Raw genomic sequence first — 144,179 nt, 5'->3', positions numbered from 1 at the left:
TGAGTATATATACAAAAAGAAACGTAACCAACTTGAAGTCCTAATATTTAAATAAGGAAATAGAAGTATGAAATAAACTAAACAAATCTTAAGAGACCAGGGAATATACGAATCAGAATATTAATAAATTAATAAACTTAATAAAATGAGTTGTAAACAATGGAGTCTTCTTTGATGTTCCTACGCCAAACCAACCTCAAATTCATTATCGGGATCACGCCATATTTTAGTACCACATTATCACCTCTTCCACCCAAACTCTATATTTCTTAAAATTTTTGAATGACAACTGTTAATGCGAAAGTGTATTTTTCATTCTAACACTTAATTATCCGACTTGTTTTGCGACTAATCTAAAAGTGACTAACCCATTCCCAAATAGTCCAGAGCCATCGCGAGTCTGTTAAATTATAAGTGTGTTTTTTAAACCTATTTGTCTGACTCGCTTTGCGACCAGGGGCGATCTTAAGTGGGGACAAGGGGGCGTCCGCCCCAGTCGATTTTGAAATTTTAGTGGAAAAATTTTGGATTTTTCGATTTTGTCCCGGGTGGATTTTTTTTTGCCCCAAACCTATATATTTTGGCCCCAAACCTTCAAATTTTGACCACAAACCTTCAAATTTTGCCTAAAATCTCCATTTTTCCCCTAAAAACTTCCATTTTTTGCCCAAAAAACTTTCTACGTTTTAAATTTTTTTACCCCCAGTGATAAAAATTCCTGGTTCCGCCATTGTTTTGCGACCCGACTAATTAGTGACTAACCGATTTGTGAGTAGTTCAAAGTCATTGCGTAGATGATTAATATTTTAACTTAATGAATTTCAACTTATGTCCTCCACTTTTTACTTTTTAAGTTTAGATAGTAAAAGCGTAGATATGGATTAAACATGTCCTCACTAGAATCACTTGAGCTACTTTTATGAAATCACCCGGTTAAAAAGTTCAATAAAATATATTTCTACTCCATTAAAATGATTAAAGACAAATAATATATGGAGTAGCTTATTGCAGTTAATACATTTTCATTATTGTTCTGTTGTTCTTGCCTGTTGACTATGTTCAGGTGCTTTCCGGGTTGTATCCGTTATCACAAAAAACGATCATGTAGATACAACGTTGATCATAAGTTACAAAACGAACATGTAGATACAAGAATCGAGATGCAAAATTATACCTCATCTACCGCTAACGAAAATGAATAGTGCTATTTCTTCTATAAAAAGACTCGAGCTCTGGATCAGAAACAGGAATTCAAGAACTTGTAGAAAAGTTTGCTAACCAACAAATGAGTATATAACAATGCAATAATTTGGAGGAAACTCTATATACGACCTTGATGGGTCAAAATTGCAACAAATGTCAAAGTCAACCAATAATCAAAACAGGATCCATGGTTCATCTAAGACCAACAATTACACAATTATACAATCTACTAAAAGTATACAAATATCTGAACCTTCAACTATAACTCTTTTGAGATCCTGCACCACCTTAAAGTCTTAAACCTTACACCTTAACCAGCCCATCAGAATTTGTACCTAACCAACAAACCAAAACCACATTTAAACCAGACCCACCTCAGGAACAGGAGTAGCAGCCATGGTCTGTGGTTCATCATCAGGGAACACCTCAGACTGCACTAAAGGTGATAACGTTTTCACGTGTAACCAAGTCTGCTCCCAAACACCATCGGGCCCCGCACCATCACTCGGTGAAAGTATTCCCTTACTTTTCATCACAAGCAGTGTATTCTTAAGTAGCTCAGGGACCAATTCGTAAATATTCTCGCTTCTTTTCCCTCTGAATTTAACCTTGGTGTAACACTCCATACAATTTAACACCCCTAGCCAAACTTTACTAAACGATATCGAACGAGAAACGCTCGGTAACGAATGTAAAAACGCTTTCGACAAAAGCTTCAACGATAAAACCAGAGTACCTTCCATGTTTCGATACTCTTTCACAGATTTTTCTTCAGCGACGTTTAACAAATCGTTAACTAACGGAAATATAACCGAATCAAAACATTGTATCCATATCTCATCTTGAAATTGATCTTTTTCTAAAGCTATTGGAGTTATTTACAACTAGGATTATCTAAAGATTGACTTAATTTAGTCTTTTATATTTCTTGTTCCATAAGAATAAAAAGAGATGGTTTCCTATTCTAATGATTTCATCTTGTATTTAAACCAATCTTTGGGTATTGAATAAATTCATACGATCCTTATTTTTATATGGTATTAGAGCAGGCAAAAAAAAAAAAAAAAAATCCAAAAAGAAAACCACAAACTCCAAATCGAAGGTCTTAGCAATATTACGAAACGTCAATATTGTTGGTCTTCAAAAGAAAAGAAACACAAAAAAACCCCAAAGAGTCGTAACAAGTTAATCTTGTTTCTCTTTTCGTTTTCGATTTGCACGTGTACATGTAGCACAGATCATCACCAATTCAAGAATTAAATAAAACATTAATTCTTGTTTGATTGTGGGTTTGTGTGTGAGAGATTCAATATTAAAAAAAAAAAAAAAAAAATCACCGTCCCATTGTGTTGGTGTCTGCGTGAGTAAAATAAAGAAACACAATTGTTGTGTTTTTTTTCTGTTACGTCCCAACTAGAAAATAAGTTTGCAAACTTATTTTGTTTTCTTGATTAGTTAAATCAAAAGTCATGCCAGGCGACACAGAAACCTCATCCAAGAGTGTAACAATCGACACTAACTCTCCGATGTATATTCATCCATCGGATTATCCAAAACAGATGCAAGTAAACGAAACACTCAACGACAACAATTATGCGGATTGGTCTCAAGAGATGATGAACTTCTTATTCGCAAAGAACAAGGTGGGCTTCGTGGATGGCTCACTTCAAAAACCTAATGCAGAATCAACTGAATACCAGCCTTGGATGCGATGGTAAAGGGATGGCTGACCACTGCAATGGAGAAGGAAATTCGCACCAGCGTCAAATACGCCAAATCTGCTTATGAGATTTGGACAGATTTTAAAGAACGATTTGGGCAAGAAAGTGCCCCTAGAGCGTACGAATTAAAGCAGTCCCTTTCGACAGCGCATCAGAATGGAAGTTCAGTTTCAGTGTACTACACGAAGCTACGTAGCATTTGGGACGAATTAGATTCTGTTTTGCAGGTACCAAAGTGCTCCTGGTGATGGTTGTAAATGTGACATCGGAAAGAAAATCAATGCACTTAAAGATAAAGAAAGGTTGTATGAGTTTCTCATGGGGTTGGATCATCAGTTCTCTGTAATTAAAACTCAAATCCTAGCCATGAAACCCATACCAAGCCTTGGAAATGCCTATCATCTTGTTGCTGAAGATGAACGCCAAAGGAACATATCTTTGGAAAAGAAACCAGCCATGGAGTCTGCTGCATTCAAGACTTTCACACCATGACGAGATATAGACAGGAATCAAAGGCGTGAGAAGCAGGTTTTCAAGGATAACAAACGACATGATACAACTGAAATTACATGCACCCTTTGTGGAAAACAAGGGCATCTGCGTGAAGGTTGTTTTAAGAAAATATGTTATCCGAATTGGTGGCCAGGTAACAAGAAACGTGATGAGTCAAAACCCAAGGCTGCGTTTACCGAAGGAACCAATACATCTCCAATACCTGGTCTAACTAGTGAACAATATGAGTCACTCATAAAACACTTCTCGGGTTCAGAAGTTTCCGGTAAGGAGATTCATACTCCAAAAGCTTTCATGAACACAAAAGGTAATGTAGATAATGTTAGATTATGGAGACATTTATACAAAACGAGAAAAAAAAAAAAAAAAAAAAAAACTGTTCGGGAAGCGTGAAGCAGTCAAATGCGGCGCATCTTGACATGGATGCGGCGCATTCATAGAGCAAAATAGTCCGAGAGTTATTGATGCGGAGCATTGAGCTGATATGGCGCATCAGGGGTCAGATGCGGCGCATCACTATCTCGATGCGGCGCATCGAGTGCTGGTACATGAATCTGGAACGTGGAATTGAAGGGATGCGGCGCATCACCTCTCAGATGCGGCGCATCGCCTCTCTGTCAGCAATTTGGCAAGTTGCAACCTTTACATCCGAGCATGTTTTGGCATCCTTTCACTTTAGGTGCAAAGTTAATCACTTTACACCTAAAATTAGGGCTGTGATCATGCCATTACAAGGTGGAAAGCATGGCTAGTTGGTAAACAAGATGATTACTTGTCATGATGAAGATTCCTAGCTAGTTGTCATGGTGTTCTTGTTTTCTCCTATATATAGAACTCATTGTATGCAATTGTAACACACCACATACAGATTCTCAGTAAAAAACACTCTCTAGTTGGTCCGTGGACTAAAGCAATCACACCGATTGCATATAACCACGTTATATCTTGTGTCGTTCTTACATTTACGCATTTATTATCTTTCGTTCATTAAGTGGGTTTGAGTGATCTTGATAGAATCACTACTCGGCTAGTAGTCTTGTAGAATTACTAGCGTTGTTTGGGTCCTAATATCCTAACAACTGGTATCTAGAGCACAAGGTTCCGTTAAGGGAACGATGGCGGAAGATGGAAAGTTTAGAATCGACCGATTCGATGGAAGAGACTTTGGCTTTTGGAAGATGCAAATTGAAGATTACTTGTATCAAAAGAAGCTACACCAACCCTTGTTAGAGACCAAGCCCGAAAGCATGGACGATGCCGATTGGACGCTTTTGGATCGTCAAGCTTTGGGTGCTATTCGTCTTTCACTTGCTAAGAACGTTGCATACAACGTTGTGAATGAGAAGACGACGTTTGCCTGCTTGAAAGCACTCTCTAACATGTATGAGAAACCTACAGCTGCAAATAAGGTATTTCTCATGCGTCAATTGTTTAATACTAAGATGAAGGAAGGTACGAGTGCAACGGATCATATCAATGAATTTAATAATATCGTTTCAAGACTTGAATCGGTAGAGATTAAGTTTGATGATGAACTAAAAGCACTTATCTTGCTTTCATCATTACCGGAAAGTTGGTCGGGTACGGTTACCGCGGTTAGTAGCTCTATGGGAACTACTAAGCTAGCGTTTGAAGCTATAAGGGATTTGATTCTTGGTGAAGATACTCGTAGAAGAAACTCGGGAGAATCGACATCCGGTTCTTTGTTAAGTACCGACAACCGTGGTAGAAAATTTGAACGCGGTGAGAAGAAGGGTAGGAAGAAGTCTAAGAAGAGGCATCCATCGAAAGATAGAAGTGAAGTTACTTGTTGGGGTTGCAATCAAAAAGGGCACTTTCAAAGGAATTGCAAAAATGGTTCCACGAAAGGTGTAAACTTGGCCGAAGGGGAAAGTGATGATGCACTTTTGTGTAGTGTTGAAAATTCTATGGAGTCTTGGATCTTGGATTCGGGAGCTTCGTTTCATGCTACTCATATCAAAAGCATGATGAAGAATTTTCGTTCATATCAAGGCAAGGTGAGATTGGCGGACAACAAGCAACTCAACATAAAGGGCATTGGAGATGTTGTTTTGAAGACTACTCTTGGTTCTAATTGGACTTTGAAGAACGTAAGGTACATTCCTAAATTGAAAAGGAAACTTATTTCGGTTGGTCAATTAGATGATGAAGGTAACGCGGTTACTTTTGAAAACCGCCAATGGAAGGTGGTTAAGGGTAGTAGTATTGTGGCTCGTGGACATAAAAGGGGAACACTTTATATGGTTGAAGTGTTTGATGAAGACACGGTGGTTGCTACGATTAATGTTGTGTCCGAATCAACTCTATGGCACCGAAGACTCGGGCATATGAGTGAGAAGGGTATGAAGATGCTTGTTTCGAGTGGGAGAATTCCGGATTTGAAAAAGGTAGAACTTGGGTTTTGAGAACCATGTGTATATGGGAAGCAAAAGAAGGTGACCTTTGGGAAATCGGGGAATGCACCTAAGTTGGAGAAATTGGATCTCGTTCATACGGATGTGTTTGGTCCAACCAATGTAGAATCACACGGAGGTTCTCGCTATTATGTCACCTTCATTGACGACTCCACTCGAAAGGTATGGGTTTATTTTCTTAAAGCTAAATCCGATGTATTTAATACTTTTGTGAAGTGGAAAGCTATGGTAGAAAATGAAACTAACTTGAAAGTCAAGAGCTTGAAGTCGGATAATGGAGGGGAATATGGTAGTCTTGAGTTTAAAGACCATTGTGCAAAGCTCGGTATTAGAATGTTGAAAACGGTACCGGAGACACCGCAACACAATGGGGTCGCCGAACGTATGAATCGTACGTTAAATGAAAGGGCTAAGAGTATGAGACTACATGCCGGTTTTCCTAAAATGTTTTGGGCGGATGCGGTTAACACGGCGGCTTATTTGATAAATAGGGGACCCTCAACACCATTGGGTTTCCGAATTCCCGAGGAAGAATGGCAAGGTAAGAAGGTGAGTTATGGTCACCTTAGGATCTTTGGGTGTAATGCATATGTGAAGATCAAAGATGCGGATAAAGACAAGCTTGAAGCTAAGTCAAAGAAGTGTATTTTCATAGGCTACGGGTCGGATGAAATGGGCTATCGTTGTTGGGACAACGAAGCTAGAAAAGTAATTCATTCGCGAGATGTTACTTTTGATGAAGATTCGGTCTATGGCAAACCGGAAACGGGGAGTCCTAAACCGAGTCAAGTTACTTTTGACGATGTTTCTATTGATGATCTTGCAGGTTCTAGTGGGAGTACGGGGAACAATGAATTGCCAAATAACGGTGAGGCGTCGGAAAATGCTAATGATGGGGATGATTCGGAAAGCGGTGATGATTCCGAACATAGTGCGAGCTCTAGTGATGAGGAGGACACAAATGAAACCGGTCCAACCATTCCGGTTACTCCTACACCAAGACGCTCGACTAGAGTGCCCAAACCTAATCCTAGGTATTCTCCATCAGCAAACTACTTGCTCTATACCGAGAATGGTGAACCCGAAAGTTACTTTGAGGCAAGAAAAACAAAAGAATCCATACAATGGGAACTTGCCATGAAAGAAGAGATGGGATCACTTGAGAAGAACAAGACTTGGTCACTAGTGAAGTTACCTCATGATAAAAGGGCATTGCAAAGCAAATGGGTATATAGAATCAAGAATGAGATGGATAGCAAGAAAAGGTACAAGGCTCGTTTGGTAGTCAAAGGCTTTCAACAAAAGGAAGGGGTTGACTACAAAGAGATATTTTCACCGGTAGTTAAAATGACTACTATCCGTTTGGTACTTTCTATGGTTGCATCCGAAGACTTACATCTTGAGCAACTAGATGTAAAAACTGCATTCTTACATGGTGATCTTGTTGAAGAGATCTACATGAGGCAACCCGAGGGCTTTGAGGTAAAGGGTAAAGAGAAGTGGGTTTGTAAGCTAAAGAAAAGTTTGTATGGGTTGAAGCAAGCACCTCGGCAATGGTACTTGAAGTTTGACGAGTTTATGAAGAAGATTGGTTTCTTAAGATGTGAAGCGGATCACTGTTGCTACTTGAAGAAATTCAAGTCTTCTTACATAATCTTATTGTTGTATGTTGATGACATGTTACTTGCAGGTTCAAACATGTCCGAAATTAACAAGTTGAAGGGATTACTTTCCCGAGAATTCGAGATGAAAGATCATGGCGGTGCTAGGCAAATACTTGGCATGAGTATTGTGCGTGATCGTTTGAAGGGTACTATATACTTGTCTCAATCCAAATATATTGAGAAAGTAGTAGAGAGGTTCAACATGGAAGATTCAAAGGCTCGTTCTATGCCTTTGGGAAGCACCTTAAAGTTATCGAAAAGTCAATCACCAAAGACGGAAAGAGACAAGAAGGATATGGAAAAGGTTCCATATGCATCGGTCGTGGGTAGTATTATGTATGCCATGGTTTGTACAAGACCCGATATTGCTCAAGCAGTGGGAGTTGTAAGTCGTTATATGTCTAATCCGGGGAAAGAGCATTGGGAAGCGGTCAAATGGTTGCTTCGTTATTTGAAAGGTACTTCTAATATGGGATTGTGTTTCTCCAAAAACAATCTCATACTTAGAGGTTATGCGGATGCTAATTTGGGTGGATGTGATGATTCTGGGAAAAGCACTACGGGTTATGTTTTCACAATGGGTAAGACGGCGATTAGTTGGTTATCTCGATTGCAAAAGAGTGTTGCTTTGTCAACCACCGAAGCCGAATACATGGCTATTGCGGAAGCTTCTGAGTTGGGTAAAAGACAAGACTATTGCGTCTTGTATTGTGATAATCAAAGTGCGGTTCATCTTGGGAAGAATCCAGTGTTTCATAGTCGAACGAAACACATCAAGATAAGGTATCATTTTATTCGACAACATATAAATGATCGCACTTTATTCTTGGAGAAAATCCTTGGTACGAAGAATCCTGCCGATATGTTTACTAAGGTGGTTACGACGGAGAAATTGAGGTTTTGCATTACCTCGATTGGCCTTCTCATGAATTGATGAGAGAAGACCCCAGCTAGAGATGTGAATGGTGTTACAAGTTTAACAAGTAATATTGAAGACCTTTTATCGAAAGTCTACTCATCCGAAGAATGTGTTGAGCGTGCGTGTCCCAAATAGTATTTGGCGGTAATCGAAGGTGGTTTAATGTTCTTGGTTAATTCATTGATATGATTGGAGTTTTGTTCAAAGTCTCCAAGTGGGAGATTTGTTAGATTATGGAGACATTTATACAAAACGAGAAAAAAAAAAAAAACTGTTCCAACACTTGCACGGATTTTGCAGATTTCGGGAAGCGTGAAGCAGTCAAATGCGGCGCATCTTGACATGGATGCGGCGCATTCATAGAGCAAAATAGTCCGAGAGTTATTGATGCGGAGCATTGAGCTGATATGGCGCATCAGGGGTCAGATGAGGCGCATCACTATCTCGATGCGGCGCATCGAGTGCTGGTACATGAATCTGGAACGTGGAATTGAAGGGATGCGGCGCATCACCTCTCAGATGCGGCGCATCGCCTCTCTGTCAGCAATTTGGCAAGTTGCAACCTTTACATCCGAGCATGCTTTGGCCTCCTTTCACTTTAGGTGCAAAGTTAATCACTTTACACCTAAAATTAGGGCTGTGATCATGCCATTACAAGGTGGAAAGCATGGCTAGTTGGTAAACAAGATGATTACTTGTCATGATGAAGATTCCTAGCTAGTTGTCATGGTGTTCTTGTTTTCTCCTATATATAGAACTCATTGTATGCAATTGTAACACACCACATACAGATTCTCAGTAATAAACACTCTCTAGTTGGTCCGTGGACTAAAGCAATCACACCGATTGCATATAACCACGTTATATCTTGTGTCGTTCTTACATTTACGCATTTATTATCTTTCGTTCATTAAGTGGGTTTGAGTGATCTTGATAGAATCACTACTCGGCTAGTAGTCTTGTAGAATTACTAGCGTTGTTTGGGTCCTAATATCCTAACAAATAATGATTGGGTTGTTGACTCGGGATCCACCGAACACATCACCTATGATGAAAACATTCTTGAAAATAAAAGAAGTACACCTTTTGAAATGTCTGTAGTCATTCCCAATGGGGATGCTATTCCTGTAAATGGGAAATGCGAATGTATGTTACCAGGAGGGGAACGAATTGATGGTGTTTTACACATACCAAAATTTACTTGTAATCTCTTGTCTGTTAGCAGGTTGAGTAAAGATCTCAAATCGACTATAACCTTTTTTCCTGATTTTTGTGTGATGCAGAAACTGTCAACGAGGAGCTTGATTGGTGCGGGTGAGTGCAGGAATGGTCTATACCGAATGGGGATGGTTGGAAGACAAAAGAAAGCCTTGACTACCGCCGTCAACATCTGGCATAAACGACTGGGACATGCATCGGGTGACAAACTCACTAAATTAGATTTTCTTAAAAGTAGTTCTTTTGATCAAGCTTGTGATTCTTGTTTTAAGGCAAAGCATACTTGACTTCCTTTTCCGAATAGTAGTATTAAAACCAATGATTGTTTTGATTTAATTCATTGTGACATTTGGGGTAGATATCGTGTTACTTCTATTACTGGTGCACGTTATTTCCTTACTATTGTTGATGATTTTAGTAGAAGTGTGTGGGTGTTTCTTCTAAAGTTTAAGCATGAAGCAAGTAGTTGTCTAGTAAATTTTTGTAACATGGTTAAAACTCAATTTGGAAAACCCGTCAAAAGGATTCACAGTGATAATGGTGGTGAGTTCACATCTAACGATATGCAACAATTTTACAAAAGTAATGGTATTTTACTTGAAACTTCTTGTCCACACACCCCACAACAGAATGGGGTGGTCGAAAGAAAGCATCGACATTTGCTTGAGACGGCTAGAGCACTAATGTTTGAAGCTAAGTTACCTAAGCAATTTTGGGGGGAGTGTGTCTTAACTGCCACTTTCATCATTAATCGGTTACCTTCTGAGGTTATTGGGAATAAAACTCCTTACCAAGTTGTTTTTGGCCAAAGCGCGGATTATGATTATATGAGGGTATTTGGTTGCTTAGCTTATTACAAAAATAATATGAGCAATGGCGACAAGTTTGAAGTGAGGGGGAGACCGGGGGTATTTTTAGGATATCCTCAAGGAACGAAGGGTTATAAGTTATTTGACCTGAAAGATAAGAAAATCGTTATTTCAAGAGATGTACGATTTTAGAAAATGTTTTTCCCTTTCATGCGACTGTTAAACTAAACGATAGATCCTCACAAATTTTGTCCCCAAGTTATGATGATCCGAATGAGATATTTGGCATCGAAAGTTTAGTCGAAACATGCATTGTTCCCGAGGTTAATGATGTTACTAATGTCGGTGGTTTAGAAGAAGAAGAAGAAGAAGAAGAAGAAGAAGAAGAAGAAGAAGAAGAAGAAGAAGAAGAAGAAGAAGAAGAAGAAGAAGAAGAAGAAGGAGGAGGAGGAGGAGGAGGAGGAGGAGGAGGAGGAGGAGGAGGAGGAGGAGGAGGAGAAGAAGAAGAAGAAGAAGAAGAAGAAGAAGAAGAAGAAGAAGTTAATGAATGTCCGAATAATGGAGATGATGTCATCTCGGACGAAGAAGTAAGGCCTTTTAGTCATTCAGAAAATACTAATCACACCTTAAACGAAGAGGTAGAATCTACTTATCACTCGGATCGACCGAAACGACACAAAGTTCAACCACGACATCTAGATGATTTTGTTGTTGTGACGACCCGGAAATTTCTGACCAAATTTAAACTTTATCTTTAAATGATTTAATGTTTTCGAAACGATAAGCAAAGTCTGTAATGTTGAGTCTCAAGTTTTGGAACTATATTCATGTAATCAATTATTCTTTGACTGTTCTCGAAGATTCACGAACAATATATATATAACTTAATGTGCATATATATATATATATATATAAATATGATTTCAAGTTATTTAGTAAACGATAGTAACATTCGATTATTGATTCGATTGATATTTAGATAAGTTAACTAAAACGTTTAAGATGAACCAGCAAAACACTAATTTGCTACAGTATTTTCGAATTGCTACAGTACCCGAAAAGCTACAGTGTTTTCGAAAATCACTATTTGCTACAGTAAAAAAACTTCTCTACATTAACTTTGCTACAGTAAAACACTATTTCAAAATGAAAATGTATATATGTATATGTATATACTACGAGACGATGATTTATAGAAGCAAATAATCAAAACACTTAATTGATTAAAGCTACACTTCGAGTGACATAGTTTATCAATGATTAAGTTTAATTTTTGATAAAGGTACAAGTCGCGTAACGAAAAGTACTAGTTTTCTAAGCGTACGAAAATGCATTCGAGAAACCGGAAGCGGGACATAAGTTGAACGTAAACGTACAAGACATCGGAACCAAGATTACAAGTTAACTAGGCACGAGAATATAATATAATATATAATTAATTAATTTAAATTATATATATTATATTAATTTAATATTATGTCGACGAGAAAAATAACAAAAATCATGTGAGCTGGAAAAGGACCTCATGCGATCGCATGGGAATCCCTCTACAAAGCCATGCGATCGCATGGCACATGGATTCAGCAAAAGTCCTATAAATGCTCCAGTTTTTGCCGAATGTTTTACACTCTCTCTGCTCTCTCTATATATAATTATATTTATATTACTATTATTATTATTATTATTATTATTATTATTATTATTATTATTATTATTATTATTATTATTATTATTATTATTATTATTATTATTATTATTATTATTATTATTATTATTATTATTATTATTAAGATTAATATTATTATTAATCTTATAGTCCGGAGTATTATTAATTAGTATTATACATAAAATACTACGACGAGGTCATGAGCATGTCACTTTCAAAACAAGTTTTCAAACGGGTTTAAGCTAAGGAAACTATGGGTTATAGCTATGGAGATTATGGGTAATATTCATGGGTAGTATTCGCAAGTCTAACCTAGTGTTTATCATCTTCGTTGCGTCTACATACTTTCCTGCAATATTGAATCACAATATTGATACGTGAGCATTCATATCTTATCTTTTATATATTAATAGTGTATACATGTCTAGTGATCGAGTATATATGTTTATGCATGCTAGTATGCTAAATTTCGTCGTTAAACAGTTTATGATGAATCACGAATTAAATACATATATTACTAATAAAAGGTATATGATATGCATGTTTTTGGAAAGCTGGCGAAAAATCAATAACTTTTCATTTTGATATCGTATGATTTCGATGAACGAATTAAAAGATATGATCAACTGAATTATGATTGACGTTAATTGAAATTGCTTTTGAATCTGCAATTAATATTTAAACAACTTGTTTATAAGATTGATAAATTGAATTTTTAAATATTACCAGCGGAGTAAATGAATTCTTATATAAGGCACGTCTCGTTTTGTTGAACAATTGTCAAAATTAATTGTTTTATCATATTTTAAAGCCTTATAAAAACTATAGTTTAATTTTACAAAAATTAGGAAATTATGTGAAATGTTAAAATGTTTCGATTGCCATGATCATTCAACTATTGTATTGAGTCAGATTGACTTTTTGAAATGACTTTTGATAACTTTTGTATGTCGATCTCGAGCATTAGGATTGTGATACACTATGACCTGACCTAGCTTGATAGACAATTATTGACCAACATATGTTCTCTAGGTTGAGATCTACGGTTATTTGGTATTCCAAGTTTCGGTCACATTTCGGTGAACGACTTTATGTGCTGCTAAGGTGAGTTTCATTTGCTCCCTTTTTAAATGCTTTTGCAATATATATTTTTGGGCTGAGAATACATGCACTTTATTTTAAACACAATGGACACAAGTACATACTAAATTCTATACTGAGTTTGAACCGAAAATTCCTTAGCTTTGGTAACTAGTAAATGCCGGTTATAAGAACTGGTGGGCGCGAGTAGTAGTATATGGATCCATAGGGCTTGATATCCCCGTCCGAGCTAGAGCGCTAGCTTTTTAACGGACGTATGCTATTTGAGAAGCGTACACGTTGGTTTGCGTGTATTATTAAGATGATTATACAAAGGGTACAAATTATATATACGTTAAGTTTAGTTACCAAAGTGCTCAATTTTGTAGAATATTTTGATAAACGTTTCTGGATGAAACAACTGAAATCTTGTGATCTACCTTTATGTACAGATTATGCAAAATATTAAAACTATGAACTCACCAACCTTTGTGTTGGCACTTGTTAGCATGTTTATTCTCAGGTTCCCTAGAAGTCTTTCGCTGTTTGCTTATATGTTAGACAAGCTATGTGCATGGAGTCTTACATGGCATATTTTTCAAGGAAACGTTGCATTCACCAAATCATCACCATGTATCTTATTTTGACTGCATTGTCAACAGAAGTACTATTGTAAACTTATATAATACGGTGATTGTCTATATGTAGAAATCATCAGATATCGAAAACCTTTGATTTAAATATTCATTTATGGTGTGCCTTTTCAAAAGAATGCAATATTTACAAAACGTATCATATAGAGGTCAAATACCTCGCAATGAAATCGATGAATGACGTGTTCGTCCATATGGATTTGGAGCGATCGTCACAGTTGTGAAGCTTCCCCCTTCGGTTGACAACTCACGCACATCATCAACTCAAGCTCCTCCTACGGTACACTCTTTATCTAAATTTGTGTCTTATAATAGTTTTTCTGATTCTCACAAAGCATTTTTAGCGGCCATTGGATCTCACAAATGAGCCTAGATTCTTCCACGAGGTAGTTAAATATAAACAATGGAAGGATGCGATGCAAAAGGAAATTCGTGCTCTTGAAAATAATGGCACATGGACACTTGAAGAACTACCTGATGGAGAGTGTGCAATTGATTCAAAATGGGTTTATAAGGTAAAATATAAGCCTAACGGTGATGTCCAAAGATACAAAGCTCACCTTGTTGCTAAAGGATTCACGCAAACGGAAGGGGTATATTATCACGATACGTTTGCCCCAGTAGCCAAGCTTGTTACCGTTCGTACGTTGCTTGCTGTGGCAACTAAAAACTCTTGGCACATTCACCAATTGGATGTTAACAATGCTTTTTTGCATGGAGGCCTACGTGAAGAAATTTACATGAAGATCCCTCAAGGTTTTGCAAAGGCTGACGAGACAAAGGTGTGTCGGTTAAAGAAATCTATTTATGGCTTGAAACAAGCCTCTCGTAATTGGTATCAAAAGTTTACATATGCTCTTTTTAGCTTGCAATTTCGACAATCTAAGGCAGACCATTCACTATTTTTATATCAACGTCAAGGAGTTTTTGTTGCAGCCCTCATTTATGTTGATGATGTAATATTGGTGGGAAACAACATGTAAAAGATACAACTGACCAAAGATAATCTTGATGAACTTTTCAGCATTAAAGATCTCGGACAACTCAAATATTTTCTTGGAATAGAGGTTGCTCGTAAACTGAAGGACTAGTCTTGAGTCAGCACAAATATACTCTTGACATATTAACAGATTCTGGTTTTGAAGGGTGCCGTCCTAGCTCCTTTCCCATTGAGCAAAACCACAAATTAGATTTATGTGATGATGAAACCAAGGTTGATGCCAGCAGTTATCGCCGTCTTGTTGGGAGATTACTCTATCTTCAAGTCACCCGCCCAGATATTGCTTATTCTATTAACATCCTTTCTCAATTTGTGGCCGATCCACGACAACCTCATCTGGATGCGGTGCATCGAGTTCTTCAGTATTTGAAGGCAACTAGTGGTCAAGGTATTTTGCTACCTCGAAATGGTGGTTTTGAGCTTACAGCTTATTGTGATTCAGACTGGCTTGGGTGCCCTTATACTCGTCGCTCGCGAACCGGTTATCTTTTACTTCTTGGTGGTGCTCCAATTTCATGGAAAACAAAGAAGCAATCGGTGGTGTCTCGTTCTTCTGCTGAAGCGGAGTATCACTCTATGGCATCTACAGTTAGTGAAATTCTTTGGGTTCGGTGGCTACTACAAGAGCTTAAGATTACAAATCACAAACCTACTCCATTATTTTGTGACAACCAAGCAGCGCGACATATTGCTAATAATCCTGTTTTTCATGAACACACCAATCATGTTGAGATGGATTGTTATTTTGTTCGAGAGAGAGTTGATTCTCAAGAAATTCAGCCGTTTCCAATCGACACCAAGTTACAGCTAGCTGATTTGCTTACAAAAGGACTGGGAGCGCAGCAACTACGTTTTCTACTTGACAAGTTGGGCACTCGAAATCTACATGCTCCAACTTGAGGGGGAGTATTGGAGTTATTTACAACTAGGATTATCTAAAGATTGACTTAATTTAGTCTTTTATATTTCTTTTTCCATAAGAATAAAAAGAGATAGTTTCCTATTCTAATGATTTCATCTTGTATTTAAACCAATCTTTGGGTATTGAACAAATTCATACGATCCTAAGCACCTTTGAAGCATTAAAACCGCATGTTGAGGATTTGAAACTTTTGGAAGTCACTAAGGAAGCCGTTGGTCGGGTCACCACCATATGACGTTTTCTTCGGTAAAAAATGATATCCTTCAACCTAACAATCAATGTATAGATCTGTAACTGCAAAAACACTCCTTTTCAGACCAGAGCGGATCAATATAAATTTCTCGCCTTCTACAACGTTCAGACACCAAGCCCCCGTACCTACCGCCACAACCATAATATCGTCGACCGTACTGGTAATCATCAGTGAAGAAAGTTTTAATAACCATCATTGAACCACAAGTTCGACAAGAATTCACACCCAAAGGTCGACCATCCTGGTAATCTTACATCCATGTTGTTCCAGTCATCTAGTGTTGTGATTAGCACGTCGGGTTGTTCTATAGAAGAATTTTCCCGCCCAAAAAACCACCATCCGTTTTCCCGCCAATGTTTTCCCACCCAAAGTTTCCCGCCAATGTTTTTGGTTTAATTAGGGTTTGTTTGGGGTTTAGGGTTTAATGTTTGTTTAGGGTTTAAGGTTTAATTATGATGACGGTGATTTTTGACGATGATACAAAAATACAAGTAACTAAAAGATTATAAATTAATTATATACAAAAAATTAAAAATTTCACCAAAAAATATATATAAAATATTTATTTAAATTATATATTCATTTTGGAATGATCTAGGAATTGGAAACGAAGTACTAAAAGACAAATTCAAAAGGCTTTGAAGACTTGAAACCGATACTAATGCTTCGGTCAAAGATCGGTTCATTTGGGACGGTTCTAATTGGGTGAGTAATTGGCATTGGGCAAGAGAACCAACCAGGCGTGCGAGTGGGGATCTACAAAGTTTATCCGAATTGATCTTGGGTGTCGTTTAAATTCGGAAAAGAAGGACTCATGGAAGTGAACACCGGCTAGCAACGAGATCTTCACCACAAAAGCTCTTACGACTATGAGTAACTCGAGAATTCTAACGTCAAGTGACACAAATTGTGAGACTTTGTAAAACAAACTTGTTCCAAAAAAAAGTAGAAGTATTTGTATGGCGAGCAAGGAAATCGCGACTTCCAACGCTAATAGAACTTGAGAAAAGAGGGGTTGATCTCAATTCGGTTTGTTGCCCTTTATGTGATGACGATGTCGAAACGGTAAACCACTCCTTAATCCATAGTAAGTGTGCTTTTGAAGTTTGGTGCAAAGTTTTCGATCGGTGGGGGAGAGGTGGGATTCCATTTGTAAATGTGGGAGACTTATTCATTGATTCGGGTCAAGCAAGCTCATCGGTGGGGAAGGTAATTTGGCAAGCGGTGGTGTGGACATGTTCGTATTTAATTTGGAAGAACCGAAATCAAAAGGTTTTTACAAATTAATGTTGGAACACACCGGTCGCTTTAAACGAAATCCAAGTTACAAGTTATGAATGGATCGCGAAGAGGTGCAAAGACAAGGTTATAGATTGGCACAATTGGATACACAATCCACAAATGTTCATCTTGTGATTTAGCTAACGGACGTTGCCTTCTCGTCAATTGTTTAGTCTTGTTAGTTTGTTGTTTGAGTGGTGTGTATTAAATGTGTAGTGTACTGATCAAATGGTATGATCCATGTGTTTTACTGTAATGATCCAGGTCTTAGCTGCTGTCTTTGTATAGTGTCCCACTTATTGTGATTTCTGTAATTATTTTTGGTTCTAATAAAATTTATGCCTTTCCAAAAAAAAAAAAAAAAGAAGAAGAAGAAAAAAAAAGAAGGAAAAAAAAAAAAAAAACATGTAGTTTATTTAGTTAATTATTATTTAACAAATGGATTTGGTTCGAGGTTGTTGATATATATCTTAAATTACTCGTCTGTCTTAGTCACATGCCGTAAAGGCTTTAATTTATACGAAGTGGTTATATGTCTTGAAACGGATTTGGACTCTGCCAGTCAGTATTGCTTGCACACAAAGCAAAAGACTATCTATTTTAGTTATTAAGATTTATTACTTATTACTTATTACTTATTACTTATTACATATTATTTAAATTATTTATTTACCTAAATTAGGATTCTACTCTAATGCGTTTTCAAGGCTTTTCCAAGGTCGGTTGTTTTGTCTATTATATATACTCCTTTTATGTATGAGGTGGGATGAATCATCCAACTTTGAATAATAATAAAAGTATTTCTTTGCTTCTTACTTAAACTCTTACGACAGTAATTATCCCTTAAAAACACGTTTGTGTTTTTAATTGTTTTGTTGGAAGAGCGTTTGTCTTCCAACGGTTCCTTGATCCTCATCACCTTTTAATCATGTAATCGCTAGAACTGTTAGATATACGAACAGTTGTATGAAATTTTTGTAGATCTTTTTATGGTTCCTGATAGTGCTCTAAATCTTCCAATTTTTTTTTTTTTAAACCTTTTCTTATCTATATGATCTTATTTTTGTTTTTGGATCTAATTTTATAACTTTGATAGTCAATTTGTGGCCTTTGAAACATGTATATGTGATGTATGTGCTCATCATCAATCCTTAACCTGGCCTTTTTAATAAATATTTAATCTTAATTTTTTTTATTGAATTTGTATGTCAAATTTATATATGTCTTAATTAGTCCGCCTTAAATAATCACCTGATTGGTCATTAATAAAATTGATTTAGGTACTTTGAGGGTTAAAGAGATGGAAGATATCTCTACTTTAGATATAGATCCGCGGCCGCCTCGTTCCGAGCCATTGATTGATCGTCGTGGATACAATCCGGATAAGTTGAATTAATTCAAAGATTTATTGGATGAAATTGGTTTCCTCAAGAAGAAACGTATCATGGATGCTCGAAAAAGACGCAATAAGCACTCTTACTTTTTCATTTATTTGATTACATACATACATGTTGTTTTAATATAGAGAATTTATTATTATTTAGTACTCTGTATATATCATTGTGGTTTGCAGAATGCAATAATATTACTGTTCCTGTCAAGATTGTCTGCATGCCGACAACTATAAGTCAAACGTCTGAAGAAACTTGTGGTAACTAAACTAAATCCCTCATTATTATTATTATTTTCTACTTTTTGGCCGGAGGTCCACTCGGAAGCAATCTCTTTATCCGTCGAATAAGGAGAGAGATGACTTTCTCTACTTCTGTGGGAGAAATGACTCGTCCTCTATTTTCTCGGATATGGGAAGGACTGTCTACATCTCACCTCCCCATACATCACTCATGTGGTATTGGGTTTCGTTTTCGTTGTCGTAGTCGTCGTTTATTGTTTATTGTTGTTACATATGATGAATTAGATACCGAGTATGAAGCCTATTTGTACAACAGGCTAGCCAATGCAGACCCACGTCTGAATGATTTCAAGATGCTGGACCCTGAAACTAGTATGTGCTGCTGCTTTTGCTTTTGGTTTAACCTTTTGACCTTAGATTTTTGTAAAAATGGTATAATACTTGTTTTTGTTTATTTTTTTAATAATAGACAAGGAAGATGAAGCGTATACCAAACGTGTGATCGACCGCTACCGGCATACCCCAAGTTCAAATTAGACTCAACTGTAACTGCTATGATGTCAACAACTTCTGGTAAAATATCTCAATCCATTCTTATCTAGAGATTAGATTAGATGGTACGTTTTCATAATCAATCCTTAATTTGATTTATAAATGTCACATTTGGCTTAGACCCTACACCAAGGTTTAAAAAAACGGACTGTTATTTTCATTTTATTAAAGGTTCACGAGTGATCATCAAGTTTGTTCTTGTTATTCAAGTTTAGTAAAAGTTCAGGGACTGTTATTGTCATTTGATAAAATATAAACACATAAATCAACGTGATCTAAAAGACCCTACACTACGTACAACCGGTACAACGAGTATATGTTCCAATTGATTTTCTAAATGGTATGGCCGTATGGGGAGCATCAGTCAGTCAATGAAAACGTAGTTATGAACTTAAGATGATATTCAAACTCTTGAGTTTACAAAAGTATGACACAATAAGATAATAATCTTATTGTTTTTTATTAGATGTCTTGTTATTAAGCATAATAATAACATGGATGTTAAGCTTAAGACACGATTACTTAACACAAAACCTTATAAAATAGCCAAGCGCCCAAGCCTGATGTTATTTTATCATGCAGATTGCAGAAGATATATATGAGTCAAGCGAAAAATGACATAACAAGTAACGTGCATAGTACAAATGACTACAGTTGAAAATCTCTTCATTCACCTTTTTTGTCATTAGCTACTACTTCATAAAAAGTTGACTTTTGAGAATGTTGCCAAAATCTGAGAAAAGTGATTTTTTTTTTCTTAATAACTTTGTATATTATATGCCAACGCATGTACATAGTATTGAAGCATGAAGCATCCATTGTTTCATAAGTACTACTACGTACTTAAAATAGAATATCAACATTACTTTGAATGGCCCGGTTTCTCATTGAATGTCGAGGACAAGACACTGTAAATTCAATGGCGATTCTAGGATTAAATTTCAATGGGGTCTTATACAATTTGAGTGATACTTTTTTAAATTTTTTTTTCTAAACAATGACTATTTACTTTCATAAAAACCATTAATTTTAAAAATATGGAGTTTTGAGTGACACTTTTTTAAAAAAAATTCTAAACAATGGCTATTTACTATTTTACTTCCATAAAAATCATTAATTTTAAAAATATATGGGATCCTATTTATAAATTTAATGGTGTCCCATTTTAATAGTATTTTATTATTATTATTAGAACTTTTATTTTAATGGGGTCCTTTGACCTCACATGCATGTACTTGGAGTCGCCCCAGACCGTAATTGGTTAAGCCCGGTTCCATATCAAAAGGGGTAATTAAAACCCTAGAACTTAACAACACCAACAACATACTCATAAATTAAAATTCAAAAACACATAAGCAAAGTATATTAGTTAGATCTAGCAATAAAATAGACATAAATCAAGTAGAAACAATACAAAATAACAGAGCAAAATCCGGTCTAGAACTCATAAGCATAAACAAAAGATCTAAAATAAAATATATTGTATTAAAACAAAAAGTTCACACCACAATTTATAAGTCTAAATGGAATATATATACACACACACATATATATTGTCTAGTAAGGACAAGTCTTGGAGTGGCAGAACAATAACATATTCTATTCCTATAACGCTAAATTCTAGCAATCCCATTCCTACGTACGTCTTCAAATTTTACCTATAGTTGTTCAAACAATAATATCAAATATTGTACAAATTAATTCCTAGAGCAACCAACTGTTCAACCAATAGCTAACTTGAGGTGGCAATAAGTTCATGTTTTAAAAGTATTCCAGACCATGTAACACACACACACACAGAGCCATCTGTGACGAAAAGTGGATCCACAAGTTGACATATTGAACAACCATCCGATCAATCTTATAATCAAAGTGACACATTGCTCTTATACAGTTATACATTAGTTGTGTTTGATAAATGAAGCCAAAAATAAACCTAAGTAACATGTCTTATTCAAAGATCACAAATACCATTCCAACATAAATCATAGCTTGGCTAACAGCCAGGAACAACATAGCATATATAATCTGATCTAGGTCAATTATCAATTAACCTCAAAATTTCGTCGAATTATGCTAAAGCATAGAAACAGAGACCTTAAACTTTTTTTATTTTTTTCTATTTGTGTTTAGAAAGAACAGCCAAGTAAGCATCTTTAATGACGTGAAACCACCATGAAACCAGGGGCGGAGCTTAGAGTAACCCGGAGGGGGTATCCGCCCCCACCTGAATTTAACGGATAAAAAAATTTCACACTACAAAATTTTTTTTTACTAAAAATTATGGTTTTTATTAGTGTTTACCCTGCTGAAAATAAAAGAATTATTAAATTTTCGCATCCGCCCCATCTATCTTTGAGTTCAAGTTTCGCTACTGTATGAAACTGAACAATTCCAATTGCGGAATCAAATGGCAATACATATGCATATTTTACATAAATTAGTACATATTAATACAAAAAAATTATAATTCAGAAAGGTTCTAATAAGTTACTATAAAGCATCACAATATCATTAATCAATTGCATCATCATCAAATCAGTAATACACAATTGTTGTGAATACATTTAGGGTTTTGAATCACCTCCATCGAGTAAAGTAGCGGATGTGCACTTTTTAGACAGATTGGCAGAAAGGTCGCAGTATTGGCGTTCGAAACCTTCAAATTTTTCACTCATCTTCGATCAAAACTACAATTTAATTGCTCATATTCAAGAAATTGAAATTGAAAATAGATATAATAAGTACTCCGTAATAGATTCAACGGATTGAAAAACTAATCAACCGAATGTTGATCGCGGCGTACCTACGTAATACAAACCTAATATTGATGGAAAAAGTTCAAGTGGTCGGAAAATTAGATAGACTCAGGCGGTCACGCCGATGTGGGCAAATTTCGATCGAATTTTGTAGTGTTTGTTTTGGTTGTAATTGAAATTGAAAAGGGTAAAGAAAGGAAAAGAAATAACTACACGACCGCACGGTGACGGACCCCCGATCTTATCGGTTCAAGTTAACATTATTGTTTACCAGTAATATTCATTTTAATCCATAAATTAAGTTGAGATTCAAGGGACCAATGAGAGCGCGACACGTGTCGCGAAAATCACATGTGATTGAAAAAAATTAAAAAAAAAATTTTTGAAAAAAAAAATTTAAATTTTTTTTTTACAATCACATGTGATTTACCTGCACAATCACATGTGATTGAATTGTACAATCATATGTGATTGGATTTGCCATGCATAATCACATGTGATTGGGTTTACAATCACATGTGATTGACATGCATAATCACATATGATTTTTGAAAGAAAAAAATTCGGAAAAAAAAATTTATAAAAAAAAAATTTTCGAATTTTTTTTTTTCAATCACATGTGATTTTCGCGCCACATGTCGCGTTCTCATTGGTCCCTTTGTTTTCAAGCAAATTTATGGATGCAAGTGATTACAACTCTTCAAACTTAAAAGACTAGTATGTGGCGGGGCTTGTGTTCATATTTAACATAATGTGTTAAATGCCGTTATAGAAGACGTTGTGTTTAGCGTTTTTTAAAAAGTCTCTGTTTCGAACGTAGTTAGTTTCGTTTTGTTCATAAAATTATTTCGAGTCTAACGGTGCTGTCGAAAAAATTTAACACGCGGTGAACAGGAAGATACGTGCTATCGAAGTGGTTGGGTGGAGTTTTTATTTTAAGTAAGAGAATTTATGTTTTACGCCCTAGAATTTGGTGTATTTTTTGCAAGTTGGTTATAGTTGGGGGATTAAAGTGAAAAATGGGCTAGGGGAGGGGTGTCGTTTCCCCTTAATGGAACGACCAAGTTTCCCTCTTCTTTTAGTATATTTATAATGTTAATGATAATTGTCGTTAAAGTGCATATAAAATTTGTAAAATTCAGTAACCGTCACATTAAAATTAAATGCAATCGTTGTAGAAGGATTGTCGTTAGCATTTTTCATTTTATTAATTTATTTAAAGAAAAAAAAATCTACAAAAACTCTTCAATTTATCGTTAACATCAAAAGTAATGCATTTGTATTAGAAGTTAGTATTGAGCTTTTAAAAAGAGTTATAAAAAATATATTGAAAGATGGTGTTATAGAAACGTCGTTTTTTTAGTCTACATATTTTATTATGTCTTATATCTGCGTGGTCACAGACATTTCTAATTCATAACTTAAAACCATAAATATAGCACCACGTAGATACATTATCACAAAAACGACCATGTAGATACGTCGTTGATAAGAAGATACAAAACGAACATGTAGATACAACTTTGACCTTAAGATATAAAACGAATTTGTAGATACAACGTTGATCGTAAGTTGCAAAACGAACATGTTGATACAACGTTAATCGTAAGTTACAAAACGAACATGTAGCTACAAGAATCGAGATGCTAAATGATACCTCATCTACCGCTAACGAAAATGAATAGTGCTATTTTCTCTTAATAAAGACTCGAGTTCCGGATCAGAAACATGATTTCAAGAACTTATAGAAAAGTTTGCTAACCAACAAATGAGTATATAACAATACAATAATTTGGGGGGAACTCTATATATGACCTTTATAGGTCAAAATTGCAACAAATGTCAAAGTCAACCAATAATCAAAACAGAAACACTTACTTGTCCATGGTTCATCTGAGACCAACAATCATACAGTTATACATTATACAATCTACTAGAAGTATACAAATATCTGAACCTTCAACTATAACTCTTTTGAGATCCTGCACCACCTTAAACCTTAACCATAACCAGCCCATCAAAATTTGTATCTAACCCACAACCACATTTTTTAAACCAAACCCACCTCAGGAACCGGAGTAGCAACCATGGTCTGTGGTTCATCATTAGGGAACACCTCAGACTGCACTAAAGGAGATAACGTTTTCACATGTAACCAAGTCAAATCCCAAACACCATCGGGGCCCGCACCATCATTTGGTGAAAGTATTCCCTTACTTTTCATTACAAGCAAAGTATTCTTGAGAAGCTCAGGGACTAATTCGTAAATATTCTCGCTTCGTTTCCCTCTAAATTTAGCCTTTGTGTAACCCTCCATACAATTCAACACACCAACCCAAACTTTACTAAACGATACCGAACGATAAATGCTCGGTAAAGAATGTAAAAAAGCTTTCGACAAAAGCTTTAAAGATAAAACTAAAGTACCTTCCATGTTTCGATACTCTTTCGCAGATTTTTCTTCGACGACTTTTAACAAATCGTTAACTAACGGGAATATAACCAAATCAAAACATTGTATCCATATTTCGTCTTGTAGTTGATCCGTTTCTAAAGCCGTTAAACACCTTTGAAGCATCAAAACTGCATGGTTTCTAATTTCTTCTCTCGAATCTATACACACTTTCCGTAAACCTTGACCTAACCGGACCCACATCTCCCCGATATTTTGACTAAGTTGACTTTTAGCTTCCGATTTTAACCCAACAGCCTCGTGGGCCCACCTCACGAGACAACTAACAGACCCCGCCATAAGATCCAAAGACTTAGTTGACCTTGAAACGTCTCCAACTCTCGACTCAGCAAACTGACGGGCTGCATTAACACACAGCACAAAATTTGCAGGCAACAAGTGGGCCCCATCAAGCATAATGAATTCAAGAGTCTCGAAACCGGGTTCAGAAGCTTCAGGATGTCGGGCTGTGATCGATAACAGAGAAGTTATGGTACGCCAGCCCATATGAGATTTTATCTGGCCCACATTAGCTTTAACGAGACGCATAACTTCATGCGTTATATGTTCACAATACGCATCGGCTACACGAGCATCGAGTTTTAAAATGAGTTGAAGCGATTTTAAAAGGTCATCGGTTAAATCCTCTTTATACGGAAGTAAACGTCTACATATTCTAATGAGCCCGAAAACCGCCTTTTCGACTAAAGTACTAGGCATTATAGCAGTTTGAACAATATTAGCTATGTACTCATATACACCTTGCCATAAAAGCATAATCCTATCCCGATTATTTAACGTGACGGTAATCAATAATTCAAGACAAAAAATCGCACCGTCTTCATCTTCGTTCGCCTTACGAGATCGAGAAGCGGACGAAATTAAGGCTCGCGAAAGACATAAAAGAGATTCGGATTGAAGAAACTTACTCTCGATAAACACGTTATCAATATGACAATCTTTAACGGTTTCCATTGCTCGTTTGCGAGCTTCAACCTGCTCTTCAGACGGTTGTGGGGCGGGTTTTTCCGTATCATAATACAAGAACTCACTGAAACGACCCATCAGGCCCGAAGATTTTCGGACAGGGGGTAAAACGGGTTTGGCTGGGGAAACTAAAGGAGATTTTAACGGGTCGGGCTCAGAACTTGACTCGAAATCATCAGCTGCTAAACGAGCGGGAAGAAGACCTAATTTGTGCAAGCTTAAAATGCAATCAAGAATGTGTCGCCAACCAGAACGTATATAATCACCATATGTATTTGCAATGGTGAAAACTGCCATTGTTGCCTTTCGGGCTTTAAGATCGTCACCAAAAGCATGAACCGATTCTTCAATAGACATTGTAAACTTAGAAAGTGAAACCAACAACCCATCAAGCACGTTATCAAGATGATAACAACCTGCAATTTTGGCAACAGTCATGAAACCGTTTACACATGTTTCCAAAACGTCTTCTTGTTCTACTAGATCCAATACCACAGATAAAGCAGCGACAGTGGGGCCCGACAAAATAGCAAACATTGCATTGTTGATACGCTCGCCCGACCCGCAAACGATAAACGGAGCGGTTTGTTTGGATTTGTGGATCAGACCGACCCAGTTATCATGGGTCATGACTCCTTGTTCAGGAGTCATCTTGATCTCGTGTTGACTAATTGACTGAAAAAGCTCGCGTAGATACTCTTTTGGGAGATCATTGCCGCCGTTTATAAGCCGATTGTTTCGAATAAAATCGTCTTCGGTCATCTTTTTTTTCACTTGTGCATTGTGTTGATCTGTATTAAGCATAATTAAAGAATATGATAACAACAAAGCAGCATCTTTATTAGCCAAAATATCGGGTGACTGTTCATAGTATCGTTCAGCAAACGCCTCAACAACTCTTTGTATCTTTTGAGACTCGCCCGGTAATCGAAACGTTTCTAAAAAAACCCGCAACGCAATGTCGAGATTCATTTCACGAAAATCAAACGTTTTTGCAAATTCTTGAAGAACATCAACACAGAACTGATTATGGTTTCCAAGATAGTCTCCAACAAGATTCTTATCTAAACCTGTTGTGTACCTTAAAAAACAGGCTACACTTGTTGGATCAAGTGTTTCAGGCAACAAATTTATTCCTTGAAGAAATTGCAGACCTTTTTTCGGGTCCCGGTTAAAATGATCAGCCCCAATCATCAACTTCTTCTTAATATGCTTCATTTTATGAATATAAGGTACCCAACTATCTGAATTTTCATAACTATCACATTTTATATTCCAAAACGACTCATGATTGTTCATAACTGATGCATCGGGGCCCACAACTGCAACTTCATTACCAACAGTATCAGACATAACAGTAATCATGGCGATTAACCCTTCAAGAGCAAGAACGTGTATAGCAGAAAGAGGGCTATTAACAGGAAATGCACTTTTTGATAACAGATTTGCAAGATCTTCAAATAGATTACCACATGAGATATCACAATCATAATTTGCATATAACTCGTGAATGAAATTCGGTTGTCTACAAAGATCAACAAGCGTCTCCATAGCAACTTCCTGTTGTTGATATGAAACTCCATGTTTGTTAAGTGCAATTTTCATTAAAACAGAAGATAAAAATGCTTCAAGTTGCAGCTTTAGTTTGACCCGCATAAGATGGTAAAGATTCAACACGATGCTACATACGGTTGAAAGAATTAGTGGACTTGGGGACAACCCGAACTGCAATAAGCTATGGAACAAATCATTTTGAATCAAAGCTAATATTTCAGGATGGTCGCCTAGAGAGGGCCCACCTAGCTCGATGGCTGAGTTGATCAACCCAAGAGAAAATAAGGGAACGTCTTCGTCATATGCTAGAGAGTTGGATCTGGGACCCACTCCAATGTGTTCTACTGCGTTTAAAAGAGAACAAAGAAAGTTGAATATTTCCACCATACATGGAACGCCATAAGGATCCATCACAATATGGGTTTGACCCGGAACAACCTCATCACCGTTTTCAGGATCCATCTTAACTTCGGGTATCTCGGTCGAAAGATTTATAGGCGTGCCAACAGATTCAATTTTTAAGCCTGTGTAACCATTGTCCTGTGTTTTACTAGCCGATGAGTGATTCTTATCGGGCATGTTGACCTGCGTAAAGGGAAATGGGTCAATTTGGGTTATAGTTTACTAGTAACACTAGATATCCAATTTAAGTGGTTTAGAAGTTGTCACAAATATACAAAAGTGTTTACAACCTCCTAATTTCTTTTGTTACAAAGTCAGATCAACAGTTTAGTTATAATTTTCTTGAGCATAAGTAATACGTAGTACGGAGTACTATTTATTAAATTTTCATAAAAAGAAGAAAAAAAATGTTTTTGACCCAACCCCTTTTGAGTATACGGGTAGAGTGGTAATTTCAATCTGTTTACTTAAAAGCAGGTCCACTTGACCTATGTTTTATATAAAAATGATATATGATAAATGGGTTAAACGGATCAATATGGTTGATGGTCTCAAAAACAGATTATTATTTAATACTATTACTATTTGTTCATGTATAATCATTACGAACAAGTTCATTATTCGTTATCAAAGTATAGGAATTGATTTTAAAAACAAAAAGTTAACGTGGGTCAAGCGAACCGGCCTGTTTGGTCGATGTACTCGACCCACCCATCTTGCCACCTCTACTTAAAGAAAATATTTTGACCTAGCATAATTCATAAATGAGCACTATGGAATCAAGGAACATCAGATTAATTCAAATCCAACAGGACATGTTGACCTACCTCATCAGTAGCATATGATCGAGTCAACTCTTGTTGATTATTGCAAACATCAGGCAGATGCATAAAAACACATCTAACCAACTCATGCATTGTGTGTCGAGCTGTTCTCTGCAACAACTCACCTTTCGAGCTAGCTTGATGAACTATCTGAAAACATGTGTTTACTATGTTACACACATGCTGATTACTCAACTTAACCGATGCTTTACTCTTCATACAAGCCAATAAAACCTGAAGTATCTTCATTAAAACCACTTCCTCAGATGCAGGATCTGTAACCTCAAACCGACAACTCGTTACAGCGTTAACTATCAGATGCAATGCATCAGATACATTAACTGTGTCCAGATCAAGAACTTCAAGTATTAAAAATTTGTAAATTGATGATAATGCAACACCAGTTATAGGTGCACTAGTTTCATCTGATTGAACAACATCTAAAAAAGGTTGCAGATACATAACTGGGTTGACATCATGCCATTCATGTTGCCAAGAAAAGACTTTTTTTCTTAGTTCTTTGAAGGATTTTATAAGAGGGTGCTCTATTTGATCTTCGTCTGCCATATATTGAACACCCCATCTAACATTTCTTCTCATAACAGCTAAAACTGCACCAATTTCTGAATTAACCATAAATGCTGAAGAAGTTTTGGGAGGTCGACATGAACAATCCTTGGAGTCTCGAGTAACTGCAGTTACTTTAAACTGTTGATCAGGGCACCCCATCCTTTCAATCTTAAGACAATTTGATCAATAACTTTTGTATAATAACCACCTTCAAAATGAAACATGGAAAAGTACAAGAGGTGTTAAATGTGAATACAACAAACTGGGACCAAGTCAGCAAATAAATAAACATACATACAACTTTTCTACATTCAATATCGATCTATGAATCACCTATACAAGTAAATAGTCATATTGATAGAATATTGATGAAACAAAAACCAGAATATATTCTCATTGATGATATTGATAATTAATGACACAAAACCAAATTAACATACTAATCTCTTAACTCGCATACTGACTTCTGCCCTAGTTTTAATCTGTAGCCTATCTTGCTCCTTTAGACAGCATCAATAATAAGGTTCCCCTGCACTAAAGACTCAATTTTACAATTAAACATATGTTTAATATCATGCCTTTGTTTTTAAGATCAAATCACGATCATCCATATAAGATACGTAGTACATCACTGTGGATCCCATCTATAATCCTAAGTTCTAACCATCCAACTATCTTGACATAACTCTTACTTCAATTGTCACGTTGGAACTATGATCCCAGCCAAAAAAAGAAAATCCACTCTGTTTCAATTTATGAAGATGCAAGCCTAGCAGTTGACTGAATCAAATTCATTTTAAATATCGTCTAGTATCATGTCCTCGTATCATTTTTCTGAATTTCCACTGTATACACATGTAGACTCTAATGATCTTAAATCCCTAATACCTCTATAACTTGTCACGACATCTCATTTTATTTTGTAGGTTAGTAGGCCCTAGTATCTAGCAACGTGTCAACTATTGAAAAGGCATGCCGTTTATCTTATTAATAACCATGAATGAACTAGTCAGCAGCACTACAGCCTACAAACTTCTAGCAAAACCAGTATAAGTCACATCAAGTGATCCTAAGCCAACATCGTTAGCTTTGACCTAGTTCGGCTAAGATCCTTAATTCATTTCATGTAACCGTCATCTTTAATAACCACAAACTAATATATTTTTGGAATTGAATGCAAGTTCGGCACAATGTCCTTGCATCACAGTAACATTTTGTTATAAGATTAGATAAACACAAATCTTATATTTAGGTTTAAAACTGTTGATCAAACAAACTTCAAATAGTGAAGTAACACTAATTAAAACTAGATCTCATTTACAACAAGTTCAAATAAAGCAAAAACAACTCGAATTCAGCTTGAATTCAACTTTAACAGTCCAATCGTATCAGATTTAGGGCAAATATAACATACAAATCATATCGGCGTGTATAGAATTAATAATTTAAGTTAAACAGTTAATGAAATGCATAATTGAATAATTAAGTAAGAAACAGATCGTACCTTTCGCGTATCCTCCGGGCGTGTCGTCCGACGAGAACCTCGCCGGAGCAGTAGCGAAGGTGACGAGAATCAATAAGATGATATGTTCGTTAATTTTTGGGGAATTGTAATTGTAATTGTAATTGTAATTGTAATTAGTTTATATTTTGGGGGAAAATGAAGATCGTGAAAAGGGGGAAGAACGTTTTTATGGGAATAAGCCCATTGTCGTTCGGATTTGGGTTTTGTTATTTTATTGGAAGTAGTACTTTTTTTGCTCAACTAAAGAGTATTTTAGTTTTGTATTATACTAAATTTAAATTTAATTTAATATTTAATATTAGATATTAGATTAAATATTTATTTATTTTTTAATATACAATTAATTATTGTTTATGTTTTATATTTATATTTATGTTATAATTCAGTAGGCTTATAACTACCTTTAGTGGTCTATTAACTACTTAAATATGTAACAATATATAAGAACAAAGAGAGAAGAAATATTGATATTTCAAGATAAATTGTACACCATTAAATGGCTACCGTACATGCCTATTTATAGTGTAAAATATTACTATGCAAGCTATACAAAGTTGACTAAAATTTATCATCCATATGACTTTTTGTACTCATATTATAACGCTCCCCCTTAGATGATCAATTTTATTAGAGTGCAACTAGTACTGTCAAAAACCTTGCTAAAGAAAAACCCAGTGGGATAAAAACTTTAGTCAAGGGAAAAAGAGTGCAGTATAGAGTTGACTCCCCCTCAAGTAGACATCGCTGAGTCGTCACATATTTTGAACTTGCTTCATGCCAATATTGTGAACGTGTGTTCTGAAAACAGCGGTTGACAGTGCTTTGGTATAAAGATCAGCAGAGTTGTTGATTGAACGTATCTCATTTTAATCTGGTTGTCTTATATGAGAAGAATCTGAGGTTTTCATCTGAAACTTTATCATCTAAATCTTTTATGTACAAGTCTAGCCCCTGTGATTTGTCTACAGTCTCCTTCATGGTTTGCTTAAACCCTTGTTTCAATTCCTATTCCCTTTTAGTCTTTTCTGAGCCTTACCAACATACCATTCTTTTCCATCAAACTTATGACCGTTTAGATCGTCTATGGCTTTGGCGCCTCGTCAGCATTTATATTTTGTTCTATCACTTTTGATACTCTTCTTTCATTTGTATTATGCAAGCTGCATTATCTTCATATACAGTTGTTGGTGAAGATAGTTGTTAGTCTTTTATAGCGTTCTAGTCCATAAGAATCAATAATGATTTGTGTCATTGATCTCAACCAAACACATTTTTCGAGTAGTTTCATATAATGCAATCACTTCATCATGATTTGATGATGTTGCAACAAGTGTTTGTTTTAAGAACGCCATGATTTTGTGGTACCTCCATTTAGGAATACATACTGATTTTGAGATTTATCTTTATGAGGATTTGATGAATGACCTGCATATACATAATCAACCAACTCTTGTTTTTAAACTTTAAAATAATTTTAAATCAGCAGTTCCTCAAGGGTATCAAAATATATGCATGATCCCATTTCAATGTCTTTTTTGTAGGGTTGAGCTGAACCTTGTCAACAAATTAACTGCAAAAGAAATGTAAGGTCTTGTACAATTTGTAAAATACATAATAACCCCAATTGCACTAAGATATGGAACTCCTGATCCGTAAAGATCTTCATGATCTTCACGGGGATGAAATGGACTAGTGTCAATATTGAGTGATATATCAACCAATGGTTTTGTCTTTAAAAATGTTTTAAAAATTTTTCGATATAGTTTGTTTGATGTATAAGTAAATCATTAATCATATGCTCAATATGTAAATCAACTTAATACTTAATTTTTCCAAGAAACTTTTTTATTTCAAAATCTTCTTTTAGAAGTTGAATGGATTCATAGATTTCTTTATTTAAGATAATTGACATAAATAACTACCATCACATATCCAAACATTTTTTTTTCTGAATAAAAAAATGTGCAAATAAGATTATTTGTATACCCTTTTTGTTATCAAGTAATCAATTAATCAGTTATACCATTGTATCAACCCATATAAAAATCTTTGTGATTTAATGGAAAACATTTCCTTGAGTTTTGCATTAGATGCTTCTGATACCTTAAACCCTTCATGTATATATCACTATCAAGTGATTCATTTAAATGAGTACTAATAACTTCCATTAGATGCATTTCTAAACCTTTAGAAACTGCCAGGCTGATTAAGTAATTTCATCCATAACAGGAGAATAAGTTTTCTCATAATCAATTCCTTATTTTATTTTTTTTATTTTTTTTGAGAGAAATCTTGAGTTACAATTCTAGCTTGACCTTGTTAGTTCATTTTTCTTATTTCCTTTTCGAATTAAAATTCATTTGTATCTCATACGTTTCACATCTTTAGGTGTGAGAACGATAGATCCGAAAACTTTTCTTTTATTGAGCGATTCAAATTCAGCTCGTATTGCTCTTTTCCAATTGATACCAATCATGTCTATTTTGACATTCCATGACATATTTGGTTCTAGATCATCATCATCATTCATGATGTCATATGCAACATTATATAAAAATATCTCATCAAGATTTTTCATTTCATTTCGGTTCCATATTATTGCATAATTTATTGCAATTTACATTTATCAATATCCTCTGCAGAAGGAGTATTGATTTGTGGTTCTTCTTGAACACTTTCTTTTACCTCATTATCAGCTGATTTTTCTTTTCGGGAATTTTTATCTTTGGAACCAACTGGTTTTCCACGTTTCAGACGTGGGAAAGACTCATGAGTGACATTATTGTCAGCTTTTAGAATTTCAATTATAGCTGAAGCATTTACTGCTAGTAAATATGATTTAGTCACTCCTTTTTGTATCTGTAAATACATCGGGTAATTTATTTGCAAGTTCTTGCATATGTATTATTTTTTAAACTTTCTTTTCGCATTCTTTTGTGCGATGATCAAGATACATTAATTTATGTTCACATCATGAAACATCATTTTCTTTATATTTTTTCTCCCCCTAATCTAGGGAACAATATTTTATTAAAATGACAATCAGCAAAACGTGCTGTATAAACATCACCCGTCATGGGTTCAATATATCTTATGATTGAAGATGTTTCATATCCAACATATATTCTCATCCTTCTTTGAGGACCCATTTTAGTGCGTTATAGTGGTGCGATAGGAACATAAACTACACAACCAAATATTCTAAGATGGAAAATATTTGACTCTCGACCAAAATTAAGTTGGTAATGGAGAATACTTATGACTTGCACTTGGTTTAATGCGAATTAATATCGCATCATGTAAATTTACATGTCCCCATATAAATATTGAAAGTTTTGTACTCATTACCAATTGTCTAGTTATTAGCTGCAAGCGTTTATCTATTGATTCAGCTAAACCAATTTTGTGTATGCATATGAGCAACTGGATGTTCAACAACAATCCCTGTAGACATATAATAATCATTAAATGCTTGAGATGTTAACTCACCAGCATTATCAAGTCTCATCCTTTTAATGGTGTAATCAGAATAATGTGTTCTCAATTTAATAATTTGTGCAAGAAACTTTGCAAATGCCATATTATGGCTTGATAACACACAAACATGAGACCATCCGTTAGATGCGTCTATTAGAGCCATGAAATATCAAAATGGTCCACATGATGGATGAATTGGTCCATATATATAACCTTGAATTCTTTCAAGAAACATTGGTGATTCTTTCTCAATATTCTTTTCATTAATCACCATATGTGCTTTTCATTAATCACCATATGTGCTTTTCATCATATATCCTTTTTACCATATGCGCTTTTAATCATATGCATTGTGCTTTTCATCATATGCGCTTTTCATCATATGCACTTTTCATCATATGCGCTTTTCATCATACGCACTTTTATCATATGCGCTTTTAATCATATGCGATGCGCTTTTCATCATATGCGCTTTTTGGTGCTACATAGATATTTCTCATTTTCGGTTATCATTGACTGATAATCATATCGATTATGATATATATCAGAGAAACTTAACAAATTTCTCTTTGATTTGGGAGAAAACAAGGCATTGTTTGTCAGAAAATTCGTACCATTTGGTAATATGAATTTTTGCCTTTTTCGTTCCTTATATCAAGTTTGCAAGACCTGATATAATAGTATTTATAATTCCTTCATTTGATTTAAATCAATGAAATATTTCTTAGATTTGATCATAGTGTGTATGTTACCACTATCTGCAATACATAGGTCTTTACCATTTAATTGATGTTGTATTTCAGCAGGATTCATACTAAAACTTCAAATAAGATAAGTAAATAATGAGTTATATTTCAGCAAGATAATCAAATTATATTACCTGCAAACAAGTTACAATCTGAAGTACATAAAAGATAACACTTAATAAACGTATACGTTATGGTCTAAAACCATTTATTTATGAGTGATACATAACAAGTTAGACATCTTAGAAAATTCAGATCATTTAAGTCTAAGGTTGCTCAGGATTTACTAAATCAAGATTTTCAAAATATTCATTCTCGTTTCCTTTTCTTTCATTAAAAACAAAAACAAAAAATATTATTTGTATTTTTATCATTAAAAGAAAGAAAGTTAAACTTGTCACATTGTGGGGTCGATTCAAATTTACCCATTTAGATAATAACGACAAGTATTCAATCAATCAATGTCGACAATAAACTTTTAATAAAATAAAATACACAAAAGTTAATTAACATGATTTTCTGAATCTAAATATTACTAAAAATAACAATTAATAAATCAAATATGGAGTATAATATTCATCTCGTTTTCATGTGGGCAAAAAGTTTGAAAAATTTGGCCAGCTAGTTCTATTCTATTACTCCGTGTTATACTTCAATACTACCTATTTGATTATTTTAAAAATCTATTATCACCAACCCATTTCCATCTCTCTCTTTCATATCTTTCTAGAACTAAAAAAAAACAATTTTAGAAAAACTGTCACAAAATGAATATGATGTTGGATTACTTCATGGGTATAATGTGTAATGAAATAATTAATAGTTCATTGGTCTGAAGGCTGTTTGGGAATAATTGCCTTTGGAGTTATCTTAAGAAGAAGAAAAAAATCTAACAGGAATTGACCGAAAGAATTAGCTGGTCATAACCCAATAAAAATAAAGGTACTTTTAATGACATAAAACCTTATGAATCAACTTTCTCAAAATACTTGCTGTTACAATATTAGAGATTGTGGATTAAAACAGTCCAACATCATTTTGGCATCTACCCATAAATAAATGTGAGATAACATAATTGTAAATGTTAGATACATAAATAAATGTTAGATAACATAAATGTAAATTTTAGTAAAAATAATGATAATGATTAACAATAACTAAATTTTGCTACTAAATACTCCGTATGCTTTTATTTAAAGTGTAGAAATAATGATGAATGGGATGGAAACACAAACTGCTTTTGACCTTTGAAAAAGAGGTGGACCATGAATACTCAATTGTGGACAAAGTAAAAAAAACTGAAATTTGAACACAACACTGAGTTGTACTATTAATAAAAATTAGTTTCTCTTTAATAACTACTTAATATTAATATTGGTAGGTATGAAAACAAGCATTGCCACTGTTCAGTTTCTAATTTTTACTGTTCAAAATTAAATACAAAATAGATAGTATGCATGAAATAAATAATGATTAATTGCATAAGTAATCATAAATGTTAGATAACATAAATATAAATGTTAGTGAAGTTAGGAGTTAGATTACAGAAATATAATTCAGGAACCGACCATATATAACTTAAATAACATAAATATAAATGTTAGTGAAGTTAATAAAAGTTAGATTACATAAATATAATTCAGGTGGTATAACCGACCATATATAACTTAAATAACATAAATATAAATGTTAGTGAAGTTAATAAAAGTTAGATTACAGAAATATAATTCAGGCGGTATAACCGACCATATATAACTTAAATAACATAAATATAAATGTTAATGAAGTTAATAAAATTTAGATTACAGAAATATAATTTTAGTTATGATGATAATAATATTTACCTTACTAATAAATAATAGAAGATATCGTTAAAGAATTTCTTACCTTGATTAGTGACTTGCGTTTGCTTAGATAAACCTTGATTATACGGAGCACTTCGTGTTGATAATGTGTTATAATTTAGTAGGCTTATAACTACCTTTAGTGGCCTATTAACTACTTAAATATGTAACAATATATAAGAACAAAGAGAGAAGAAATATTGATATTGATATTTCAAGAGAAATGGTACACCATTAAATGGCTACCATACATGCCTATTTATAGTGTAAAATATTACTATGCAAGCTATACAAAATTGACTAAAATTTATCATCCATATGACTTTTTGTACTCATATTATAACAATTTATATTATATTCATTATTCCATATAATTTCATCTCAAACTATGTTCAACGCAAAATAGTGTGGAGTTTCCGAATTTTAAATCCTCAATTATTCGAACTAGACTTTTGACATGTGTCTATACATAGGCTCTCGAATAATCAAACTTCAATTTTAAAAATTTGCTTTATAAATAGAGAGAGATTCTAATAATAATAACATGACAAGACTTCTAACAATTACTCATAAAACATTATTTTTATTGAAAATATTGTCGTGTTTACGTTAGTCTAAAATTAGATGAGTAGTGATTTTAGTGTTCATTTACAAATCGTTATCCTTTAGATCTTAAAGAATGTAAGCGTTTAATGATTGATGAAGGGGCGTCACATTTTCATGAACTGGCTTAAAGAGTCATAGTCGACAAAGTTGACAATTATACCTCCTTCCAAAACATAAAAAAAGTGAATGGTAAAGTTTTTACTTTTTACTTTGCTTTTTACAAATGAACACACATAGTAAGACATAAATATTTTACAAATTAGCACAAAAATTTATTTCTTTTACAAAACAAACACAAAACTTTTCACTTTGTAGAAATGAATACAAAAACTTGCTAGAACTTAAACACATAACTTTTCACTTTTTAATAACTACTTTTTTTATTTTTTATTTTTTATTTTTTATTATTATTATATTATTATATTATTATTATCATTATTATTATTATTATTATTATTATTATTATTATTATTATTATTATTATTATTATTATACTTTCACTTATATACTTTATAAAATTCATTATTATTATTATTATTATTATTATTATTATTATTATTATTATTATTATTATTATCATTATTATTGTTATTATCATTATACTTTATATATTTTTTTATCATTATAAAATTTATATATTTGTCGTTTTGTTTTCCTAGATGTAGTTCCGTTTTGGTAAGCGTGACATTATTGTAATTATTTCGTGTTGATATATATAATACATACTTTCTTTGCCGTTAAAAAAAACTTTATATATTTTAAATTAGATTTATATAACATTATAAACTTTAAGTTATATTTGGTAACTCTTGACTAACGATAATTTGTAAAGGCTGTCGTTAAGATTCATAAAAAAATTGTATAAAAAATTTGTATGCGATTGTTATGTTTGACTTTAATGTAGCACTTATTGAGCTGTTATTAGGAGTATCCAATATTAAAATATAATAATAATAATAATAATAATAATAATAATAATAATAATAATAATAATAATAATAATAATAATAATAATAATAATAATCAAGGACGGAGGATATTGGGGGCAGGGGAGGGCCCCGGCCACCCCACAAAACATTTTCGTATGGCCATTTTCTAGTTTATATGGACTAATTAAATATTGGAAAGAGTATACAATGGGCCATTACGTTATAGGTAGCCTACTGAAAGCTTCAATTCAAAGAATTTAAGAAATTAAATATTTTGGTTCATTTTGTCTTCTTGCCCAGTACATCTCTTCTGTTATAAAAACTTAAAAATAAAAACTACAACATACTTTTCTTATTTGTAATCTAGCAAATTTAAATGGCAAGAGATCAAATATAAACCCCAAAAGGTAAGAACGTTAAGGGTCGTCGAGTTGAGTCGTAGCATTCTTTATTATTTAACGGTAAATGCTTTATATATATACATATATGTGTGTGTGTGTGTGTGTGTGTGTGTGCACGCGCATGCGGGCATGTTATTGGCATTACATGTTTTGCTTGATTAACTCGGCCACCCTCAAGTTAATCTTCAAGCTCTGTCCCTGATAACAATAATAATAATAATAATAATAATAATAATAATAATAATAATAATAATAATAATAATAATAATAATAATAATAATAATAATAATCTATTCTTATCTATAAAAAGGGAGTTTAAGGTGATGCAATCACATGCTTTAAGATGTTGTACCATGTGCTTTAACACAATTATATCATGCCATTGATGATGTCATATTTTGAAGTAATTAATTTTATATGTAAATTTTACCATATTATATTATCTATAATTAAATAACAAATATGACATCTTTCCAATATTACACGCCAACTATCCCTTGGAATCCACCAAACAGATTTCATTTATCATAATCCATAATCTACTATAAGCACATACTTTTGAATATATTTTTAAAACTTTATCTTAATCTATTTTTTTGAATAAGCAAATACTTTGGAATTAATTTCCTTAATCTATTTTTTTAAAACCAACGAAAATCCAATACTTTTGAATATATTTTTATAACTTTATCTTTTCAAAATACAAATATAGGAACGAGCAATTGGAGATAAGCACTTCACCTCTTATTATTATTAATTATTAATTAAATTTTTTACTCTTAACCAACTAATTTGAATTTGAATGTACTTTTACCTCATATCACACGCCAACTTTTAGGTACCCAATATATGTCATCATTGAATAGCAGTTTTCTTTTTCCAATATCAACATGCATAATGGCGTGATATTATTTTCGTTTCCAAAAAATATGCATTTGATTACATTTGACTAAAAAAATTGTCCCACAAGGAAAACAACTCAAACCCTATTAGGTCATTATCCCTCTATATATAGTGACCCACTCTCCAACTTAAACTTCACTCAACTACAGATACACATACACAAATACAGTAATATCACAATCTCAATGGCTAACGAATCTTACAATTTCATTGAAGATCTTGATACTATCAAAGATTCATGGAAGCTTAAGGTTAAGCTTCTAAGTGTGTGGAAAACTTACTATAATGTTGAGATGATAGTAATGGATGAAAAGGTATTTTTCATACTGCTTTTCATGTTTAAAAGATGCACATATCTCATAACTTTATTATTGATTTATAATAATTAATCTTATGTATGTTGCTTTTGTAGAGTGATAAGATTCATGCTACTGTGAAGCATGGTTTAATGCACAACTTTGAATCGGTTCAGGAAGAAGGTATTGTGGTCATGTTAAACAAGTTTATTGTGGGTGACAATAAGAAGCTGAAATATCCCATGACCCAGCATAAGTACAAATTAACCTTCTTGCGTGGTACAAATATCAGAAGATGTTTAAGCTGGAATGGCCCTGTTAACGGTTTCAATTTTTTTCCTTTTTCTGAGATTTCTCTCCATGGTCAAGATGAACATTTACCCGTTGGTACTGACACATTCTTAAATATAATTTGTATTCGATTACTTTCCATATTTATACATATACATATAATGGTGATTGAAAGGACCCGTTCATATACATTATAAACGATTCACAATAGTTGATTACATCGCGAGGTATTTGACCTCTATATGATACGTTTTACAAATATTGCATTCGTTTTTAAAAGACAAACTTTATTTACATCAAAAATTGACGGCATGCATACCATTTCATATTACATCCAACTATAATTGACTTAATATTAATCTTGATGAACTCAACGACTCGAATGCAATGTCTTTCAAAGTATGTCATGAATGACTCCAGGTAATATCCTTAAAATGAGCTAATGCACAGCGGAAGATTTCTTTAATACCTGAGAATAAACATGCTTTAAAGTGTCAACCAAAAGGTTGGTGAGTTCATTAGTTTATCATAATCAATCATTTCCGTAATAGTAATAGACCACAAGATTTCAGTTTTCATAAATATCTGTACACTCGCAAGTGTTTAAAAGTATTCTATAAGTTGTAGGCACCCGATAACAAGCCTTAACATTCATGTTTTACCCTCTGAAGTACACCAGATCAGGTGTGTTTAAAATAACCTCGAAGTACTAAAGCATCCCATAGTCAGGATGGGGTTTGTCAGGCCCAATAGATCTATCTTTAGGATTTGCGCCTACCGTACATAGACAAGTAGTTTAATGTTACCAAGCTAAGGGTATATTTCTGGTTTAAACCCACATAGAATTAGTTTTAGTACTTATGCCTACTTCGTAAAATATTTATAAAACAGCGCATGTATTCTCAGCCCAAAAATATATATTGCAAAAGCAATTAAAAAGGGAGCAAATGAAACTCACAATACTGTATTTCGTAGCAATTATGTATATGACGGCACTGAACAAGTGCAGGGTTTGTCTCGGATTCACGAACGTATCAATATTGTGATTCAATATTGCAGGAAAGTACGTAGACGCAACGAAAATGATAAACGTTAGGTTGACCTCACGAGCAATACCCTCGATCAATACCCATAACCTCCATAGCTATAACCCATAATTTTCTTAGCTCTATCCCGTTTGAAAACTTATTTTGAAATCGTCTGAGTATAACTCCATCGTAGTATTTTATGTATACTAATAATATCTTGAAATAATACAAAGAAAATATATATATGTAATTCGATTGAGAGAGTTTAGAGAAATATATTTTCAAATTTCTATGAAATAATGAAACCTATTCAATTCTATTTATAATAGATTTTTGAATTATTGAAGTGAATTATTAAAGTATGAATTATTAAAGTGAATTATTAAAGTATGAATTATTAAAGTGAATTATTAAATTGAATTATTAAAGTATGAATTATTAAAATGAATTATTAAAGTGAATTATTAAAGTATGAATTATTAAAGTGAATTATTAAAGTGAATTATTAAAGTATGAATTATTAAAGTGAATTATTAAAGTATGAATTATTAAAGTGAATTATTAAAGTATGAATTATTAAAGTAAAAGTAAAGTAAAGGTAAAGTTAAAGTATATTAAAAGTATAAAACTATATACGTATAATACGCGTATAAATATATATAATATTAATTTAAATCGTTATATATATTTAATAAAATAAAATATAAATATAGTTATCTTTATCATACTGGTTAAGTAATGAGTTGTCAAAAGTGGCTCTAGATATTTATAAAAGATATATACGTTTTAATAATAAAGTTCTTTTTAAACTGAAAACGTTTTTTGTAATTTTGAAACTAAATCAAATAAATAAGATAATTTTGTTTTCCAAAACTAAATATATTTAAGAATCATTTTGTTAAAAGGTTAAAATAATGGAAATCGCTATATCATAAAACATTTTAGAAAAGTAGAATTATATATATTCATAATAGGTTTCAAGTTTTTAAATTACAGTCTATTGGTGAAGCATGGGATAAAGTCCAAAGGTTAAATAAACGTATGAAATCATCTTAATAAAAAATGTCGAGTTACTTAACTTGTCGATATCCAACATCTAAGTTATTTACACTCCACGTTCTTATTTTCATATTAAATAAAATGAAAGTTAACATAGTTATCTTATCAAGGTCACGAGAAAAATATTATAAAACATGCCTTGGAAATTAAACAGGAATTTCCACTAACCCTTGTCTAGTTCCCGTTAATTGACACATTTGTTCTTATTTATAAATCACTTCACCATTTTTCGAATGTTGTCAAAAAGAATAGATTTCTTAAATCACAGTGGACCTCATAACATAGGCCCTTAATCATATCATAATGTATCTGATAATTCAATCATTTGATATTATCTCTTAATTCTGTCGATAAATATATCGAAACAAATACGTTCATGTAAAGTATCATATATCTAATACTTTGTTAATTTTTTCCAGTTAATATTATATATTATATATACATATCTATATACTCATAATTGTTCGTGAATCGTCGAACACGGTCAAAGGGTAATTGATTACATGAATGTAGTTCCAAACTTTTTGAGATTCAACATTACAAATTCTGCTTATCGTGTCGGAAACATATAAAGGTTAAGTTTAAATTTGGTCGGAAATTTCCGGGTCGTCACAGGACCTACCCGTTAAAGAAATTTCGTCCCGAAATTTGATCAAGGTCATCATGGCTAACAATAAGAATGTTATTATGACGAATATAAGTTGATTCATAGGATTTTATCATGATTGAGAAATATGGATAAAATAATTCGATTACTCGAAATGTATGAGTGAAGCTATCGTAAAAGAGTGAAATGAGAAAACAGGGATTCGTCTTATCTTTTGACGTCATCACGGTTGATCTCCGGATTAAAGAAAATCTTTGTAATCTATATAGGATTTGATTATTCGGTGATTAAGGAAATTATGATCCTCTTCGATTTAATGCGATGATTCATCTCGATTTTTCTGTCGGATATTTCACTATAAATCCACCTCCTTCGTTTCCTTTTAATTCACACCTTCTATTCTTTCTCCCTCAATTCTTACTTTAAAATTATTCGTCAATATGCTTCATCCAGTGCTGATTCTCGATATACTCCTCACTTTCATATCTGTCGTTCTTCTTTTTCATTTACTTCCAGAAGAATCTATTTACTTCTACTATACTCTTGGTTTTATAGTGTTTTTAATTCTCTCGTGTCTTTGTATTGCTATATGCATCGATATATACAGTTTATAGTTTCTGGGTTGTTGTTGGGTTTTATATCTTCCCTTATATTTCGATGTCCCTGCTTCTGTCTTCTATAATCATTGTCATCCCCAATTAATGCTCTCTTTTATTTGCTGCGATTTATACCCCAATTTCTATTTCGGAGTTTTGTCCTTTCGTTTCTTCTTCTTGTGATTAAGTACGTAGACGCAACGGAGATGATAAACACTAGGTTTGATTCATATATATACCCCCGAACATTACCCATAACCTCCTTGGCAATAACCCATAATTTCCTTAGCTCTAGCTTGCTCGTAAACCATTTTTGAAATCGTTTAGACATAACCTCGTCGTAGTATTTTATGTATAATACTAATAATTATTATACTACTGATAATAATAATAATAATAAGATTAATAATAATATTAATATTAATCTTAATAATAATAATAATAATAATAATAATAATAATAATAATAAATATAAGAGTGTGAGAGAGAGATGGATGGAATGCATCAAAGTTATTTACACTCCACATTCTTATTTTCATATTAAATAAAATGAAAGTTAACATAGTTATCTTATCAAGGTCACGAGAAAAATATTATAAAACATGCCTTGGAAATTAAACAGGAATTTTCACTAACCCTTGTCTAGTTCCCGTTAATTGACACATTTGTTCTTATTTATAAATCACTTTACCATTTTTCGAATGTTGTCAAAAAGAATAGATTTCTTAAATCACAGTGGACCTCATAACATAGGCCCGTAATCATATCATAATGTATCTGATAATTCAATCATTTGATATTATCTCTTAATTCTGTCGATAAATATATCGAAACAAATACGTTCATGTAAAGTATCATATATCTAATACTTTGTTAATTTTTTCCAGTTAATATTATATATTATATATACATATCTATATACTCATAATTGTTCGTGAATCGTCGAACATGGTCAAAGGGTAATTGATTACATGAATGTAGTTCCAAACTTTTTGAGATTCAACATTACAAATTCTGCTTATCGTGTCGGAAACATATAAAGGTTAAGTTTAAATTTGGTCGGAAATTTCCGGGTCGTCACAGGACCTACCCGTTAAAGAAATTTCGTCCCGAAATTTGATCAAGGTCGTCATGGCTGACAATAAGAATGTTATTATGACGAATATAAGTTGATTCATAGGATTTTATCATGATTGAGAAATATGGATAAAATAATTCGATTACTCGAAACGTATGAGTGAAGCTATCGTAAAAGAGTGAAATGAGAAAACAGGGATTCGTCTTATCTTTTGACGTCATCACGGTTGATCTCCGGATTAAAGAAAATCTTTGTAATCTATATAGGATTTGATTATTCGGTGATTAAGGAAATTATGATCCTCTTCGATTTAATGCGATGATTCATCTCGATTTTTCTGTCGGATATTTCACTATAAATCCACCTCCTTCGTTTCCTTTTAATTCACACCTTCTATTCTTTCTCCCTCAATTCTTACTTTAAAATTATTCATCAATATGCTTCATCCAGTGCTGATTCTCGATATACTCCTCACTTTCATATCTGTCGTTCTTCTTTTTCATTTACCTCCAGAAGAATCTATTTACTTCTACTATACTCTTGGTTTTATAGTGTTTTTAGTTCTTCCGTGTCTTTGTATTGTTATATGCATCGATATATACGGTTTATAGTTTCTGGGTTGTTGTTGGGTTTTATATCTTCCCTTATATTTCGATGTTCCTGCTTCTGTCTTCTATAATCATTGTCATCCCCAATTAATGCTCTCTTTTATTTGCTGCGATTTATACCCCAATTTCTATTTCGGAGTTTTGTCCTTTCGTTTCTTCTTCTTGTGATTAAGTACGTCGATGCAACGGAGATGATAAACACTAGGTTTGATTCATATATATACCCCCGAACATTACCCATAACCTCCTTGGCAATAACCCATAATTTCCTTAGCTCTAGCTTGCTCGTAAACCATTTTTGAAATCGTTTAGACATAACCTCGTCGTAGTATTTTATGTATAATACTAATAATTATTATACTACTGATAATAATAATAATAATAAGATTAATAATAATATTAATCTTAATAATAATAATAATAATAATAATAATAATAATAATAATAATAATAATAATAATAATAATAATAAATATAAGAGTGTGAGAGAGAGATGGATGGAATGCATCAAAAATCAGAAACGATCGAGCTTTTATACATGTTTGCTGAATCTGATGCCCATGCAATCGCATGGGCTTTCAGTGCAAATGCCATGCGATCGCATGGCCTGTCTGGACAGCTCACTTTCGTTTGTTTTCTTGCTTGTCGACATATTATTTAATTATATATATAATATATTTAATTTATATAATTAATTATATATTATATTAAATTCACATGCATAGTTGACTTGTACTTTTTGTTCCGATAAGTCGTACATCATCACTCGACTTATGTCCCGGTTCCGATTTTTCGAAAGTCCTTTCGTACGCTGAGAAAACTTGTACATTACGTTTCGCGACTCGTACCTTTGTCAAAATATAGTCTTAAATTGTCCATAAACTATACCACTCGAGATATAACTTATACTTTTGAGTGTTTTAGTCATTTACTTCTATAAATCATCTTCTCGTTATTTGTTAATATATATATAATAACAATTCGTTTTATGACCAAGTTAATATTATATTTTATCGTATTGTTTAAATATATATTTTCAATATTAATAAACACGTTTTAAAATACATATCACAAGTTTATTCATATCTAATTCCAACAGTTAATATTCCTTATTATTGTATGTATCCAAATTACGTTATTTAAACAAACACTTTAATATTTATTTCGAATATCGTTAAAAATGAACGATTTCTTAAATCAACGTGAACCTCACAACAGAGACTCGTAATAATATTATAATCCTTAAGGGATTCAATAAATATCTTTTAATTCAATCGTTTTGCATAATCTTTTATCTCCGTAGTTAAATATATCGATCAGGTAATCAAACCAATAAATTTTAATTCACAGTATCATATACTCAACACTTTGTTACGTTTTCAAGTTATAGTATATGTATCTATTTACATATAATTGTTCACGAATCGTTGAGAACAATCTAAGGGTAATTGAATAGTTCAAAATTTTGAGATTCAACTTCATAGACTTTGCTTATCGTGTCAAAAATATTAAACCATATTGAGAATTTAGTTCAGAATAAGTCGAAATTTTCCGGGTCATCACAGTACCTACCCGTTAAAGAAATTTCGTCCCGAAATTTGAGTAAGGTCGTCATGGCTAACAATAAAAATGTTTTCATGACGAATATGAGTCGATAACTAGAGTTTTATCACTGTTAAATAATATGGATAAAACAATCCAATTACTCGAAGCGTATGAGAGAAGTTATCGTAAAAGAGTGAAGATGAGTAAATACATGTTCACCTTAGCTGGTGACGTAGTCACGGTTGATTTCCGGAATTTAAGGAATAGAAAAACTTCATAATCTAAATAAGATTTGATTCTTTGAGAATTAAGGAGATTAAGATCTTCTTTAATTATATGCGGTCATCTGTCTCGATTGCTCTGTCTGTTATTTTGCTATAAATTGACCTCTTCCGTTTCATTATTTTCACCACTCCTACATCTTCTTCCTCATTTCATACTTCCAAAAGATCGTGAAATGCTTCATCCAGTTCTGATTCTTGATATACTTCTAACTTTCATATCTGTCATTCTTCTCTTTCATCTACCACCGGAGGATTTTATTTACTTTTACTTTTACCTTGGGGTTATAGTGTTTTTAATTCTCCCGTGTCTTTATGTTGCAATACATATTGATATACACGGTTTGTAATTTATGTGTTGCTGTCGGGCTTTATATCTTTCCTTATTTTTCAGAGTCCCTGCTTCTGTCTTTCTATAATCATCGACATCCACAGTTAATGCTCTCTTTTATTTGCTGCGATTTATACCCCAATTTCTGTTTCGGAGCTTTGTCCTTTTGTTTCTTCTTCTTGTGATTAAGCACCGCTTGTAATGGTCCAGAAGTCGCAGATTTAAAATGAACATTGTTAATATTCTAAGAAAGAAATGGTAATGGCACGATCTTGATTTGTTAAATTAGTAGAATACCCTGGAAAAGACCGAATCATCAAGAAAATACTTTCTTGATATTTTTAGAGGTTAAATAGAATACAAGAGTCGTGTAACATAACACATGATGACGTTATGATTTATGAATCATCACGTTCCATTTAGAAACTCAACATAACTTACTGTAATATAATCACGTTGATCAAGTGTCATTATATTATACTAATTTATGCTTCAGTTCCCAACACTACTTCAATAACATTCATATTTTAAACTCGAAGGTTTCAGAATTTAGAAACTAAAACAGTTTCCTTTATGATTATACAGATAACGCAAGAAGATAAATGATTTCAGATAAGAATAGCTATGAAAATATCTTCAGAAATATGGAGGATATTTATAATGAAAGATACGATGATATCTTAGAATTTCTAATATCAGAGGATGATGAAGAATATTGTCCATGAGGGTTTAGAGTCAGGAGCAAGGTATTCGTTAATGACTTCAGCAAATACTGAATCATTTGGATTCTTTGAAGGTAGGTTTAGTCTTTGTGATTTGTCCACAGCCTCCTTCATAGTTTGCTCAATCCGTTTTTCAGTTCCAAACCTTCTCTTTTTCTGAGCTTTGCCAACACACTATTTTTTTATCATCAAACTTTTGACTGTTACGGTTGTCTACAGTTTCTACTGCTTCATTCAGCTTTTTCAAAGTTCCAAGAACTAGTTTGCAGTTTAAGGTGTTTTTCAGAAACTTCACATTCGAAGTATGTAAGTCCAGGAGATAGACGTTATATGTACACATATATCTGTTGGCGTAGACATGCTGCGAAATTTCAAAATACTAATTGCTGATTCTCAGTAATTGACATGATAATTCTTGTTACAAGATGCGGATAAGTAAATGATGGGGTTTCGATAAATATAATGATTTTTTGGAAAATCAAGGATCAATGAAGTTGTTGGTAAGTTTACTGCTAATGTGGTGGAATATAAACGGTTCCCCGGTAACGATGACGAAGGGCAAACTTATATATTAAGGTTATAATGAGGCTTATTCGAATGAAAAATAGGTGTGACAAAATTGTCTATTTTAGAAGGGATTGAAAAGTTATTTTAGCTAATAAATGCCAAAAGGTCTAACACAAATACGTGTTAAATTATGACTTTGGTTTCAAGAGTTTTTCAGGTACATAACTGTGGGTATCATGTGGTTAGATCATCATCTCGATTGTTCATTGTTTGGAATGTTTTCAGAAATTTCTGATGGTTTGAACACGGATTGTACATATGATGTTCTAGCACAGTTTTGAAGTCAAAGTATAGCTTTGAAAGATGTAGGAATCTAAGAGTGATGATATCGGTTATATTTCTACTTGGATTCTGATATCTTAAAATCAGAATATGTAATTGAATTTGAACGAGTATGGTTGTTTTGATTTCTACGAAAGAATATATCTCGTTGTGAAAGTAATGAGTATAGTTGATGATTGCTGAATCAGATTCGAAGAATGTAACATATTAATTGTGACTTTATATATCTCTCGGGTATTACCTACCCGTTAAAATATTCTCACTATTAACAATTTGTACAAAAGAATTACAATCTTCATGAAAATATACCTTCATATATATTTTCCTTAGAAGTAATCATGGATTTAATGAGTTAATCATAATATTAATCTCATCTGGTTTTCGACTAGAACTAGAACATATAATCTTTAAAACTTTTAGAAACTACATATTCTCTGCAGAATATTTCTTTGATGAAGTTATGAATCAATACTTCATCATTTGTTGTTATTGGTATTCCTGGGTATCTACAGGGCGTATGACACCGATGTTCGTGGAACGGATTGTAAAGTTGAGGTTTACAATGTTGTTGTGGTTAGTGGTGGTAATGGTACTGTTGATGCCGGTGATGCTGTTGGTGCTTGTAACCTTTGCACCATATTCTCTAAAGCCACTACCCGAGCGCGAAGCTCGTTGACTTCTTCTATTACACCGGGGTGATTGGCGATTCGGACGAGCGGATGAATAAGATCTAGAATTTGTGATAGTATATAATCATGACGAAGTACTCTGGAGAGAGAGAGAAAATGGTATCTCGAACAGGTTCGCCGGTGAGTGCTTCAGGTTCATCGCCAATAGGGCAATGTGGTGGATGGAAGGGATCACCTTCTTCTTGTCTCCAATGATTAAGGAGGCTACGAACCCATCCCCAATTCATCCAGAATAGATGATGGCTGATTGTCCGATCCATTCCGATTATGCTGCTTTCAGAGCTCAGGTCAAATTCCATATCAGAATAGCTGTCGAAATCTGAGGAATTCGAACTTGATACGTGATCCATCTTGTATAATCAGAGAATTGATTTTTGATATGAGATAGATTATAGGATTTAGTTTGGTATTCTCCGATACATAATTTACATATGTATATATAATACCAAAATCCCATAAATTACGGAGAAATTTTTAGAAGATGTCAGAAAAAGTTTACAGTAACCGATATGCTAAGATATGTATTAGCAGATACGCTAAGATATGAATTTTGTCTATACACTATTCGTGCAATAGTTGCAGGTAAACGTGTATAGACTTAAGAATGATAAGCATGTAATTTCTGACAAGAAATGATAAGCAAAACTCGGTAAAAACAGATACGGTCATAGTTCAGACTCACTAATGCATCCTAACAATTACCAGTTAAACACACTAATGCAAATTCTGGTTCCCTATGACCTCAAGCTCTGATACCAACTGTGACGATCGCTCCAAATCCATATGGACGAACACGTCATTCATCGATTTCATTGCGAGGTATTTGACCTCTATATGATACGTTTTATAAACATTGCATTCGTTTTGAAAAGGTATATCATAAATGAATATTTAAATTCAAAGTTTTCAACATCTGATGATTTCTACATATAGATAATCACCGTAAATAATGGTTTACAATAATACTTTCGTTGACAATGCAGTCAAAATAAGATACATGGTGATGATTTGGTGAATGTAACATTTCCTTGAATAAAGTATGTCATGTAAGACTCCATGCACATAGCTTGTCTAACATATAAGCAAACAGCGAAAGGCTTCTAGGAACCTGAGAATAATCATGCTAACAAGTGTCAACACAAAGGTTGGTGAGTTCATAGTTTTAGTGTTTCGTATAATCTGTATATAAAAGTGGATCACAAGATTTCAGTTGTTTCATCCAGAAACGTTTATCAAAATATTCTACGAAATTGAGCACCTTGGTAACTAAACTTAACGTATATATAATTTATACCCTTTGTATAATCATCTTAATAATATACGCAAACCAACGTGTACGCTTCTCAAATAGCATACGTCCGTTAAAAGGCTAGTGCTCTAGCTCGAACGGGGATATCAAGCCCTATGGATCCATATACTACTACTCGCGCCCACCAGTTCTTATAACTGGCAGTTACTAGTTACCAAAGCTAAGGGATTTTCGGTTCAGACTCGGTGTAGAATTTAGTATGTACTTGTATCCATTGCGTTTAAAATAAAGTGCATGTATTCTCAGCCCAAAAATATATATTGCAAAAACAATTAAAAAGGGAGCAAATGAAACTCACCTTAGCAGCATATAAAGTCGTTCACCAAAATGTGACCGAAACTTGGATTACCAAATAACTGTAGATCTCAACCTAGAGAACATATGTTGGTCAATAAATGTCTATCAAGCTAGGTCAGGTCGTAGTGTATCACAATCCTAATGCTCGAGATCGACATACAAAAGTTATCCAAAGTCGTTTCAAAAAGTCAATTTTGGACAGTTGTTTAACAAAACGAGATGTACCTTATATAAGGATTCATTTACTCGGTTGGTAATATTAAAAAATCCAATTTATCAATCTCGTAAACAAGTTGTTTAAATCTTAATTGCAGATTCAAAAGCAATTTCAATTAACGTCAATCATAATTCAGTTGATCATATCTTTTAATCCGTTCATCGAAACTATTCGATATCTAAATGAAAAGTTATTGATTTTTCGCCAGCTTTCCAAAAACATGTATATCATATACCTTTTACCAGTAATATATGTATTTAATTAGTGATTCATTATAAACTGTTTAACGACGAAATTTAGTATACAAGCATGCATAAACATATATACTCGAGCACTAGACATGTATACACTATTAATATATAAAAGATAAAATATAAGTGCTTACTTATCAATATTGAGATTCAATATTGTAGAAAAGTACGTAGACGCAACTGAGATAATAAACACTAGGTTTGATTCATATATATACCCCCGAACATTACCCATAACCTCCTTGGCAATAACCCATAATTTCCTTAGCTCTAGCTTGCTCGTAAACCATTTTTGAAATCGTTTAGACATAACCTCGTCGTAGTATTTTATGTATAATACTAATAATTATTATACTACTGATAATAATAATAATAATAAGATTAATAATAATATTAATCTTAATAATAATAATAATAATAATAATAATAATAATAATAATAATAATAATAATAATAATAATAATAATAATAAATATAAGAGTGTGAGAGAGAGATGGATGGAATGCATCAAAAATCAGAAACGATCGAGCTTTTATACATGTTTGCTGAATCTGATGCCCATGTAATCGCATGGGCTTTCAGCGCAAATGCCATGCGATCGCATGGCCTGTCTGGACAGCTCACTTTCGTTTGTTTTCTTGCTTGTCGACATATTATTTAATTATATATATAATATATTTAATTTATATAATTAATTATATATTATATTAAATTCACATGCATAGTTGACTTGTACTTTTTGTTCCGATAAGTCGTACATCATCACTCGACTTATGTCCCGGTTCGGGTTTTTCGAACGTCCTTTCGTACGCTGAGAAAACTTGTACATTACGTTTCGCGACTCGTACCTTTGTCAAAATATAGTCTTAAATTGTCCATAAACTATACCACTCGAGATATAACTTATACTTTTGAGTGTTTTGGTCATTTACTTCTATAAATCATCTTCTCGTTATTTGTTAATATATATAATAACAATTCGTTTTATGAACAAGTTAATATTATATTTTAAAGTATTGTTTAAATATATATTTTCAATATTAATAAACACGTTTTAAAATACATATCGCAAGTTTATTCATATCTAATTCCAACAGTTAATATTCCTTATTATTGTATGTGTCCAAATTACGTTATTTAAACAAACACTTCAATATTTATTTCGAATATCGTTAAAAATGAACGATTTCTTAAATCAACGTGGACCTCACAACAGAGACTCGTAATAATATTATAATCCTTAAGGGATTCAATAAATATCTTTTAATTCAATCGTTTTGCATAATCTTTTATCTCCGTAGTTAAATATATCGATTAGGTAATCAAACCAATAAATTTTAATTCACATTATCATATACTCAACACTTTGTTACGTTTTCAAGTTATAGTATATGTATCTATTTACATATAATTGTTCACGAATCGTTGAGAATAATCGAAGGGTAATTGAATAGTTCAAAATTTTAAGATACAACTTCATAGACTTTGCTTATCGTGTCAAAAATATTAAACCATATTGAGAATTTAGTTCAGAATAAGTCGAAATTTTTGGGGTCATCACAGTAGACGCAACGAAAATGATAAACGTTAGGTTGACCTCACGAGCAATACCCTCGATCAATACCCATAATCTCATAGCTATAACCCATAATTTTCTTAGCTCTATCCCGTTTGAAAACTTATTTTGAAATCGTCTGAGTATAACTTCGTCGTAGTATTTTATGTATACTAATAATATCTTGAAATAATACAAAGAAAATATATATATGTAATTCGATTAAGAGAGTTTAGAGAAATATATTTTCAAGTTTCTATGAAATAATGAAACCTATTCAATTCTATTTATAATAGATTTTTGAATTATTGAAGTGAATTATTAAAGTATGAATTATTAAAGTGAATTATTAAAGTGAATTATTAAAGTGAATTATTAAAGTATTGTGATGACCCGGAAATTTCTGACCAAATTTAAACTTAATCTTTGTATGATTAACATTTCCGACACTATAAGCAAAGTCTGTAAAACTGAATCTCAAAATTTTTGAACTACTTTCATATATTCAAATACCTTTCGGTTATTCTTGACGATTCGCGAACAATTATATGTATATAGATACATATATATATACTATAACTTGAAAACGTAACAATGTATTAATTGTTTGATATTGTACATTAAACTTATTGGTTTAAATATTTATTTGAATATATATGATAAGTTGGAATATTAATTATATGAATAACTTGCGACGTATATTTAAAACGTGTTTATGAATGTTGAAAATATATATTAACTTGGTCATAAAACGATTTGTTATTATATATATATTAACAAATAGCGAGACAACGATTTATAGAAGTAAACGACCAAAATACTCGAAAGTTTAAGATACACTTTGAATGATATAGTTTATTGATAATTTAAGACTATATTTTGACAAAGGTACGAGTCACAAAACGTAAATTGTGAGTTTTCTAAGCGTACAAAAATGCGTTCGAGAAACCGGAACCGAGACATAAGTCGAGTGACAACGTACGAGTCATCGGAACGAAAATTACAAGTCAACTATGCACATGAATTTAATATAATATATAATTAATTATTTAAATTATATATATTATAAAATATTATGTCGACAAACAAGAAGTTAAAAATTTTTGAGCTGTCCTAGGGTGCCATGCGATCGCATGGCCTTGAAGCACAAATCCTATGCGATCGCATGTGGTACTTTTTCAAAAAAGGTTCTATAAATTCAAACGATTTCATTTCAATCACACACATATTTATTTATGTTACTTCCTCCGTATTTAAATTATTATTATTATTATTATTATTAAGATTAATATTATTATTAATCTTATTAATTATTAGTATTATTAATTATTAATTAGTAATATACATAAAATACTACGACGAGGTTATGAGCGTGTCACTTTCAAAAATGGGTTTTTGAGTGGGATAAAGTTAAGGAAATTATGAGTTATAGCTATGGAGGTTATGGGTAATGTTCATGGGTATTATTTACAAGTCAAACCTACTGTTATCATCTATGTTGTGTCTACATACTTTTCTACAATATTGAATCACAATATTGATACGTAAGCATTTATATTTTATCTTTTATACATTAGTTGTGTATCCATGTCTAGTGCTAGAGTATATATATTTATACATGTTTGTATGCTAAATTTCGTGGTTAAACACTTTATAATGAATCATGAATTAAATACATATATTACTGGTAAAAGGTATATGATATACATGTTTTCGGAAAGCTGGCGAAAAATCAATAACTTTTCATTTAGACACCGAATAGTTTCGATGAACGGATTAAAAGATATGATCAACTGAATTATGATTGACGTTAATTGAAATTGCTTTTGAATATGCAATTAAGATTTAAACAACTTGTTTACGAGATTGATAAAGTGAACTTTTAAATATTACTAACCGAGTAAATGACTCCTTATATAAGGTATGTCTCGTTTTGTTGAACTATTGTCAAAATTGACTTTTTGAAACGACTTTGGATAACTTTTGTATGTCGATCTCGAGCATTAGGATTATGATACACTATGACCTGACCTAGCTTGATAGACATTTATTGACCAACATATGTTCTCTAGGTTGAGATCTACGGTTATTTGGTAATCCGAGTTTCAGTCACATTTTGGTGAACGACTTTATATGCTGCTAAGGTGAGTTTCATTTGCTCCCTTTTTAATTGCTTTTGCAATATATATTTTTGGGCTGAGAATACATGCACTTTAATTTAAACGCAATGGACACAAGTACATACTAAATTCTACACCGAGTTTGAACCGAAAATCCCTTAGCTTTGGTAACTAGTAACTGCCAGTTATAAGAACTGGTGGGCGCGAGTAGTTGTATATGGATCCATAGGGCTTGATATCCCCGTCCGAGCTAGAGCACTAGCCTTTTAACGGACGTATGCTATTTGAGAAGCGTACACGTTGGTTTACGTGTATTTATTAAGATGATTATACAAAGGGTACAAATTATATATACGTTAAGTTTAGTTACCAGGGTGCTCAATTTCGTAGAATATTTTGATAAACGTTTCTGGATGAAACAACTGAAATCTTGTGATCCACCTTTATGTACAGATTATGCAAAACATTAAAACTATGAACTCACCAACCTTTGTGTTGACACTTGTTAGCATGTTTATTCTCAGGTTCCCTAGAAGTCTTCCACTATTTGCTTACATGTTATACAAGCTATGTGCATGGAGTCTTGCATGCTTTATTCAAGAAAACGTTGCATTCACAAAACCATCATCATGTATCTATTTTGACTGCATTGTCAACGAAAGTATTATTGTAAACTATTATTTACGGTGATTGTCTATATGTAGAAATCATCAGATGTCGAAAACCTTGGAATTAAATATTCATTTATGGTATGCCTTTTCAAAAGAATGCAATATTTACAAAACGTATCATATAGAGGTCAAATACCTCGCAATGAAATCAATGAATGACGTGTTCGTCCATATGGATTTGGAGCGATTGTCACAGTTGGTATCAGAGCGTTGGTCCTAGCGAACCAGGCTTGCATGAGTGTGTCTAACTGATAGTTGTTAGGATGCATTAGTAAGTCTGGACTTCGACCGTGTCTGCATGTCAAAAGTTTTGCTTATCATTTTTTGTCGGAAATTACATGCTTATCATTCCTAGTCTAGACACGTTTTACTGCATTGATTGCATGAATAGTGTATATACAAAATTCATGTCTTAGCGTATCTTTTACTGTAAACTTTTCCTGACATCTTCCGAAAATTCCTCCGTGATTTATGGAATTTTGGTATTATATATACATATGTAAATTATGTATTGAAGAGTACCAATCTAAATTCTATAATCTATTTCATATCAAAAATCATCTCTCTAATTATACACGATGGATCCCGTATCTAGTTCAAATTCCTTAAACTCCGACAGCTATTCCGATATGGATATTCACCTGAATTCCGAAGACAGTGTAACCGGAATGGATCAACCAATCAGCCATCATCTATTCTGGATGAATTGGGGATGGGTTCGTAGCCTACTTAATTATTGGAGACAAGAAGAAGGCGATCCCTTCCATCCACCACATTGCCCTCTTGGCGAAGAACCTGAAGCACTTACCGGCGAACCTGTTCGTAATACCATTTTCTCTCTTATCTCCAGAATATCTCGTCATGATCATATACTCTCTCAAATTCTGGATCTTATTCATCCGCTCGTCCGAACCGCCAATCATCCCGGTGTAGTAGAAGAAGTCAACGAGCTTCGCGCTCGGGTAGTGGCTTTGGAGAATATGGTGCAAAGGTTACAAGCACCAGCAGAATCACTGGCATCAACAGTACCACCGACAACAACACCAACAATACCATTACCACCACCAACAACATCCGCACCACAAGCCTCAACATCACAATATGTACCTTGAACATCAACGTCATACGCATCGTAGTTACCAAGAAATACCAGCAACAATAACCGATGAAGTATTAACTCATTTCCCCTGAAGAAATTTTATGTATATTTAATATATATGAATTTTGAAATCAAAATAAATCTTTTCGTACTAAGATATTACGTGTGAATCTTAACTGGCAAGTACTACTCGGTTAGTTCATATTACTAATATGCAATGATGTACATCCTTCCTTAACAACTTAACCATTGTTAACTACAATCTCTGTTTCAACTTAATGAATTCTATTTCATAATAAACCAAGTGTATTATTCAATTACATAATTGATTTTACATTTTCATTTTCGATGTACTCGAAACTTTTCAGAAAACATCATCTGTGCCTTGTAAGGTTCACAAAAATTCCACGAGCACCAACATCCTTCACTGAGGAATATCAATAAGAATAAATAATTAAGTGTTGATTTCATTAGTGAAATACTCCGCAAAGACTATGTAATCTTTAATGTTTTAGAGATTAATCATTTTTAAGTCAAGTCGAAAATCAAATGAGCTTAATATGATATTAACTCATTAAATCCGTATTACATCTGAAGAAATATACATACATATATTTTCATAAAGACTGTAATAAAAATTCTTTTGTACAAAATATTACTTGTGAAATCTTTAACGGGTAGGTAATTTCCGGGAAATATATAAGTTCACAATTAATATCTTATATTGTACATTCTTAAATTTTGATTCAAAAATCATTAACTATACTCACTATCTTCACAATGATACACAATCATTTCATACAAATTCAATCACATATTCTGATATCGACGTATCAGAATCCAAGCCATAACTCTGAACCAGTGACATTATTCTTAGATCTCTACATCTTTCAAAGGTATACTTTAACTTTAAAACTGTGAAAGATCCTTTAGCATTGTTATTACCGAAAATAATCTTGCAATCCCTGTTCAAAGTATCCAGTTTTACCACACTTCCAACCAGTCAACTTCAACTTTTCAGATTAGCCTTATTATAACCTTGATATATACGTTTTTGTTACTGGGGAACCTTTCATATTCCACCACATTAGCAGTAAATTTACCAACAACTTCATTGATCTTTGACCTTCCGAAAAATCCTTATACTCATTGAAACCGTATCATGTACTCATCCACATCTTGTAACGATAATTTCCATACCAACTACCGGGAATTAGCAATCAGTATTTTGAATTTCGCAGCAATTCTACGCCAACAGTTATATATAAACATATAATGTCTATCTCCTAGACTTATTTACTCCGAATGTGAAGTTTCTGAAAAACATCCCAAACTATGAACTAGTTCTCTGAAATTGGAACAATGCTGATGAAGAAGCAAAAAAAAAAAAAAAAAAAAAAAACTGTAAACGACCTTAACAGTCAAAAGTTTGATGATAAAGAATAGTATGGTGGTAAAGCTGAGAAAAAGAGAAGGTTTGAAACTGGAAAACGAATTGAGCAAACCATGAAGGAGGCTGTGGACAAATCACAAGGACGAAATCTACCTTCAAAGGATCCAAATGATTCAGTGTCTGTTAAAATCGTTAGCAAACACCTTACTCCTCATTCTAAACCTTCACAGACAGATTTTTCGCATCATCCTCTGATATTAGAAATTCTAAGATATCATCGTATATTTCAATATAAATATCCTCGATATTTCTGGAGATATCTTCATAACTATTCTTATCTGAAATCATTCATATATTCGCGTTATCTGTATTACATCATAAAAGAAACAATTTTAGTTTCTAAATTCTGAAACCTTCAAGTCTAAAATATGAATGTTTTGAAGTAGTGTTGGGAACTGAAGCATGAATTAGTATAATATAATGACACTTGATCAACGTGATTATATTACAGTAAGTCATGCTAAGTTTCTAATGGAACGTGATAAAGGTTCACAGATCCCACCCACATCATGAACCATGTTACATAACTCTTTCATTCTATTTAACCTCTAAAGATATCAAGAAAATATTTTTCTTGATGATTCGGTTTTTTCGAGGTATTCTGGTAATTTGACAAGTCAGATTGTACCATTACCGTTTCTTTATTAGAATATTAATTATGTTCATTCCGAAATTCATACCTACGAATTCTGGACCATTATTCGCTTGACTTAAAGTCGAGAAGAGAAAACAAAATGTAACAACCCAAACCAACCCTCGACCAAACCACGCGAAAATACAAAATAAAAAAAAAATTCCTGTGCAGCATACCCGCGCGGCGCGCCAGATAGGGGCGCGGCGCGCCAAAGTGGACTGTCCGGAAAGTCTCAAAATGCGAAAAAGATTGACTAGTTCCCGACACATTTAGAAGAAACGCTTTTTACCATACATCCAAATATGTAAAACTAACTTGTTTCAAATATAAAATCAATGTTTTACAGGCGGGGCCCACATCGGCCATTTTACAAGTTTAATACAAATTACGAGTTTCGACCACCAAAAAGTTTAAGTTCCAAACTACACAATAAGCATGGCGTTTGGGATTAAACTACCCAACTATCGGTCAAACTCCAAGAGCTACTAAAGCCAAAAGCGTCCCCTAGCATCAAGCGGGATCTCTAGTCCAAAACGATGCCCTTACCCTTGTCCAAAACCGAACCTATAAAATGGTAAACAACGAGAGGGTAAGCAAAGCTTAGTGAATGCAATAATTATACGAATACATATATAATTATACCTACTTGCATACACTTACACAACCGCAAACATGCTAGCAAACAACCTTAGCTTATCGTCGCAATAACAAGCTATAAATCACCAATACCCCCAAGCTAGCATAACATCCGCATATAAATATAACTCGAATAATATAATATGCTTACAACACAAATAACCATGGTCAACCAATAGTACACGGGAACGGCGCTCGCGAAAACGCCATCGGTGTTCATAACATCCATTAGGGCACTTAACACCTCACACCACTAACCCCTAGGGTGGCACCTTAACACCTCGGCACATCACCCCGAGTGGCATCTTAACACCTCGATGCATCACTCATTATTTTTACGGAGTGGCGTCTTAACACCTCGACACTACACTCCTAGGTGGCATCTTAACACATCGATGCTACACCTGAGTGGCATCTTAACACCTCGATGCTACACTCTTCACGTGAAACATGGTGTCTTAACACCTCGACACTACACCTTTCACGCTACAACAAATAGATACATTATATACATACGCATATAATTATTCCACTCACCTCAAAGTCTTGTGAAAAGATACCCGAGCTTGCGAAACCTCAAAGTAACGTACCTATCACATTATACATATTATCAAACGCAAACTCAAGTCGGTCAACCAATTCTTTCACCATTCCTAAGTCATTTTGACCCAAAGTGCAATCCCGACCCATTTTGCACCATTAACCCTAATAATGGGTCAACTTCACAAAAACCCTAACTCTAGTCAAATATGGTCTTATTACATTTTTAAATCGCCAATTTAACTCATTTTCACACATCCAAGACCACTTAGGTCATTAAAGACCCATTTGACTCATTTCAAGGTCAACACACCCATTTGGGTCATCCATGCCCAATTAACACCCATTTACATATCATTGAAGTGTTCTAGTACTTTAACTAACTAATTAGGTTCATAAACATAAATTAACACTTTGAAAACCCTAATTAGTTACCTTTGAGTCCACATGACCCAATTTCACCCAAAACCCCCAAATTACTAGCAAGTGGGTTTTGTGTGCATCACTAACCCTTAATGCAATTAAAGTAAGAATCTAGGTTTTAGAACTTACCAACACAATCACTACGTAGCTAGCGACTAGATGAACGACTTTAGAACTCGCACTAAGACCCGATTCAACCTCCTTTACCCTTTAATGAAGCTTTCTCACTCAAGAAATGCACTCTCTCACTAGAATTGAATTGGAGAGGATAAGGTGGTTGTGAATGGAGTTAATGAGCTCCCAAAACTGATCTAAGGCATTAAATTCGGACCCCAAGGTGATTTTACCAAAATGCCCTCAAAATATCTAATTAAAAAGAAAAGGGGAATCTGTCGCAGACAGATGGCGCGGCGCGCCACCTAGCCGCGCGGCGCGCGACCTCCCAGTTCAGCATCTTTTCTCTTTTTAATTATGTGCAACCAAAACCTCAAAACTGAGTAACTTATATACACACATGTACACTACAATTATTCGGGTCTTACAACTCTCCCCCACTTATTCGGATTGCGTCCTCGCAATCCAAGCCGCATGACACGAGGGAAGATGTGACGATCGCTCCAAATTCATATGGACGAACACGTCATTCATCGATTTCATAGCGAGGTATTTGACCTCTATATGATACGTTTTGTAAACATTGCATTCTTTTGAAAAGGCTTACCATAAATGAATATTTAAATCAAAGGTTTTCGATATCTGATGATTTCTACATATAGACAATCACCGTAAATAATAGTTAACAATAGTACTTCCGTTGACAATGCAGTCAAAATAAGATACATGGTGATGATTTGGTGAATGCAACGTTTCCTTGAAAAATATGCCATGTAAGACTCCATGCACATAGCTTGTCTAACATATAAGCAAACAGCGGAAGACTTCTAGGGAACCTGAGAATAAACATGCTAATAAGTGTCAACACAAAGGTTGGTGTAGTGACCCGAACTTTTCCATGTTTATATATATTAATTGAGATTGATATTTACATGATTAAATGTTTCCAACATGTTAAGCAATCAAACTTGTTAAGACTTGATTAATTGAAATATGTTTCATATAGACAATTGACCACCCAAGTTGATCGGTGATTCACGAACGTTAAAACTTGTAAAAACTATATGATGACATATATATGGATATATATATATAGTTAACATGATACTATGATAATAAAACATATCATAAAGTATATTAACAATGAACTACATATGTAAAAACAAGACTACTAACTTAATGATTTTTAAACGAGACATATATGTAACGATTATCGTTGTAAAGACATTTAATGTATATATATCATATTAAGAGATATTCATACATGATAATATCATGATAATATAATAATTTAAAATCTCATTTGATATTATAAACATTGAGTTAACAACATTTAATAAGATCGTTAACCTAAAGGTTTCAAAACAACACTTACATGTAACGACTAACGATGACTTAACGACTCAGTTAAAATGTATATACATGTAGTGTTTTAATATGTATTTATACACTTTTGAAAGACTTCAATACACTTATCAAAATACTTCTACTTAACAAAAATGCTTACAATTACATCCTCGTTCAGTTTCATCAACAATTCTACTCGTATACACCCGTATTCGTACTCGTACAATACACAGCTTTTAGATGTATGTACTATTGGTATATACACTCCAATGATCAGCTCTTAGCAGCCCATGTGAGTCACCTAACACATGTGGGAATCATCATTTGGCAACTAGCATGAAATATCTCATAAAATTACAAAAATATGAGTAATCATTCATGACTTATTTACATGAAAACAAAATTACATATCCTTTATATCTAATCCATACACCAACGACCAAAAACACCTACAAACACTTTCATTCTTCAATTTTCTTCATCTAATTGATCTCTCTCAAGTTCTATCTTCAAGTTCTAAGTGTTCTTCATAAATTCCAAAAGTTCTAGTTTCATAAAATCAAGAATACTTTCAAGTTTGCTAGCTCACTTCCAATCTTGTAAGGTGATCATCCAACCTCAAGAAATCTTTGTTTCTTACAGTAGGTTATCATTCTAATACAAGGTAATAATCATATTCAAACTTTGGTTCAATTTCTATAACTATAACAATCTTATTTCAAGTGATGATCTTACTTGAACTTGTTTTCGTGTCATGATTCTGCTTCAAGAACTTCGAGCCATCCAAGGATCCATTGAAGCTAGATCCATTTTTCTCTTTTCCAGTAGGTTTATCCAAGGAAATTAAGGTAGTAATGATGTTCATAACATCATTCGATTCATACATATAAAGCTATCTTATTCGAAGGTTTAAACTTGTAATCACTAGAACATAGTTTAGTTAATTCTAAACTTGTTCGCAAACAAAAGTTAATCCTTCTAACTTGACTTTTAAAATCAACTAAACACATGTTCTATATCTATATGATATGCTAACTTAATGATTTAAAACCTGGAAACACGAAAAACACCGTAAAACCTGATTTACGCCGTCGTAGTAACACCGCGGGCTGTTTTGGGTTAGTTAATTAAAAACTATGATAAACTTTGATTTAAAAGTTGTTATTCTGAGAAAATGATTTTTATTATGAACATGAAACTATATCCAAAAATTATGGTTAAACTCAAAGTGGAAGTATGTTTTCTAAAATGGTCATCTAGACGTCGTTCTTTCGACTGAAATGACTACCTTTACAAAAACGACTTGTAACTTATTTTTCCGACTATAAACCTATACTTTTTCTGTTTAGATTCATAAAATAGAGTTCAATATGAAATCATAGCAATTTGATTCACTCAAAACGGATTTAAAATGAAGAAGTTATGGGTAAAACAAGATTGGATAATTTTTCTCATTTTAGCTACGTGAAAATTGGTAACAAATCTATTCCAACCATAACTTAATCAACTTGTATTGTATATTATGTAATCTTGAGATACCATAGACACGTATACAATGTTTCGACCTATCATGTCGACACATCTATATATATTTCGGAACAACCATAGACACTCTATATGTGAATGTTGGAGTTAGCTATACAGGGTTGAGGTTGATTCCAAAATATATATAGTTTGAGTTGTGATCAATACTGAGATACGTATACACTGGGTCGTGGATTGATTCAAGATAATATTTATCGATTTATTTCTGTACATCTAACTGTGGACAACTAGTTATAGGTTACTAACGAGGACAACTGACTTAATAAACTTAAAACATCAAAATATATTAAAAGTGTTGTAAATATATTTTGAACATACTTTAATATATATGTATATATTGTTATAGGTTCGTGAATCAACAGTGGCCAAGTCTTACTTCCCGACGAAGTAAAAATCTGTGAAAGTGAGTTATAGTCCCACTTTTAAAATCTAATATTTTTGGGATGAGAATACATGCAGGTTTTATAAATGATTTACAAAATAGACACAAGTACGTGAAATTACATTCTATGGTTGAATTATCAAAATCGAATATGCCCCTTTTTATTAAGTCTGGTAATCTAAGAATTAGGGAACAGACACCCTAATTGACGCGAATCCTAAAGATAGATCTATTGGGCCTAACAAACCCCATCCAAAGTACCGGATGCTTTAGTACTTCGAAATTTATATCATATCCGAAGGGTGTCCCAGAATGATGGGGATATTCTTATATATGCATCTTGTTATTGTCGGTTACCAGGTGTTCACCATATGAATGATTTTTATCTCTATGTATGGGATGTGTATTGAAATATGAAATCTTGTGGTCTATTGTTACGATTTGATATATATAGGTTAAACCTATAACTCACCAACATTTTTGTTGACGTTTAAAGCATGTTTATTCTCAGGTGAATATTAAGAGCTTCCGCTGTTGCATACTAAAATAAGGACAAGATTTGGAGTCCATGTTTGTATGATATTGTGTAAAAACTGCATTCAAGAAACTGATTTCGATGTAACATATTTGTATTGTAAACCATTATGTAATGGTCGTGTGTAAACAGGATATTTTAGATTATCATTATTTGATAATCTACGTAAAGCTTTTTAAACCTTTATTTATGAAATAAAGGTTATGGTTTGTTTTAAAAATGAATGCAGTCTTTGAAAAACGTCTCATATAGAGGTCAAAACCTCGCAACGAAATCAATTAATATGGAACGTTTTTAATCAATAAGAACGGGACATTTCAGTTGGTATCCGAGCGTTGGTCTTAGAGAACCAGAAAATTTGCATTAGTATGTCTTATCGAATTTGTTAGGATGCATTAGTGAGTCTGGACTTCGACCGTGTTTTCTTTAAAAATGATTGCTTAACATTTTTGTTGGAAACTATATATTTTTAACATATGAATATTATGTGATATATTAATCTCTTAACGTGTTTGATATTATGTGATAGATGTCTACCTATAGAACAAGTCCCATTGACTCACCTAATAATAATGAAGAGTCAAATGTAAATTGGAATGATTTGTGGACTGATTCACAAGTTCCCGAAGAGGAACCGGAAGAAGAGTCGGAACCGGAAGAAGAATCGGAACCGGAAGAAGAATCGGAACCGGATGAAGAAATAGAACCGGTGGGGGAAATAATAAAACGGTTAAGTAAAAGAAAATCCTCAACCAACCGACCAAAGTTAATTATGGTCAATGGTGTTTCCGCCAAGGAAGCAAAATATTGGGAGGATTACCAATTCTCCGATGAATCGGATTCCGACGAGAATTCCGATGATGTTATAGAAATTACCCCAACTGAATTTAAAAAGGCAAAAGAAAATAATAAGGGAAAGGGCATAAAAATAGAGAAATCTAATTCCAACCCCGATGAACTTTATATGTATCGTCAACCCCCGAAGTCCTTAAGTTGTAACAATGACCCTGGAACCTCTAAACCACCAGGTTTTTCTAAACCAATGTGGACAACGACGGCTCGTATTAGGGGAACATCATATATCCCTAGAAACTTGGCAAAACGAACCAAAACCGAAGAAGAAGAAACGAGCGAGTCGGAATAAGATAGTTGTATTCGTGTGGTGTAATATATGTAATATAGTGTTCTTATGCTTTATGATATATGTAAAAATTGCTTGTATTAATAAGTATTTTTTTATGAAACTAACTCTTGTCTATTTTACAGTTTAAAAACACAAAATGGATAGACAACCCAATATTTTAAGAGACCTACCCGGAGACATGATTGATGAAATCTTGTCTAGAGTCGGCCAGAATTCTTCGGCACAACTATTTAAGGCGAGATCAGTTTGTAAGACATTCGAAGAACGTTCCAAGAATGTCTTGGTTTATAAGAGACTTTCGTTTGAAAGATGGGGGATATCACATTGGGAAACCCATAAGTTACGATGTGTTTACTTTGACGCATATATTGCGGGGAACCCAAATGCTATTTTACGCAACGGGTTAAGAAATTATTTTGACTCAATATATCCGAATATTGGACTTCGTGATTTAGAAAAAGCGGCTAACATGCAACATAAAGAAGCATGTTATGCTTACGGATTAGTAATGTTCGCTTCTCACCAAAGTGAGAACAAGAACATCGGGCTACAACTATTAAACAAAACGTTTCCACAAGTGACAGAGTCGGTAATTGGGGTAAGAAATGAGGTTTTTAGATTATTACGGGACTGTTGGACATTACGTAACCCTCGTCCCTTTGATGACGTTACAACACGCTTACTTATCAACGGCCATAACGGTTATGTTGCACAAGACCAAGGATGGGAAGTAGTCCTAGTAAAACCAGAATGCATGACTTGTTTCTGGACGTATGAATTACGTGTCTTTATTGCCTTTGCCGAACGACTTGTGTACTAGCTAGAATTGTCTTCACAACTATCTTGTATCAAAGTTATTGTGTGCTATATTTCATGCTTTATGTAAAATAAGCGGCATTGTAAGTTTGTAAAATATTGTATAAAAGTTTGAACGCGAAATATTATTACAATCAGTTTTTCATATAGAATTGTAGTAGTTGAATTGTATATTAGCTACTAAGTATGAACTTAACGGGTAGGTACTACCCGAATTTAAACTTATAAAACGCTAATATGAAGAAAAAGCTTTTATAAATGAGTTCATATTATGCTACGAAATACTATTAACTACTCTTAATATTCTGTATGATTAACTTGTTCCATTTAACTATTTTGAAGGAAATGGCACCGACTACTCGACACACCGTGAATATGAATGAAGAGGAATTCCGTACTTTTCTAGCTTCAAACATAGCCACAGTACAGGCTGCGCTACATACTAACAATAACCTTGGATCTAGCAGTACAGGAAATCGTGTAGGATGCACCTACAAAGAATTCACTGCCTGCAAACCTTTGGAATTTGATGGAACCGAAGGACCGATCGGATTGAAACGGTGGACCGAGAAGGTTGAATCGGTGTTTGCCATAAGTAAGTGTACTGAAGAGGACAAAGTGAAGTACGCTACGCATACCTTCACAGGTTCTGCGTTAACATGGTGGAATACCTATCTAGAGCAAGTGGGACAAGATGATGCGTACGCACTACCGTGGTCAGCATTCAAGCACTTGATGAACGAGAAGTACCGTCCCAGAACCGAGGTCAATAAGCTCAAGACAGAACTTAGAGGGTTACGAACCCAAGGATTTGATATTACCACGTACGAAAGACGATTCACAGAATTGTGCCTATTGTGTCCGGGAGCATTCGAAGATGAGGAAGAGAAGATCGACGCATTTGTGAAAGGATTACCGGAAAGAATCCAAGAAGATATAAGTTCACACGAGCCCGCCTCCATACAACAGGCATGTAGAATGGCTCACAAACTAGTGAACCAGATTGAAGAAAGAATTAAAGAACAGACTGCTGAAGAGGCCAATGTGAAGCAAGTCAAAAGAAAGTGGGAGGAAAACGGTGATAAGAATCACCAATACAACAACAACAGTAATTACAACAATAATCGCAACAATTATCCCAACAATCGCAACATCAATCGCAACTACAACAAACGGCCCAACAACAACAACAACAACAATAGCAACTACAACAATCATCCCAACAACAATAATAACCGCAACAACAACAACAATCAGAAGCAGCTATGCCAAAGGTGTGAAAAGAATCACTCGGGGTTCTGCACCAAATTTTGCAACAAGTGTAAAAGAAATGGTCATAGCGCGGCGAAGTGTGAGGTCTACGGACCAGGGGCTAATAGAACGAAAGGAACAAATGGTGTCGGAACTAGTAATGGCGGAGCAAGTAGTGTCGGAGCAAGTTATGCCAATGTAGTTTGTTATAAATGTGGAAAACCAGGCCACATTATTAGAAATTGCCCGAACCAGGAGAACACGAATGGACAAGGCCGTGGAAGAGTTTTCAATATTAATGCGATAGAGGCACAGGAAGACCCGGAGCTTGTTACGGGTACGTTTCTTATTGACAATAAATCTGCTTACGTTTTATTTGATTCGGGTGCGGATAGAAGCTATATGAGTAGAGATTTTTGTGCTAAATTAAGTTGTCCATTGACGCCTTTGGATAGTAAATTTTTACTCGAATTAGCAAATGGTAAATTAATTTCAGCAGATAATATATGTCGGAATCGAGAAATTAAACTGGTTAGCGAAACATTTAAGATTGATTTGATACCAGTAGAGTTAGGGAGTTTTGATGTGATAATCGGTATGGACTGGTTGAAAGAAGTGAAAGCGGAGATCGTTTGTTACAAAAATGCAATTCGCATTATACGAGAAAAAGGAAAACCCTTAATGGTGTACGGAGAAAAGGGCAACACGAAGCTACATCTTATTAGTAATTTGAAGGCACAAAAACTAATAAGAAAAGGTTGCTATGCTGTTCTAGCACACGTCGAGAAAGTACAAACTGAAGAAAAGAGCATCAATGATGTTCCCATTGCAAAAGAATTTCCCGATGTATTTCCGAAAGAATTACCGGGATTACCCCCACATCGATCCGTTGAATTTCAAATAGATCTTGTACCAGGAGCTGCACCAATAGCTCGTGCTCCTTACAGACTCGCACCCAGCGAGATGAAAGAACTGCAAAGCCAATTACAAGAACTTTTAGAGCGTGGTTTCATTCGACCAAGCACATCACCGTGGGGAGCTCCTGTTTTGTTTGTCAAGAAGAAAGATGGTACATTCAGGTTGTGTATCGACTACCGAGAGTTGAACAAACTTACCATCAAGAACCGCTACCCACTACCGAGAATCGACGACTTATTTGATCAACTACAAGGCTCGTCTGTTTATTCAAAGATTGACTTACGTTCCGGGTATCATCAAATGCGGGTGAAAGAAGATGATATTCCAAAGACTGCTTTCAGAACACGTTACGGTCATTACGAGTTTATGGTCATGCCGTTTGGTTTAACTAATGCACCAGCTGTGTTCATGGACCTTATGAACCGAGTGTGTGGACCATACCTTGACAAGTTTGTCATTGTTTTCATTGATGACATACTTATTTACTCAAAGAATGACCAAGAACACGGTGAACATTTGAGAAAGGTGTTAGAAGTATTGAGGAAGGAAGAATTGTACGCTAAGTTTTCAAAGTGTGCATTTTGGTTGGAAGAAGTTCAATTCCTCAGTCACATAGTGAACAAAGAAGGTATTAAGGTGGATCCGGCAAAGATAGAAACTGTTGAAAAGTGGGAAACCCCGAAAACTCCGAAACACATACGCCAGTTTTTAGGACTAGCTGGTTACTACAGAAGGTTCATCCAAGACTTTTCCAGAATAGCAAAACCCTTGACTGCATTAACGCATAAAGGGAAGAAATTTGAATGGAATGATGAACAAGAGAAAGCGTTTCAGTTATTGAAGAAAAAGCTAACTACGGCACCTATATTGTCATTGCCTGAAGGGAATGATGATTTTGTGATTTATTGTGATGCATCAAAGCAAGGTCTCGGTTGTGTATTAATGCAACGAACGAAGGTGATTGCTTATGCGTCTAGACAATTGAAGATTCACGAACAAAATTATACGACGCATGATTTGGAATTAGGCGCGGTTGTTTTTGCATTAAAGACTTGGAGGCACTACTTATATGGGGTCAAAAGTATTATATATACCGACCACAAAAGTCTTCAACACATATTTAATCAGAAACAACTGAATATGAGGCAGCGTAGGTGGATTGAATTATTGAATGATTACGACTTTGAGATTCGTTACCACCCGGGGAAGGCAAATGTGGTAGCCGATGCCTTGAGCAGGAAGGACAGGGAACCCATTCGAGTAAAATCTATGAATATAATGATTCATAATAACGTTACTACTCAAATAAAGGAGGCGCAACAAGGAGTTTTAAAAGAGGGAAATTTAAAGGATGAAATACCCAAAGGATCGGAGAAGCATCTTAATATTCGGGAAGACGGAACCCGGTATAGGGCTGAAAGGATTTGGGTATCAAAATTTGGAGATATGAGAGAAATGGTACTTAGAGAAGCTCATAAAACCAGATACTCAATACATCCTGGAACGGGGAAGATGTACAAGGATCTCAAGAAACATTTTTGGTGGCCGGGTATGAAAGCCGATGTTGCTAAATACGTAGGAGAATGTTTGACGTGTTCTAAGGTCAAAGCTGAGCATCAGAAACCATCAGGTCTACTTCAACAACCCGAAATCCCGGAATGGAAATGGGAAAACATTACCATGGATTTCATCACTAAATTGCCAAGGACTGCAAGTGGTTTTGATACTATTTGGGTAATAGTTGATCGTCTCACCAAATCAGCACACTTCCTACCAATAAGAGAAGATGACAAGATGGAGAAGTTAGCACGACTGTATTTGAAGGAAGTCGTCTCCAGACATGGAATACCAATCTCTATTATCTCTGATAGGGATGGCAGATTTATTTCAAGATTCTGGCAGACATTACAGCAAGCATTAGGAACTCGTCTAGACATGAGTACTGCCTATCATCCACAAACTGATGGGCAGAGCGAAAGGACGATACAAACGCTTGAAGACATGCTACGAGCATGTGTTATTGATTTCGGAAACAGTTGGGATCGACATCTACCGTTAGCAGAATTTTCCTACAACAACAGCTACCATTCAAGCATTGAGATGGCGCCGTTTGAAGCACTTTATGGTAGAAAGTGCAGGTCTCCGATTTGTTGGAGTGAAGTGGGGGATAGACAGATTACGGGTCCGGAGATTATACAAGAAACTACCGAGAAGATCATCCAAATTCAACAACGGTTGAAAACCGCCCAAAGTCGACAAAAGAGCTACGCTGACATTAAAAGAAAAGATATAGAATTTGAAATTGGAGAGATGGTCATGCTTAAAGTTGCACCTTGGAAAGGCGTTGTTCGATTTGGTAAACGAGGGAAATTAAATCCAAGGTATATTGGACCATTCAAGATTATTGATCGTGTCGGACCAGTAGCTTACCGACTAGAGTTACCTCAACAACTCGCGGCTGTACATAACACTTTCCACGTCTCGAATTTAAAGAAATATTTTGCTAAAGAAGATCTCACTATTCCGTTAGATGAAATCCAAATCAACGAAAAACTTCAATTCATCGAAGAACCCGTCGAAATAATGGATCGTGAGGTTAAAAGACTTAAGCAAAACAAGATACCAATTGTTAAGGTTCGATGGAATGCTCATAGAGGACCCGAGTTCACCTGGGAGCGTGAAGATCAGATGAAGAAGAAATACCCGCATCTATTTCCAGAAGATTCGTCAACACCTTCAACAGCTTAAAATTTCGGGACGAAATTTATTTAACGGGTAGGTACTGTAGTGACCCGAACTTTTCCATGTTTATATATATTAATTGAGATTTATATTTACATGATTAAATGTTTCCAACATGTTAAGCAATCAAACTTGTTAAGACTTGATTAATTAAAATATGTTTCATATAGACAATTGACCACCCAAGTTGATCGGTGATTCACGAACGTTAAAACTTGTAAAAACTATATGATGACATATATATGGATATATATATATAGTTAACATGATACTATGATAATAAAACATATCATAAAGTATATTAACAATGAACTACATATGTAAAAACAAGACTACTAACTTAATGATTTTTAAACGAGACATATATGTAACGATTATCGTTGTAAAGACATTTAATGTATATATATCATATTAAGAGATATTCATACATGATAATATCATGATAATATAATAATTTAAAATCTCATTTGATATTATAAACATTGAGTTAACAACATTTAACAAGATCGTTAACCTAAAGGTTTCAAAACAACACTTACATGTAACGACTAACGATGACTTAACGACTCAGTTAAAATGTATATACATGTAGTGTTTTAATATGTATTTATACACTTTTGAAAGACTTCAATACACTTATCAAAATACTTCTACTTAACAAAAATGCTTACAATTACATCCTCGTTCAGTTTCATCAACAATTCTACTCGTATACACCCGTATTCGTACTCGTACAATACACAGCTTTTAGATGTATGTACTATTGGTATATACACTCCAATGATCAGCTCTTAGCAGCCCATGTGAGTCACCTAACACATGTGGGAATCATCATTTGGCAACTAGCATGAAATATCTCATAAAATTACAAAAATATGAGTAATCATTCATGACTTATTTACATGAAAACAAAATTACATATCCTTTATATCTAATCCATACACCAACGACCAAAAACACCTACAAACACTTTCATTCTTCAATTTTCTTCATCTAATTGATCTCTCTCAAGTTCTATCTTCAAGTTCTAAGTGTTCTTCATAAATTCCAAAAGTTCTAGTTTCATAAAATCAAGAATACTTTCAAGTTTGCTAGCTCACTTCCAATCTTGTAAGGTGATCATCCAATCTCAAGAAATCTTTGTTTCTTACAGTAGGTTATCATTCTAATACAAGGTAATAATCATATTCAAACTTTGGTTCAATTTCTATAACTATAACAATCTTATTTCAAGTGATGATCTTACTTGAACTTGTTTTCGTGTCATGATTCTGCTTCAAGAACTTCGAGCCATCCAAGGATCCATTGAAGCTAGATCCATTTTTCTCCTTTCCAGCAGGTTTATCCAAGGAAATTAAGGTAGTAATGATGTTCATAACATCATTCGATTCATACATATAAAGCTATCTTATTCGAAGGTTTAAACTTGTAATCACTAGAACATAGTTTAGTTAATTCTAAACTTGTTCGCAAACAAAAGTTAATCCTTCTAACTTGACTTTTAAAATCAACTAAACACATGTTCTATATCTATATGATATGCTAACTTAATGATTTAAAACCTGGAAACACGAAAAACACCGTAAAACCGGATTTACGCCGTCGTAGTAACACCGCGGGCTGTTTTGGGTTAGTTAATTAAAAACTATGATAAACTTTGATTTAAAAGTTGTTATTCTGAGAAAATGATTTTTATTATGAACATGAAACTATATCCAAAAATTATGGTTAAACTCAAAGTGGAAGTATGTTTTCTAAAATGGTCATCTAGACGTCGTTCTTTCGACTGAAATGACTACCTTTACAAAAACGACTTGTAACTTATTTTTCCGACTATAAACCTATACTTTTTCTGTTTAGATTCATAAAATAGAGTTCAATATGAAATCATAGCAATTTGATTCACTCAAAACGGATTTAAAATGAAGAAGTTATGGGTAAAACAAGATTGGATAATTTTTCTCATTTTAGCTACGTGAAAATTGGTAACAAATCTATTCCAACCATAACTTAATCAACTTGTATTGTATATTATGTAATCTTGAGATACCATAGACACGTATACAATGTTTCGACCTATCATGTCGACACATCTATATATATTTCGGAACAACCATAGACACTCTATATGTGAATGTTGGAGTTAGCTATACAGGGTTGAGGTTGATTCCAAAATATATATAGTTTGAGTTGTGATCAATACTGAGATACGTATACACTGGGTCGTGGATTGATTCAAGATAATATTTATCGATTTATTTCTGTACATCTAACTGTGGACAACTAGTTATAGGTTACTAACGAGGACAACTGACTTAATAAACTTAAAACATCAAAATATATTAAAAGTGTTGTAAATATATTTTGAACATACTTTAATATATATGTATATATTGTTATAGGTTCGTGAATCAACAGTGGCCAAGTCTTACTTCCCGACGAAGTAAAAATCTGTGAAAGTGAGTTATAGTCCCACTTTTAAAATCTAATATTTTTGGGATGAGAATACATGCAGGTTTTATAAATGATTTACAAAATAGACACAAGTACGTGAAATTACATTCTATGGTTGAATTATCAAAATCGAATATGCCCCTTTTTATTAAGTCTGGTAATCTAAGAATTAGGGAACAGACACCCTAATTGACGCGAATCCTAAAGATAGATCTATTGGGCCTAACAAACCCCATCCAAAGTACCGGATGCTTTAGTACTTCGAAATTTATATCATATCCGAAGGGTGTCCCGGAATGATGGGGATATTCTTATATATGCATCTTGTTATTGTCGGTTACCAGGTGTTCACCATATGAATGATTTTTATCTCTATGTATGGAATGTGTATTGAAATATGAAATCTTGTGGTCTATTGTTACGATTTGATATATATAGGTTAAACCTATAACTCACCAACATTTTTGTTGACGTTTAAAGCATGTTTATTCTCAGGTGAATATTAAGAGCTTCCGCTGTTGCATACTAAAATAAGGACAAGATTTGGAGTCCATGTTTGTATGATATTGTGTAAAAACTGCATTCAAGAAACTGATTTCGATGTAACATATTTGTATTGTAAACCATTATGTAATGGTCGTGTGTAAACAGGATATTTTAGATTATCATTATTTGATAATCTACGTAAAGCTTTTTAAACCTTTATTTATGAAATAAAGGTTATGGTTTGTTTTAAAAATGAATGCAGTCTTTGAAAAACGTCTCATATAGAGGTCAAAACCTCGCAACGAAATCAATTAATATGGAACGTTTTTAATCAATAAGAACGGGACATTTCAGTTGGTGAGTTCATAGTTTTAATGTTTTGCATAATCTGTACATAAAGGTGGATCACAAGATTTCAGTTGTTTCATCTGAAACGTTTATCAAAATATTCTACGAAATTGAGTACCCTGGTAACTAAACTTAACGTATATATAATTTGTACCCTTTGTATAATCATCTTAATAATACACGCAAACCAACGTGTACGCTTCTCAAATAGCATACGTCCGTTAAAAGGCTAGTGCTCTAGCTCGGACGGGGATATCAAGCCCTATGGATCCATATACTACTACTCACGCCCACCAGTTCTTATAACCGGCAGTTACTAGTCACCAAAGCTAAGGGATTTTCGGTTCAAACTCAGTATAGAATTTAGTATGTACTTGTGTCCATTGTTTAAAATAAAGTGCATGTATTCTCAGCCCAAAAATATAGATTGCAAAAGCAATTAAAAAGGGAGCAATGAAACTCACCTTAGGAGCACATAAAGTCGTTCACCGAAACGTGACCGAAACTCGGAATACCAATTAACCGTAGATCTCAACCTAGAGAACATATGTTGGTCAATAAATGTCTTATCCAGCTAGGTCTGGTCATAGTGTATCACAATCCTAATGCTCGATATCGACATACAAAAGTTATCCAAAGTCGTTTCAAAAAGTCAATTTTGACAGTTGTTTAACAAAGACCATATCTTTTGATTCGTTCATCGAAATTACGCGATTTCTAAATGAAAAGTTATTGAATTTTCACCAGCTTTCCAAAAACATGTATATCATATACCTTTTATCAGTAATATATGTATTTAATTCGTGATTCATCATAAACTATTTAACGACGAAATTTAGCATACGAGCATGCATAAATATATATACTCGAGCACTAGACATGAATACACAATTAATATATAAAAGATAAAATATGAGTGCTTACGTATCAATATTGTGATTCAATATTGCAGGAAAGTACGTAGACGCAACAGAGATAATAAACACTAGGTTTGATTTGCAAACAATACCCATGAATATTACCCATAACTTCCATAGTTATAACCCATAATTTCCTTAGCTCTATCCCGTTTGAAAACCCATTTTGAAAGTGACACGCTCATAACCTCGTCGTAGTATTTTATGTATAAATAATAATAATACTAATACTACTAATAATGATAAGATTAATAATAATATTAATCTTAATAATAATATAAATAATAATAATAATAATAATAATAATAATATAAATATATATATATATATATTTATATATATATATATGTTTACAGAGAGAGATAGATGTATTTGTGTATGTGTCTCGAAGCCAAAACTGATCGACTTTATAGATGTTTTGTGGAATCAGTCCCCATGCGATCGCATGGGGTTTTAGTGTGTAGGCCATGCGATCGCATGGCTTCATTTTACAGCTCACATATTTTTTGTCCTACGCTTGTCGACATAATAATATAATATCGAATTTAAAATTTTAAAAAGTCGTATTTATTAAATACTTCAGGGGTATTCTATGTAACTTATAATTAATAATTTCTATCATGTCGTTTTCATGTGAATAGTAAATGAATTAATTTAAATTCAACTATTTAAGCTACACGTTGTACGTTGTGCTTACAAATTGTACATTATTAATTTAACTTCGTTTCTTAAAAAAAATACAAAAATTATATCATAAAAATAAAATGACTTAATACGTAAAAATTTTAATTTGAAATAGCATCGTTTAATAGTAAATTTTTAATCATTTCGTATATAAATATTATTCGCATGATTCCGTATATATCGAAAACTCTTATATTTATTAAAATATGTATATAATACATGTTATGACGTTCGTGAATCGTTAGACAAACAGGGTGGTCAACCGTTATATAAAAAATCATTTTCAAAAGTTTTAAAACTTGTTAAAATTCATTGCTTATCATGTCGAAAATATTAAATCATATAGAGAATTGGTTTAAATAAGTCGAAATTTTCCGGGTCATCACAGTACCTCCCCGTTAAAGAAATTTCGTCCCGAAATTTGAGTGTGGTCGTCATGGTTAACAATAAAAATGTTTTTATGACGAATATGAGTTGATAAATAGAATTTCTATCACCGTTGAATAATATGGATAAAACAATCCAATTACTCGAAGCGTATGAGGGGAAGTTATCGTAAACGAGTGAAATGAAGAATAGAGATGCGTCTTATCTCTTGACGTAGTAACGATTGAATTCCGGAATTTAAAGAATACAAAATCTTCATAATCTAAATAAGATTTGATTCTTCGGAATTTGCGAAAATTAAGATTTTTCTTTAAATGCGTAATCTGCCTCGATTGCTATGTATGATATTTCACTATAAATTGACCTCTTCCGTTTCATTCATTTTCACTACTCCTATAATCTTCTTACTTATTTAATACTTCTTAATAGATTGTGTAAATGCTTCATCTAGTTCTGATTCTTGATATACTCCTAACTTTCATATCTATCATTCTTCTTTTTCATCTGCCACCGGAGGAATCTATTCACTTTTACTATACTCTTAGCTTTATAGTGTTTTTAGTTCTCCCGTGTCTTTACGTTGCAATACTTATTGATATTCATGGTTTGTAATTTATGTATTTTTATCGGGCTTTATATTCTCCGTTATATTTCGAAGCTTCATGCTTTCGTTCTCTCTTCCCGCCTTCAAGTCAAGCGAATAATGGTCCAGAATTCGTAGGTATGGATTTTGAAATGAACATAGTTAATGTTCTAAGAAGGGAATTGTAATGGCATGATCTTGATTTGTTAAATTACTAGAATATCCGAAAAAGACCGAATCATCAAGAAATATATTTTCTTGATATATTTAGAGATTATATAGAATAAAAGAGTTATGTAACATGGTTCATAATGAGGGTGGGATCTGTGAACCTTTATCACGTTCCATTAGAAACTCAGCATGACTTACTGTAATATAATCACATTGATCAAGTGTCATTATATTATACTAATTCATGCTTCAGTTCCCAACACTACTTCAAAACATTCATATTTTAAACTTGAAGGTTTCAGAATTTAGAAACTAAAATAGTTTCTTTTATGATGTAATACAGATAGCGCGAAGAGATGAATGATTTCAGATAAGAATAGTTATAAAGATATCTCCAGAAATATCGAGGATATTTATAATGAAAGATACGATGATATCTTAGAATTTCTAATATCAGAGGATGATGCGGAAAATCTGTCTGTGAAGGTTTAGAATGAGGAGTAAGGTGTTTGCTAACGACTTTGGCAGACACTGATTCATTTGAATCCTTTGAAGGTAGATTTCGTCCTTTTGATTTATCCACAGCCTCCTTCATGGTTTTCTCAATCCATTTTCCAGTTTCAAACCTTGTAACGACCCTACTTTTTCCGTTATCTTTTACCGTTAACTATTTAACGACCGTTAATTGTTATTCGTGCCACGTCATTTCTATGACCTATATTATTATTTTTGTAATAATATATTAATTATTATGTGTTATATGAATATTTGTATTCATATTTTAAATTATACGTTCCTACGAGTCGCGGATTTCTATCCGGCGAATCTTTTCGGTTTTCAAACCAACGGTCGAGTTTTTGGGATTTTTAAGTCCTAATTATTTTAAATATGATATTTTGATGTCATATGATTATATATAGTGTTTATATATTTTATTCGTCGCGTATTTATTATCTCTCCGAAAAATCAATCGCGTAGCGGTATTTTCGCGTTTCGGGTTTCGTTCGGGCGTTTGGGCCACTAGGATTTTGTCATTTATCAAATTGGGTCACTATAGGGCCCACCCCATTCAGTTCTTGGCCGAAATTGTCAAGGGGAGGGGGTATTTTTGCCAAACTTTGTAAATTGTGATACATGTTGATCAAAACTCCACAATACTTCTCATTTCAACCTAATTCATTTTTTTTGCAAACCCTCTCCTCTCCTCTCATCCTTTCCGTCACCACCACCACTAAACATCATCATCATCTTTCAATTTTTGCTTTAAAGGTTTAGAGCTTTCATCATAATCGGGTTCACCGCATCGTTCTCTACACGTTCATATCCTTCAATTCTTGATTAGGGTATAAACCCTAACCCTAGCTTTTCAATTTTTCATTTATTTTACTGATTTTATATGTTATATTGATAGTATGATGATTACATGTTATTGTATTGATGATTGTATGCGTAGAATTGCTCGATTATACATGTTTTCGGTTTGATTTAATTGGGACAGCAGCTTTTTCGTGTGTTTATGACTTTGTAACTGATATAAAAGTTAAAATAAAATATATAAATGAGTTCCTCTCATCAAGACATTAATTTTAGACTCCGGATTCATGTCGTTTCGATTCCCGGAGCCTTAGATATGCTTAATTTGATTTTTGGTAAAGATTGAAAGGTGTTATGGGCAAGAACAAGGTATGGTCCGACTTTGTGATCATCCTTGGTGTCTTTAGGGTGTGTCATTTGGTTAGGACTGATGGTGGGATGAATTTTCATGTTCGGCTCACCTAAATCCGAGCCACGGTTCACCCGTTGTGCCTAAATCACTGTTTTGAGTAAATTGAATTCCCAAGTGTTGTCATGGCTGATATCCACGACCTAGGGACTGTTCTTGGAGTGTTCTTCAGTACATAATTGTGTCGGGTGGTTTGAGTAGGCGGAGATGCATATGTGGCTCGCCCGAAACCGACACCCGGGGCTCAAGATACGACCCGATGAACTTTTAAACTTAAAACTTATGGTTAATGATTAAACTTATGTTAAAATGAATGGCTTTCATTATTAATAAATTACTTATGATAAAATAAGTAATTATTATTATTTAAGACTTATGATATAAATATTTATTATATCATTTAATTATTAATTATGATTTAATTAACATTTTAATTAAACTTATGATTAATAATACTTTTATTATTAAAGAAAAATACTTATGATAAGTATTAAATTTATTTTTGAGAAATTATTATAAGACTTATAATAAAGATTAAATAATTATTTAATTATTGTAAGACTTAATTATTATTTAATTATGATTTAATTATTAAATACTTATGATTTAATAATTTTAATTAGAAACTTATGATATAATTAATAATTCATTATTAGTTTATAATACTTATGATATGAATTAAAATTCATTATTAATTAATAAAACTTATATAATGATTAATATTTAATTAATTAATTAAATACTTATGTTATACTAATTATAACATTTCAACTTATATTAACTTTAATAATTCATTTTATTTAATTAAACTTATGTTATGACATAACTTTACACTTTTGACTTTAATAAACATTATAACCTATGTTATTATTATAACTTACACTTTTCAAATTAATGTTGACTATGTTGACCAAGTTTGACTTTTGAGTTGACTTTCGGTTGACTTTGACTTTCAGTTGACTTCTGTTGACTTTCTAAATAAGGAAACTTTCCTAACTTCAAAACTTTCTAAAAATAGAAGTTTCTAAATTTGGAAACTTTCCAAAAATAGAAACTTTCCTAAAATAGAAACTTTCCCAAAATAGAAACATTCCAAAAATGGAAACCTGGTAAAAATAGAAACTTTCTAAAAATAGAAAGTGTGTGTCCTTATGTTGTTCCAATCAAACCGATGCTTGCTGAGTAATGTTCTATGTCTACTTGCAATATGTACAATAGCTATCATACTAAGACTTGACCTAAGTTAGTTATTTATTTCGACCTGCTTTATTTATAGGTCGGCGTTGTGATCTTTCTTGATCACTTTACTTTACTTGCTGTTCGCTTGTTTGTGAGATTTCTTCAGTTGCTATTTAAGGTGAGTTATAGTCCCATTTTTCTATTTAAATCTTTTGGGTTGAGAATACATGCAATTTATTTTATATTTTGGACAAGTGGAAGTTGGTTTAAATTATTCATTGTGAGTTGAACAAAAATATTCCCTAGTCTGGTAACTGTAATCACTGGTTTCTACCGGTGAACGCGAATCCTATGGATAGATCTATCGGGTTTGACAACCCCATTTCGAGCTAGTCGCGCTAGCAATTTATAATCGGAATGCTTAGTACTTCGTATTTAGTTGAAGATACACTTGTTCGGTGTATATTATTTATTGTGTTTGACAAGGGTAAATAAAGGGTTAAGTGGTTACCAGGTGGCTCACGGAAAATGGAATAATGTTTTATTATATGTTTTCTAGCATATAATTTGGTGGTTTAAAAGGAGTTTTATGTTTTCAAACATAAATTTTTATTGTTTAAATTAAATATTGTTTGCAATATTAAACCTATAATTCACTCAACATTTTTGTTGACAGTTACTCGCATGTTTTATTCTCAGGTTTATGATTGACTGCTTCCGCTGTGCTTAGAGGGTCTGCATATTTATGATGGCAGCTTTTGTTAAACATTAACTTGCATTCTATTTTGTTACATTAAAAAGTGGATGTTGTTGACTTTGTTTGGTCAACATTTGGTTAAAGTATTTATGTATAGTTTTTCTAAACTTATACAATTTAGTAGATTTTCTTTATAGGAAATCATTTTTAAATAAAGAATGCAAGGTTGTTTTATAAAATTCATATAGAGTTTCGATCAAGCTGTGGGACCAAGTGACGGAGCCGTTAAGTGTTTTGACGGAGTCGTCACAGTTGGTATCAGAGCGTTGGTTGTAGGGAATTAGGCTGCATTGATGTCGTTACCCGAGTCAATAGGGTGCATTAGTGAGTCTAGTCTACAGCCCGGCCTATTATATATTATTATATGTGATTATTTGTATCGTATTGGTATGTATATGGTTATCACACATACATTTCTATTATGTTCTGAATCCGGGAGGAACTCCCATTCTGATTTAAACGTATTCTCCGACTCATGCGAGTTCATCTTTTATAGGAACGCCTCGGTTAGTGAAACCGAGGGGGTGTCATTCTTGACTTCTGAAATTCTCGACATTTCTATGTCATAATTTGTGTTTATTGATATAACGTTTGAGTTATATTACGTGTTCTAGGATTCTAGGCATTTCTATGTCATCTATTAGGGTTATGTATATAACGTTTGAGTTATATTACGCGAGATGTCATTCTTGACTTCTAAAGGCTCGGCATTTCAATGTCAGCTATTGTGTTTGGGTATATAACATTTTTGTTATATTACTTGCCTTTGTGCCGTTGTGCCTATGTGCTTTGGTTTTTGAAAAGGAAAACGTCATTCTTGACTTTTAGAGATTCTGGGTACTTCGAAGACATTCTTATGTCATCGTTACTCCTATTCATTACTTTCGATGTCTTTGTCTCTTGTGCTATCCTTAGCACATTGTTAAGAAATTGTTTTAGGGAAATTGTGTTGAAATTCGAGGTTGACCACGTGTCCTGACCTTATGTAGTGATATTGGAATGGAACTATGAGTTAGTGAAATATAATGGCGTCAGGCCAACGTGATTATATTACGTTAATTCATAAAAAGTCCCAATATTGTGACATGAGGAATAGAAAGTGAGTCAAAGAAAATTTGTACACCACTCATTCAGAAATTCTAACGTTGTTACATGAGTAAGGAAGATACTCATTATCTTATTTGTTGATATACGAGAGACTCATCTTAACCGAACTACTTACCCCATGTTTTATCATTCATAACTCGCTTGTTAGTGACAGCTTCGCACGTGACTAGTTTTGACCCAAGGACTTGTGTCCTGATAAAAGTCAAAACAATATTTAACTCATTGGTTTTCATGACCTCGTAGCATTTATTGATTAGATATCGCAAGACGATTCAAGTCCTTCACCCGAGCTTTAACGGTCTTACTTCAACTCGTAACCTTTATAATGCGGATACCCTGCTTTTCATTTAAAATTTTTACACATTTGTGTAATTGGGCGGTTCTCGTGAGATTTATGGGCGAATAGAAGTAATGAAATATTTTGTCATGTATATTAATTATAAAATCATATATGTACGTATGAATTCGAATGGATAAATTTACCCTTACCTATTTTGGCTAGTATACACTAAATTGTACCTTCAAAATTATTTTAAAATCACTCATGTCGAGTTGTCTAGTTAACTCAAATTGTTTTACGTAAAATGGTACACGTTGTACATACTTCTAAATTTACTAAGAGCTTCATTCCATTTATGGGGTTACATCAGACGTTTAAAGCTTTTTCAAAACTTCTTTGATTGATTACATTAGAATTTTCGCATTACTCTACAGAGTGCTTGGATCACAGTTCTTCTCATCCTCCGTTTAAGGATGAAATTTACCATTAAGTTCATTGATAGAAATTCTTACACCAGTTTGGATGTCGGTTTTATAAAATTGTTGGAAAGTCTTTGCGCCCATAGAATTTTCCCTCTTATGGTTGGACATGGCCGAAACGCAGACCGATAAATCAAGTTTCTGGGGTACACTCGATGGTCACCCTATTGTAGAAAAGGCGCTAAGTGGGTTTCTACCCCAACTGTTGTTATGGCGGGTATCATGGATATATATTACACTAGACTGATTGAGGAGTTTCTACTCTCAATATTCACTGTCAATCGCAACACCCTCATAAACATCAATCCTAGGATTCAATACTTTGAGGTACACGAAATTATTTTTGGAGATTCATCTCAACCGGAGTCGACCATTCTTTATAACCCATGATTCGCATTCTTTTCATCCGCACATAAATTTAGGAATATGGATGAATCCTAGACTTCCTCGCTCATTGTACACGAAAGTTCACTCTCGTTGAATTATCACACTTTTCGTACGTCTTCCTTTTGAAAATGTAATGAAAATTTACTTTGGAATCTATGATCCTTGTTATCCCCTTTGAGAGAATTGCCATAAACATCCTCGCAAAGGTTGTCATGCTATTCTAGCCCATGTTGTTGATTCCAATAAAGAAGAGAAGAGTATTAAGGATGTTCCCATTATTAGTGATTTTCCCGAGGTATTTCCCGAAGATTTACCTGGTCTTCCGCCGCAACGCGCGGTAGAATTTCAAATCGATCTTGTTCTCAGTGCTGCTCCTGTAGCACGTGCTCCTTACCGACTTGCGCCTTCCGAACTTCAAGAATTGTCGAGTCAACTCCGTGAGTTGTTAGACAAAGGTTTTATTCGTCTCAGTTCGTCCCCTTGGGGAGCTCCTGTTCTTTTTGTTAAGAAGAAAGATGGTTCGTTTCGTTTATATATTGGTTATCGCGAGTTGAACAAGCTTACGGTTGAGAACCGTTACCCTCTTCCGAGAATTGATGATCTGTTCGATCAACTTCAAGGTTTGCCCGTTTATTCTAAGATTGATCCTTGTTCCGGTTATCACCAACTACGGGCTAAAGAAACTGATGTTTCGAAAACTGCTTTCCGCACCCGTTACGGTCACTTTGAATTTCTTGTTATGCCGTTCGGATTGACAAATGCACCTGCTGTATTTATGGACCTCATGAACCGTGTGTGCAGACCCTATCTGGACATATTCGTTATTGTTTTTATCGACGACATCCTTATTTATTCTAAGAGTGATGAAGAACACGAAGAATATTTGAAGTTGGTGCTTGATTTATTGAGAAAAGAAGAGTTGTACGCTAAGTTCTCTAAGTGTAATTTCTGATTAAGAGAAGTTCAATTCCTTGGATATATTGTTAGTAAACAAGGAATACTAGTTGATCCCGCCAAGATTGAGGCAATTGAAAAGTGGGAAATTCCGAAAACTCCTACTCAAATTTGCCAGTTTCTAGGATTAGCAGGTCATTATAAAAGGCTCATTCAAGATTTCTCTCAAATAGCTAAACCTCTGACTGCTTTAACGCACAAAAGGAAAAAGTATGAGTGGAAGAATGAACAAGATGCTACTTTTCAAACTCTGCAGGAGAAGTTAACTTCCGCTCCGATATTGTCACTACCTGAGGGTAATGACGATTTTGTTATCTATTATGATGCATCGCGTCAGGGCTTGGGTTGCGTTTGATGCAACGAAAGAAAGTCATCGCTTATGTGTCATGTCAGTTGACGATCCATGAACAGAATTATACAACCCATGATTTAGTGTTAGGAGCTGTTGTGTTTGCACTTAAGATTTGGAGACATTATTTATATGGGGTCAAAAGTACAGTGTACACTGATCACAAGAGTCTTCAACATATTCTTGATAAAAAATAGCTAAATATGAAGCAGCGATGACGGGTTGGGACGTTGAATGATTATGATTTCGAACTTTTATATCATCCTGGAAAGGCCAATGTTGTGGCTGACTCTTTGAGTCAAAAGGAGAGAGTTGAACCTCGTAGGCTTAGAGCCTTAAATATGACCATTCGAACAAACCTCACAAGGCAGATTCTTGAGGCACAACAAGAAGCCTTGAAGGAGGAAAATTTTGTAACGGGAAGGTCCGAGGCTTGAGTATATATTTAGAGGTACAAACCGATGGTACTCGGTATTTTGCGGGATGCCTTTGGGTTCCGAAGTTTGGTGATCTACGAAAACTTGTTTTAGATGAGGCTCATAAGTCTAGGTACTCTATCCATCCTGGTTCAGGAAAGATGTATCGTGATCTTAAGGAGCTGCATTGGTGGCCTAATTTGAAAGCTGATGTGGCTACGTATGTGGCTAAGTGTTTGACCTGTGCTAAGGTTAAAGCTGAACATCAGAACCGTCAGGACTTTTGGTGCAACTTGAAATTTTCGAGTGGAAGTGGGAAGGTATTGCAATGGACTTTATTACGAAGTACCGAGAGTTGTGGGTGGTTACGATACCATTTGGGTGATTGTTGACCGACTCGCTAAGTCAACTTTTTTTTTCTTGCCAATTAAGGAAACATATTCAATGAAGAAGTTTACTCGTTTGTATTTGAAGGAGATTATTTCGAGACATGGTGTTCCCGTATTGATTATGTTGGACTGAGGCAGTCCTTACAAGGTGCTCTAGGAACTAAATTGGATATGAGCACCGCTTATCATCCACAGATGGATGGTCAGAGTGAAAGGACCATTCAAATGTAGAAAACATGTTAAGAGTGTGTGTTATTGATTTTGGAAATGGGTGGGATAAATATTTGCCGCTGGCTGAGTTTTCTTATAACAGCAGTTATCATGCAAGTATTAAAGCCGCACCGTTTGAAGCTCTGTATGGTAGAAAGTGTAGGTCTCCTGTCTGCTGGAATGAGGTTGGGGATGCTCAACTCACAGGACCAGAGATCATTCACGAGACTACCGAGAATATTGCACAGATTAAGGAAAGATTGAGAACCACCAGGAGTAGGCAAAAGAGTTATGCTGATAAGAGAAGGAACGATATCGAATTTCAGGTCGGTGATCCTGTTATGTTGAAAGTTTCACCTTGGAAGGGTGTGGTACGTTTTGGTAAAAGGGGAAAGTTGAATCCTCGATTTGTTGGACCTTTTGGGATTATTGAGAGAGTTGGACCAGTGGCTTATCGTTTGAAATTGCCACAAGAACTCAGTGCTATTTGTGACGTTTTTCATTTATCGAATTTAAAGAAGTGTTTGGCCGAGGCCAATGAAACTATTCTTTTTGATGAACTTCATGTTGATAAGCAACTACATTTTATTGAGGAACCTGTTGAAATTATGGACCGAGAGGTTAAGACTCTCAAGCAGAGTAGAATTCCTATTGTTCGAGTTACATGGAACGCCAGACGCGTTCCCGAGTTCACTTGGGAGCGTGAAGTTCAGATGAGGCAGAAGTACCCGCATTTGTTCCCAGATGCTGAGTCAACCCCTGCACCTGCTTAAATTTCGGGACGAAATTTCCGTAACGGGAAGGTACTGTAACGACCCTACTTTTTCCGTTATCTTTTGCCGTTAACTATTTAACGACCGTTAATTGTTATTCGTGCCACGTCATTTCTATGACCTATATTATTATTTTTGTAATAATATATTAATTATTATGTGTTATATGAATATTTGTATTCATATTTTAAATTATACGTTCCTACGAGTCGCGGATTTCTATCCGGCGAATCTTTTCGGTTTTCAAACCAACGGTCGAGTTTTTGGGATTTTTAAGTCCTAATTATTTTAAATATGATATTTTGATGTCATATGATTATATATAGTGTTTATATATTTTATTCGTCGCGTATTTATTATCTCTCCGAAAAATCAATCGCGTAGCGGTGTTTTCGCGTTTCGGGTTTCGTTCGGGCGTTCGGGCCACTAGGATTTTGTCATTTATCAAATTGGGTCACTATGGGGCCCACCCCATTCAGTTCTTGGCCGAAATTGTCAAGGGGAGGGGGTATTTTTGCCAAACTTTGTAAATTGTGATACATGTTAATCAAAACTCCACAATACTTCTCATTTCAACCTAATTCATTTTTTTTTGCAAACCCTCTCCTCTCCTCTCATCCTTGCCGTCACCACCACCACTAAACATCATCATCATCTTTCAATTTTTGCTTTAAAGGTTTAGAGCTTTTATCATAATCGGGTTCACCGCATCGTTCTCTACACGTTCATATCCTTCAATTCTTGATTAGGGTATAAACCCTAACCCTAGCTTTTCAATTTTTCATTTATTTTACTGATTTTATATGTTATATTGATAGTATGATGATTACATGTTATTGTATTGATGATTGTATGCGTAGAATTGCTCGATTATACATGTTTTCGGTTTGATTTAATTGGGACAGCAGCTTTTTCGTGTGTTTCTGACTTTGTAACTGATATAAAAGTTAAAATAAAATATATAAATGAGTTCCTCTCATCAAGACATTAATTTTAGACTCCGGATTCATGTCGTTTCGATTCCCGGAGCCCTAGATATGCTTAATTTGATTTTTGGTAAAGATTGAAAGGTGTTATGGGCAAGAACAAGGTATGGTCCGACTTTGTGATCATCCTTGGTGTCTTTAGGGTGTGTCATTTGGTTAGGACTGATGGTGGGATGAATTTTCATGTTCGGCTCACCTAAATCCGAGCCACGGTTCACCCGTTGTGCCTAAATCACTGTTTTGAGTAAATTGAATTCCCAAGTGTTGTCATGGCTGATATCCACGACCTAGGGACTGTTATTGGAGTGTTCTTGAGTACATAATTGTGTCGGGTGGTTTGAGTAGGCGGAGATGCATATGTGGCTCGCCCGAAACCGACACCCGGGGCTCAAGATACGACCCGATGAACTTTTAAACTTAAAACTTATGGTTAATGATTAAACTTATGTTAAAATGAATGGCTTTCATTATTAATAAATTACTTATGATAAAATAAGTAATTATTATTATTTAAGACTTATGATATAAATATTTATTATATCATTTAATTATTAATTATGATTTAATTAACATTTTAATTAAACTTATGATTAATAATACTTTTATTATTAAAGAAAAATACTTATGATAAGTATTAAATTTATTTTTGAGAAATTATTATAAGACTTATAATAAAGATTAAATAATTATTTAATTATTGTAAGACTTAATTATTATTTAATTATGATTTAATTATTAAATACTTATGATTTAATAATTTTAATTAGAAACTTATGATATAATTAATAATTCATTATTAATTTATAATACTTATGATATGAATTAAAATTCATTATTAATTAATAAAACTTATATAATGATTAATATTTAATTAATTAATTAAATACTTATGTTATACTAATTATAACATTTCAACTTATATTAACTTTAATAATTCATTTTATTTAATTAAACTTATGTTATGACATAACTTTACACTTTTGACTTTAATAAACATTATAACCTATGTTATTATTATAACATACACTTTTCAAATTAATGTTGACTATGTTGACCAAGTTTGACTTTTGAGTTGACTTTCGGTTGACTTTGACTTTCAGTTGACTTCTGTTGACTTTCTAAATAAGGAAACTTTCCTAACTTCAAAACTTTCTAAAAATAGAAGTTTCTAAATTTGGAAACTTTCCAAAAATAGAAACTTTCCTAAAATAAAAACTTTCCCAAAATAGAAACATTCCAAAAATGGAAACCTGGTAAAAATAGAAACTTTCTAAAAATAGAAAGTGTGTGTCCTTATGCTGTTCCAATCAAACCGATGCTTGCTGAGTAATGTTCTATGTCTACTTGCAACATGTACAATAGCTATCATACTAAGACTTGACCTAAGTTAGTTATTTATTTCGACCTGCTTTATTTATAGGTCGGCGTTGTGATCTTTCTTGATCACTTTACTTTACTTGCTGTTCGCTTGTTTGTGAGATTTCTTCAGTTGCTATTTAAGGTGAGTTATAGTCCCATTTTTCTATTTAAATCTTTTGGGATGAGAATACATGCAATTTATTTTATATTTTGGACAAGTGGAAGTTGGTTTAAATTATTCATTGTGAACAAAAATATTCCCTAGTCTGGTAACTGTAATCACTGGTTTCTACCGGTGAACGCGAATCCTATGGATAGATCTATCGGGTTTGACAACCCCATTTCGAGCTAGTCGCGCTAGCAATTTATAATCGGAATGTTTAGTACTTCGTATTTAGTTGAAGATACACTTGTTTAGTGTATATTATTTATTGTGTTTGGCAAGGGTAAATAAAGGGTTAAGTGGTTACCAGGTGGCTCACGGAAAATGGAATAATGTTTTATTATATGTTTTCTAGCATATAATTTGGTGGTTTAAAAGGAGTTTTATGTTTTCAAACATAAATTTTTATTGTTTAAATTAAATATTGTTTGCAATATTAAACCTATAATTCACTCAACATTTTTGTTGACAGTTACTCGCATGTTTTATTCTCAGGTTTATGATTGACTGCTTCCGCTGTGCTTAGAGGGTCTGCATATTTATGATGGCAGCTTTTGTTAAATATTAACTTGCATTCTATTTTGTTACATTAAAAAGTGGATGTTGTTGACTTTGTTTGGTCAACATTTGGTTAAAGTATTTATGTATAGTTTTTATAAACTTATACAATTTAGTAGATTTTCTTTATAGGAAATCATTTTTAAATAAAGAATGCAAGGTTGTTTTATAAAATTCATATAGAGTTTCGATCAAGCTGTGGGACCAAGTGACGGAGCCGTTAAGTGTTTTGACGGAGTCGTCACAAACCTTCTCTTTTTCTCAGCTTTACCACCATACTATTCTTTATCATTAAACTTTTGACTGTTAAGGTCGTTTACAGTTTTTGCTGCTTCATCAGCATTGTTCCAATTTCAGAGAACTAGTTCATAGTTTGGGATGTTTTTCAGAAACTTCACATTCGGAGTAAATAAGTCTAGGAGATAGACATTATATGTTTATATATAACTGTTGGCGTAGAATTGCTGTGAAATTCGAATTACTGATTTGCTAATTCCCAGTAGTTGGTATGACAATTGTTGTTACAAGTTGTATATGGGTACTTGATAGAGTTTCAATAAATAATTATCGTGATTTTTTGGAGAGGCTTAATGATCAATGAAGTTGTTGATAAGTTTACTGCTAATGTGGTGGAATATGAAAGGTTCCCCGGTAACAATGATGAAGGGTTAATCGTTATAATAAGACTTATTCGAATGAACAATTGAAGGTGATTTTGCTGGAGTGGTGACAAAACTGTCTATTTTGAAAAGGGATTGAAAAGTTATTTTAGCTAATAAATGCTAAAGGGTCTGACACGGATAAGTGTTAAACTATGACTTTGATTTTGAGAGTTTTTCAGGTACAAGACTGCGGTAACATATGGTTGGATCATCATCTCGATGATTCATTATTTGAAGTGTCTTTAGGAATTTTGAGAGATTTGAACATAGATTGTAATCGTTAATATTCATATGATGTTCTAGGAATTTGAATGATACAAATACTTTTCTGGGTTCTATGATGTTCTAGCACAGTTTTGAAGTCAAAGTATAGCTTCGAAAGATGTAGGAATCTAAGAATGATGTTACCTGTTAAATTTTGACTTGGATTCTGATCCGTCAATATCAGAATATGTAATTGAATTTATATGAAAACAATTGTATATCGCTGTGAGCATAGTTAATAATTTTTTTTTTCAAAGTTGAAGAATGTACAGTCTAACATATTAATTGTGAACTTATATATTTCCCGGGAATTACCTACCCGTTAAAGATTTCACAAGTAATATTTTGTACAAAAGAATTTTCATTACAGTCTTTATGAAAATATATGTATGTATATTTCTTCAGATGTAATACGGATTTAATGAGTTAATATCATATTAAGCTCATTTGATTTTCGGCTTGACTTAGAAATGATTAATCTCTAAAACATTAAAGATTACATAATCTTTGCGGAGTTTTTCACTAATGAAATCAACACTTTATTATTTATTCTTATTGATATTCCTCGGTGAAGGATGTGTAGTGACCCGAACTTTTCCATGTTTATATATATTAATTGAGATTGATGTTTACATGATTAAATGTTTCCAACATGTTAAGCAATCAAACTTGTTAAGACTTGATTAATTGAAATAGGTTTCATATAGACAATTGACCACCCAAGTTGACCGGTGATTCACGAACGTTAAAACTTGTAAAAAAACTATATGATGACATATATATGGTTATATATATAGTTAACATGATATTATGATAAGTAAACATATCATTAATTATATTAACAATGAACTACATATGTAAAAACAAGACTACTAACTTAATGATTTTGAAACGAGACATATATGTAACGTTTATCGTTGTAACGACATTTAATGTATATATATCATATTAAGAGATATTCGTACATCATAATATCAAGATAATATAATAATTTAAAATCTCTTTTGTTATTATAAACATTGGGTTAACAACATTTAACAAGATCGTTAACCTAAAGGTTTCAAAACAACACTTACATGTAACGACTAACGATGACTTAACGACTCAGTTAAAATGTATATACATGTAGTGTTTTAATATGTATTTATACACTTTTGAAAGACTTCAATACACTTATCAAAATACTTCTACTTAACAAAAATGCTTACAATTACATTCTCGTTCAGTTTCATCAACAATTCTACTCGTATGCACCCGTATTCGTACTCGTACAATACACAGCTTTTAGATGTATGTACTATTGGTATATACACTCCAATGATCAGCTCTTAGCAGCCCATGTGAGTCACCTAACACATGTGGGAACCATCATTTGGCAACTAGCATGAAATATCTCATAAGATTACAAAAATATGAGTAATCATTCATGACTTATTTACATGAAAACAAAATTACATATCCTTTATATCTAATCCATACACCAACGACCAAAAACACCTACAAACACTTTCATTCTTCAATTTTCTTCATCTAATTGAACTCTCTCAAGTTCTATCTTCAAGTTCTAAGTGTTCTTCATAAATTCCAAAAGTTCTAGTTTCATAAAATCAAGAATACTTTCAAGTTTGCTAGCTCACTTCCAATCTTGTAAGGTGATCATCCAACCTCAAGAAATCTTTGTTTCTTACAGTAGGTTATCATTATAATACAAGGTAATAATCATATTCAAACTTTGGTTCAATTTCTATAACTATAACAATCTTATTTTAAGTGATGATCTTACTTGAACTTGTTTTCGTGTCATGATTTTGCTTCAAGAACTTTGAGCCATCCAAGGATCCATTGAAGCTAGATCCATTTTTCTCTTTTCCAGTAGGTTCATCCAAGGAACTTAAGGTAGTAATGATGTTCATAACATCATTCGATTCATACATATAAAGCTATCTTATTCGAAGGTTTAAACTTGTAATCACTAGAACATAGTTTAGTTAATTCTAAACTTGTTCGCAAACAAAAGTTAATCCTTCTAACTTGACTTTTAAAATCAACTAAACACATGTTCTATATCTATATGATATGCTAACTTAATGATTTAAAACCTGGAAACACGAAAAACACCGTAAAACCGGATTTACGCCGTCGTAGTAACACCGCGGGCTGTTTTGGGTTAGTTAATTAAAAACTATGATAAACTTTGATTTAAAAGTTGTTATTCTGAGAAAATGATTTTTATTATGAACATGAAACTATATCCAAAAATTATGGTTAAACTCAAAGTGGAAGTATGTTTTCTAAAATGGTCATCTAGACGTCGTTCTTTCGACTGAAATGACTACCTTTACAAAAACGACTTGTAACTTATTTTTCTGACTAGAAACCTATACTTTTTTTGTTTAGATTCATAAAATAGAGTTCAATATGAAACCATAGCAATTTGATTCACTCAAAACGGATTTAAAATGAAGAAGTTATGGGTAAAACAAGATTGGATAATTTTTCTCATTTTAGCTACGTGAAAATTGGTAACAAATCTATTCCAACCATAACTTAATCAACTTGTATTATATATTATGTAATCTTGAGATACCATAGACACGTATACAATGTTTCGACCTATCATGTCGACACATCTATATATATTTCGGAACAACCATAGACACTCTATATGTGAATGTTGGAGTTAGCTATACAGGGTTGAGGTTGATTCCAAAATATATATAGTTTGAGTTGTGATCAATACTGAGATACGTATACACTGGGTCGTGGATTGATTCAAGATAATATTTATCGATTTATTTCTGTACATCTAACTGTGGACAACTAGTTGTAGGTTACTAACGAGGACAGCTGACTTAATAAACTTAAAACATCAAAATATATTAAAAGTGTTGTAAATATATTTTGAACATACTTTGATATATATGTATATATTGTTATAGGTTCGTGAATCAACCAGTGGCCAAGTCTTACTTCCCGACGAAGTAAAAATCTGTGAAAGTGAGTTATAGTCCCACTTTTAAAATCTAATATTTTTGGGATGAGAATACATGCAGGTTTTATAAATGATTTACAAAATAGACACAAGTACGTGAAACTACATTCTATGGTTGAATTATCGAAATCGAATATGCCCCTTTTTATTAAGTCTGGTAATCTAAGAATTAGGGAACAGACACCCTAATTGACGCGAATCCTAAAGATAGATCTATTGGGCCTAACAAACCCCATCCAAAGTACCGGATGCTTTAGTACTTCGAAATTTATATCATATCCGAAGGGTGTCCCGGAATGATGGGGATATTCTTATATATGCATCTTGTTAATGTTGGTTACCAGGTGTTCACCATATGAATGATTTTTATCTCTATGTATGGGATGTGTATTGAAATATGAAATCTTGTGGTCTATTGTTACGATTTGATATATATAGGTTAAACCTATAACTCACCAACATTTTTGTTGACGTTTTAAGCATGTTTATTCTCAGGTGATTATTAAGAGCTTCCGCTGTCGCATACTTAAATAAGGACGAGATTTGGAGTCCATGCTTGTATGATATTGTGTAAAAACTGCATTCAAGAAACTTATTTTGTTGTAACATATTTGTATTGTAAACCATTATGTAATGGTCGTGTGTAAACAGGATATTTTAGATTATCATTATTTGATAATCTACGTAAAGCTTTTTAAACCTTTATTGATGAAATAAAGGTTATGGTTTGTTTTAAAATGAATGCAGTCTTTGAAAAACGTCTCATATAGAGGTCAAAACCTCGCAACGAAATCAATTAATATGGAACGTTTTTAATCAATAAGAACGGGACATTTCAGGATGTTGGTGCTCATGGAATTTTTGTGAACCTTACAAGACACATATGATGTTTTCTGAAAAGTTTCGAGTATATCGAAATTGAAAATGTAAAATCAATTATGTAATTGATTAATACACTTGGTTTATTATGAAATGGAATTCATTGGATTGAAACAGAGATTGTAGTTAACAATGGTTAAGTTGTTAAGGAAGGATGTACATCATTGCATATTAGTAATATGAACTAACCGAGTAGTACCTACCAGTTAAGATTCACATGTAATAGCTTAGTACGAAAAGATTTATTTTGATTTCAAAATTCATATATATTAAATATACATAAAATTTCTTCAGAGGAAAGGAGTTAATACTTCATCGGTTATTGTTGCTGGTATTTCTTGGTAACTACGGTGCGTATGACGTTGATGCTCGTGGAACAAATTGTGAAGTTGAGGTTTGCGATGCGGATGTTGTTGGTGGTAGTAATTGTACTGTTGGTGTTGTTGGTGGTGGTACTGTTGATGCCGGTGATGCTGTTGGTGCTTGTAACCTTTGCACCATATTCTCCAAAGCCACTACCCGAGCGCGAAGCTCGTTGACTTCTTCTACTACACCGGGATGATTGTCGATTCGGACGAGCGGACGAATAAGATTTAGAATGTGAGATAGTATATAATCATGACTAGATACTCTGGAAATGAGAGAGAAAATGGTATTACGAACAGGTTCGCCGGTAAGTGCTTCAGATTCTTCGCCAAGAGGGCAATGTGGTGGATGGAAGGGATCGCCTTCTTCTTGTCTCCAATAATTAAGTAGGCTACGAACCCATCCCCAATTCATCCAGAATAGATGATGGCTAATTGGTTGATCCATTCCAGTTACACTTTCTTCAGAGTTCAGGAGAATATCCATATCGGAATAGCTGTCGGAATTTAAGGAATTTGAACTAGATACGGGATCCATCTTGTATAATTAGATGGATGATTTTTGATATGAAATAGATTATAGAATTTAGTTTGGTATTCTTCAATACATAATTTACATATGTATATATAATACCAAATTCCATAAATCACGGAGAAATTTTCGGAAGATGTCAGGAAAAGTTTACAGTAACAGATACGCTAAGATATGAATTTTTGTCTATACCCTATTTATGCAATCAATACAGGAAAACGTGTCTAGACTTAAGAATGATAAGCATGTAATTTTTGACAAGAAATGATAAGCAAAACTTTTAACATGCAGACACGGTCGAAGTCCAGACTTACTGATGCATCCTAACAACTATCAGTTAGACACACTCATGCAAGACCTGATTCGGTAGGACCAACGCTCTGATACCAACTGTGACGATCGCTCCAAATCCATTTGGCCGAATACGTCATTCATTGATTTCATAGCGAGGTATTTGACCTCTATATGATACGTTTTGTAAACATTGCATTCTTTTGAAAAGGCTCACCATAAATGAATATTTAAATCAAAGGTTTTCGATATCTGATGATTTCTACATATAGACAATCACCGTAAATAATAGTTAACAATAGTACTTCCGTTGACAATGCAGTCAAAATAAGATACATGGTGATGATTTGGTGAATGCAACGTTTCCTTGAAAAATATGCCATGTAAGACTCCATGCACATAGCTTGTCTAACATATAAGCAAACAGCGGAAGACTTCTAGGGAACCTGAGAATAAACATGCTAATAAGTGTCAACACAAAGGTTGGTGAGTTCATAGTTTTAATGTTTTGCATAATCTGTACATAAAGGTGGATCACAAGATTTCAGTTGTTTCATCTGAAACGTTTATCAAAATATTCTACGAAATTGAGCACCCTGGTAACTAAACTTAACGTATATATAATTTGTACCCTTTGTATAATCATCTTAATAATACACGCAAACCAACGTGTACGCTTCTCAAATAGCATACGTCCGTTAAAAGGCTAGTGCTCTAGCTCGGACGGGGATATCAAGCCCTATGGATCCATATACTACTACTCGCGCTCACCAGTTCTTATAACCGGCAGTTACTAGTCACCAAAGCTAAGGGATTTTCGGTTCAAACTCAGTATAGAATTTAGTATGTACTTGTGTCCATTGTTTAAAATAAAGTGCATGTATTCTCAGCCCAAAAATATAGATTGCAAAAGCAATTAAAAAGGCAGCAATGAAACTCACCTTAGGAGCACATAAAGTCGTTCACCGAAACGTGACCGAAACTCGGAATACCAATTAACCGTAGATCTCAACCTAGAGAACATATGTTGGTCAATAAATGTCTTATCCAGCTAGGTCTGGTCATAGTGTATCACAATCCTAATGCTCGATATCGACATACAAAAGTTATCCAAAGTCGTTTCAAAAAGTCAATTTTGACAGTTGTTTAACAAAACGAGACGTACCTTATATAAGGATTCATTTACTCGGTTGGTAATATTCAAAAATCCAATTTATCAATCTTACAAACAAGTTGTTTAAATATTAATTGCAGATTCAAAAGCAATTCCGATTAACGTCAATCATAATTCAGTTGACCATATCTTTTGATTCGTTCATCGAAATTACGCGATTTCTAAATGAAAAGTTATTGAATTTTCACCAGCTTTCCAAAAACATGTATATCATATACCTTTTATCAGTAATATATGTATTTAATTCGTGATTCATTATAAACTGTTTAACGACGAAATTTAGCATACGAGCATGCATAAATATATATACTCGAGCACTAGACATGGATACACAATTAATATATAAAAGATAAAATATGAGTGCTTACGTATCAATATTGTGATTCAATATTGCAGGAAAGTACGTAGACGCAACAGAGATAATAAACACTAGGTTTGATTTGCAAACAATACCCATGAATATTACCCATAACTTCCATAGTTATAACCCATAATTTCCTTAGCTCTATCCCGGTTGAAAACCCATTTTGAAAGTGACACGCTCATAACCTCGTCGTAGTATTTTATGTATAAATAATAATAATACTAATACTACTAATAATGATAAGATTAATAATAATATTAATCTTAATAATAATATAAATAATAATAATAATAATAATAATAATAATATAAATATATATATATATATATATATATATATATATATTTATATATATATATATATATGTTTACAGAGAGAGATAGATGTATTTGTGTATGTGTCTCGAAGCCAAAACTGATCGACTTTATAGATGTTTTGTGGAATCAGTCCCCATGCGATCGCATGGGGTTTTAGTGTGTAGGCCATGCGATCACATGGCTTCATTTTACAGCTCACATATTTTTTGTCCTACGCTTGTCGACATAATAATATAATATCGAATTTAAAATTTTAAAAAGTCATATTTATTAAATACTTCAGGGGTATTCTATGTAACTTATAATTAATAATTTCTATCATGTTGTTTTCATGTGAATAGTAAATGAATTAATTTAAATTCAACTATTTAAGCTACACGTTGTACGTTGTGCTTTACAAATTGTACATTATTAATTTAACTTCGTTTCTTAAAAAAAATACAAAAATTATATCATAAAAATAAAATGACTTAATACGTAAAATTTTTAATTTGAAATAGCATCGTTTAATAGTAAATTTTTAATCATTTCGTATATAAATATTATTCGCATGATTCCGTATATATCGAAAACTCTTATATTTATTAAAATATGTATATAATACATGTTATGACGTTCGTGAATCGTTAGACAAACAGGGTGGTCAACCGTTATATAAAAAATCATTTTCAAAAGTTTTAAAACTTGTTAAAATTCATTGCTTATCATGTCGAAAATATTAAATCATATAGAGAATTGGTTTAAATAAGTCGAAATTTTCCGGGTCATCACAGAAGATAAACCAACACGAACTCTTCGGGTTCCCAAGTGAACTCGGAACCTTTACATCGTCGCCAATGAACCTTGAAAGTTCTCACCTCTTTATTTCTCAACATTTTCACCTTCTCGTCAAGGATAGCAATCGGTTCCTCGACATATTCTAACTTGTTGTTTAGCTCGATCTCGTCTAAAGGCATCCATGAGGAATCATCCGCGAGACACTTACGGAGGTGGGAGACATGAAATGTATTATGGATCCCCGCAAGCTCTTCGGGTAATTCCAATCGATATGCAACTTCACCAACACGAGCTAAAACCTTGAATGGCCCAATAAACCGAGGAGCTAACTTTCCCCGTTTTCGAAATCGAATAATACCCTTCCATGGCGAAACCTTAAGCATCACCATATCGCCTTCTTGGAACTCAATCAATCGCCTACGTCTATCGGCATACGACTTTTGCCTATCTTGAGCCTTCTTCAAATGTTCCCGAATCAAATCGATCTTGCTATTGGTCTCTAAAACCAAATCGGTACTCCCGATCTCTCTTTGACCCACTTCTCCCCAACAAACGGGAGTTCGACACCTACGCCCATAAAGCATTTCGTAAGGTGGCATCCCGATACTAGTATGATAACTATTATTGTACGAGAATTCCACCAAAGGCAAATGCTCATCCCAACTACCACCGAAGTCAATGATGCACGCTCGTAGCATATCTTCCAAAGTTTGATTCGTACGTTCGGTTTGACCGTCCGTTTGAGGATGATACGCCGTGCTCAACTTCAATTGCGTACCCATATCTTCATGAAACTTTTCCCAAAACCGAGATGTAAAACGGGTATCTCGATCTGAAATAATAGATATAGGAACCCCATGTCGCGAGACCACTTCCTTGATAAACAACTTAGCCAAGGTCTCCGACGATATCGCTTCTTTAATAGGAAGAAACAAAGCGCTTTTTGTCAATCGGTCAACTATAACCCAAATCGAATCGAATTGGGTTCTCGCCGTTTTAGGTAACTTTGTAATGAAATCCATGGTAATGTGCTCCCATTTCCATTTCGGGATTTCTAACGGTTGCAACTTACCATACGGCTTTTGGTGTTCGGCTTTTACTTGTAAACACGTGACACATTGCTCAACATACTTCACAACATCACGTTTCATGCCCGGCCACCAATAATCTTTCTTCAAGTCAAGATACATTTTCGTCGCGCCCGGATGAATGGAATATTTTGACTTATGTGCTTCATCAAGTAGCACCCGTCGGTAATCACCCATCTTAGGCACCCACACCCTTCCTTGAAAGGACAACAACCCACGCGGACCCATAGTAATAAACTCCGATTGGCCCACGATTCGCTCCGTACGCTTGTTGTGAACATAAGCCTCTATTTGAATCTCACCAAGCTTTTCAAGAAAATCGTTGGTAATAATCAAACGTAACGACCCCACTTTTATCACCGGATGTTGACTCTTTCGACTCAACGCATCCGCGACCACATTCGCCTTACCCGGATGATAAAGTATTTCACAATCGTAGTCTTTCACCACATCCATCCACCTACGTTGGCGATAATTCAAATCTCGTTGATTAAAGAGATGTTTCAAACTCTTATGATCCGAATAAATCATACACTTGACACCATACAAGTAATGGCGCTAAATTTTCAACGCATGCACTACCGCCGCCAACTCGTGATCATGAGTCGGATACCTCGTTTCATGTTCCTTTAATTGTCGAGAGGCATAAGTGATGACCTTACCTCTTTGCATTAGAACACACCCGAGACCATTTAAGGAAGCATCACAATAAACCACCATGTCTTCAACACCTTCCGGTAACACTAACACCGGAGCTTGACACAACTTCTCTTTTAACAATTTAAAAGCAATTTCTTGCTCGTTCTCCCAACCAAACCTAGCATTCTTTCTCGTCAACTTCGTCAATGGAGAAGCAATCTTAGAAAAGTCTTGGATAAACTGACGATAATAACCGGCCAATCCGAGAAAACTTCGGATTTCCGTAGGCGTAGTCGGTCGTCCCCAACTCTTCACCGTTTCGATCTTCCCCGGATCTACTTGAATACCGTTTTCGTTCACAATATGACCAAGGAATTGAACTTCCCTTAGCCAAAATTCACATTTGGAGAACTTTGCATACAACTTCTCCTTTCGTAGCGTCTTCAATACTTCACGCAAATGATGTTCATGTTCGTTCATACTTTTCGAGTAGACTAGTATGTCGTCAATGAACACTATTACTGACTTGTCCAACATAGGTTGGCACACTCGGTTCATAAGATCCATGAATGCCGCCGGTGCATTCGTAAGACCAAAGGGCATAACTACAAACTCATAATGCCCGTAACGCGTTCAAAAAGCCGTTTTCTCTATGTCTTCCTCACGGACCCGCATTTGGTGATAGCCGGACCGTAGGTCGATCTTAGAGAAATACGTTGCACCTTGAAGTTGATCAAATAAATCGTCAATCCTAGGTAATGGATAACGATTCTTGATCGTCACTTTATTCAACTCACGGTAATCAATGCACATACGCATACTACCATCTTTCTTCTTCACAAATAACACCGGAGCGCCCCATGGCGAAGCACTCGGTCAAATAAAACCCTTCTCGAGCAACTCTTAGGTTTGATTTAACAACTCTTGCATTTCCGTTGGTGCTAAACGATAAGGAGTTTTAGCAATGGGAGTAGCTCCCGGAACCAACTCAATACGAAACTCAACTTGTCTTTCCGCCGGAACACCCGGTAATTCGTCCGGAAAAACGTCTTCGAATTCACTAACAACCGGAATTTCAAGAATAGGTGGTGGCTCATTGCGAGTATCAACAACATGAGCAAGGAGAGCCATGCCACCGGTAACAACAAAACGACGTGCCCGTGCAAAAGTGCATATCGGCACCGGTCTCCTTCGCTTATCACCATGAATAATTAACTCTCCCCCACTTAGGGTCTTCACACGAATAAACTTATCATGGCATGCAATATCGGCTCTATAACGATCGAGCCAATCCATACCAATGACAATATCAAAGTCGCCCAAGGTCATTGGAATAAGATCAATTTTAAAGGTTTCGGCACCAAAAACAACATCACAATTTCCACACACATCAACCACTAGCACCGTCTTGCCGTCCGCTATTTCAACTTCTATCGGACGACTTAACTTAGCTAACGGTCTATTAAGTTTAGGCACAAATTTAGGAGACACAAACGACAAATTTGCACCGCTATCGAAAAGAATCCTTGCCGGATTAGAATTAACCATGTAAGTACCTGAGACAACTTCGTGCGATTGTTTGGCTTCATCATTGGTCATCAAATAGTTGCGACCCCTAGCCGTACCTGCCGCCTTCTCTAACCGTTTCACATTGTCGTTTCGCAAGTCGGGACACTCCGGCTTCTTATGCCCTTCTTTGCCGCAATTAAAACAAGTGAATTTGTTCCCGAAACGTGGTTTCGGACACTCACGAGCCATATGACCCGGTTGCCCACAATTGTAGAACGTATAAGAAAACCCGCCGGTAGTGCCCTTCTTTGCACTATTGACACTTTCGGCCCCCCTCTTGCTCTTGCTCTTCTTGCTTGAGGCGTTAGAGTAACTAAAACCTTCAAATTTTCTTTTGGAAAACATGAAATCACTCTTTCTTGGAACCTCCGGCTCAAAACCCCGAGCCAACTCGAACAATTCATCAAAAGACTTAGCCATACCCCGACTAATCTTCCCCTTGTACTCATCATTCAAAGTACGGAAGAAATCCTTCATGAGCTTATGATCATCACCAACATATTCCGGGCAAAAACGAGTCTTTGCCAAGAATGTAGACTTAAGAGTAACTAAGTCCATTGAGCCTTGTTGCAAATAGTGCAACTCGTCCCGGATTCTATCGAGATCGGAAGAAGTTCGGTATTCCTTGAAAAACTCCTTCTTAAACTCTTCCCACGTCAAGCCCATACATTGTTCCTCACCATACAAGTTGATTTTATCATCCCACCATAACTTAGCCTCTTCTCGTAGCATTCTAGAGCCATACCTCGCCTTCTTCTCGGGAGGGCATTCCGAGGTACGGAAAGCTCCCTCGATGTCGGAGATCCAACATGTACTTTTTAAAGGATCTCGTACCCCATTAAACATCGGGGGTTGAGCGTCCTTGAAATTCTTGTAGTGGAAGTCCCGCCTTCCTTCACCTCCTTCACCACGAGGATAAATGTTTCTAGCATCAAGGGCCTCTTCGATAGTGGCCTTCATTCATTCATTTATCAAATCGGTCACTTGCCCATCGACCGAATCTTGGAAGACTTTTCGGACATCCTTAAGAAAATCCACTTTTAACTTTTTAAAGACGGCCTCAACCTTGGCCGAAAACTCGGCGTCCTCACTTGTACTTCCGTTATCATGATCGGGTCCGTTTCTCGTCTTCATTCTATAAAACGAAGTAGGTTAAGCGGCGAAACAAAAAGACATAACACGTATGTATATACGTATACACCACACTACCCCATCTTGCTCAACAATCGTCGTACATTGCTTGTTCGACACGATTTGCGCCCGTAACAATGGTAGCTAATCATTGTTACGCGAGCACGTCGCATTAACTTGCTAGTACAACATCCATCTCGCTCGATGCTCGCTAAACATACATAACAAATAGCGCATGATTAGTTTACATAAACCTATGCACAAACCAATCTCGATCCGACCCAAAGTCCTACAAGTCCCGCATAGCGCACACACAAAAAGTCTAAGTCTAGGCGCCTATCTCAAGTCACCTAAATCCCTTAGACCATGCTCTGATACCACTTGTAACAACCCAAACCAACCCTCGACCAAACCACGCGAAAATACAAAATAAAAAAAAAAAATTCCTGTGCAGCATACCCGCGCGGCGCGCCAGATAGGGGCGCGGCGCGCCAAAGTGGACTGTCCGGAAAGTCTCAAAATGCGAAAAAGATTGACTAGTTCCCGACACATTTAGACGAAACGCTTTTTACCATACATCCAAATATGTAAAACTAACTTGTTTCAAATATAAAATCAATGTTTTATAGGCGGGGCCCACATCGGCCGTTTTACGAGTTTAATACAAATTACGAGTTTCGACCACCAAAAAGTTTAAGTTCCAAACTACACAATGAGCATGGCGTTTGGGATTAAACTACCCAACTATTGGTCAAACTCCAAGAGCTACTAAAGCCAAAAGCGTCCCCTAGCATCAAGCGGGATCTCAAGTCCAAAACGATGCCCTTACCCTTGTCCAAAACCGAACCTATAAAATGGTAAACAACGAGAGGGTAAGCAAAGCTTAGTGAATGCAATAATTATACGAATACATATTTAATTATACCTACTTGCATACACTTACACAACCGCAAACATGCTAGCAAACAACCTTAGCTTATCGTCGCAATAACAAGCTATAAATCACCAATACCCCCAAGCTAGCATAACATCCGCATATAAATATAACTCGAATAATATAATATGCTTACAACACAAATAACCATGGTCGACCAATAGTACAAGGGAACGGCGCTCGCGAAAACGCCATCGGTGTTCATAACATCCATTACGGCACTTAACACCTCGCACCACTAACCCCTAGGGTGGCACCTTAACACCTCAGCACATCACCCAAAGTAGCATCTTAACACCTCGATGCATCACTCATTATTTTTACGGAGTGGCGTCTTAACACCTCGACACTACACTCCTAGGTGGCATCTTAACACCTCGATGCTACACCCGAGTGGCATCTTAACACCTCGATGCTACACTCTTCACGTGAAACGTGGTGTCTTAACACCTCGACACTACACCTTTCACGCTACAACAAATAGATACATTATATACATACGCATATAATTATTCCACTCACCTCAAAGTCTTGTGAAAAGATACCCGAGCTTGCGAAACCTCAAAGTAACGTACCTATCACATTATACATATTATCAAACGCAAACTCAAGTCGGTCAACCAATTCTTTCACCATTCCTAAGTCATTTTGACCCAAAGTGCAATCCCGACCCATTTTGCACCATTAACCCTAATAATGGGTCAACTTCACAAAAACCCTAACTCTAGTCAAATATGGTCTTATTACATTTTTAAATCGCCAATTTAACTCATTTTCACACATCCAAGACCACTTAGGTCATTAAAGACCCATTTGACTCATTTCAAGGTCAACACACCCATTTGGGTCATCCATGCCCAATTAACACCCATTTACATATCATTGAAGTGTTCTAGTACTTTAACTAACTAATTAGGTTCATAAACATAAATTAACACTTTGAAAACCCTAATTAGTTACCTTTGAGTCCACATGACCCAATTTCACCCAAAACCCCCCAAATTACTAGCAAGTGGGTTTTGTGTGCATCACTAACCCTTAATGCAATTAAAGTAAGAATCTAGGTTTTAGAACTTACCAACACAATCACTACGTAGCTAGCAACTAGATGAACGACTTTAGAACTCGCACTAAGACCCGATTCAACCTCCTTTACCCTTTAATGAAGCTTTCTCACTTAAGAAATGCACTCTCTCACTAGAATTGAATTGGAGAGGATAAGGTGGTTGTGAATGGAGTTAATGAGCTCCCAAAACTGATCTAAGGCATTAAATTCGGACCCCAAGGTGATTTTACCAAAATGCCCTCAAAATATCTAATTAAAAAGAAAAGGGGAATCTGTCGCAGACAGATGGCGCGGCGCGCCACCTAGCCGCGCGGCGCGCGACCTCCCAGTTCAGCATCTTTTCTCTTTTTAATTATGTGCAACCAAAACCTCAAAACTGAGTAATTTATATACACACATGTACACTACAATTATTCGGGTCTTACACAAAAGCATGAAGCTCCGAAATATAATGGAAAATATAAAGCCCAAAAACAACCCCGAAATTACAAACCGTGTATATCAATGCGTATAGCAATATAAAGACACGGGAGAATGAAAAACAATATAACCCCAAGGTAATAGTAGAAGAAAATAACCTTCTCTGGTGGCAGATGAAAAAGAAGAATGAATGATATGATAGCCAAGAAAATATCAAGAATCAGAACTGGATGAAGCATTTTCACAAATCTTTTGTAAGTATGAAATAAGGAAGAAGATTATAGGAGTGGTGAAAATAAATGAAACGGAAAAGGTCAATTTATAGCAAAATATCAGACATAGCAATCGAGGCAGATTACGCATTTAATCAAAGGAAATCCTAATTTTCTTAAATTTCGAAGAATCAAATCTTATTTAAATTATGAAGATTTTCTATTCCTTAAATTACGGAAATCAATCGTTACTACGTCACGAGATAAAACGAATCTCTATTCTCCATTTCACTCTATTACGATAACTTCCCTCATACGCTTCGAGTAATTGGATTTTTTTTTATCCATATTATTCAACGGTGATAAAAATTCTATTTATCAACACATAATCGTCATGAAAACATTTTTATTGTTAGCCATGATGACCTCACTCAAATTTTGGGACGAAATTTCTTTAACGGGTAGGTACTGTGATGACCCGGAAATTTCTGACCAAATTTAAACTTAATCTTTGTATGATTAACATTTCCGACACGATAAACAAAGTCTGTAAAACTGAATCTCAAAATTTTTGAACTACTTTCATATATTCAAATACCTTTCGGTTATTCTTGACGATTCGCGAACAATTATATGTATATAGATACATATATATATACTATAACTTGAAAACGTAACAATGTATTAATTGTTTGATACTGTACATTAAACTTATTGGTTTAAATATTTATTTGAATATATATGATAAGTTGGAATATTAATTATATGAATAACTTGCGACGTATATTTAAAATGTGTTTATGAATGTTGAAAATATATATTAACTTGGTCATAAAACGATTTGTTATTATATATATATTAACAAATAGCGAGACAACGATTTATAGAAGTAAACGACCAAAACACTCGAAAGTTTAAGATACACTTTGAATGATATAGTTTATTGATAATTTAAGACTATATTTTGACAAAGGTACGAGTCACAAAACGTAAATTGTGAGTTTTCTAAGCGTACAAAAATGCGTTCGAGAAACCGGAACCGGGACATAAGTCGAGTGACAACGTACGAGTCATCGGAACGAAAATTACAAGTCAACTATGCACATAAATTTAATATAATATATAATTAATTATTTAAATTATATATATTATATATATTATAAAATATTATGTCGACAAACAAGAAGTTAAAAATTTGTGAGCTGTCCCAGGGTGCCATGCGATCGCATGGCCTTGAAGCACAAATCCCATGCGATCGCATGAGGTACTTTTTCAGAAAAGGTTCTATAAATTCAAATGATTTCATTTCAATCACACACATATTTATTTATGTTACTTCCTCCGTATTTAAATTATTATTATTATTATTATTATTAAGATTAATATTATTATTAATCTTATTAATTATTAGTATTATTAATTATTAATTAGTAATATACATAAAATACTACGACGAGGTTATGAGCGTGTCACTTTCAAAAATGGGTTTTTGAGTGGGATAAAGTTAAGGAAATTATGGGTTATAGCTATGGAGGTTATGGGTAATGTTCATGGGTATTATTTACAAGTCAAACCTACTGTTATCATCTATGTTGTGTCTACATACTTTTCTGCAATATTGAATCACAATATTGATACGTAAGCATTTATATTTTATCTTTTATACATTAGTTGTGTATCCACGTCTAGTGCTCGAGTATATATATTTATACATGTTTGTATGCTAAATTTCGTGGTTAAACAGTTTATAATGAATCACGAATTAAATACATATATTACTGGTAAAAGGTATATGATATACATGTTTTCGGAAAGCTGGCGAAAAATCAATAACTTTTCATTTAGACACCGAATAGTTTCTATGAACGGATTAAAAGATATGATCAACTGAATTATGATTGACGTTAATTGAAATTGCTTTTGAATATGCAATTAAGATTTAAACAACTTGTTTACGAGATTGATAAAGTGAACTTTTAAATATTACCAACCGAGTAAATGACTCCTTATATAAGGTATGTCTCGTTTTGTTGAACTATTGTCAAAATTGACTTTTTGAAACGACTTTGGATAACTTTTGTATGTCGATCTCGAGCATTAGGATTATGATACACTATGACCTGACCTAGCTTGATAGACATTTATTGACCAACATATGTTCTCTAGGTTGAGATCTACGGTTATTTGGTAATCCGAGTTTCAGTCACATTTTGGTGAACGACTTTATATGCTGCTAAGGTGAGTTTCATTTGCTTCCTTTTTAATTGCTTTTGCAATATATATTTTTGGGCTGAGAATACATGCACTTTAATTTAAACGCAATGGACACAAGTACATACTAAATTCTACATCGAGTTTGAACCGAAAATCCCTTAGCTTTGGTAACTAGTAACTGCCAGTTATAAGAACTGGTGGGCACGAGTAGTTGTATATGGATCCATAGGGCTTGATATCCCCGTCCGAGCTAGAGCACTAGCCTTTTAACGGACGTATGCTATTTGAGAAGCGTACACGTTGGTTTGCGTGTATTTATTAAGATGATTATACAAAGGGTACAAATTATATATACATTAAGTTTAGTTACCAGGGTGCTCAATTTCGTAGAATATTTTGATAAACGTTTCTGGATGAAACAACTGAAATCTTGTGATCCACCTTTATGTACAGATTATGCAAAACATTAAAACTATGAACTCACCAACCTTTGTGTTGACACTTGTTAGCATGTTTATTCTCAGGTTCCCTAGAAGTCTTCCGCTGTTTGCTTACATGTTATACAAGCTATGTGCATGGAGTCTTGCATGCTTTATTCAAGAAAACGTTGCATTCACAAAACCATCATCATGTATCTATTTTGACTGCATTGTCAACGAAAGTATTATTGTAAACTATTATTTACGGTGATTGTCTATATGTAGAAATCATCAGATGTCGAAAACCTTGGAATTAAATATTCATTTATGGCATGCCTTTTCAAAAGAATGCAATGTTTACAAAACGTATCATATAGAGGTCAAATACCTCTCAATGAAATCAATGAATGACGTGTTCGTCTATATGGATTTGGAGCGATTGTCACAAGTATGAATTATTAAAGTGAATTATTAAAGTGAATTATTAAAGTATGAATTATTAAAGTGAATTATTAAAGTATGAATTATTAAAGTGAATTATTAAAGTATGAATTATTAAAGTTAAAGTAAAGTAAAAGTAAAGTAAAGGTAAAGTTAAAGTATATTAAAAGTATAAAACTATATACGTATAATACGCGTATAAATATATATAATATTAATTTAAATCGTTATATATATTTAATAAAATAAAATATAAATATCGTTATCTTTATCATACTGGTTAAGTAATGAGTTGTCAAAAGTGGTTCTAGATATTTATAAAAGATATATACGTTTTAATAATAAAGTTCTTTTTAAACTGAAAACATTTTTTGTACTTTTGAAACTAAATCAAATAAATAAGATAATTTTGTTTTCCAAAACTAAATATATTTAAGAATCATTTTGTTAAAAGGTTAAAATAATGGAAATCGTTATATCATAAAGCATTTTAGAAAAGTAGAATTATATATATTCATAATAGGTTTCAAGTTTTTAAATTACAGTCTATTGGTGAAGCATGAGATAAAGTCCAAAGGTTAAATAAACGTATGAAATTATCTTAATGAAAAATGTCGAGTTACTTAACTTGTCGATATCCAACATCTAAGTTATTTACACTCCACGTTCTTATTTTCATATTAAATAAAATGAAAGTTAACATAGTTATCTTATCAAGGTCACGAGGAAAATATTATAAAACATGCCTTGGAAATTAAACATGAATTTCCACTAACCCTTGTCTAGTTCCCGTTAATTGACACATTTGTTCTTATTTATAAATCACTTTACCATTTTTCGAATGTTGTCAAAAAGAATATGTAACGACCCTGGAATTTCCAACATTTATTTATTAATAATTATTATTATTAATACGTGTGATTAAACGAATGTACGTTATTACATTTACATGTTGCCATGATTGCCCGAACTTGACTTTAATGGCCCGAAACGTCTTTGTGACACCTGGAACTTTCACGAATAATATTTTTAGATATTATTTACATTCATGATTAAATTTATTAATCATTTTAATTAACTAAGGCTATTAGTTAGTTACTTGGGCTTTAATTGGTTTAACTTGTGATTTATTTGAACTTGGGCTTTGTTAGTGTAATGGACTCATGTTATTGGACTTCCAAGCCCACCCTACATTATTAATGGACTTAGTTAGCCCATGTCCTACACTTGTAAGTATCAATTAGATGGAGACTACTTAGTTTAATACTTGAAAGAATCTAGTTAGCTTGTTATCCCCATGCATGACCATTCATTAACCACCTTTATGAAGCTTTACATTCTAGTGACCACAAAACTTCTCCCTTCCCCCCATTTTCTGCTGAAAAACTGCAGCCCCTAAGCTCCCTTTAGGAGTGTTTTGTTTCATTTTCTTGTTTACTACTTCACTCACAAATCCTCTCATTTTCACACACATTCATTTACTCTCAAACTCCTTCTCTCATTTCTCTCTCAAGTTGTAAGTAGCAAGCTTTAAACTTCTCTTCTTTTCTTCAAACAAAACCGATTTCTAGCACCCTTAAATCATTATCATTCTTTGATTGTTATAATCTTTTGTTACTTGTGTTGATTACTAGTTGTTATTATCTTTATTTACTTGCATGTTTTCAAGAATCAAACTTCTTAGTTTAATTCTTCTTTTATCTTGAATTTTCAAGAACATACAAGACATAAACTCTCTAGTTTATGATCTCCACTAAATACTTGTTCAAAGTTTATAAAGTTCATGGTTGAAAGACATACTTGAAGTTCATGAAGTAAACTTTAAAGTTTACTTTCTAAAGATCAAACCTTGGTTTGAATCTTTAAAGTATGAACAACCATGAACCTTTTCTTGTTTATTTAAGTTTACTTCTTCAATTTATGCACTTTAATTTCATGTAGTTAGTTTATATGGTCAAGTACTACAAGTTAATCTTGATCTCATATCTCTTGAACAAATTAAGTTAACCTTGGAAGTTCAAGAACACACAAATAAGTTTTCTTTAAATATAACTTTAGATCTAGACTTTTGAGTCTTGGATCTTCAAGATCAAACTAAGAACTATGTTCTACTACTTATGATCTTGATTAGTTAGTTAACTTTCAAATTTATAGTTCATGTAAGTGTCAAACCTAAGACTTTGATGTAACTTTGGTTCATCAAACTTCATGCAACTCTTAAGTGAGTTGTGCTTCATGTCTTAGACTTGCACATGGGTTATGATGGTCAAGACTTGGTTAAGATGATGTAGATACATCAATGAGTTGTACACTTGAAGCTATATGCATCAAGGATGAGAACCATGATGAACATCAAGCACCAAGACCACCGGAACCCTTTTAAACTCACTGTTCTGTCCAAAACCTACTGACCTGATGATTCTGGAACAGACCAGTAGATCTGGGCTGTTATAACCTTGATTTTTAGACAGAACTTTTTTAGTAGATAACTTTTCATATAGGACTCGTCTTAATCCGAGTTACGGTTTAGGATTTATGGCCCTCCGATCGTTACTATGTCCTTTAACGTTGTGCAGAAATTTCTGACCTACTCGCACTTAGACCGTCGCCACGGTCAAACCAAGACGAGTTTGCTTCTGTAAATTTTACCACACTTAAGGGACTCATAGAAGGAGCCATGGCCACTGGTCTCACCTTAATTCAGTAAGGTTAGAGGCTGTGGTGACTGACTGAAGTCAGACTTTGTTTTAAACTACTTTCATAAACGAAACCTACTTTACGCCTTTTGTTTAATGATGAATGATGATGACCCTTAAGACCTTAAATACATACTTTTAAACCTATTAAGATGATTTACTGACTTAGTACTATTTGACTTAGGTTGAGGACTTCGGACCATTTACTTGCACACCTTTCCCGACTACTACTTTACCGCTACATATCATTGTGAGTTATAGCATTCCCTTTTTACTTTAACTTATTTTGGGAACTGAGAATACATGCGGATTTTATATTTTACATACTAGGCACGAGTACTTAAACTTATATATGTGTGGGTTACACAACGGCAGAAACATTCCCTTTAGCTCGGTAACGTTTAATCATTGGTTTTTGAACCGTGAACGCGAATCTTAGATATGGATCCATAGGGTTTGACATCCCCACTCGGGCTAGTCGCGCTAGCATTTAACGAGTGTTTAATACTTCGTAAACATACGCACTTGCCAAGTGTACTTTCAGGGGGTATAAACGTTAAGTTAGTTACCAAGTGCCCACGGTTAACATATACTTTATCATACTGTTTTGAAACGCTCTTTGTAGCACTGAAATCTCGTGGCCTACCTTACATATTGTTATACTTAAACTATAGCTCACCAACCATTGTGTTGACGTTTTTAAGCATGTATTTCTCAGGTGCTTGAGGTTGCTTCCGCTGTGTACTAGTCGTGCTGTAGAACCCGCTGCTTAGAGTTGTCCACGCATGAACTACTTTACTTTGCATTCAAACATTCGTACTTTTGAACTATGACTTGTAACGACCATTGTGGTCACATACACTTATTATTTGCTTCTACTTAGTGAAGCATGCTTTTGAAATGTAAAACATTTGATGTCGGTTATGATATCACCTTTTTATCATGAATGCAACTTCTTTAATTACAGCATATAGTACTTAACCTTGTAATGATCCTGTTGTTGATGATTCGTACACGATGGTTTTGTACGGGGCATCACATTTGGTATCAGAGCATTGGTTGTAGGGAATTAGGTTGCATTAGTGAGTCTAAGACCGACCCGAGTAGGATTCACTAATAGGACTAATCTACAACTTGCTAGTTTACTTGTTTTCGCTGAACTTACTGCATGCTGCTGCTTACTGTTACTGCTATATGCCGTATGCTACTACATGATTTCACTACTGCATGCTATTACTTGCTTTCGATTGCATGCTATTTTCGTACGATTACTGATATTGCCATGCTACTTATTGTTATACATGATTTAAACTGTTGGCCTATTATTTGCTTGCTTTATGACATACTGACATGGAAAATTTATTTTTCCTTGTTCAGATGTCGGATGTTCCACCTGCTGGCATTTCGGGCAGTACAGACTCAGACCCCGTCGCCCTACCTACTACTACACCTGCTGCTGCTACTGCCGATACACCGGCCCCGACACCCACTAGTGATCCCGGCGCTTCTACTTCCGGAGCTGGTACTAGTGCACCTGCCCCAGTGTCTGCTCCCGGACCCTCGAGGTCACAACCCCGCATTGGTGGTATTGAGATCCCCGCGGAGTTCGGGGAAGGACCGTTTCGTAACCACATGCGCACACCTTGCCGACGCACTCCCGACGGACGTTTAGTCGTGATTCCTCCAGGCAGACACAGACAGATGTTGGCCGCCTTCGGACGCTTCGGATTACTAGCTCAGCCACCAGTGTCACCACCACACGATTCGGATGACTCATCATCCGCCGATTCTTCATCATCAGACGACTCCAGCGATGATGAGGATCCTGCTGATAGACCTATTCAGGCACCCTCTACCCCGCCGAAGAAGCGGTACCGTTCCGACGGCACCGTCATTCCAGGGGTGAATGGAGGTCATGCCATGCCGACCCACAGATACGTAAGGTTCCCCGTTATGTATTGACTATTCCTGGAACCGTACCACCTAGATTCAGATACGCACCACTTACATCTAGGGACGTACCGTCTACATCCGGAGCCGGACCATCTACATCAGCACCACCCGCCCCACCTGCACCGCCTGCCCCACCAGCTCCCTCTAACGAGGAACTGATGAGGGAGATTGAGACTCTCCGAGCTCGAGTCACTGAGCTCGAGGAGCAGTTGGCTCGGGGAGCAGTTCACCCGCCTTCACCGTAGGACCTTGTATTTAGATTTCATGATGTAATCTAGATATAGTTTCATGTATTTCATATGTATTGTACGAACTTATTCAGATGTATGAAACTTATTATTATTAATGAATGGAACTTTGCGTTATTTAATTCTTGCACGATGTTCTATCTACATTGCTGTACGATGATTCTGTGGTATTTGTACCTAGATGCATTATTTCATAACATGTGATGTTTTGATTCCATGTTGGTCACTATATACTGTATTACTACTACTTGCATACTGGATTTTGACTTGAGTCAAAATTTTTGTTTAGAATACCATGGCTAGCGGAAGATCCACACCTACCGCCGCCCAGATTGAGGACATGATCAACGAACGGGTCGCTGCAGCCCTAGCAGAAAGAAATCTCGAAGCTCCACTGCCACCACCACCGGTTATTCCACCCGTTCGAAATGGGTGTACATACAAGGAATTCCAGAGCTGCAAACCGCATAACTTCAGCGGCACCGAGGGACCAGTTGGTCTCACCAGATGGTTCAAAAAACTTGAATCAGTATTCCGAGTTAGCAAATGTTCGGAGGACAATAAGACCAAGTTTGCATCTTGCAGGCTATCTGACGGCGCGCTAACGTGGTGGAACACGTTAGCTCAAGCGAAAGGTATCGATGAGGCGTATGCTATGCCATGGGAGGAATTCAAGGCGGCTATGATTGATGAGTATTGTCCGAGAACCGAAATTCAGAAGATGGAAATTGAATTCATGCAGTTGAAGGCCGTAGGGAACGACCTTAACAGTTACAATCGTAGGTTTTTGGAGTTAGCACTGATGTGTCCGACCATGGTCACCCCCGAATTCAAGCGCATGGAGAAATACTTATCGGGACTCCCTAAGTCCATCTAAGGAAATGTCACCTCATCCAAACCACCGAATGTTCCCGAAGCAATGCGCATGGCGCATACTCTCATGAATCAGATTCTTATTGATGAGCCGGAGAAGGCTAAGTTTGAAGCCGGTAGTAGTGAAAAGAGGAAATGGGACAACAACCACAACAACAACAACAACAACAACAATAACAGGGGGAGAAACTACGATCAGACCCCCGCCAAGAGGCACAACAATGGTGGAAACCCTAATCCCAACAACAACACCAACACCAACCCGAACTACAAAGGAACCTTACCTCAATGCAAGCGATGTTACAAGCACCACACTGGGTATTGCAATGTTGTTTGTGAGACGTGCCAATGGGCTGGGTACATCAGGAAGGACTGCAAGGTCACTACTCTGAATGGGAAGCCGAACACCAATGGACCTAAGAAGTGCTACAAATGTGGACAGACGGGCCATTTCAGAAACGCATGCCCCAACAAGCGAAAAGATGGCGGGCCATCCCGAGGTAGAGACTTCAATGTTAATGCAAGGGATGCACGCGATAACCCCGACTTGGTGACAGGTATATTCACAATCAACAATCTTTTAGCTTCTGTCTTGTTTGATACTGGTGCGGATAGAAGTTATGTATGTAGACATTTTTGCGATAAGATTAATTGGTCATTAGTCCCGTTAAAAGAAAGTATGCTTGTCGAGGTCGCCAATGGAAAACTTGAAAAGGTTGACCATATTAGTCGTGGAGCTATTATCAACATAGCTGGTACAGATTTCGAAATTGATTTGATACCTATCAAACTGGGAAGCTTTGACGTGATCGTTGGTATGGATTGGTTGAGCAAGATAAAGGCCGATATTATCTGTGGAGATAAAGCACTTCGCATACCACAAGGAGATGGCGAACCACTGGTTATCTATGGAGAGAGATGTACCTCGAAGTTGAACCTCATTAGTTGCGTGAAAGCGCAAAAGATTATGAAGAAGGGACGTTTTGCTGTCCTAGCACATGTGAAAGCGGTAGAAACTGAGGTGAAGAGCGTGAACGACATTCGAATTGTGAACGAATTTTTCGATGTCTTCCCAGAGGAATTGCCTGGATTGCCGCCGCAGAGAGCCGTAGAGTTTCAGATTGATTTAGTGCCAGGAGCAGCACCTGTAGCTCGCTCACCTTATAGACTCGCACCTTCCGAGATGAAAGAATTACAGAGTCAACTACAAGAGCTGTTAGACCGAGGATTTATTCAACCAAGCTTCTCGCCTTGGGGCGCACCTGTGTTGTTTGTGAAGAAGAAGGATGGATCCTTCCGTATGTGTATCGACTACCGTGAACTCAAAAAATTGACAATCAAGAATCGGTATCCTCTTCCACGAATTGACGATCTTTTTGATCAACTACAAGGATCGAGCGTTTATTCAAAGATCGATTTGCGATCTGGATATCACCAGCTGAGGGTGAAGGAAAGTGACGTGATGAAAACTGCATTCAGGACCCGTTATGGTCATTATGAGTTTCTCGTGATGCCATTCGGCTTAACAAATGCACCTGCCGTGTTCATGGACCTCATGAATCATGTCTGCAAGCCTTACTTGGATAAGTTTGTTATCGTCTTCATAGATGATATCCTCATCTACTCAAAGAGCGAAGAAGAACATTAGCAACACCTCCGATTAGTGCTTGAACTCTTAAGACAAGAGCAACTTTACGCCAAATTCTCCAAGTGCGAATTTTGGTTGAAGGAAGTACAGTTTTTGGGTCATGTTGTGAGCGACCAGGGTATCAAAGTTGATCCCGCCAAGATTGAAGCCATCAGCAAGTGGGAGACCCCCACTACTCCAACGCATATTCGCCAATTCCTAGGTCTCGCCGGTTATTATCGAAGGTTTATCGAAGGATTTTCTCTGATTGCGCGTCCTTTGACCGCGCTGACTCACAAAGGGAAGAAGTTCATTTGGGAACCCGCACACGAATCAGCATTCCAAACTTTGAAGAAGAAGTTAACCTCCGCACCTATTCTATCGCTTCCCGAAGGTAGTGATGACTTTGTTGTTTATTGTGATGCATCGAAGAGTGGTTTTGGTTGTGTACTGATGCAACGATCAAAGGTTATTGCCTATGCCTCCCGCTAATTGAAGATTCACGAGCGGAACTACACTACGCATGATCTTGAACTTGGATCCATTGTCTTTGCGCTCAAATTGTGGAGACATTATTTGTATGGAACTAAGAGCACTATTTTCACCGATCACAAGAGTCTCCAGCACATCTTTGATCAGAAGCAACTGAATATGAGACAGCGTCGATGGATCGAGACGCTCAACGACTACGATTGTGAACTCCGTTATCACCCTGGCAAGGCCAATGTTGTAGCTGACGCTTTAAGCCGAAAGGAGAGGACGGCACCTCTCCGTGTTAGGGCTCTGAACATCACCATCCATTCGAACCTCAACAGCCAGATCAGAGTAGCCCAAGTTGAGGCTCTCAAGGAGGAGAATATATCTCACGAACATTTGAACATACTTGTCTCTCGATTCGAGGTTAGGGAGTCTGGACTCCGATGTTATGCCGGAAGAATTTGGGTACCTTATTATGGAGATCTACGAAACCTGATACTTGATGAAGCACACAAATCCAGATATTCAATTCACCCCAGTGCGGGCAAGATGTACCACGACCTTAAAGAACAGTATTGGTGGCCGAATCTTAAGAAGGACGTTGCGACTTATGTTGGTAAGTGTTTGACTTGCTCGAAGGTTAAAGCCGAGCATCAGAGACCTTCTGGTTTACTTCAGTAACCGGAGATCCCACAATGGAAGTGGGAAAGGATAACAATGGATTTCATTACTAAGCTACCAAAGACGGTGGGCGGATACGATACTATTTGGGTTATTGTTGACCGCCTTACCAAATCTGCACACTTTCTAGCGATGAAGGAAACTGATACAATGGAGAGACTTGCTCAGTTATACATCAAAGAGGTTGTATCTTGTCATGGCGTACCTTTATCGATCATCTCCGATCGCGATCCCCGTTTTGCTTCTAGATTTTGGCGTTCTTTGCAAGAAGCCATGGGAACTCGTCTTGACATGAGTACTGCTTATCATCCTCAGACTGACGGGCAAAGTGAATGAACGATTCAGACCTTGGAGGACATGCTGCGTGCATGTGTCATTGATTTTGGAAAGGCCTGGGAAAGGCATTTGCCACTCGCCGAATTCTCGTACAACAACAGTTATCACTCTAGCATTAATGCTGCACCTTTTGAAGCATTGTATGGCCGTAAGTGCCGATCTCCTATTTGTTGGGCCGAAGTAGGCGAAAAGCAAATCACCGGACCCGAGGTAGTCTACGAAACGACGAAGAAAATTGCTCATATTCAAGCTAGACTTAAGACTGCCCGTGACCGCCAAAAGAGTTATGTCGATCTTAAACGTAAGGACTTTGAATTTAATGTTGGTGATCGTGTAATGTTGAAGGTTGCACCTTGGAAAGGTGTGATCCGTTTTGGAAAACGTGGAAAGTTGAACCCACGATACATTGGTCCTTTCGAGATCTTGGAACGTGTTGGACCAGTTGCATATCGTTTGGATCTACCAGCACAATTGAGCTCAGTTCATCCTACCTTCCATGTATCGAACTTGAAGAAGTGTCTTGCTGCACCCGAACTTATCATACCATTGGAAGAACTTACTATTGACGACAAACTCCACTTTGTGGAGGAACCTGTTGAAATTATGGATCGTGAGATCAAAACTTTGAAACGCAACAAGATTCCGATTGTACGGGTACGATGGAATGCCAAACGAGGACCTGAGTTTACTTAGGAACGAGAGGATCAAATGATGCGAAAGTATCCTCACGTTTTCCCGACTCCTCCATCTACCTCAGCTTAAATTTCGGGACGAAATTTTCTTTAACAGGTGGGTAATGTAACGACCCTGGAATTTCCAACATTTATTTATTAATAATTATTATTATTAATACGTGTGATTAAACGAATGTACATTATTATATTTACATGTTGCCATGATTGCCCGAACTTGACTTTAATGGCCCGAAACGTCTTTGTGACACCCGGAAGTTTCACGAATAATATTTTTAGATATTATTTACATTCATGATTAAATTTATTAATCATTTTAATTAACTAAGGCTATTAGTTAGTTACTTGGGCTTTAATTGGTTTAACTTGTGATTTATTTGAACTTGGGCTTTGTTAGTGTAATGGACTCATGTTATTGGACTTCCAAGCCCACCCTACATTATTAATGGACTTAGTTAGCCCATGTCCTACACTTGTAAGTATCAATTAGATGGAGACTACTTAGTTTAATACTTGAAAGAATCTAGTTAGCTTGTTATCCCCATGCATGACCATTCATTAACCACCTTTATGAAGCTTTACATTCTAGTGACCACAAAACTTCTCCCTTCCCCCCATTTTCTGCTGAAAAACTGCAGCCCCTAAGCTCCCTTTAGGAGTGTTTTGTTTCATTTTCTTGTTTACTACTTCACTCACAAATCCTCTCATTTTCACACACATTCATTTGCTCTCAAACTCCTTCTCTCATTTCTCTCTCAAGTTGTAAGTAGCAAGCTTTAAACTTCTCTTCTTTTCTTCAAACAAAACCGATTTCTAGCACCCTTAAATCATCATCATTCTTTGATTGTTATAATCTTTTGTTACTTGTGTTGATTACTAGTTGTTATTATCTTTATTTACTTGCATGTTTTCAAGAATCAAACTTCTTAGTTTAATTCTTCTTTTATCTTGAATTTTCAAGAACATACAAGACATAAACTCTCTAGTTTATGATCTCCACTAAATACTTGTTCAAAGTTTATAAAGTTCATGGTTGAAAGACATACTTGAAGTTCATGAAGTAAACTTTAAAGTTTACTTTCTAAAGATCAAACCTTGGTTTGAATCTTTAAAGTATGAACAACCATGAACCTTTTCTTGTTTATTTAAGTTTACTTCTTCAATTTATGCACTTTAATTTCATGAAGTTAGTTTATATGGTCAAGTACTACAAGTTAGTCTTGATCTCATATCTCTTGAACAAATTAAGTTAACCTTGGAAGTTCAAGAACACACAAATAAGTTTTCTTTAAATATAACTTTGGATCTAGACTTTTGAGTCTTGGATCTTCAAGATCAAACTAAGAACTATGTTCTACTACTTATGATCTTGATTAGTTAGTTAACTTTCAAATTTATAGTTCATGTAAGTGTCAAACCTAAGACTTTGATGTAACTTTGGTTCATCAAACTTCATGCAACTCTTAAGTGAGTTGTGCTTCATGTCTTAGACTTGTACATGGGTTATGATGGTCAAGACTTGGTTAAGATGATGTAGATACATCAATGAGTTGTACACTTGAAGCTATATGCATCAAGGATGAGAACCATGATGAACATCAAGCACCAAGACCACCGGAACCCTTTTAAACTCACTGTTCTGTCCAAAACCTACTGACCTGATGATTCTGGAACAGACCAGTAGACCTGGTCTGTTCTAACCTTGATTTTTAGACAGAACTTTTCGAGTAGATAACTTTTCATATAGGACTCGTCTTAATCCGAGTTACGGTTTAGGATTTATGGCCCTCCGATCGTTACTATGTCCTTTAACGTTGTGCAGAAATTTCTGACCTACTCGCACTTAGACCGTCGCCACGGTCAAACCAAGACGAGTTTGCTTCTGTAAATTTTACCACACTTAAGGGACTCATAGACGGAGCTATGGCCACTGGTCTCACTTTAATTCAGTAAGGTTAGAGGCCGTGGTGACTGACTGAAGTCAGACTTTGTTTTAAACTACTTTTATAAACGAAACCTACTTTACGCCTTTTGTTTAATGATGAATGATGATGACCCTTAAGACCTTAAATACATACTTTTAAACCTATCAAGACGATTTACTGACTTAGTACTATTTGACTTAGGTTGAGGACTTCGGACCATTTACTTGCACACCTTTCCCGACTACTACTTTACCGCTACATATCATTGTGAGTTATAGCATTCCCTTTTTACTTTAACTTATTTTGGGAACTGAGAATACATGCGGATTTTATGTTTTACATACTAGGCACGAGTACTTAAACTTATATATGTGTGGGTTACACAACGGCAGAAACATTCCCTTTAGCTCGGTAACGTTTAATCATTGGTTTTTGAACCGTGAACGCGAATCTTAGATATGGATCCATAGGGTTTGACATCCCCACTCGGGCTAGTCGCGCTAGCATTTAATGAGTGTTTAATACTTCGTAAATATACGCACTTGCCAAGTGTACTTTCAGGGGGTATAAACGTTAAGTTAGTTACCAAGTGCCCACGGTTAACATATACTTTATCATACTGTTTTGAAACGCTCTTTGTAGCACTGAAATCTCGTGGCCTACCTTACATACTGTTATACTTAAACTATAGCTCACCAACCGTTGTGTTGACGTTTTTAAGCATGTATTTCTCAGGTGCTTGAGGTTGCTTCCGCTGTGTACTAGTCGTGCTGTAGAACCCGCTGCTTAGAGTTGTCCACGCATGAACTACTTTGCTTTGCATTCAAATATTCGTACTTTTGAACTATGACTTGTAACGACCATTGTGGCCACATACACTTATTATTTGCTTCTACTTAGTGAAGCATGCTTTTGAAATGTAAAACATTTGATGTCGGTTATGACATCACCTTTTTATCATGAATGCAACTTCTTTAATTACAGCATATAGTACTTAACCTTGTAATGATCCTGTTGTTGATGATTCGTACACGATGGTTTTGTACGGGGCATCACATTATTGTAACATCCGTGTTACATCCGTCCCACATCGGTTGGAGAGGAGAACGAAGCATGTCTTATAAGGGTGTGGAGACCTTTCCTAGCATGACGCGTTTTGGGACCACAAGCGCAGCAGATCTCATGAGAACTCTGCAGTTAAGCGTGCTCAGGTGAGAGCACTACCAGGATGGGTGACCTCCTGGGAAAGTGTTCGTCGTGTGTGGTCGCCAAGAAAAATCCGTGAGCAACCTACGGGGGAGATAAGGGTACGTCCCTATCTCTGCAAAGCGGACAATATCATGTTACGGGGAACGTTTTACCTGGGGTGTTACAGATGGTATCAGAGCCAGGCCCCGGATCAAGCGTGCACAGCGAGGACGCTGTGTCCCATTAGGGGGGAGTATTGTAACATCCGTGTTACATCCGTCCCACATCGGTTGGAGAGGAGAACGAAGCATGCCTTATAAGGGTGTGGAGACCTTTCCTAGCATGACGCGTTTTGGGACCACAAGCGCAGCAGATCCCATGAGAACTCTGCAGTTAAGCGTGCTCAGGCGAGAGCACTACCAGGATGGGTGACCTCCTGGGAAAGTGTTCGTCGTGTGTGGTCGCCAAGAAAAATCCGTGAGCAACCTACGGGGGAGATAAGGGTACGTCCCTATCTCTGCAAAGCGGACAATATCATGTTACGGGAAACGTTTTACCTGGGGTGTTACAGAATAGATTTCTTAAATCACAGTGGACCTCATAACATAGGCCCATAATCATATCATAATGTATCTGATAATTCAATCATTTGATATTATCTCTTAATTCTGTCGATAAATATATCGAAACAAATACGTTCATGTTAAGTATCATATATCTAATACTTTGTTAATTTTTTCAGTTAATATTATATATTATATATACATATCTATATACTCATAATTGTTCGTGAATCGTCGAACACGGTCAAAGGGTAATTGATTACATGAATGTAGTTCCAAACTTTTTGAGATCCAACATTACAAATTCAGCTTATCGTGTCGGAAACATATAAAGGTTAAGTTTAAATTTGGTCGGAAATTTCCGGGTCGTCACAGTGATGCGTATGGTCGTTAATGTGCTTAGATGTATCTTTTGAACTCATTTTTTATAGATATTATTGGGGTTGTTCAACATTGCACTGATCTGGACATGTACAATAAAACGAAAGATGGAAGTGAAGGAGGTGAAATAGGGAAAAAAATGACTTTGGATGTACAAGACGAGAAGTAATCTAACACCCATTTTTAGCTAAATAATAAATATCTATAACTATACATCTTATATGTTGTACATTTGCGTTAATATTTTACTCTATTCTGTAGTGGAGTGATAGAGAAACTTCAACTATGGGATGATTATGCACAGAAATTTCATGATTATGTTTCTGCTACCAAAAGAGAAGGGACTGTGATTTTACTCCAGTTTGGTAGGATAAGACTCTGGGTGGAGAAAGGTACTTAATAATGTTTACACAATGGGTTATGTTCACAATGCTATAAGAAATGACAAAATCGAATATTTCTAAACTATTTACATGCCTTTGAATATATTTTTAGGAACTCTATCTTTTCAAAATGCGAAGTTTGGTACGAAGATGTGGATAGATGATAATGATGTTCCTGAAATCGTTGAGTTTAGAGCAACGTTTAATTCTAAGATTGCCAATGCTTCATCAAGTCAAGGTGGTAGTGTTCTTTCTAGCCAAGTAACTCATTCTGGTGTATCGGATTTTATTAACCCGAAACTGAAAAAGACTATCGAGGATATAGTTGGTTCGACTGAGGTATTATATGATCCGATCTACTTTTGTAACTAATCAGACTTGAATATGCTATTTCTAAATCTTTTATATTAATGTTTTGCAGCCTATGATTTGTGTGGTCTTAGCTGAAATAAAGTCTTTTCAAAAGGAGCATGGGTGGAATTATATTGGTTGCAGAAAATGCAAAAAGAAGGTTTTGAAAAAGTCAGAAATGGTGAACGACATTGAAGGTAATGCCACTGTTGATGAAGGTAAGCTATACTGCCCTAAATGCAAGGAAATGACTGCTGCTGTCTTTGTAAGGTAATCTCATATATATTTGTTGCTTTCTGTTTGATTGTTTGAGTTTTTTGCTGTCAAGTGTATGATGCTTACTATATGCCTATGCTTAAAATTATAGCTTTAAGGTTCACATTAGAGTTCAGGACGCTAATGGTACTGCAAATTTTGTGATGTTTGATACTCCTGTGATGAAATTAATCAAAAAACGAGCATCTGAGATACATGACAAACAACAAAAGGTTGGTAAAATTAACCAACCATATACGGAGTACTATTTAGAGTTGTATCTAAATAACAACCTTTTACGGTGATATTGATGAAATTGTAATAATCATGTATGTTTTTCAGGATGGGAATGACGACTTTCCTGATGAGTTTTCTCATTTGGTGGACAAAAATGTTTTGTTCAAGGTGGAAGTTTCCAGTTTTAATACCGATTTTGATTATGACGTTTATACAATCAACAAAGTTTGCACGGATCCTACCACCATCTCTGATTTCATTAACTTGATTCCTGAAACCAGGTAGATGTTCACGGGAAACTTATAAAGACTTTTGTTAATACGAACTTCTCGCCGTTTTTCAGATACTAACTCGCGACATTTATTGATATTAATAGAATGGTGACCAAGAAATCGAAAGAAACCCTATCATAAACATTGATGATTCTCAAGCTGAAGATCTTGAAAATAAGGTGATTATAAATTATAACTCTTCATATTAACATAATAAATTAAACAACTTCCTCGAACATGGTCATTGTCATTAATAATACATAATACCTTAATGTTGTTTTGTTGTAATATATTTGCAGGGTAATCTATCCTATACTGGCGATTCATCAACCGGACTGGATGTTGATTCTCAGACTCAATCCAGTCCATCTTTAAAGCGTGTGAGTGAAATTGAGGAGAATGATGGTGTTGGTGACAGTTCATGTACTAAGAAGAAGAAGTTCGTTGAAGTGAAGATTGAGAAGCCTTGAGATTAGTTGTTTTAGTTCATTGTCCTTTATATGTGTTTTTTTGAACTTGGTGTTATGTATGTTTCCATGCTTTCTTTTGGCTAGATGATTTCTATGTATGTTTTGATTTTGCTTCCACATAGCAAAAACATTGGTCTTTGAATGTAAAAGAATGTGAACATGGGTTCCTATTTTGGCAATCAATATGATTGATATTGGAAATTGGAATAACCTTTTTACATCATTTTCAAGTATTTATTTTTCTGTTATAACTATTCTGCTTTTTGTCTAAGTACTTATACAAGAAATCAGTGTTATGATCCACTAAAATTGTGACTTCACCAATTGAGATATTGGGTCGGAGCTTTAGCATGCCCAACAGCAGGAAACGAAGCTGATGTAGAGTGTTGGGCCAGCTAGTCTATAAGACGCTGATTAGCCTGTATAATATCTAAGAGTTGGGCTTCTGAACAATTGTCATTTGGACTGTAATTGTTACATGTTCCAGACGTCCAATATCTCAAAATGACAAACACTGCTGTATACGTGACTACTTGCGAAAAAATAATATAATATCAAAAAAAGAAATCGGCACTTAAGATGAAATTTAGAGTTGTGTTTAATTTTTTTTAATAGGATAAAGAAAAGAAGATAGAACGAAGGGGCTGTGATAAAAAAAAATAATAATAAATGAAGATGGTGGCGTTAAATGTCTACCTATATAATTTATAATTTTTACATTAAATCAACTTTAATACTAAATGCATATACTTTCATAGGAATGTGAGCGAATAAATGTAATCATTAACAGCTTTAGGTCAACTACAACCTACAATAGGCAGATGCTTTGAATCAAGGCATGAGATACATTGCGCATATAAGAGAAGGATTTTTACACGCAACTTCCACTCTATCATATAATTTATGGAATAATGTTTGATGAGAAATTGAAGATATGTCAAGTACTTTTAGTTGTGTACGATTTCTTTAATCAATTTTAAATAAGTGTGGTTAATGGCAACAGATTTCCTTATCCATAAAAGTTGCTGAAATGTTAATAATACTAAACCCGTGTTTTCACGGGTCACTGAACTAGTAAATAATGAATTTTTAACCACATCTGTTATTTTACGTGCATAGAAGAGTATGTAAAAGTTAGTAACTTTCAATTTAAAGTGAAAAGTAACGGTCTATGTACAAATTTCTTACGCAACTCAAAAACCAATAAAATAAAAATAAAAATCCTAAAATATTTCTTATCATTTGACGGGACGGTGATGTTGATATACGTATGAAAAGGTTTGAAGCTGTGATTTCTCCTGTGCTGACGACGAATGGGGGAAGACGATGCAATGATCGAATCAATTACAATTACAATTATTATAAGTACGATTAATAAGACCAAAACAAACCCGATTGAATGCCGATTTGTAGATTTATTAAACGGTTGAATCCTCCATTGCCGACTCATCTCCCTCCTTCTCATTTTCTCAATCGTCGATTTTCATATTGTACGTTCCCTTTAATTTTTCATTCCTTCCTTTTTATTATTATATTTTGACCTAATTTTCTCTGGTATCATGAACATGCTATTCATTCGTTGTTATTTTGCTGAAAACCTAAAATTTGACTATGATTCAATTGAAACATACCTCTGATTTCAGCTTATTTTAGATATAGGTTTACGTAATTTGATTCTGGAAGAAGATTAGCGTAATTGAATATGAACGTAATTGAATACCAACGGATCTCGGTCCAGCGGTACCGCGGTTACACTTGTGTACTCGCAGGGCTAGAGGTCTCGGGTTCGAACCTCGTCACCCGCTATAGGAATTGAAATATATTCCTTGAAGGTGGCCCAAAGGGAAGGTTTTACCGACCCGCTCCGGGACTAAGGTCCGCCCGCCTGCCCCTCGGGATGGTTTAATGGTCGGATCCTCAGAGTGTGGTTCGGGTTTCCTGCCCGAAAGCGCGTGTGTGTGTGCAAATGATGAGTGTCGTTGAAATAAATGATACGTTGATGCAAGCTTGCCTTTCAAAAAAAAAAAAAATAACACACCAAAGGTGAATGCTAAGTGACGATGAATCATATGCTAATTGTCCATAGGTTATACGTAGGATTATTCGCTTTTGTTTGTGTAATTGAGCAGTTTTGAAGCAACTCTTTGGATGATAGTTTGATTGTTTCTAGTTATGTGATCTTGATTTGTTCATCAAGTTAAGTCAATGTTAGATTGATTTAAGGTTCGTTGAATACAAGTATAATATAATATATGTATGTCAGTATGTGAAAGATCAATGTAGAGTAAGATAGTTTATAAAAATTGCAAATCGTTTGGAGATTGTGTGTGTTTGTATGTGATCTTGAATCGTTTATCAAGTTAACTTTTGCAGAGCGTGTTTTTTAGACTAACATTAATTCGTTATCTATGATATGGTCCTCAAGACAATAAACTAGACATTTTCCGTAACAATCCGTCCCACTTCGGCTACGTATTGAAAATATTGGTCCCTTATAAGCTTAAGTTTGTGGCTAACTAATATCTCCCACCATGTTTTTTAGTTGAAACCTGGAGATACCCGGTTAGTTCATTGTTTACGCTTATGAGGGGCGATTTCTCTCAAGTTGCGACGGGCACTCGGCTCGTGCATCTCTTGGGGCCGATTCAAGGGTCGTTTCATTTTCTTTTTTCTTTCATTAAATAAAGGATTGTTCACAATGGAAGACAATCGTTAAAATGAATGAAAGCAAACATATAGAGAATATCAAGTTATTCTTTCTGGTAGATTTGACTTGTATGGACAAAAATAAAAGATATTTTCATATTTATATTACATATGTAATGCTTGAATAATGAATTTGCTTATATTTTTTTGGAATTTGGATTTTTTCGTTGGTTGTTTCTTTTTCACAAATTGGGTTACAACTTTGCTAATGCTGTAGTAATTCTTAGTTGTATTATTACAAATGTATGTTAATCACTATGCTATTTCTTAAAAGCAGCTCAGTTTGAATTTGGATTGGATGCTTTTGGTGTTTCGGAACTTCTTTTCAATAGTTCAGAGTTGAAATCAGTAGATATGGCGTCTAGGCGGAACATTAATTACACTCGTCTTGCTGTCGATGAAGATAATATTGGTAGGGATAGCACATTTGATCCTCGATTTGACAACATATCACCTGAAACTTTGGATAAAGTCCCGTGGAAATCTGTTATTCTTGCACTTTTTCTTCTCTTTTTTGGATGTTTGCTTCTCCTACTTTCGTTATTTATCTTCGCTGGCCACATGGGTGGAGACCTATCTCAAGCATTTGGCTTGTTAGGACTTGGGGCAGTCACCTTTCTCCCAGGTATGATATAGACGTTACCCTTCATTCTATCCACATATTAGATGTGGCAAGATGGGTGGGTCAGGCGAGCTGGGTATTGGGTTAAAACAGGCAACTTTAATATGGATCAATATGGGTACTGTTTTAATATGGTCCAAATGGTTGTCCTACACTTCTACCTGTTATTATTTTTGTTCATTTGCTTTAAATTTATTATTTGTTAATGGGCTGAAAGTCGTGCCTCGTATATATATTTATTTTGGTCAATTTGTGTATTTCTTGTGAGTTTAGCTAAAAGGGAAATAGTCCAAGGATCAAAGGGTTTAAAGGTCACTCAAGGTGTCCTCAAGTGTTTACATTTTTGTGCGGAGTTAATCATTTGTACTTTAATGTAATATATTAATATTAATATTAAATATAAAATTAAATTATATTTAATAACAGATTTTGTGAATACATTAAGTACTCTTGAACTAAAATGGACAAATAAATGGTGATGGGTCAAGTTCGACCATTTTCATCCCGCATAGACGTTTTTTGGTTACCTGTTTTGACCATTGCCTGGCTATTCTTCATTTATTAGGTAAATTTCATGAGTTTTATATGTTGCTAGTTACTTGTTCAAGGAGTTTATGGAGTAACGTTTAAGGATGCACATTAATTTTCATGCATCTTAGTCAATCGAGCATTTAGAGTTTCATCATTTCGTAATGTTACCTTTCTGATGATTATTTGTTTAGGATTTTACGAGACAAGAATTGCATATTATTCATGGAGGGGCGCACAAGGGTTCCGCTTTACAGCTATCCCTGGTTACTAGGTAGCATACCCTCTTTCTGGTCTCTGCAATCGTAGTGCTGGCCACTTTTCTGTTTAATTGTATATACGTATCAGTTATAAGTCATGTACAAACTAACAGGTACATTTATTTATCTGGTTACTAAAGATCTATTAGTTCCTTGTTTCAGTAGACTCTGCACATTCCTTTTTTTTTTTTTTTTTTTATGATTGTTAGTTGTTTGTGTGGTTTGAAATTATGAAGAACTTGGGACAGTGCTAAAATCAGTGCAGCCTTAAAATTTTCATTCTAAGCCGTTTGGAATGGGACCTTGTGATTGATGATTGTATAAAGAGAAACTAGACTAGATGCCCATTTTTGAGTTGATTTAGAAACATTAAAAGAAAAAGTATTATTGTTGGTCCCAACTCTAGAGTCAAATTAAGGTTGCCCTGAGCCAGTTGTCACACTAAATATTTTAAGAAGTTTGTGAGTATGTTATTATAATAGTAAGAGTACAGAGTACTTGTAATGACCCGGAAATTTTCGACCAAATTTAAACCTTGATCTTTATATGTTTCCGACACTATAAGCAAAATCTGTAATGTTGAGTCTAGAAAGTTTGAAATCTATATTCGGTTAATCAGTTACTCTTTGACCAAGCTTGACGATTCACGAAACGTTATGTGTATATAGATATGTATATAATAATATGAAATATTATATATTGTAATTGTTAGAATTAATTATGTACAATAATAATAATATATAATAATTATTATTTAAAAATTATCTACATATATAAATAAGGTATATAGAAAATATATATATATGTATATAGGGATCGAAGTTAGTTAGGTAAATGGTAATAACCCTCGCTTAGTGATTCGATTCATATTTAGATATGTTAATATATTGAAAGTAATTACAAATTAAAAATATAATTATTAGTATTATTATTATTACTTCCATTATCATTATTATTATAAACTATAAATATTAATATCAATAATAATATCGGTATTATGAATATTTTTTTTTACATTTAGTTTGTTATATTGTCTTTACTAGTATTATTATTAATGTTGTTATTATTATTACAAAAACTATTAAAATTATATTCTTATTAATGATATAAAACAACTTATATTATTATTGTATTATGATGTATAATATTGTTATTTATTAGTACTTTTATAATTAATAACAAGTTATGTCATATTATTAATAATTGAATTATATTTATAGTTCAGCATTCTTTTAATCAGATAAAAGTCAGTTTTTTTTAATTATTATTATTATTATTAATTGTATTATTGTTATTAATATATTAATTATTAATATATTTATTAAATATTAAGAATTAATTCGAATATATATATTTCAGATACAGATAATAACATAGCGTAATTTTATATCATTATCAGTTTTGTTGTTTCCTTGCCCTCTGTACACCCGTGATATCAATTTGACCTGAGCGATATTTTTTTTTTTTTTGGATTCAATTGTTCACATCAGCCTATATATATATTACATCCGTAATTGATAAGAGGGAAGGAGTTCTTCATTTATATATATATTTTTTTTCTTTTTCTGCCTCTTAAACGGAACCCATTTAATCATTATATGATTCGGAGCGAATTGAAGAAAAGTAGAAATGCAGCAATGTTTTAAATCATGTCTTGAACGTTTCCTCAAATTCTCAGGTCTTAAATCGTTATATCAAAGTCGAATTTTTGAGTCAAACCTTTAAATTAAAAAGTCAAAGTTTTGTGTTCATCATAAATTCATTCTGGTTTTGATGATTCTGTTTCAATTGAGTACTCAAGAAGATTATAGAGGTGATTTAGAAACTATTGCGTGATATACACTTTAGCTATAATACAATCAAAATCGAAAATCAGAATTTTTTTTTTTAAATGGCCGACGAGCACAGCAGGATGTTTACTCTTTTTTTTTTTTTTTTTTTTTTTGTAATTTAACTCACTATAAAAATCACTTTTCTATCGTTTATAAACACTAAAATTAAATAAGAAACGTTTTATTTGTATTTGGTATCAAACCTTGGTCGATTTGAGTTGTTAATGGGGAAGAAGATGAATGAAATAGGAAACAGATACATAAGTTATATTTTGGGATATAAATCAGAAAATCAAGCCGGCCTAGCTGGTTAAGGAGAGTGTCGAGGTAGCAGGTGGTCTTGAGTTCGAGTCCCGTCCACGGCAATTCTTTTTAGAGAAGGGTATACTTACTATTTTTTTTTTACTTCTATTATTATTATTATTATTATTATTATTATTATTATTATTATTATTATTATTATTATTATTATTATTATTAGTTATTAACAATACACTTATTATTATTGTTACTACTACTAATTCAAGATTATAGATCAATTATTATTATTGTTATTATAAAGGTTATAATCATTATCATTAGAATTATATCAAAAAGTATTATAATTATCATTAGCATTATTAGTATTAGTATTATTAAGATCATCATTATTATAATTATCAATATCATTATTATTAGTATGATATTTACCATTATAGTTACAAATATAAGTATTAGATAAAAATTATCAAATTATTACTACTATTATAATTAGTATCATTATTATCACTATTATCATTTTCTATTAAAATTATTATTATTTTACTATCATTAAAATTAACAATATTATTATTATCAGTATTATCTATATCAATATTTTTTTAAATAATTATGATTACTAAAATAAAAGTTTTAATAACGTACTTAAAGTTATAAGTATGAAAATAAAGATTATATATATATATATATATATATATATATATATACACACACTTACTACACATAACTTAACTATATTAACAATTAATATATAAATAATGAAATTTATAAATATATAAATATATAAATTACATCACTAATAATAATATATATTTATTCGATTACGATTATATGTGTTAATGAATATATAAATTATATAGGTTCGTGAATCCGAGGCCAACCTTATACTTGATCAATGATGTTATATGTATTTTTACTACAAAATACAGTATGGTGAGTTTCATTAATCCCTTTTTAAATGCTTTTGCAATATATATTTTTGGGACTGAGAATACATGCGCTGCTTTTATAAATGCTTTACGAAATAGACACAAGTGATCGAAACTACATTCTATGGCTGGATTATCGAAGTTGAATATGCCCCTTATTTAGTCTGGTAATCTAAGAATTAGGGAACAGACACCCTAATTGACGCGAATCCTAAAGATAGATCTATCGGGCCCAACAAGCCCCATCCAAAGTACCGGATGCTTTAGTACTTCGAAATTTATATCATGTCCGAAGGAGGATCCCGGAATGATGGGGATATTCCTAAATACATATTGTTAAGGTCGATTACCAGGTGTTAAATCCATATGAATGATATTTTGTCTCTATGCATGAGACGTGTATTTATAAGAACTGAATATGGAAATCTTGTGGTCTATTAAAATGATGATAATGGTTATTTTTGTTAAACTAATGAACTCACCAACCTTTTTGGTTGACACTTTAAAGCATGATTATTCTCAGGTACGAAAGAAATCTTCCGCTGTGCATTTGTTCATTTTAGGGATATTACTTGGAGTCATTCATGACATATTTCAAAAGACGTTGCATTCGAGTCGTTGAGTTCATCAAGATTATTATTAAGTCAATTATATTTGGATATATTACGAAATGCTATACATGTCTGTCAACTGTCGATGTAACAAAAGTTTGTTTTTTTTTAAAACGAATGCAATGTTTGTAAAATGTATCATATAGAGGTCAAGTACCTCGCGATGTAATCAACTGTTGTGAATCGTTTATAATCGATGTGGACTTTGTCCGGATGGATTAGGACGGGTCTTCACAGTTGGTATCAGAGCAGAGGTCTTAGCGAACCAGGTGTGCATTAGTGTGTCTAACTGATAAATCGTTAGGAGGCATTAGTGAGTCTGGACTTCGACCGTGTCTGCATGTCATAAGTTTTGCTTATCATTTCTAGTCGAAAATCATTTGCTTATCATCCTTAGTAAATTACCTGTTCATTATTCTTAGTCTAGACACATTTTATTGCATTGACTGCAAGAAAAGTGTATAGACAAAATTCATATCTTAGCGTATCTGCTAATTCATATCTTAGCGTATCTGTTATTGTTACCTTTGCCTGACAGCTTCCGTAGATTCCTCCGTAACTTATGAGATTTTAGTATTATATATGTATATGTAAATTATGTATTGCAGGATACTAATCTACATCATATAATCTATTTTCTTATCGAAAATCCTTCATCTGATCGTACGAGATGAATCCCTCAACTAGATCGAGTCCCTCGGATTCCGATAGCTATTCTGATAGCTATTCCGATAGCTATTTCGACATAGATGTTCACCTAAGTTCCGAAAGCAGTGTCACCGGCATGAATCAACCAATCAGCCATTAACAATTCATCTGATGGGTTCGTAGTCGACTTAATTAATGGAGACGCGCGGAAGGCAATCCATTCCACCAATCGAATTCACCTATTGACAATGAACCTGAAGCGTTTACCGGCGAACCTGTTCGACACACCATTTTCAGTCTCATTTCCAGGGTAACTCGACAAGATTATATTCTATCCACAATTCGGAACCTTATTCATCCGCTCGTTCCAACCGACAATCATTCCAGAATAATGAAAGAAGTCAACGAGCTCCACGCTCGAGTAATAAATTTGGAGAATATGGTGCAAAACTTACCAGCTTCAGCAACATCACCAGCATCAACAGAACCATCAGTAACAACACCAGTACCATCAACAATCCATGCCTCGATATCTCATTCTGTACCTCGAATATAATTATTGTTCTACGAATCGTTCTATATCATTTATCTTCGTTCGACATGGTGATTATGTAATCTCTAATATGTTAGAGATTATATATTCTTGTTCTAACGATAAATCAAATGAGTTTAATATCATATTGACTCATTAAATCCATGATCACATCTGAAGAAAATATATATGTATATATATGTTATCAAAAAGATTGTAATTAAAAATTCTTTTGTACAAACTGTTAATGGTGAAAATATTTTAACGGGTAGGTAATACCCGAGGAATATTTAAATTTCACATTAATGAGTTACACTGTATATTCTTCGAATCTGATTCAACAGTTATTCACTATCCTATTTACAACCACTGAGATACGTATCCGTTCACCAAAGAATAACTATTTTCATTCAAATTCAATTTCATATTTGGATTTTGACCTATCAGAATCCAACAAGTGGCATAATGAAGAAATAATGGACACAATAAAAATTGATTAGAAACAGACTAATTAACAATATTAAATTTTATTAAGAAACCACGCTAACAAAATCCTAGCTAACTGTTAATTCCGCATTACATTTTATTTATCGCAATTTATTTTATCGCAATTTATATTCTCGCAATTTTATTTATTGTCATTTAATTTCTGTTATTTACTTTACGCACTTTATTTATCGTTATTTAATTTCTGTTAATTATTTTACGCACTTTAAATATCGGGACATGTATACAAGGTTTTGACATATCATATCGACGCATCTATATATATTATTTGGAATCACCATAGACACTCTATATGCAGTAATGATCTAGTTCTCTATACAGGGTTGAGGTTGATTCTACAATAATATATATAGTTTGAGTTGTGATCGAGTCTGAGACGTATACGGGTCACGACACGTATTAATAAATTCGAATATTATATATTAAACTATATATGAATTATTGGACTGTCAACTGTAGACTATCGACTGTGGATTAATAACATTGAACAATTAAAATGAATTAAAATATTGATTATAACATATGAAAGTAAACAATTCTTCAAGTTGCCACTTGATTTCGTATTAAACATCATTTGTATCTTCAGGACTACATTCTGCGTTCAAACCTTTCATAATTCTTGAAAACACCTCAATCGAGAGGATGAACCAACCGCACTACAATTACGGGAGAAAAGATTGATGCATATAGTTATGCACCTGAAAACACTCGGAACCTGAGTAAACGTTTAACACGTAGCTGTGCTAATTCCTTTAGCGTTATTATTACCGAAAATAACTTTGCATCTGCTGTTTGAGATAGCCAGTTTTGTCACAGCTCCAGCAAGACAACTTCGACTTTTCGTACGAAAAAACCTTATTATAACGTTGACATATACGTGTGCTCTTTTATTGTTACCAGGGAACCTTTCATATTCCACCATATTACCCTCAGCGTTTAATCATCTAAAAACACAATTTTCCTGAAACCACCTCGGATTAATAACCGATGATTCAGATATCATAGCATTAAATGCAGAAGAAACATAAAAATGGTAGAAGGTCTAAACGACCAAAAGTTTGATGATAAAGAAAAGAGTGTTAGGAACGCTCGATAGAAATTTGGGTATTGAAAAACAGATTGAATTATCCATGAAGGAGAGACCAAGGACAAATACAAGGACCAAACCCTATATTCAAAGGATTCAGGTAAATCTGGATTCGTTGAAATCTTTAGAGAATATCTTACTCCGAAGTCATGTTAAAATCTTGTGGAAAATTTTTCTCCATCACCCATCGAACTTAGAAAATTCCAAAAAAAAATATCATCATCAATATCTTCAATATTTCTGAGGATATTTTCATAAATATTCTCGTCCAAAATTATATACCTCTTCGTACTTCCTGTGTATCATTATATTGGAAACATTCAATAGAAAATTTAGTACCGAAAAGCGGATTATGCGAAACTATGAAAGAAGCCGTGGACAAATCACAAAGAATAAGTTTGATTTCAAAGAATCCAAATGATTCTGTTTCTGATGAAATCTTTAACGAATACCTTGCTTCCGAATCTAAACCCTTACGAATAAATCTTCTTCATCATCCCTCGATATTAGAAATTTCAATATATCATCGTATCTTTCATTATAAATATCCTCCATATTTCTGAAGATATTTTCATAACTATTCTTATCAGAAATCAGTAATCTCTTCGTGCTATCAGTTTTACATCATATAGAAACTGTTAGTTTCTATATTCTGTTAACTTTCGAGTTTAAAATATGAATGTTTTTGAAGTAGTGTTGGGAACTGATGCATGAGTTAGTATAATATAATGACACTTGATCACCGTGATTATATTACAGTAAGTCATGTTGAGTTTCTAATGGAATGTGATGATTCACAGTACCATCATCATATGCCATGTTACACAACTCTTACATTCTATCCAATCTCCAAAAAAAAAAATATGAAGAACAAATCATCTTGATAGTTCTATCTTTTCAGGATATTCTGGTAATTTGACAAATCAAAAATCGTGCCAATATCATTTCTTTCTTAGAGCATTAACTATGTTCATTCCGAATTACATACCTACAAATTCTGGACCATTGCTCGCTTGACTCGAGGACGGGAAGAGGAAACGAAAGAATAAAGTTCCAAAAAAATAGAAATTGGAGTATAAATCGCAGCAAATAGGAGAGAGTATTAACTATGGATGATAATGATTATAGAAGAAAGAAGCAGGGACATTGAGGTATAAGGGAAGATATAGAACCCAACAACCACCCAGAAATTTACAACCCGTATATATCAATACAGATAGCGATATAAAGGCACGGGAGAACTAGAAACACTATAAACCCAAGAGTATAGTAGAAGTAAATAGATTCTTCCGGTGGTAGATGAAATAGAAGAATGATAGATATGAAAAATTAAGAGTATATCCAGGATCAGAATGAGATGGAGCATATTGGCGAATGTCTTAAAGTAGGAATTAAGGAGAAATAGTAGATGTGAGTTGTGAAAAATAAGGAAACGAAGGAGTGGATTTATAGTGAAGTATCCAACAGAGAAATCGAAACAGATTGCCGCATTAAATCCAAGAAGATCCTGATCGCCGAAGAACCAAATCTTATTACGTAAGATTTTTTCTTAAATCCCTTAAATTCCGGAAATCAATAGTAACTACATCATCAATTGAAACGAATATATTTATTTACTCATTTCACTCTTTTATGATAGCTTCACTCGTGCGCTTCACATGATTGAATCGTTTTATCTATATCTCTCAATAATGATAAAACTCCATTATTACCTCATATTTGTCATGAAAACATCCCTATTGTTATCCATGATAACCTCTAACAAATTTCGGGGACGAAATTTCTTTAACGGGTAGGTACTGTAATGACCCAGAAATTTTCGACCAAATTTAAACCTTGATCTTTATATGTTTCCTACACGATAAACAAAATCTGTAATGTTGAGTCTAGAAAGTTTGAAATCTATATTTGGTTAATCAGTTACTCTTTGACCAAGCTTGACGATTCACGAAACGTTATGTGTATATAGATATGTATATAATAATATGAAATATTATATATTGTAATTGTTAGAATTAATTATGTACAATAATAATAATATATAATAATTATTATTTAAAAATTATCTACATATATAAATAAGGTATATAGAAAATATATATATATGTATATAGGGATCGAAGTTAGTTAGGTAAATGGTAATAACCCTCGCTTAGTGATTCGATTCATATTTAGATATGTTAATATATTGAAAGTAATTACAAATTAAAAATATAATTATTAGTATTATTATTATTACTTCAATTATCATTATTATTATAAACTATAAATATTAATATCAATAATAATATCGGTATTATGAATATTTTTTTTTACATTTAGTTTGTTATATTGTCTTTACTAGTATTATTATTAATGTTGTTATTATTATTACAAAAACTATTAAAATTATATTCTTATTAATGATATAAAACAACTTATATTATTATTGTATTATGATGTATAATATTATTATTTATTAGTACTTTTATAATTAATAACAAGTTATGTCATATTATTAATAACTGAATTATATTTATAGTTCAGCATTCTTTTAATCAGATAAAAGTCAGTTTTTTTAATTATTATTATTATTATTATTAATTGTATTATTGTTATTAATATATTAATTATTAATATATTTATTAAATATTAAGAATTAATTCGGATATATATATTTCAGATACAGATAATAACAGAGCGTAATTTTATATCATTATCAGTTTTGTTGTTTCCTTGCCCTCTGTACACCCGTGATATCAATTTGACCTGAGCGATATATTTTTTTTTGGATTCAATTGTTCACATCAGCCTATATATATATTACATCCGTAATTGATAAGAGGGAAGGAGTTCTTCATTTATATATATATTTTTTTTCTTTTTCTGCCTCTTAAACGGAACCCATTTAATCATTATATGATTCGGAGCGAATTAAAGAAAAGTAGAAATGCAGCAATGTTTTAAATCATGTCTTGAACGTTTCCTCAAATTCTCAGGTCTTAAATCGTTATATCAAAGTCGAATTTTTGAGTCAAACCTTTAAATTAAAAAGTCAAAGTTTTGTGTTCATCATAAATTCATTCTGGTTTTGATGATTCTGTTTCAATTGAGTACTCAAGAAGATTATAGAGGTGAGTTAGAAACTATTGCGTGATATACACTTTAGCTATAATACAATCAAAATCGAAAATCAGATTTTTTTTTAAATGGCCGACGAACACAGCAGGATGTTTACTCTTTTTTTTTTTTTTTTTTTTTTTTTTTTTGTAATTTAACTCACTATAAAAATCACTTTTCTATCGTTTATAAACACTAAAATTAAATAAGAAACGTTTTATTTGTATTTGGTATCAAACCTTGGTCGATTTGAGTTGTTAATGGGGAAGAAGATGAATGAAATAGGAAACAGATACATAAGTTATATTTTGGGATATAAATCAGAAATCAAGCCGGCCTAGCTGGTTAAGGAGAGTGTCGAGGTAGCAGGTGGTCTTGAGTTCGAGTCCCGTCCACGGCAATTCTTTTTAGAGAAGGGTATACTTACTATTTTTTTTTCTATTATTATTATTATTATTATTATTATTATTATTATTATTATTATTATTATTATTAATTATTAACAATACACTTATTATTATTGTTACTACTACTAATTCAAGATTATAGATCAATTATTATTATTGTTATTATAAAGGTTATAATCATTATCATTAGAATTATATCAAAAAGTATTATAATTATCATTAGCATTATTAGTATTAGTATTATTAAGATCATCATTATTATAATTATCAATATCATTATTATTAGTATGATATTTACCATTATAGTTACAAATATAAGTATTAGATAAAAATTATCAAATTATTACTACTATTATAATTAGTATCATTATTATCACTATTATCATTTTCTATTAAAATTATTATTATTTTACTATCATTAAAATTAACAATATTATTATTATCAGTATTATCTATATCAATATTTTTTTAAATAATTATGATTACTAAAATAAAAGTTTTAATAACGTACTTAAAGTTATAAGTATGAAAATAAAGATTATATATATATATATATATATATATATATATATATATATATATATATATATACACACACTTACTACACATAACTTAACTATATTAACAATTAATATATAAATAATGAAATTTATAAATTTATAAATATATAAATTACATCACTAATAATAATATATATTTATTCAATTACGATTATATGTGTTAATGAATATATAAATTATATAGGTTCGTGAATCCGAGGCCAACCTTATACTTGATCAATGATGTTATATGTATTTTTACTACAAAATACAGTATGGTGAGTTTCATTAATCCCTTTTTAAATGCTTTTGCAATATATATTTTTGGGACTGAGAATACATGCGCTGCTTTTATAAATGCTTTACGAAATAGACACAAGTGATCGAAACTACATTCTATGGCTGGATTATCGAAGTTGAATATGCTCCTTATTTAGTCTGGTAATCTAAGAATTATGGAACAGACACCCTAATTGACGCGAATCCTAAAGATAGATCTATCGGGCCCAACAAGCCCCATCCAAAGTACCGGATGCTTTAGTACTTCGAAATTTATATCATGTCCGAAGGAGGATCCCGGAATGATGGGGATATTCCTAAATACATATTGTTAAGGTCGATTACCAGGTGTTAAATCCATATGAATGATATTTTGTCTCTATGCATGAGACGTGTATTTATAAGAACTGAATATGAAAATCTTGTGGTCTATTAAAATGATGATAATGGTTATTTTTGTTAAACTAATGAACTCACCAACCTTTTTGGTTGACACTTTAAAGTATGATTATTCTCAGGTACGAAAGAAATCTTCCGCTGTGCATTTGCTCATTTTAGGGATATTACTTGGAGTCATTCATGACATATTTCAAAAGACGTTGCATTCGAGTCGTTGAGTTCATCAAGATTATTATTAAGTCAATTATATTTGGATATATTACGAAATGCTATACATGTCTGTCAACTGTCGATGTAACAAAAGTTTGTTTTTTTTTTTAAACGAATGCAATGTTTGTAAAATGTATCATATAGAGGTCAAGTACCTCGCGATGTAATCAACTGTTGTGAATCGTTTATAATCGATGTGGACTTTGTCCGGATGGATTAGGACGGGTCTTCACAGTACTTTACATCACTTTCAACCCATCATTACATGCTTACAGCTTCAGGCCCATCACTGTACGACCTCTTGCGATGGTAGGGTAATACAATGTGTCACTAACAACAGTGCTCAATCTCGCCAAAAGTGATAAAATGCGGTAAATGTAAAACGAGAGACTAGTCTTATATTTATAGAGATAGAGCTGAAACTGTAACTTCTTATCAAGAAACAACAAGATTTGTTTTACGTTCGGAAAATTACACATTGATTAATCTATTCAAAACAATCAAAAATGTGCCTCCAGTAGTTGCAAAGCCACTGTCCATAGATGTTATATTTCTATGTTACTACTTACGGAGTATAATGTAACAGAAGATGTGATTGGGTCAAGTTTCAAGTCATTGTGTCATTAGTACTTGTTGAAACCAAATTATCGGTTTGAAAAAGACTAAACCCTTTGATTAACGGGTGATCATGTGCGGAATTTGAGATAGACATATAGTTTACATTTTAACTAACATATATGCATTTTTCTATTTGATGTCGAACATCAAGTACTTCACATCAAACTATTGCAAAATTAGATGACTCATAAATAAGAAAATAAATGCGATTTTAATAATACTCTATGAATTTTCAAACAATTGACTAGTTGACTAGTAGAAGCATATGTTGATCCATATCGACTCTTGAGCACAATTAAATATCAAAATTATGATTCCACACTTTTTTCCAAGATGTTGACTTAACGAGTTATTGCATAATAGGAGTATATGAATATGAATAATAATACCTCTTACTCCAGATATTACGAATATTATGATCATCAATGTAAGTATTTTAATTGATTCGACTAAAAATTAATATTATTTTATAAACCATCTATATGGCTCCTAATATCCTCTTTAGGCTTGAAAACACTCACATGAATTTTCACAACTAGACAATTATATCTGAATAAAAATACTCGTTTTTCAAACATGAAAAATCTCATTCGTTTACCGTTTAGTATATAACTCGTGATTTCTCGAGTAAAAACAAAATTGATTTGTATACTACTATAATTCACAAGGAGTACTTCTTATTTGAATCATGTTATAAAATATCTAGATTGTGTTATAAAATATCTAGATTGGATGTTAATTTTATTATTATTATATTTCTTGCATAGTAATATTTTATACTATAAATAGACATGTATGGTAACCATTTAAGGTGTACCATTTCTCTTGAAATATCAATATCAATATTTCTTCTCTCTTCTCTCTTTTCTCTCTTTGTTCTTATAACCATTAAAGGTAGTTATAAGCCTACTGAATTATAACACGTTATCAGCACGAAGAGCTTAGTGTAATCAAAGAATATCTCAAACGATCACGAGTCACTGATCAAGGTATGAAATTATTAATAATTTTCAGACTCGAATATATCAAACTTTGGACTACTAACATTTTGAACTACTAATTTTTATTAAGTTCTTAGTGCATTTGTATTGTTCTTATTATATGGTTGGCTCTGCCACCTAAATTATATATGATCGACACTGTCGCCTAACTATCATTTATGTTTACTAACTTTTATTAACTTCACTAACATTTATATTTATGTTATTTAAGTTATATATGGCCGGTTATACCGCCTAAATTATATTTTCTGTAATCTAACTCTTATTAACTTCACTAACATTTATATTTATGTTAATAAGACCTCATGATTGTACGCAACACGTCATTTGACAACACGGTACTTTATGTACGCAACACGTCATTTGACAACACGGTACCATGGGTCGAGATTAATTCCGATCAATACGAATATGATGAGGTCTTTATATGTTATCTAACATTTATGATTACTTATGCAATTAATCATTATTTATTTCATGCATACTAATGTTTATTCTTAAATTTATAATCTTAAAAGTTAAAATAAAAAAAGTAGTTTGTATTTTTATTAAAAGTAAATCTTAAAAGTTAAAATAAAAAAAAAGTAGTTTGTATTTTTATTAAAAGTAAATCTTAAAAGTTAAAATAAGAAAAAGTAGTTTGTATTTTTTATTAAAAGTAAATCTTAAAAGTTAAAATAAAAAAAAAGTAGTTTATATTTTATTAAAATTAAATCTTAAAAGTTAAAATACAAAAAGTAGTTTGTATTTTTATTAAAAGTAAATCTTAAAAGTTAAAATAAGAAAAAGTAGTTTGTACTTTTATTAAAAGTAAATCTTAAAAGTTAAAATAAGAAAAAGTAGTTTGTACTTTTATTAAAAGTAAATCTTAAAAGTTAAAATACAAAAAGCAGTTTGTATTTTTATTAAAAGTAAATCTTAAAAGTTAAAATACAAAAAATAGTTTGTATTTTTATTAAAAGTAAATTTTAAAAGTTAAAATAAAAAAAAAGTAGTTTGTATTTTTATTAAAAAGTAAATCTTAAAAGTTAAAATAAAAAAAGTAGTTTGTATTTTTATTAAAAGTAAATCTTAAAAGTTAAAATACAAAAGTAGTTTGTATTTTTATTAAAAGTAAATTTTAAAAGTTAAAATAAGAAAAAAAAAAGGAATGGTAAAATGGAGTAGCTTTTTGTCAAAAATGAAGTATTGAAAATGAAGTGGTCTCCTTCTATAATTAAAAAAAATATACTTTCATCAAATGAATTTTTTTGTGGCCGACAATTCCAAACACGAGTCAGTGTTTAGTTTATCAAGAATACCTCTTGCTTTGGTGAAAGGTCACGATCACGATATCGGGTGTTGTGAAAGAATTAAAAAAATTTAGTCAAGTGGCCTTTTAAAAACTAGAAAGTTTTTTTAAACAAAAAGTTTTTTATATATTTATAATTTACGGGTAACGTAAAAAAAATGGTTCAATTGGATGTTTCTTAAAAAAAAAAATTTCCAAATTTCCAGTTATTTGATTTAAAAAAAAATCCGCGGGTACGGGTGATGGATCCAATGAATCCGCATCCACGACCCGCGGGTGCTATCCCTAATTGTGACAAGTACAAATCAACTAAAATGACGTTGGATCATGCTAAAATCACCAACATATTTTGTGCATCGTATTAGACGAAGTATAAGCTCAAAAGTTGGATATTTGTTTGCAAGTAACAAACTCAAAAGTATATTACCATTTCTAAAGACTCTTTTTATGATTAAAGAAACTCAGTGATCCCACATATTCCCACCTATATTAGTGTATTGAAAACAGTATCGTTTGCAAGTTTGCAACAATGCATTTTCTAATACTCCGTAGTTAATTGCTTCACATCTTGAGTTTGGCTGTAAGAAGGAAACCTATATACTCACATATTTCGTACAAAAGTATTAATGTTACAAATTTTTTTTTTTTTTGTGTGTTATCATTCGTACGTTATACTCACAGGTTTTTTAGGCTAATCATTCGCGTGAAAAACTATAGTTAAGTTGCAATCTTTGCTAACAAGACAATTCACACTACCGTTATAAATGTCTATTTCAACCAACTTGCTACATTAAGCAGTTTTTGACAGTCACGTCCTCAATCATGACATAATTTTTATGTACATAGCTTCTACTGAAAATTAATATGTAAGATACAACATATAACTATATGGTCAAATTCATTTGAGCCTTCGGAGTCACAAGTATATGATGTATATATATATTACTCAATTAACAAAATAGAAAATCGAAATTAATTCATATGAATAGTAAAACGAAATTAATTAATTTACTATTCACATAAAAAGCGCATATTATAAAAGCGCATATGATTAAAAGCGAATATGATGAAAAGCACAGCGCATATGATCAAAAGCGCATATGGTGAAAAAACACAGCGCATATGATTAAAAGCGTATATGGTGAAAAATATATATGATCAAAAGCGCATATGGTGATTAATGAAAAAGCACATATGATGATTAATGAAAAGTATATTGTGAAAAAGAATCACAAATGTTTCTTGAAAGAATTCAAGGTAAAGATATATGAACCAATTCATCCATCATGTGAACCATTTTGATATTTCATGGTTCTAATAGACGCATCTAGCGGATGGTCTCATATTTGTATGTTATCAAGCCATAATATGGCATTTGCAAAGTTTCTTGCACAAATTATTAAATTGAGAACACATTATTCTGATTACACCATTAAAAAGGATGAGACTTGATAATGCTGGTGAGTTAACATCTCAAGCATTTAATGATCATTATATATCTACAGGGATTGTTGTTGAACATCCAGTTGCTCATGTGCATACACAAAATTGGTTTAGCTAAATCAATAGATAAACGCTTGCAGCTAATAACTAGACAATTGATAATGAGTACAAAACTCTCAATATTTATATGTGGACATGTAAATTTACATGCTGCGACATTAATTCGCATTATACCATGTGGAAGTCATAAATATTTAACTTACTACTTGATTTTGGCCAAGAGCCAAATATTTTCCACCTTAGAACATTGGTTGTGCAGTGTATGTTCCAATTATATCACCACAACACGATAAAATGGTTTTTTCAAAGAAAGATGGTAATATATTTTGGATATAAAACATCTTCAATCATAAGATATACTAAACCCATGATGGGT

The 144,179-nt window shown here is 33.8% G+C and overlaps 4 protein-coding genes across 5 annotated transcripts; 2 read left to right on the top strand and 2 right to left on the bottom strand.

Annotated features, from left to right (window-relative positions):
* Nucleotides 1-1,562: 1,562 nt before the first annotated feature.
* Nucleotides 1,563-1,946, bottom strand: LOC139859144 (ARF guanine-nucleotide exchange factor GNL1-like). Its single transcript, XM_071847947.1, has one exon. It carries the CDS (start codon nt 1,944-1,946, stop codon nt 1,563-1,565), a length of 384 nt encoding a protein of 127 aa, XP_071704048.1.
* Nucleotides 1,947-24,058: 22,112 nt separating this feature from the next.
* On the bottom strand, nt 24,059-30,704 carry LOC139858073 (ARF guanine-nucleotide exchange factor GNOM-like). Of its 2 annotated transcripts, none has more exons than XM_071846922.1 (3): nt 30,575-30,704; nt 28,504-29,278; nt 24,059-27,859 (listed from the first exon to the last, which is right to left on the bottom strand). In XM_071846922.1, exons 2-3 carry the CDS (start codon nt 29,227-29,229, stop codon nt 24,332-24,334), a joined length of 4,254 nt encoding a protein of 1,417 aa, XP_071703023.1. In that variant the 5' UTR covers nt 29,230-29,278; nt 30,575-30,704; the 3' UTR covers nt 24,059-24,331. The 2 variants fall into 2 exon arrangements, with proteins under 2 accessions (XP_071703023.1, XP_071703024.1); XM_071846923.1 differs by lacking the exon at nt 30,575-30,704 and adding an exon at nt 29,511-29,590.
* An 8,982-nt stretch (nt 30,705-39,686) lies between these two features.
* On the top strand, nt 39,687-123,495 carry LOC139859143 (uncharacterized). Its single transcript, XM_071847946.1, has 8 exons — nt 39,687-39,815; nt 39,914-40,184; nt 122,020-122,134; nt 122,231-122,361; nt 122,465-122,691; nt 122,774-122,973; nt 123,071-123,191; nt 123,301-123,495. Exons 1-8 carry the CDS (start codon nt 39,687-39,689, stop codon nt 123,478-123,480), a joined length of 1,374 nt encoding a protein of 457 aa, XP_071704047.1. The 3' UTR covers nt 123,481-123,495.
* A 1,699-nt stretch (nt 123,496-125,194) lies between these two features.
* LOC139858583 (uncharacterized) lies at nt 125,195-128,214 on the top strand. The gene is made up of 3 exons (XM_071847420.1): nt 125,195-125,427; nt 126,921-127,268; nt 127,988-128,214. Exons 1-3 carry the CDS (start codon nt 125,337-125,339, stop codon nt 128,065-128,067), a joined length of 519 nt encoding a protein of 172 aa, XP_071703521.1. The 5' UTR covers nt 125,195-125,336; the 3' UTR covers nt 128,068-128,214.
* Nucleotides 128,215-144,179: the final 15,965 nt, after the last annotated feature.

This window comes from Rutidosis leptorrhynchoides, chromosome 7 (genome assembly GCF_046630445.1).
Source record: "Rutidosis leptorrhynchoides isolate AG116_Rl617_1_P2 chromosome 7, CSIRO_AGI_Rlap_v1, whole genome shotgun sequence".
Classification (NCBI taxonomy): Eukaryota; Viridiplantae; Streptophyta; class Magnoliopsida; order Asterales; family Asteraceae; genus Rutidosis; species Rutidosis leptorrhynchoides.
The sequence above is the reverse complement of the archived record's forward strand: the minus strand, read 5'-3'. Positions and strand labels throughout refer to the sequence as shown.

What these genes read in the sequence shown, in the direction of transcription:
- LOC139858073 (XM_071846922.1), bottom strand. Translation starts at nt 29,229, where the DNA reads ATGGGGTGCCCTGATCAACAGTTTAAAGTAACTGCAGTTACTCGAGAC. An exon ending in GATCATATGCTACTGATGAG is followed by an intron (nt 27,860 to 28,503) that starts GTAGGTCAACAT and finishes CCCTTTACGCAG; the next exon opens with GTCAACATGCCCGATAAGAA.
- LOC139859143 (XM_071847946.1), top strand. Translation starts at nt 39,687, where the DNA reads ATGGCTAACGAATCTTACAATTTCATTGAAGATCTTGATACTATCAAA. An exon ending in TTGGATGTACAAGACGAGAA is followed by an intron (nt 122,135 to 122,230) that starts GTAATCTAACAC and finishes TCTATTCTGTAG; the next exon opens with TGGAGTGATAGAGAAACTTC. An exon ending in ATATAGTTGGTTCGACTGAG is followed by an intron (nt 122,692 to 122,773) that starts GTATTATATGAT and finishes AATGTTTTGCAG; the next exon opens with CCTATGATTTGTGTGGTCTT.
- LOC139858583 (XM_071847420.1), top strand. Translation starts at nt 125,337, where the DNA reads ATGCCGATTTGTAGATTTATTAAACGGTTGAATCCTCCATTGCCGACT. An exon ending in CAATCGTCGATTTTCATATT is followed by an intron (nt 125,428 to 126,920) that starts GTACGTTCCCTT and finishes TCTTAAAAGCAG; the next exon opens with CTCAGTTTGAATTTGGATTG. An exon ending in GGCAGTCACCTTTCTCCCAG is followed by an intron (nt 127,269 to 127,987) that starts GTATGATATAGA and finishes TTATTTGTTTAG; the next exon opens with GATTTTACGAGACAAGAATT.
- LOC139859144 (XM_071847947.1), bottom strand. Translation starts at nt 1,946, where the DNA reads ATGGAAGGTACTCTGGTTTTATCGTTGAAGCTTTTGTCGAAAGCGTTT.